Raw genomic sequence first — 144,179 nt, 5'->3', positions numbered from 1 at the left:
TGTCTCTTAAAATTACAGCTGAAGTAAAAAGGAAAAAGTGCTCTATTCTATTCATTTTTCCCCTCTTATAGTCAAAGAGGAAAAGAGATAACTGCAATTCCTTGGGATCAGAATATCTTGAGGAATTCGCGACCAAATGCTATTATCAGAACAATATTCCATCCTACGCTGATCCTTCCGATTCACTTCTCAACTGACCGCACAAGACGCGCTCTTTTCTCCTTGTTTAGCCTTTGTTGTTCAATAGATTGAACAACAATTGTCCCATTCGCAAATCTCTGCATAAAAAGAAACGAAAGTTAGTTTTGACAGCCAAATCATATCAAAAGCAGTTTCGTTCACTTTCTATCAAAATTCTATCAAAACCTTATTACATCATGGCACAAATGCATAAAAAGGAGGAAAAAGATAATGTAATCAAGGGTAAATTTATACCTATTGCACAACCCAACATACTCCCCTGCTTACCTTGTTTCATGTCCTCATGAAAATAAGTAGTTAATATGTAATGTAGTTAAAGAGTAGGCAAGAAAGACTTCTTCCTTATACAACCTAAAACCATGCTTTTGTATTAAATTTGCAAAGGCTATCCCTTCATGACCATCAGGTAGCTTGTAATTAGAATAGTATCCCTCAGGAGGGTACCAAATAACAGGGCTCCTAAATCGACATCCTAGCCAATGTGGTCCTTCCCTCAAGATAATATTACTGTATGTGACAAAACGGATTGTGGCAGCTTTAAAATTCTTGTAGCCAAACAGTTCTCTATTCTTAACACTATTGGTGGAGACTATCCATCTCTATTTGGATGTAATTAAGGACCTTTCCTATATGGATAAGAAACACGCCCTCCCTGCTTGCACAATTTCTTTATGTATATGCCCCAAACTCTTAATTACTCCCTCCTGTTTCATGAACCTCTTGTGTCTAACAAAAATATGCAAGGGTTGAGTAGGCTCACCCCTTACCCACAAATCCAATCCATGTTCTCTCCTTTGAAAGGTGTTATAAGCCCTGGACCACTTAAGTTGGTTCACAGCGAAGGAAATGAAGGCCTGGAACTGAATGTCCCCAATAAAAGGGCTAGGATTGTTATCCACCTCCCCGTCTAATAAAAAATTATGCAAATAAAGTTCATAGAGAAGACATTGGAATTTTATCCCATGCTCCTTACAACATTTTATGAATTCTTCAGTTGTCTTCAATTCAACTGACTTGCCGACCTTAACAGCTTTAATCTTCAACAGTAAATATCTTTCCAACAAAAACAGAGCATAGTTTGTAGCAGGAGATCTACAAGATAAGACATCAGAATATAAAGAGAAAATAGCATCAATCTGACCCACAACCTTATCTAGCTTGGCTTTTACTTTCTTCAGCTTTTCTTCCTCCTGCCTTGACTTAGCAAAAGTTTCATCCTCAGTTATGGTCAAATCATTGAATTGCTTCTGCAGCTCCTGGTACTTTTGTAGAGGAACCATCTCCTTCTTACATTGTGCTAAAGAAAGCTAGGCCTGTACCAGCTCCTCCTATAACTCTAGAAGAATAGGATCACTTCTTGATGGAGCATCATTGAATATTTCTTCTGTCTGGGTGCTTTTGTTGTGAGAGGACAAACCCTCAGTCTGAATAGCCATATCTATCAAATCTATATGAAAGCTTGTTTGTGTGGCTACCGTCTGAGTAGAAATAAATTCAGTCTGGGTTCCTATTGCCTTACCTTCACATACTTCTTTCTGTGCGGCCACAGTGACTAACTCAGGAATAGTGCTCGGAGCTTCCCCATTTGCAGCGTCTTTAATTTCCAACACAGCCGCTTAATCGTCTTCTGAAGCTACTGGTATTTCTTCTTCAACTTTCTTAGCTTTATTTCAGCTACTTGCTTCTTCTGAGAAGCATCCTCTATAGGAACAGGTTTATCAATACCCTTTGTGTCTGAGGGATCTTGGTGCTCGTCTTAGCTATGTTCCACTATAACCGTGTCACTTGACTGGTTATCAGATTCATGAATTATTTTTGTGTCCACTTCCTCGGCCCAGTCTGCAACTTCTGGGAAGGCAAAATTTCTGTGTGACCAGAATCCTATGTGGATTGAGACTTATTTAGGCTCTGGTCGAGTAATCCTTCAGGTTGTATATACGCGCTCAAATTTGCAAGAACTTGGGCCATCCCGTCCTCAAATTCATGCAATAAATCATCTCGAGGGGCTCATAGGTGGTGTTTGAGAAGGCCCTGATTCATTTTCTGGTTCACCATCATCTTGAGGAAAGTATTGTGCTTGCCCTTGTTCTGGGTCAGAATCATGTTCTTCCTCTTTTTTTGGTTCAGAATTGCATTCTTCCTCTTGCTCTAGTTCAGAACTGTGTTCTTCCTCCTGTTCAGGTTTAGAATTGTGTTCTTCCTCTTGTTTAGGTTCAGAATTGTTTTCTTCCTCCTGTTAAGTTTCAGAGTCATGTACAACAATTGGACTAGATGGCTCTTCCGAGCACTCGGCACTACCCTGAGGATCTACAAAAGTCCTCTAAAATGGATTCAACCTCGCAGAACTCCTGCGCTTAGTAGGTCTTGTTACTATACGAGTAGTTCTTTTCCTATTCGGAACAGGGTTCTACTGTTCAATTCCCAAAGTTGTAGAATTTTGGACTACAGGGTCTGGCCTAATCTTTGGTGGAGCTATAAAATTATCCCAAGTTAAATTCTGCTGAGTAAGACTGTGACTAACAATCATTCTGATCAACCCATGATGACTGACTATAGTATTATGATGTTTAGCCTGTCTTACTCTATTAGATATATCATGCAACAATGAATTTAAGAAAAATGGCAAATTGACAGTAAGATTTTGCTTTAAAACGACTAAAAGTTTAAGTTGTTGTGGTTTTACCACATCCCGTCGACCATCACAGGTAATGTACTGCTGGACAACACTAGCCAATTCGCATGATGGTTCTCCCAGAGAGGACGGTTGAATGTCCTTGCCTATTCAGGTTAGCTCTTCACCTGCATCTTTGAAAATCTCCACTACGTCATGCAACATTACATGCCTTTCTGGCCATGTTACTCCTTCTACCAACAACCTAGAAACCTCAACTATCATAGCTTCTGATACTGTTATTCTTACACCTTTTACTGTGGATTGCCCATTCTGTAAGTGTTGTAAAAATTCGAGAGTGATTTCACTATTAGAGGCCCGAAGCCTGGTGAAATATGAAATCCATCCCACACGCACCAGATTTTCCTTGGCTTTGTCAGAAATTCCCAACACTGAGGGTTCTCACCGAACTAATTTTCCACCCATAATGTTCGAATTCTTTCAATATTCGCTCTACAAGTTTCAAAGATTAAGAAAGAAAAAACGCAATGGAGAACAACAATTGCTTTGGTAAAATAGAACAGCAAGTAGACATAACAACTAAATTCCATAATGTCAAGCGGAATTTCCATGATAATTAATGATATTAACTCTAAGACTATCATACTGCCACATGCCATTTGATCATGGGATATCATAGCAATCAATCTAAAACATATCAAGTCCAGTAAGCGGAATAAATATAGCACATGCAAAGGTGTAATGGGAATCCTCCCCCTCCATAAAAAGAGAGGTCGCCCATGACTGAGTAGACAGGGAAAGGGTTGTTCTGACGGCAAGGCAAGGGGAAGAACAGTACAACATTAAATGAAACAAAGTACACATATAATGATAGGATGACAAGAGGTATGGTTATAATGAGAGCAGAGTGTGTAAAGATAGTTATGAATAAAAGATAAGACGCTTGGATTGATGATAAGTTATGCAAGAAAGAAAAGGACAACAATGTGCCAAAAAGATGCTCTGCTGACAGTATTCTAGCCAAGAATGATGCAATTGATCGGAAAACAATATCTCATGCATAAAGGTTCAAAACAGGGAAAAATTAAGGAAATAACTTCTCCGATAAAAAGAAAGAATAAGAAGAGGGTAATATAGTAATAATTGACGATAAGATATAACTTCAATACCATAAGTAGAGCCTATGTTGCCCGCAAGCATCCATAGCCTCAGCAGGGTTTCTTTTTAACCCATATGAGCCAAGATCCTCAATTTATAAATGGAGAGTTACAGTGTTGTTCTACAGAAGAGATCAGTGTGCTGGCGTGGTAACCAGATGACCACACTGCCATTCAATGGGATGTAGAAAAAGTGATCAGGCCAGCTCGTGAAGAGACCTCCTGTTCCGAGAATATTCTAGCTATCTAATGGATCATAACCCTAGTGGTGGCCATAATGGGAATGTCACTTTGCTACAGCCTTATGAACATGGTAGGTTGGCTCGTAATGAGACCTCCTATCCTCCATTTGAAAACAAAATTTTGTTGTTATTACACATTTTTGTGATAAATAGAGGGATGCTCAATACTCCTTAAGGGCAGGGATGGTGGAAGAAGTTTAACATGTCAATAAAAATATATACCCATAGTCTTATTTATTAAAGACAGAGAAAATTATAACTAGGAAGGGTGGAACCAACATGGTATTAAGATGACCAATAAGTATCAAGTACAACAGAAAGCTATGCAGCAAAGCAGTATATAAATAACTGTGTCCCTTTCTTGAAAATAATCTATCATCAAGAAGATGTCCTGTTAAAGATCATAACATTAATGGTATTAACTCCCCTCAATAGAATCCATAAATTCTTGTCCTCATAAAAGTAGTGTACTTCATGCCATGAAAAGAAAACAAAATGAAAAACAAAAGAAAAATGGGGCTGAGCGTTTGAGTGAACAACAATTGTTCAGACAAGCAAACAACAATCACACAAAAGAAAAATTTTGCTATTCAATTGGAATTGAACAGCAAAGATACGCAAAAAGTGTTGTTCAATTGTTTGAACAACAATAACCGCAAAGAGAAAAAGTGTTGTTCAATTGGGATTGAACAGTAGCTGTTCATTTGAATGAATGGTAGCTATTCAATCAAAGGAACAACAAAGCACACACAGGGGATGTAAAAGTGTTGTTCAGTTGTTTGAACAACAGTTGTTCAATTGAATGAACAACAAAACACACCAAAAAAAGGGTGTTGTTCAATTGAGATGGAACAACAATTGTTCAATAGATTGAACAATAGTTGTTCAATTAATTGAACAACAAAAATACGCCAAAAAGAGAGTGTTGTTCAATTGGATTGAAAAGAAACTATTCAATATATTGAACGGCAGTTCAATTAATTGAACGGAAAAATCACACCAAAAAGAAAGTGATGTTCAATTGGATTGAACAGTGGCTGTTCAATATATTGAACATCAACTGTTCAATTATTTGAACAACAAAATCATGCCAAAAAGAAAGTGTTGTTCAATTGGATTGAACAGTGGTTGTTCAATAGATTGAACAACAGCTATTCAATTGGATTGAACAGCAGCTGTTCTATAGATTGAACAGCACCTGTTCAATTAACTGAACAGCAAAACAAGCAGAGAAAAAGAAAAAGAAAATCAAATCAAATCAGCAATCATATTTACATATTTTACAGAGAAGAAGTAAATTTTATAAAGATGAAGTTGCCGAAGGATTTCCTTTTGCAGTTAAAACTTGCATGGTGGGGTCCTCTCGTATCTGCTGGTAGAAAGATTCTTTGGTAAGCGGTTTTTGGTAGAGGCACACCCGATGCCCATTCACTTTAAAAGAAGAACCAGACCCATCAATGGTGGTCAGCGTAAGAGTGCCATTGTTGTGTACTTGCTTTATTTCATAGGGGCCTAACTACGCGGTCTGTAGTTTGCCAGGGAAGTCGTGTGTTATGTTCCTATACCAATAGGTGTCATATATCATGATTGACTTGGTTTAGCTCTGTAATATGTACATACCTTTGCTTGTTGCAAATGTTTTCCATATTCAAAAGTTCAAAAAATTAAAAAATGTAAAGAGGGTATGTCCTAGAAAAAGAATAAAAGGACAAAAATAATGAAAAAGGTCAAAAAAGATGAAAAATGAACCCTAAGAAAAATGAAAAGACCAGGAAAGTGTGCAAGTCCAAATGCCACTACTATTTTACTTTTTGTACAATAATGATTGTGTGCAACTTGTTACTTATGCCACAATCCATGGTAACCAAATAGTTTAATTTTGGTTATTCCATGTTTTCAATTTCATGCTTAGAGATAGAGAATAAATATTTGACCAAACAGTGTAATCTTGGCAGATAAGTAGATAGGTAGAGTGAATAAAAGTTTCTCAACAGTTTAATCTAAGCCCTTGGATGTAATAAGGATAGTCTTAGTTAGATTTCTATTGTAAAAAGAAAAGAAAGGTTTGATAAGGGTTCTCTAGTTTAAGTGCACCCTAATAAAAGAATAAAAAATGGTAGGATAAGTAAGTAGGGTAAGTAGATGATTGGTTGCAGAATTATGCATGATGAATGATTATCCAGATATAAAGTCATATACTTTCATCATCAAAAGCACTTAAAGATATGGATGGCAATGAAGACATTTACATCATGGACAAAAGTCAAACTAATTAACTTCCTCACTCATTTTTCCCCTAAATTTTACTAATTTCCCATAAGTACTAAAGGCACCAACAACCTGAAAGTTAAAGGGGCTCAGAGCATTTCTCTGACTTCTAGAGGGACCGGACCCTCGGCCCAATAACTTGTAAGGCCTTAAGTGCTAAATCCCTTCATCAAAATTCACCCCCTCCATATTTCATTCATTCCCTTTAAATTCTTTTCCTAAGGTAAAATCACTCTTTTACTTAGGAAAATAAATGATTCTTCACAAAAACCCCCCAAAACACATTTCAGCCTAAGTCATAATGTTAAATGATGAATGTATATTCAGAAAACATTTACTTAGCGCATTTCCTTTTCCATATTTCATATTAACTTTTAATTTTATTATTTATTTAACTCCCAAGGAAATTACCCTTTCCCGTATATATTATTAATAAAAACCCCAAAAATAAATAAATATCCCACCTCCGAGGTTTGAAAAATAAACCATAAATAAAGGTAATTAATTTGGATTAATTAATCAAATCGTGATTAATTAACAGCCAAACCCCTGATGTGTTAAAAAGGGATTAATTAATCATCTGGATTAATTAATAGCCTCCCTGCCAATACAATCACCCCCGATATCATTAAAGTTCTTTAAGCCTTTATTCGTCCAATCATGTCACCCCCGATATAATTAAACCATCGGGCCCCCTCCATTAATTCCCTAACAGCTTCCGCTGCCAACTATTGTCCGATCTCCCTTCCATAATCCAACAGTCCTTGCTCATATCGCGCAGACCTTTTGGTCGAACATTAACCACGTGATATAACTGGTTTTGACATTTCGCCGCTACGTGTCATTCAATTTGTGGCATCGTGCAACCCTCTGCCAAAACCACCAACCTCCCATAAGCGGTGCGATCAATCCCGCTTACCGCCTCCGCTAAATGTCAAAGTGTCGCATCATTAGTTGATGCCAACTATCTCTATCCCCATTCACCTGCCAAAAGTCATTGACTTTTTGCATAAAAACAAAAATGTTCATTCTTTTTTCTTTTTTTTCCGAGAAAAGAAACTTTCGTTCATGCATGCACAAAGTACATCCAGACTAGCAACTGACTTCCAACCATCAACTGCCATTAGTCGCTGAACTCCAAACTACTGCAAACCACTGTGCGCATCCAACAAAGCCTTCACGACAACCATTTACCCCTTTACTCTACCACAACTAGGTATTTACCATATTTCTTCTCAGAAACCTCGATTTGTACTGAAATTCCACCAAATTACTCTAAAGTTCAATTATTTCAATACAATTAAGCCGTTTCTTGGTCCCAAGGTTTTCCAAAACACCTATTTTACCTGAAAACCTTGAAAACCCTAACTTTCTTCCTTGAATACACAAGAACCAAGGATGGAAGCTCCCGTTGCCCTAAATGTCACTCCAATCACTACTCCCCACAGGGATTTGGACCACCTTCCCTTGGCTGATAAAGATTTTCAGATCAAGGACCTTACCTTTGAAGAAACCCCCTTGAAACTATTCTGCAAATACCGGGACAATTATCTGAACAATGCTGATAAAATAGGACTTTGGGAGTCAAACCTACCTAAATATCAGTTCCCCACTGTCCATATTTTCCTAGAAATTGTCCACCAATGCCATGCAAACTACAATCCCAATCTGAGAGCTGTAATGTCCCCTGACCAGAAAATCCTTTTTACTATTACAACAAAGTCTATAAATGAGATGTTGCAATTACAGCCTGGCCAGGACCTCACTCCTCTTTCCATTGCCAATTTACTTGAGAAATCTTCAAGGCTGTCCAGTTCTGAAATTAACAAAATCTGTCAGACTTTCATGGAGGAAAAATACAGGCCCAAAGACCCCCCTCCTTATATGTCAAGCTTCTTTACAACTCTGGGTAAGGATATCATCACCATGATTGCTTGCATTTTGGGTTTTACTACTAGTGAATATGTTGATGAGTTGACCTTAGCCTACATGTCTATTTTCACCCCTGGTCAACCTCCTGCATCCAAATTTGATTATGCTACATTCATTGCTAATAAAATGCATGACCAATTCATGAGGTTAGAAAATGAGAGAGTCTTTAAATATTATTCAGTCCTTTATCATCTTTTTCTCTATGCAAAAGCTAGACACCAGAGGGAACCCTAGGTCAGTCATATTTTGGACTTCCATTTTTCACAATTCACCTTCTTCTCCATATCCTTATACAAATTTTATTGATAAATTTGTGCATCCAGTCACTACCATGTTGATAGGAAGTCCCCCTCCTAGAATCAGTGATGATATCAAAAGAATTCTTCAATTATCCAAGCAATACAAGGTTGGGGACTGGTACTTATACCAGAACCATACCGAAATTAGAATTTATGGATGTGAACTGCCTCCCTTCAAGCTACCCAAGTACCTTCCCATACGATTATTTGCCCTGGAGTATTACAAGCAAATGATAAACTCTGATGAAATCCACTTTATGAAGGCTAAGAAGAAATCCCAGTTAAGGAAAAAGGACCACCTAGGACCATTCATTTGCAACAACAGAAAAGCAGGGAAAGAGGAAGAGGAAATCGTTGAGAGAATAATATTAAAGAAGAGTTTCATCTGGATTTATGATCCTCACAGTTTCATTTGTGACAGGAGACAGAAGCACAGACTATCCCCCTACATTCATCATAGAATTCCAGAGATAGAACAATATGCAAATCAAAATGAATGGGTGGAGGGGACACTTATAGAACAGGATAGTACACAAGTTGAAGTAGAAAATGTTATGAAATATTTAGAAAAAAGACTTGATCTAGATTCCTTTGAACAGGTGCCTGAAGATTCTTCACAGAAGCCAACACAGGAGCACAGTGCACAGACTTCAGGACAACCAGAAACATTAGTACAACCAGACACTTTAGTTCAACCAGAGACTTAAGTACAGGAAAAAGATTCAGGCTCACAAAGCATTTCTAAGGAATTGATCCAAACTGATACAAATATGGGCAACCCTCTAGTATTGCAGACCCCTCTTAATGAGGAAAGAATTGAAAAAATAAGTAGGAATGAGGCCAGCCCCTCTATAGTGCCATTGGACCAAGTGTATGTAAAAAGGCAAAGATTGAATCCTCTGTCTGAGGAGGAATATGAAGAAACAAGAAGTGACACAGTGCAGACAACACCAGTAGGGGAGACACAATCTACCTCCCAAACACAGGCATTAAGCAGACAACAAAGTGTAGAAGTGTCATCATTGAGGGCGGCTTCAGAACAGAGCCAGGATTTGAAATAAAAATACAAAGAGATTAAGGCTAGGAATGAGAAGCTCAAAGCTCAAACTTATGCCCATTATCTGAAATTGGCACCTACAAATCAGACAAGATTGATGTCAGCTTTTGACATCAAAGAGGGAAAGATGAAAATGAGTTTTTTGAAACCAACAATACAACAGCCAAAGTCCATGGCTGATTATTTGAAAACAAATTTTGAAGTTCTTACCAGAGACATCCACCCAATCGATTAGATTGAGCTCCATAAGGAAACGGGTGAGATGGTGTATTCAACATTAACGAGTAAAGCCATCACTGCACATCAATTGGAGAATTCTCTAACTAATACTACAACACAACTACAATTGGAAAGAGCCTCTTCTCAGGCTAAGGATACCAGGATCAAATCATTAGAAGACCTGGTAATTGAGTTGGGACATGATCCCAAGGATGTTAAGGCGGCTAAAAGATTGATAAAGAAAAAGAATGATGACATTGCTGCACTTAGGAAACAGCTCAAACTCCCTCCCCTCGTACATACACAAACAACAGAAGTGATTGAGAAACAAAACGAGGAAGAACTTATGGATTTGATCCTTAAGTTGAATGAGCAGTTTAAGGAAATAGAGCAAGAGCTAGAAAAAGCGTTGCAGTCCAAATAGGGTGAGTCGACCACCATGCCTCAGACTGTAACACCCATAATTTCTACAGCAGTGCCATCTACTATTGCAATAGATTTGGCACCAAACATTTCTCTAGCAACAGCTCAACCAGTGACAACACCAGCAGGTACATCAGAAGCAGCAGATTCAGCAAAATAGACAAAGGACTTAATAAAGTCCATGGAAGAAATGAAAATCCAAGCAACTGAAATAAAGAAACTACAATAAATGGTTAGCAGCTTGGAAAGCAACTATGAGCTATCACAAATTAATTACACTAAAGAAGAAAGGAAAAACAAAAGGATGACAGAAAGAATTAAGACATTAGAGAATGACCTAACAATGGAAAAGCCTTTGAGAGATATCAGAGAAATTCTATTGACTAATATCATTGATTCTATCAATGATATTTGGTCCTCTATTCAGATAATTTTTTAACAGACTGAGTTAATGAAACTAGCTACAAAAGCTATACAGAATACCAAAGAAGAATTGGGAGAGAAACCTGAAGACACAACCCAATTGAACAAATTTTTTGAATAGCAAAAGTAAACATCAGCTTGAACAATTGGATATTGAGGATAGGATTGCCACCATCTTAGAAATTAAGAAATTTATTACTAAAAAGAACTTGATGCTTAACCTGGAAAGAAGATGCCAAAGTATTCAGGAGGACATAGATGATTTTATGTTAAAATATGGCATTCTAAGAGATAAAGGCCTACCAAGTCCAATGGTAATAAATGATAAGCTGATGACTCATGGAGACTATGTTGAGAAACTGCACAAGCAAGCTAAAAGTCAAGCCATCTCTTCCACAATGAAAGCACTGCCTATAGGAAAAGTGTTGTATGATGGTTTGGAAAACCTTTTTTACATTGAGCATGAAGTTAAGCACCTATTTACTGTTCAGCCCAATTTTGAAAAATACACTGAGGCTGACGAAGTGTACAGGAAATTGATCAGAATGAAAATACCAAAGGATGAATGGTGGACTGATATACTACAGATACTATAAGTTGTTGTAGGAAATCAGTAAAAAATAAAATATTTACTATAGTAAGATCTGGTAATATAGGTAAAGAGTATCCGAATACAAGTAAAAAGTGTCATCAGATGAAAGTCAAAAGAAGATCCAGCACACATTTACTAAAGCAACAGCAAGAGGCAAATCCAAGTTTCAACCTCCAGCTCATGCATGAATAAAGGGACAACAGCAATCAGTTTTACATCTGTCTCTATTTTTTTGTAAAAGATATTTTGTATTTCCTAGAATAAGTCTCATATGGTTATGAGATATTTTTGATGTAATTTTTGTATAAATACTTCTCCATTTGAAGTATTGTGGGTGGATTCTATAACATCTCTGTAAATTTATGCTATCAAGCTGATAAAGCTTTTGTAATCAAACTTGGATTTTTGCTGGAAAAGGAATGAAAGTTGAGGACATTTCATCAGATTCTCGTGCAGTGTGATCACAAATAAGTATTCTATCCTTGTGATTTTATGTGTTTTCTATATGTTTCAATGTTTCATGCATCCTAAATCTAAATGGTAAAATAGTCAAAGTGTATCAGAATTAGCTTTATTGCTCTCTGCTATCAACAGTTTACCATTTTATGTTTTCTTCTAAACTACCTCGATAAAGGAATTCTTAATTGCTCCTCTATCCCCGTAGTTTTTCTCATAAGTCCCTGGTATAGGATTCTTAATTGCCTTATGCTAGCTGACATATCTTCCTTTCATATTTCTAATCTTGACTTGAGGATTCTTGATTGCCCTCTAGTTTTGAGCAGAACTATCACCCATTCAGGGCCCAAAGTTTGTTTTTATTTTGTTATCCTTCCTGTTGAATTCATACCTCAGCAATTTGACTTGATCTAGTAAATTATCCCTGATTGACTCCATAGCCCAATGGCCTAAAAGCCTAGATTTCCCATTTGTTTCAGAACTCCACCATTCTCAAACATAACAACCTCACTGAAAATTAATAGCTAGCCTAAAAGCTTTTCAAACATAGCTAAATCATAAAGAGAGAGCCCTCTCTAAGTGTAGATTAGCTAGAATCTATACTTAAAATATTGGTTTGTGGTTACCTTGGATCCCTTTCTTCTTCTGATAACTTCTAAGGAAAATTTGAGTGATAACATAGTGGCGACCATACTGGGGAAGAACAAATCCTCAGTTGAAATAAACCTTTGAGAAACCTAAAAGTTTAATTTAAAATATCTTAAAGGATTGTTAGAAGTTATTTTGAAAATTCATAAAAGAATAGAATTTAAAAGACTTGAAATCTAGCTTCAGGGAGAACTCATTACACCAGGGCTAATCCTGATCCAAATCCTCCCCCTGTGTTTGAAAATCCCAACCTGATTTTGAGAATCCTTAGAAGACAAGAAAGTTCATTGAGCCCCAGACCTTTGTACAGATCACAATCATGTCCTGTTGAGTGGCTTTTCCTAGAAGATCTTCCTTTTGATGAACATTTTGAACTCTCTCTGTTTAGGACCACATTTGACAGTGAACTATTGGACCTAGTCCAAGATCCAGAATTCCTCAGGGAACTTGAAACCCAACGAGCCAATTTGTCAATTGATAGATATCTGCAGGAGTCCACTCAGTCATTTCTTACCACTGATAGAACACCTGAACTTTCTGAAACAACATCATTTTCTGCTAGTTCATCATTATTTCCCCACTCATCTGAAGTTCACTCAACCCCTCCTTTCATCCCTTCACTTCCTCTCCCACCAATCACCACTCAACAACCCACCAGCACCTCCAGTTCTTCCTCAACAACCCAAACACCCCCTGTTACCCCAACTCCAGTTCATACTACTACCCAACCTAGAATCATGGCTAATAGATATGCTCCCCTTGTGATGCCTACTCCTTTAGGTGCCATGCCTCAGGACTATTAGAGTAAAATTACTACTTTTGATGGCACTGGAACCTACACAGCTCAGCAGCACACTAAGAAAATGACCGACTATTTTGAGATATATGAAATTGACACAGTTGATGTTCAAATGAGAATCTTTGTTCAGAGTCTGACTGGGGAAGTTAGAACTTGGTTTAGATATTTAGCCGCCCAAAGTATAGATAGCTTAAGAATTCTCTACCAAAAATTCTTGAATAGGTGGGAGAAGAGAAAGGACCCCCTGCAGATTTTATCTAAATATGAGAACCTTAAAAGGGGACCTCATGAAACCGTTCAAGACTATTGCACTAGGTTCAATAGTGTTTATAGTGCCATTCCAATTGTCCTTAGACCCCCACCTGGTTTAGCCCTGATCAAATTTATTGATGGATTTGATTCAGATATGCCTTTCCAATAAGAGAAAGAAACCCCCCCACTCTAGAAGAAATGCAGAGTGTAGCAGTAAGTGTTGAGGCTAACCTACTTTCCAAAAGAGCCAAAGCTAGAAACAAAAGAAGAATACCTGCAAAAGAAGAGAATACACCCTTTGAACAAAAGATGGATGCTATAGTTAAAGGAATGGATAGACTGTTAGACAGAGTTGAACTATTGAAAAGAAATCTCCTTGGGATGGCCAACAAGTTAATACAGGGAGAAATCCAAACTTTAGAAAAAAGAAGAACCAAAATGCTAGAAAAAATATTCCTGACCAGAATATCAGACCACCTTTCCAAGAAAACTATGCAGAAGCCTCACATTTAGAAGATCCCCAAGAAGATACTCAGATAAATTTAATGGGTCTAGATGATGAGGAAAAAGTTTTCCTAACTCAGGATGATCAGGAATCATACATGCTACAACAATTTCAAACCCAAACAGGAGAATCATTCGATTTTAAACAAGGATATGATTCTACTATTTTTGAGGTACATAAACAGTACAATTTAAGAAGCAAAAGAAAAACAGATGCTCCAGAACAAAACCAGAAAACAACTCCTAATCAATCTGATAAAATTAAAACACCTCCAGTAACCAAAACCCTTCGAATCATGCCTAGATCAAATCAAAATCCTCCCAGCCCCACCATAGAGGATGTGTCTGATAATCAGCCCAATAATGAACAACCTTCCACTTCTTGTCCCTCCAAGGAAACAGTGGAATAATCTCCAAAGATCATATTAGAAAAATCAGCAAAGAATTTCCTAAATTCTGAAAGAGAAGAATACATAGAAAACACTGCTAACATAAATCCAAAAGTTCAAATAGACAAAGCACCTTTGCCCTTTAATCTGGGGGCTAAGGTTGCCAAACTTAAAATTTCAGTTCCTTTGACAGAACTGGTAAAACATGATGCTTACAGGTCTTAGATAAGCAAATCATTAAATGTCATTGAAAATGAAGATTTTGTAAATTTATTTGATGATCAACCTAAATTACTTTTTGGACCAGATGTTAATGGAAAACCAGTTGAAGGAGGGGTACCTCCCTTCTATATCAGTCTTAACATCCATGATAAAACCCTACACAATGCCATGCTAGACTCTGGAGCCTCACACAATCTTATGCCAAGATCTGTAATGGAAAAACTTAACTTAGATATCACCAGACCCTACAAAGATCTTTTCTCCTTTGATTCAAGCCAGGTTAAATGCCTAGGTCTCATAAAAGATTTGTGTGTCTCTCTAGTTCAGTATCCTGCCAAAACTATACTCATGGACATTGTTGTTGCTGATATACCACCCAAGTATGGTATGTTGTTGTCTAGGTCCTGGGGTGCTAAACTCCAAGGATCTCTTCAATTAGATATGTCTTATGCTACCATTTCAGTTTTCAGACATCCCAAGAAATTGTATAGAGAAACTTTGATGAAGTATGTAGTGAGTAGTTAGGAAAAGCCTCAGAACTTTCCTATATATTCAGTACATTCTGACATGGATTCCTTTATTCTCTATAATGCAGAAACTAATCCAGAAGATATTCCAAATGGTATAGCAGCAGAACCAAAAGAAATTAAAAAATCTAAAGACATAGGAGCAGAACCAAAAGAAATTGTAAAAGAAAAGCCAACTGTCCAAATTCAAGAGATATCAGATGAAAAAGAAAATCCAGATGCCTTAGCTAAGAAAGATTCCACTACCCCCGATGAAAATTATGAACATGAAATCCTATGGCATCTAGAATTTGATGGTTCAGTAAACAAGCTAGGTGCAGGAGCAGGCGTATGGGTTTACAATTTAGAGAATGATCATGCAGAAGGTCATGCCTATAGGTTAAACTTCAAATGTACAAACAATATAGCCGAGTATGAAGCACTTCTGTTAGGACTGAAACTGGTTAAAAGGTTAGGAGCCATCAGAGTTTCTATCATGGGAGATTCTGAGTTAGTGATCAAACAAATCAAAGCTATTTACATGACCAAGGATCCTAGGTTAGGAATTTATAGAGGAATAGTCATAGAAATACTAAATACCTTTTTAGAAACCAAACTTGTTGTTATCCCCAGAAAACACAACATGCAGGCTCATAGCCTAGCCATGTTTGCTAGTACTTGTAAGTTTCCTTTCGAGCCTAATCATCAGTATACTGCTGAGGTTAGGCATAGACATGCAATTCCTGACAATTTAAAGAACTGGAAAGTATTTGAGAATGATTAGCAAATCAATAATTTTTTAACTTTAGATAATGAATTTGTAAATACAAACATAGATACTGACATAGTAGTAGATTGTAATTATTCTAATGAAGTAGAAATAAATGAGCTAGAAGGAAATCAAATAAAAGATAGACTTCATCCTACAAAATTCACAAAAACAGATATTAAGGATTTAAAACAAATGGAAATTGATGAAATAATTGATGATGAAACTGAAGTCATAAACCTCAAAGATAATTTCTTGCCCAAAGGATTAACTCCTTTGGAGGACTTATTCGACTCAAATGATATTCCTAAAAAGCCTAAGATGGAGCCCTTGAAAGCAGACATTGAGGAATGCAATATAGGAACTCAAGAGAATCCTAAGCTGATAAAATTGTCTAAATCATTACCCCTTGATGAAAAACTGAAATATATTGAGTTAATGAAAGAATTCCAAGATGTTTTTTCCTGGAGTTATGAGGACTTAAAATCTTATGATACTAATATCATACAACACACTATTCCTTTGAAAGAAGATCATAAACCTTTTAGGCAAAAGTTAAGAAGAATCAATCCCATTTTATTACCTTCCACTGAAAAAGAGATTAAACGAATGTATGAAGCAAGAATCATTTCCCCTATTAGGTTTTCAGATTGGGTATCCAATCTTGTCCCTACAAGAAAGAAAACAAGAGAAATCAGACTGTGTGTTGACCTTAGAAATTTGAACAAAGTCTCACTCAAAGACAACTATCCTTTACCTAAAATGGACCACATTCTGCAAAGGGTAGTAGGTTCTACAAGGATTTCACTTTTAGATGGATTCTCGGGTAACAACCAAATTCTAGTCCATCCTGATGACCAAGAAAAAACTACATTCACAACCCCATGGGCCACCTTCATGTATGTCAAAATGCCCTTTGGATTGAAAAATGCAGGGGCTACCTTTCAAAGGGCACTGGATATTGCCTTTGCAAAGGAAATCCATGACTTCCTGGTTATATACCTTGATGATATTACAATATTTTCTAAGTTAGATTAGCAACACCTGGATCATCTTAGGCAAGTATTTCTTAAATGTAGAAAATATGGCATCTCACTGAACCCAAAGAAATATTTATTTGGGTTGGAAGAAGGAAACTGTTAGGCCACATTATCTCTAAAGATGGAATCAGGATTTACCCAACTAGGATTGAAGCAATCTTGCAAATACCTCACCAAAGAAACATTAAAGAACTTCAAGCATTCTTAGGAAAAATATTTTTTTTAAGAAGATTCATCTCTAATTTAGCTGAACTAATTAGATTATTGAATAATATGCTGAAAAAAGATTCAACTATTAAATGGAGAGTAGAGGTTAAACAATCATTTGAAGAAATAAAATTAGTCTTAACTCGAACACCAGTCCTTACAAGCCAAAAATTCGACAGAGACTTCATGATCTTTTCATTTGCATCTGAACACAGCATAGCTACAGTTTTACTACAAAAGGATGATCAAGGATGTGAAAAACCAATAGCATTTTTTAGTAAAGCTCTTAGAGATGCCTCGTTAAAATATAAAATAATTAAAAAACAAGCTTTTGCTTTGGTAAAAGATATTAAGGATTCCAGATTGTATATATTGTATTCTCATGTAATAGCTTATGTTCCCAATGCTGTAGTCAAAGATATCCTGACACAAGATGGAGTTGATGGCAAAAGGGGGAAATGGATAGCTACTATTTTAGAATATGATATAGAGATAAAACCTACCAAGTTAATTAAAGGTCAGGGGTTGGCCAAAATTATGGCAGAAACAAATTGCCAAGCCCTAGACATAAATCTTATTGCAGAACTAGATAACGAACAGGAGATGGTGACTCCACATATCAATCAGCCCTTTCTAGATTCTTCCTGGTATTCTGATATTATATATGTGTTACAAAACCTGCAAGCTCCTCCAGGGTTATGCAGAAATAAAAGTAGGTTTTTGAAAATGAAAGCTTCAAAATTTTTCATTCTAGATAACACTTTATTTTGGAAAAATCATGAAGGAATTTTGTTGAACTATTTATTAAAAGAACAATTTGACAAAGTACTCCAAGAATTTCATGCAGGGGATTGTGGTGGACATCTCTACTGGAAGTCAACTGCTGACAAAATTCTAAGAGATGGATTTTACTGGTCAAACTTGTTTTCAGATGTTAAAAGATTTGTAACTTCCTACCATAAATGCCAGATATTCGAAGGCAAAAGAAAACTTTTACCCTTGCCTTTGAAACCTATTTCCACAAAAAACCTTTTCAACAATGGGGTCTTGACTTCATTGGAGAAATTCATCCACCCTCTTCTGCTCAGCATAAATGGATACTCACTGCAACTGATTACTTTACCAAATGGATAGAAGCTATTCCCTCTAGACAGGCCACTGATACTATAATAATAGGTTTTCTAGAGGCTAATATTCTATCTAGGTTTGGTTGTCCCAACAAAATCATCACAGATAATGCTGTAGCTTTCAAGTCAAAGAAAATGATTGATTTCTGTCACAAGTATCACATAACACTTGGCCATTCCACAACTTATTATCCTCAAGGGAATGGACTTGCAGAATCCTCCAATAAAAGTCTAATGAATATTATCAAAAAACTATTGGAAGACAATAAGAAAACTTGGAACAAGAAATTAACCAATGCTTTGTGGGCAAATAGGCTTACAACTAAGAAATCCATTGGAACTAGTCCCTATGAGCTAGTATATGGGATGGAGGCAGTTTTCCCCTCATCTTTAGGAGTTCCAGTCATGAAATTACTTCAAGAAGCCCAAGTGGAACCAAATGATATATAGAGGAGAATTAACCAGACTATCCATTTACAGCAAACTAGAGAGGAAGTATACAACAGAACCCAAGTACTGCAAGAAAAAATTAAGAAGATTTTTGACAAAAGGACCAAAGCAGAAGACTTCTATCTGGGAGACAAAGTGTTAAAATGGGATTCAAGAAGAGAGGACAAAGGGAAACATGGGAAGTTTGATTTCCTGTGGAAAGGTCCATACATAATATATGCCTTCAGAGGAAATAATTCATATTTTCTTAAAGAATTAGATGGTGCAGAGATCGAAGGAGGACCAGTCAATGGTTGAATGTTAAAGCACTACATTGATCCTAGTTTCTAATCTAACTAGGTTTTAAAACTATATATATTATATCCTTTTATAGTTCAATGTTGATTGGATGGTAAAAAAAATTTGAAGTTGAAGCCCGAAGACAAGGCCCTAAGCTTCAGAAGTATTATTGTAATACATATAAATAAAGCACCAGGGAAACGAGATTTGTAAAGCATAATAAAGTCTTTCCAATCTTTCCAACATCGTTGATCCACAGTTCTTGACTTTCCACCAGGGAAAGCCATCCCCAAGTGGAGCCACTGTTATTTTCCTATACCAATAGGTGTCATATATCATGATTGACTTGGTTTAGCTCTGTAATATGTACATACCTTTGCTTGTTGCAATTTTTCCATATTCAAAAGTAAAAAAAAATTAAAAAATGTAAAGAGGGTATGTCCTAGAAAAAGAATAAAAGGACAAAAATAATGAAAAGGGTCAAAAAAGATGAAAAATGAACCCTAAGAAAAATGAAAAGACCAGGAAAGTGTTCAAGTCCAAATGCCACTACTATTTTACTTGTTGTACAATAATGATTGTGTGAAACTTGTTACTTATGCCACAATCCATGGTAACCAAATAGTTTAATTTCGGTTATTCCATGTTTTCAATTTCATGCTTAGAGATAGAGAATAAATATCTAACCAAACAGTGTAATCTTTGCAAATAAGTAGATAGGTAGAGTGAATAAAAGGAGCTCAACAGTTTAATCTGAGCCCTTGGATGTAATAAGGATAGTCTTAGTTAGATTTCTATTGTAAAAAGAAAAGAAAGGTTTGATAAGGGTTTGCCAGTTTAAGTGCACCCTAATAAAAGAAGAAAAAATGGTAGGATAAGTAAGTAGGGTAAGTAGATGATTGGTTGCAGAACTATGCATGATGAATGATTATCCAAATATCAAGTCATATACTTTCATCATCAAAAGCACATAAAGATATGGATGGCAATGAAGCCATTTACATCATGGACAAAAGTCAAACTAATTAACTTCCTCACTCATTTTTTCCCTAAATTTTACTAATTTCCCATAAGTACTAAAGGCACCAACAACCTTAAAGTTAAAGGGGCTCAGAGCATTTCTCTGACTTCTGGAGGGACCGGACCCTCGGCCCAATAACTTGTAAGGCCTTAAGTGCTAAAGCCCCTTCATCAAAATTCACCCCTTCCATATTTCATTCATTCCCTTTAAATTCTTTTCCTAAGGTAAAATCACTCTTTTACTTAGGAAAATAAATGGTTCTTCACAAAAACCCCCAAAAACACATTTTAGCCTAAGTTATAATGTTAAATGATGAATGTATATTCGGAAAACATTTACTTAGCACATTTCCTTTTCCATATTTCATATTAAATTTTAATTTTATTATTTATTTAACTCCTAAGGAAATTACCCTTTCCCATATATATTATTAATAAAAACCCCAAAAATAAATAAATATTCCGCCCCCGAGGTTTGAAAAATAAACCATAAATAAAGGTAATTAATTTGGATTAATTAACCAAATCGTGATTAATTAACAGCCAAACCCCCAACGTGTTAAAAAGGGATTAATTGATCATCTGGATTAATTAATAGCCTCTCTGCCAATACAATCACCCCCGATATCATTAAAGTTCCTTAAGACTTTATTCATCCAATCATGTCACCCCCGATATAATTAAACCATTGGGCCCCCTCCATTAATTCCCTAACATCTTCTGTTGTCGACTACCATCCGATCTCCCTTCCATCATCCAATAGTCCTCTCTCATATTGCGTGGACCTTTTGGTCAAACATTAACCATGCGATATAAGTGGTTTTGACTTTTCGCTGATGCTACGTGTCATTCAATTTGTGGCATCGCGCGACCCTCTGCCAAAACCACCAACCTCCCATAAGCAGTGTGATCAATCCCGCTTACCGCCTCCGCTAAATGACAAAGTGTCCCATCGTTAGTTGACGCCAACTATCTCTGTCCCCATTCACCCGCCAAAAGTCATTGACTTTGTGCATAAAAACAAAAATGTTCATTCTTTTTTCTTTTTTCCGAGAAAAGAAACTTTCGTTCATGCACGCACAAAGTACATCCAGACCAGCAACTGACTTCCAACCGTCAACTGCCATTAGTCGCTGAACTCCAAACTACTGCAGACCACTATGCGCATCCAACAAAGCCTTCACAACAACCATTTGCCCCTTCAGTCTACGATAACTAGGTATTTACCATATTTCTTCTCAGAAACCCCGATTTGTACTGAAATTCCACCAAATTACTCTAAAGTTCAATTAATTCAGTACAATTAAGCCGTTTCTTGGTCCCAAGATTTTCCCAAACACCTGTTTTACCTGAAAACCTTGAAAACCCTAACTTTCTTCCTTGAATACACAAGAACCAAGGATGGAAGCTCCCGTTGCCCTAAATGTCACTCCAATCACTACTCCCCACAAGGATTTGGACCACCTTCCCTTGGCTAATAAAGATTTTCAGATCAAGGACCTTACCTTTGAAGAAACCCCCTTGAAACTATTCTGCAAATACCAAGACAATTATCTGAACAATGCTGATAAAATAGGACTTTGGGAGTCAAACCTATCCAAATATTAGTTCCCCACTCTCCATATTTTTGCAAAAATTGTCCACCAATGCCATGCAAATTACAATCCCAATCTTAGAGCTGTAATGTCCCCTGACCAGAAAATCCTTTTTACTACTACAACAGAGTCTATAAATGAGATGTTGCAATTACAACCTGGCTAGGACTTCACTCCTCTTTCCATTGCCAATTTACTTGAGAAATCTTCAAGGTTGTCTAGTTCTGAAATTAACAAAATCTGTCAGACTTTCATGGAGGAAAAATACAGGCCCAAAGACCCCCCTCCTTATATGTGAAGCTTCTTTACAACTTTGGGTAAGGATATCATCACCACGATTGCTTGCATTTTTAGTTTTAGTACTAGTGAATATGTTGATGAGTTGACCTTAGCCTACATGTATATTTTCACCCCTGGTCAACCTCCTTCATCCAAATTTGATTATGCTACATTCATTGCTAATAAAATGCATGACCAATTCATGAGGTTAGAAAATGAGAGAGTCTTTAAATATTATTCAGTCCTTTATCATCTTTTCCTCTACGCTAGAGGGAACCCTAGGTCAGTCATATTTTGGACTTCCATTTTTCATAATTCACCTTCATCTCCATATCCTTATACATATTTTATTGATAAATTTGTGTATCCAATCACTACCATGTTGATAGGAAGTCCCCCTCCTAGAATCAGTGATGATATCAAAAGAATTCTTCAGTTATCCAAACAATACAAGGTTGGGGACTAGTACTTGTACCAAAACCATACCAAAATTAGAATTTATGGATGTGAACTGCCTCCCTTCAAGCTGCCCAAGTACCTTCCCATGCGATTATTTGCCCTGGAGTATTACAAGAAAATGATCAACTCTGATGAAATCCACTTTATGAAGGCTAAGAAGAAAGCCCAGTTAAGGATAAAAGACCACCTAGGACCATTCATTTGCAACAACAGAAAAGTAGGGAAAGAGGCAGAGGAAATCCTTGAGAGAATGAGATTAAAGAAGAGTTTCATCTGGATTTATGATCCTCATAGTTTCATTTGTGACAGAAGACAGAAGCACAGACTATCCCCCTACATTCATCATAGAATTCCAGAGATAGAACAGTATGCAAATCAAAATGAATGGGTGGAGGGGACACTTATAGAACAGGATAGTACTCAAGTTGAAGTAGAAAATGTTATGAAAGATTTAGAAAAAATACTTGATCTAGATTCCTTTGAACAGGTGCCTGAAGATTCTTCACAGAAGCCAACACAGGAGCACAGTGCACAGACTTCAGGACAACCAGAAACATCAGTACAGCCAGAGACTTTAGTTCAACTAGAGACTTCAGTACAGGAAAAAGATTCAGGCTCACAAAGCATTTCTGAGGAATTGACCCAAACTGATACAAATATGGGCAACCCTCCAGTATTGCAGACCCCTCTTAATGAGGAAAGAATTCAAAAAAGAAGTAGAAGTGAGGCCAACCCCTCTACAGTGCCATTGGACCAAGTGTATGTAAAAAGGCAAAGATTGAATCCTCTGTCTGAGGAGGAATATGAAGAAACAAGAAGTGACACAGTGCAGAAAACACTAGTAGGGGAGACACCATCTACCTCCCAAACACAGGCATTAAGCAGACAACAAAGTGTAGAAGTGTCATCATTGAGGGCAGCTTCAGAACAGAGCTAGGATTTGAAAGAAAAATACAAAGAGATTAAGGCTAGGAATGAGAAGCTCAAAGCTCAAACTTATGCCCATTATCTGAAAATGGCACCTACAAATCAGACAAGATTGATGTCAGCCTTTGACATCAAAGAGGGAAAGATGCAAATGAGTTTTTTGAAACCAACAGTACAACAGCCAAAGTCCATGGCTGATTATTTCAAAACAAATTTTGAAGTTCTTGCCAAAGACATCCACCCAATTGATCAGATTGAGCTCCATAAGCAAACGGGTGAGATGGTCTATTCAACATTGACCAATAAAGCCATCACTGCACATCAGTTGGAGAATTCTCTAACTAATACTACAACATAGCTACAATTGGAAAGAGCCTCTTCTCAGGCTAAGGATACCAGGATCAAATCATTAGAGGACCTAGTAATTGAGTTGGTACATGATCCCAAGTATGTTAAGGCAGCTGAAAGATTGATAAAGAAAAAGAATGATGACATTGCTGCACTTAGGAAACAGCTCAAACTCCCTCCCCTCGTACATCCACAAACAACATAAGTGATTGAGAAACAAAACGAGGAAGAACTTATGGATTTGATCCTTAAGTTGAATGAGCAGTTGAAGGAAACAGAGCAAGAGCTAGAAAAAGCTTTGCAGTCCAAACAAGGTGAGTCGACCACCATGCCTTAGACTGTAACACCCATAATTTCTACAACAGTTCCATCTACTATTGAAATAGCTTTGGCACCAAACATTTCTCTAGCAACATCTCAACCAGTGACAACACAAGTAGGTACATCAGAAGCAGCATATTCAGCAAAACAGATAGAGGACTTAATAAAGTCCATGGAAGAAATGAAAATCCAAGCAACTGAAATAAAGAAACTACAAGAAATGGTTAGCAGCTTGGAAAACAACTATGAGCTATCCTAGATTAATTACACTGAAGAAGAAAGGAAAAACAAAAGGATGACAGAAAGAATTAAGACATTAGAGAATGACCTAACAATGGAAAAGCCTTTGAGAGATATCAGAGAAATTCTATGGACCAATATCATTGATTCTATCAATGATATTTGGTCTTCTATTCAGATCATTTTTGAACAGACTGAGTTAATGAAACTAGCTACAGAAGCTATATAGAAGACCAAAGAAGAATTGGGAGAGAAACCTGAAGAGGCAACCCAATTGATCAATTTTTTGAATAGCAAAAGTAAACATCAGCTTGAACAATTGGATATTGAGGATAGGACTACCACCATCTTAGAAATTAAGAAAGTTATTACTAAAAATAACTTGATGCTTAACCTGGAAAGAAGATGCCAAAGTATTCAGGAGGACATAGATGATTTTATGTTAAAATATGGCATTCTAAGAGATAAAGGCCTACCAAGTCCAATGGTAATAAATGATAAGCTGATGACTCATGGAGACTATGTTGAGAAACTGCATAAGCAAGCTAAAAGTCAAGCCAGCTCTTCCACAGTGAAAGCACTGCCTACAGGAAAAGTGTTGTATGATGGTTTGGAAAATATTTTTTACATTGAGCATGAAGTTAAGCGCCTGTTTACTGTTAAGCCAAATTTTACAAAATACACTGAATTTGTCGAAGTGTAAAGGAAATTGATTAGATTGAAAATACCAAAGGATGAATGGTGGACTGATATACTACAGATACTATAAGTTGCTGTAGGAAATTAGTAAAAAATAAAATATTTACTACAGTAAGATCTGGTAATGCAGGTAAAGAGTATCAGAATACAGGTAAAAAGTGTCATCAGATGAAAGTCAAAAGAAGATCCAGCACACATTTACTAAAGCAACAACAAGAGGCAAATCCAAGTTTCAACCTCCAGTTCATGCATGAATAAAAGGACAACAGCAATCAATGTTACATCTGTCTCTATATTATTGTAAAAGATATTTTGTGTTTCCTAGCATAAGTCTCATATGGTTATGAGATATTTTTGATGTAATTTTTGTATAAATACTTCTCCATTCGAAGTATTGTGTGTGGATTCTATAACATCTCTGTAAATTTATGCTATCAAGCTGATAAAGCTTTTGTAATCAAGCTTGGATTTTTGCTGGAAAAGGAATGAAAGTTGAGGACATTTCATCAGATTCTCATGTAGTGTGATCACAAATAAGTATTCTATCCTTGTGATTTTATATGTTTTCTATATGTTTCAATGTTTCATGCATCCTAAATCTAAATGGTAAAATAGTCAAAGTGTATCAGAATTAGCTTTATTGCTCTCTGCTATCAACAGTTTACCATTTTTATGTTTTCTTCTAAACTACCTCGATAAAGGAATTCTTAATTGCTCCTCTATCCCCGTCGTTGTTCTCATAAGTCCCTGGTATAGGATTCTTAATTGCCTTATGCTAGCTGATATATCTTCCTTTCATCTTTGTAATCTTGACTTGAGGATTCTTGATTGCCCTCTGGTTTTGAGCAGAACTATCACCCATTCAGGCCCCAAAGTTTGTTTTTAATCTGTTATCTTGCCTGTTGAATTCATACCTCAACAATTTGACTTGATCCAGTAAATTATCCCTGATTGACTCCATAGCCCAATGGCCTAAAAGCCTAGTTTTCCCATTTGTTTCAGAACTCCACCACTCTCAAACAAAACAACCTCACTGAAAATTAATAGCTAGCCTAAAATCTTTTCAAACATAGCTAAATCATAAAGAGAGAGCCCTCTCTGAGTGTAGATTGGCTAGAATCTATACTTAAAAGATTGGTTTGTGGTTACCTTGGATCCTTTCCTTCTTTTGATAACTTCTAAGGAAAATCTGAGTGATAACATTGTGAAACCAGGAATCATAAAGGAGTGCCCAGTCGCCCTCATGAAATGTCTTTTTCTTAATTAGGACATCATGCCATTTGGCTCTTTTTTGTTGAATAAGTGTCGTATGTTGTAGAGCCAGTAGCCGAGCCTCATCTAATTCATTCATCTGCTGTAAACTGTTAACCTGGGCTTCGATTAAATCCAGTCCCACTTCCTGGGTTGTCCTTAATGTTTGTATTTCAAATTATATGGGAAAAATCGGTTCTTTACCAAATACCAGTTGATATGGAGAGTATCCAGTAGTGTTTCTCCAAGTTGTGCGATACACCCACAAGGCCTCTGGAAGTCGAGCAGCCCAGTCTCGTCGATGTGATGAAACTATCTTTGTTAGAATAGCTTCGATAACTTTGTTGGTGCTCTCCACCTGCCTGTTCGCTTGCGGGTGATACGGAGAAGTAATTCTGTGTGTGATATGATGATTTCTCAATGTAGCAGCAATCTTGTGACCCACGAATTATGGTCCCCCATTAGTAATTACTTCTCTGGGTAAGCCATACTGCACAATTTCTTTGAAAAGAAAGTTAATAATGGTTTCCTCTGTTTCTCTTGGCAACACTACTGTTTCCACCCACTTAGTTACGTAATTTGTTGCAACCAATATATACGATTTCTGGTTGGATGGTGGGTTGAACGGCCCAACAAAATCTAATGCCCAACACTCAAAGGGTTCTATCACTAGCTGTGGATGCAGGGGAATTTCATCAGATTGGCTAGGGCAGCCCATCCTTTGGCAACTATCACATTCCTAGACAAATTTCCTAGCATCTTTAAAAATAGTGGGCTAGTAGTAGCCCATTTGTAGAATTTTATGTCTAGTTCTACGATATGCAAAGTGTCCACCACAAGGTCCATCATGGCAGGCTTTTAAGATAGCATAAATTTCGTCCTCCCTGATGCACTTGCGGATGTGCATATCAGATCCTGTGTGGAAACGGTATCCTCGAATCTAGGAGAAACGAGTGCTACACTGAACAATCAATTTCCTTTCTCTAGGTGTCAAATTTTTGGGCAATTTTCCCACTGTTAAGTAATTTTCTACATCTACATACCATGGCATTTTTACGGCCAATAAAAACAAATGTTCATATGGGAACTGATCATCTACTGCCATTGTATCATCTGTTCTTGGCAGTCAGGAGAGAAAGTCTGCCACGAGGTTCTCCTTCCCTGGTCGATCCCTTATAGTTATGTCAAATTCCTGCAAAAGTAGTAACCAATGAGTCACTCTTCCATTTGTAATTGGTTTGTTGGCTAAATATTTAATGGCAGAGTGACCAATATACGTAAATACAAGATATCCAGTTATATAGTGTCTAAATTTGTTTATAGCATAAATAATAGCTAGAAACTCCTTTTCTGTTACTGTATAATTCAACTCAACAGGGGTAAGGTTTTTACTGATGTAATATATAGCGTAAGGTTTCTTGTCTTCTTCTTGGACAAGAACAACTCCAATGGCTGTATCTGATGCATCTGATGAAATCTAGAAAGGTATATCCCAATTCGGGCCTCGTAATACTGGTGTTGTCGATACTAACCGTTTCAGATCTGTGAAAGCAGTGTCACATTTATCAGTCCATATAAAATCAACATTTCCTGTCAAGGCATATAAAGGTGCAACAATTTGCAAAAAATTTCTTTATAAATCTACGATAATATCCAGCAAATCCCAAAAAACTACGTACCTCTATTTGAGTGCAGGGAGTAGCTAATAAGAGGATTACCTGTATCTTTGCTGGATCTACTTGAATTCCAACTGCTGAAATGTAATGACCCAGAATCAGGCCCTCTGTCATCATCATATGACACTTCTCATGACTTAAGCATAGCCTAGTAGCAATACACCGTTCTAGGAATTTCTCCAATGTTTGTAATGCCTGATCAAAGTCATCCCCATAGGATGTGAAATCGTCCATGTACACCTCTAATCCTTCATTTATCAAGTTTGCAAAAATACTCAGTATGGCTCTTTGGAATGTAGTAGGTGCGTTGCACAATCCAAAAGGCAATACCCTATAAGAGAATGTTCCCCAGGGGCAGGTGAAAGTAGCTTTATCCTAGTCTTCAGGGGAAAGTTGAATTTGGTTGTAGCCATTGAAGCCATCCAAGAAAGAGAAGAATTTCTTTCCTACCAGTGTATCAAGGACCTAGTCGATAAATGGAAGGGGAAAATGGTCTTTTTGCATCACTTTGTTGAGTTCTCTGCAGTCAACGCATATCTTCCATTTTCCATTCTTTTTGGGACAACTACTAATGGAGAAACCCATTTATTGTCAGATATAGGATAAATAAAATTCACATCTAACAGTTTTTGAAGCTCTTCTTTCACAATATCCTTTAGATGAGGATTTAATCTACGTTGTGGCTGTCGAATGGGTCTTGCATCTTTTTCAGTGTAGATGTGGTGCATGCATAACTGAGGGTCAATCCCTTTCATGTCTGGGTAGTCCCATGCAAAAGCCCCTTTATATTTCCTAAGGACTTGGATAAGTTTCTATTGTTGGTCATTACTCAGATTACTATTAATGTTCAGGATTTTCCCTTGCTCAATTTCAACAGGCTTGCTATTATAGATGGTGGTTGTTGGTATCAGTTGGTCATTGATGTCTCTCAAGGAATCTTCTTCAATCTCATTGTCAAGGACTGCTTCAATCATGTGACATCTCAAATTAGACACTACAGTAGGCTGATCGATAAATTTGTTAATGACATCATCTTCTGTTTGATTTTTTAATTCAAGTGCATCTGCCACAGTCAACGATGAACGAATATTTTCTTTTAAATATGTTGCTAGTTGTTTCCGAGTTTTTACAATGGTCAGGCTTAGCTGAGCAGGAGGGTATAAAGCTAGATTCTTAATAACATTTCCTCTAGTTATGGTCATACTGCCTGTTCGACAGCCTATATAAGCATCAATTGTTGCTAGCCAAGGCCTTCCCAGTATTAAGGGATGTCCATCTAGCTGATTTCTGGGGTTGATAATCAAAAAATCTGCCGGATATTCCCAAGAGTCCACAGAAACCATCACATCTTGTAATGTTCCTTCTGGCTTAACGACTGAATGGTCGACAAGTTCCAGCAAGGTAGTGGTTGGTTCTAAGGCTGTGATGCCAAGCACTTCACAAGTTTCTGTTGTAAGAATGTTAATGGCTGCCCCTAAGTCAACTAAAGCATTGGGAAAAGAGCGGCCATTTATTTGGACTGTGACAATGGGATTCCCCGGGTCTTCGTATTTTACAGGTGTCTCTTTGCCTAGTAATAAATCAGACAAAGTTCTGACGACATGGATAGTTGGTGTTATTTTTGTTTTCCTCATAGAATTCCTTGCACACGACTCTTTAATGGTTTTAGCATATATCGGAATATCTTGAATGGCCTGGAGGAGGGGTATTTTTATACAGAGATTTTTGAGTTCACCCAGAAGATCAAAGTTAAGATATTCAATTGGTTGAGGTATTATCAATCTTTCTGGGAACGGGGGAGAAGTAATTATAATTTTTTTGGGATCTTTCTACCTGACTATATCTTATCCTTGTTTTGTTTGTTGGTTATCTACAATCAAAGGCTTATTCGAATGCGTTTTTTTAACTTTAGGTTGCAGATTTTTGTCCTCATCTGGAGCAATTACACATCCAGATCTTAACTTAAGTTCATTACATTCTCTTGACTCAACTTCAGGATCTAGATTCTCAATAATTTGTACTGATTGGATCGGTTTATTGTTAGGATTCAGATTTGATTGAGCTGGGAGTTGTGGCCATATATTAGGTTGAGGATTTTGCTGCAATGTGTAAGGTGTTGGTAAGGTTGGTTGAGGCAAAGGAACTGTTCCCATGGGCTGGTTTGCGAATCGTTGCCAATTTGGTTGCCAGTTCTAATTTTATGAGGTAGAAGGAGACCACTGAGAGGAATAGGGGGTGTTCTGCCAAAATGGTGGAGGGTAAGAGGAATTTGGCCAATTATTGTTTGGATTTAATTGGTTGGGCCATGGTGGCATAGAAAATGCTTGAGGTGGCCATGTAGAGAAAGGTGGTTGGTTCTGCCATGCTGCCCCTGAATATTGCTGAGAATTAAATTGTGAAGAAGAAAAGAAAAAGAAGATGGTTTTGTAGGCATACATGTCGGATGTGCTTGCCATTGACGACGCTGGTTCAACAGATATACTGGTTCCACTTCCTTGAAAACTGCTTTTAATCCAGGAAGCAATGGACAACTTTCCGTAGCATGATCCTTAGTGAAAATGGTGCATGTTTGTATCATATCTAACATAAATTCTCTATGATTGTGTTTCTTTCTGCAACATGGATAGAAAATAGCCAGATTCTATTATGCTTCGGCCTACTTTTGTTTGGCTTGCATGATATCCAATTGTGTCATTAGGGTACCCAAGATATTAGTCTTGAAATCTTCTAGCAGATTGTCGATTTCAACTTGTGTAATGCTTCCTCCTGAGGTTCTGCTGTCTCTGGTGATCGCATCATGTCCAATTTCTTTCAGCCTTGTACTGCCTCTGGAGCACCTGATGCACAATTGTATAATATCGTCATAATCCTCTTGATAAATATCACCCTTCCCCATTAAATTCAGTGTTTCTACCCATTGGTCTTTCATACCTTTGATCATCATAGTTTTAAGAACTTCAGGAGGCAAAGTTGCATAAGGAGATCTTTGCAGATTATATTGAAAATGTTCTACATATTCTTCAAGAGTCTTGTTAGTCTTAGCTACCATTTGAAAGATTTCATCCTTTAGTTCTCTAGTTCGGCAATAATCTTGGTATTTTTTTAGAAAGGTTGTTTTCATTTGGTCCCAATCAGTAATGGTACCTCCACCAAGCCCCATAAACCAATGCAAAGCTGCTCCCTTCAGAGTAGAGGGGAACAGTTTCAGCTTCTGGGGGTTGGTAGTGTAATCATATCCCCTACATAAAACATCAAATTCGAAAAGGAATGCATCAAGATCCTCTGAAGTTAGCCCATGGAAGGTAGGAATATTCTGTAATGGAATAGATTTCATGGGATCATTGACATTTGTATAAAAAATAGGGTATTGTAATGTAGAGGTCTAAGGTTGTTGTTGATTATGAGCCATTTGGTAAAAAATGTGCCAATATCCTTTAGGGATTTCTGGAGTTGGAGATTTGTTCCTGGGGGGTTTAGAAGAGACTTTTAGAATGATTTTAACAACACTACCTTGGTTCGGAAGACTGGGTGTCCTCTGTTCAACCACTACTTCAAGAGATTTGGGTTCTGATGATTTAATATTTTCAGCACTACCTGTTTCTCCTTCTCCTTCATAGAGATTGCAAGAATTCCCTTCTTGTAAAGGGCTAGGTTGTAAATTTTCAGTGTTCTGAAAACTTTGTTCAAACCCTTCAGTTTTGCTGTGAATCTCAGCATCAGCTACAGATGGTGATCTTGTGGCCTGAAGGGTTACAGTAGGATTTCTTGTGGAAATGGTTCGGGGTCCTACTGATGACTAAGACTAAGCTTTTCTTATGATTTCGTCAATGAAGGTTGATCGTCCAAGGGTCACCGATCCATTATATTTTTCAGATTTGGGCAGAGGAAATATATCTTTTTCTTCTTAGGCATTAATACAAAAATACAAACATTTATTTCTACTTCAACTCCTATGCAATTTTACTGAAAAGCAAGCAAAGGAGCAAGCACTTTACTTGCTAGTATGTAGGTTTTTACCTTTCGTTTTTAACACCCAATTCTTTCACAGCAAATAAACATCAAACATACATCACCTTTTGTGAAATAGAAACACTTTCCCCAGTAACGGTGCCAAAATGTTGGCGCATATAAGATGTCCTTTTAGAACTCCTAAATGCCTCACATTAATTATTGACCTGGGTAAGTCTTTTGTTTCAAGAGTGTACACAATATGTGCAGGTGATGGAAATCGTTGTATCTACAGAAAGTAATGCTTTAAGATAACTTATTGATTTCAATATAAGAATAAACAGATCAAACCATAAACTACCAAACTTATAAATTCAAAGAAATTAAAGTATTCAAGCATCAAAACTCAATCTTAATCAAAAAGCTCTAATTGCAATTACAGGCCATAAGCACATCAACCGAGTGCACTATAGCGGTAACAGAGCTCTTTCAACTGAATAGAAACTTCTGCATAACAGTAATACACCTGATCTAACCAATAATACTTTGGCTCTCAATTAACAGGAAATAACTCTTATCTAATAATTGAATCAATCTACGACATAAATAAATGAAACCAATCAACAGTAATAAGAAATAATGTGTGGAATGCACAAAATCAACATTGATGATTTATATATCAAGTAGATCAATCATAAAACTATAAAACAAAGTAATTAGACTTGCAGTAAAAAGGTAAAAGTATAACACAGGGAAAAGCAGTGAAATCCACCAGTGACCAGGCCCAAGCCGCCAGTGATTACTGCCTAGTTACTCAGAATATCGCGAGCAAACAGAAACACAAATTATATATTACTCATTAACTCCAAATGTCATTACAGTAACAATGTGCTCTTAAAAATAACACTCTGTCTCTTAAAATTAGAGTCGAAGTAAAAGGCAAAAGTGCTCTATTCTATTCATTTTCCCCCTCTTATAGTCAAAGAGGAAAAGACATAACTGTGATTCGTCAGGATTAGGAGATCCTGAGGAATTTGCGACCAAATGCTATTATCAGAATAATCTTCTGTCCTTATTTGATCCTTCTAATTCACTTCTCAACTGACCACACATGATGCCCTCTTTTCTCCTTTTTTAGCCTTTGTTGTTCAATAGATTGGACAACAATTGTCCCATTTGCAAATCTCTGCATAAAAAGCAACGAAAGTTAGTTTTGACAGCCAAATCATATCAAAAGAAGTTTCATTCACTTTCTATCGAAATTCTATCAAAACCTTATTACATCATGGCACAAATGCATAAAAAGGAGGAAAAAGATAATGTAATTAAGGGTAAATTTATACCTGTTGCACAGCCCAACACATGTGAGGAGTTTTTTTTGTGAATGGACGAACATGCGAGGAGATTTTTTTGTGAATGGACGAACATGTGAAGCATGCCAAAGAATAAGAAAATGAGCGACGTGCACATGCAACATCAAGCAAACACCAATACCATCGAAGACTCCACACATCTTTCCATGCGGAGGTGAAGTTGTGATACACCAAGAGCAAATCCATAACTCAGCAGCACTCTAGCTCAACATGGACACCACCACCAGCACGAACATACCAACACTGTCATGTCGAGTCATGTCATGATTCATGTCAGCCACATCACTATTGTGGGCCATACTATTGTAAATAAATGTAATGTAAAGTGGAAGCCTAAGAAACACACATGTAATCTGAAGAGTTATGAAATTCAAAAGTCATGAGGGAAGTCGAATAGTCACAAGGGCCAAGTTGTACCCTTGGCTATAAATACCCCTCATTTGTACATGCAAAGGATTTTTCACCTTGGTTCCTCCCACATAGCCTTGAGAGTCTGTACTCATTTCTTCGAGGAGCAAGTAGTGGCTCCAACTCCCCTCTCACTGGGTTAGTTATGTATGGTGTACCGATGTGTCTTGGAACTTTTGCTTAATTCAGAAGCTTGATAACATGCCAACACGTTTTCACACATGTGTTGTAATTGTTTGTAAGACTGATCTTGGAACACTTGTAATGCATGTTGCTTTAACCTGTGTTTAAAAAGTTGAAAGCTATTGATTTTAGACTTCTGCGATCTGTGTTCTGTGTGGTTGTATCTTCCGGATTCATCGCATCTGTTTTTAAGTGCATCGACGTTTCGAACCAGCCTCTGTGGTTGAAATCTTTCGGTTGTTCTAATACATATGTTTATGAAAATGTGTTGTATAGTTGTTAACATTGTCCTGCTGATGTGGGTTGCCTCACTGGACATCAGACAAAACCTTTCCATAATTTTTTTATAATGACCATCGCACTTGCGTAGACTACTCCGTTGAGTGTTTTACATGCTATTCCTTCTTGTGTGTGTGACCACCGCATCTGTGTGGACTGCTCTACCGGAAGTTGTGCATGTCCTATCGTGTTGTGTGTCTCTGATAGAGTTGGGACTCTTCCTGTTCAACTAAATACTCACTTCCACCCTCTCTCTCTGTGGTGAAAGAAACCTAACACGAGTAATACTAGCACTTACCAGGCACGTGAACCTCGAAGACAAAGCAGACCACTCTCATGTAATGACAAGCAAGAGATAAGGCAAACATTTAAGATAATGGCAACCAGACCATCTTATCGGATGGGACTCCTACACCAAACAGTGTGAGGTCTAGTTGGGACTTCACATCGGGGAGATCCCCTAAATGTTAGCAGGCCAACACCATCAATAGTTCCATTGAACAATGGTGGTATGATAGATGTTGTCCTCTCTTGATTTCTCATCTTATTGAATCTTCCTTCAATTGATGAAGATTCTTCTGAAGGACCTGCTCTGATTCCAATTGTTGGAAAAAAAACTGAGAGGCGAGGTGAATCAGTTTTTTAATACTCACTTAAACTTTTCTTTTCTTACTTATATTTATGTACCCAACTTTATTGAAAGAAACTTGTGTATGTACGCGATTGTCATGCAAACACTTAGAATATATCCAGTAAACTTACTATTCAGTTAATTCAACATCTGTTTAACTTGAACCAATGTATCAATGCCTCATTAATCATTAATAAAATAGTAATCATGTGCATTAAGAACAAAATAAACCATTACAAATAAGAAGCACACATGAACACCAATATTTTTAGGTGGAAACCCAATGTGGGAAAAAACCACTGCTGCTGTCATTTCTGTCTTCTTTTATGATTGAGAAAAACTTCTTACAATCTTGTATTGGCACAGATTCATACCAACATGCAGGCATCCACCTATAGAAGGATACAACATTCTCTCATTTTCTAGCACCCACTAGAAGGAAGCTACAACCCCCTGCACTACCATGGACTGTGTTTCATAAATTTTCACATTGGATCCACCTGATACAAAACATCAAATCAATAGGTCATGTTTCATCAAATTTTCAGACTAGACCCACTACCATCAAATTATAAAATTGAAAAGCAATCATCAAATCACTGTACCAAATAAGACCCAAATCAATCTCAAATAACCAAAGAAATTAGATAATTGTAAACCCATTCACCAGAATACCAATCCACATACTATTCATCACAAAAACTAGATTATGTCACTACAAACCTTGATTAATAGAATATCATAATATATACACTACTTTTCTTTAGCATATCCGCGTACATACACACTTTCCATGAGGCATAATTGCGTACAGATCTCAAAACATTGAACCCTAAAACTGAATCACTGTTATTCTGAAACACACACTGAGTTAAACCCTAAAACACTAAATCATTTTGAAACTATCACAGAACCATCACAGGTCTTCAATCACATATAGCTAGCAACATCATCACTTCTTCAATCAATCAATTCAACTTCAAACATCACTGTTAAACTCAAATTATCAGGTAAGACTTCATTAACAGACAACAGAAACACAAAAATGCTGATTGGATTGATCATACATCCTATTCAGCAAAACCATAGCTTATTTACACACTTTCCACAAAGTATTGTCGCGTGTATATGTGCTTTTCAGGAATGAAACCCACGTATAGATCTGAATAGATACGCGACTTACTAGTGTTAAATCCACGTGTGTATGTGCCTTTTAGGTTATCAAACTCGTGTATAGATCTGCAATTAATGGCACAAACCTTCGTTGCATAACAGAACTTCAGACATACCTAGATCTTGGCATACACAAAATAATCGCACGTCAAAGCATTATTATCACATATCAAATCGACCCATAATCAATAGTTTCATTTCAGATCTATTGGATCTAATCCATCATCAAATTCCTGGGTGCATGATTAGTTTTAGATCAAACAAATTAATAATAGACCATTACATGCACACTTGCTTCAGATCTAACTATTCATGAAATATTCGTCACTTGCACTCCAAACGCTTTGATCTTCATCTCCTTATATAGCTAAGCCATTAGACAATACCACAAGACAAACCCATACTAGTTCCAATGGTTTTCTTGGACGGGATCAAATATACGTTGTAGGTCTCAATACCATGGGTCAATACTATGGTTAAGACCCTTGGTATTTAGAATACCATGGTGCAAAAACTGTACGTTCCTTTCCTTCTTCATACCCACATGTGTATGTAGCTTTGCTTCACAAAACTTGTGTATACTTCTTGAAACTTCATCTTGATCTTTCCTCTGTCTCTAAACTATTATGCCTTTGACCAAATGCTCTATCACATGTAGACACATCCTGTTGACATCTTCATCAAGTAGGTTGCCAACAAAAGACAACACATCAAATAGGTTGCCATCAAGGACAACACATTAGTCATAATGCCAAAATTACTGACATTTTAACTTGCTTTAACTTATAAAAGTGTTGTTTCAGTGTGTCTTTTTACTTTCATAAGTGTTGCATTAATTTTCCTGTTTTTGCACCAATGGTCATCGTCTTGGTGACTCTCCTCACATACTTGAGTTTCTTACTATTTTTTGAGTTTTTGCACTCGTTTTTCATTGATTTATCCTCACTTTGTTAGATATGCACTCACGCTCACATTATCACTAATTTCTGCTCATTTTCATGCCTCCATCAAGCATATATGCACTTTGCTTGGCCAGATTTTGTCTTGCACAACTGGGCACTACGCAATCCTAAGACTCGAGCTCTAATATTGGCCTTTGGAACTGCGTAATGCACAGTATAGGCTGGCCCCAACTATACATTCCATAGTTCCATGACTCAGCCTGTCAACCCTATCCACTAAGGTTGTGCAATGCGCAGTCTCTCCCAGGCTCTGCCTAGGCTGAAATGTACATTGCGCAGTCTGGAGCCTTAGGCTGCACCCTTGGCTGTTGGGACTATGTAATTCACAATTCCCATAGCCTGTAAGTCTCTCTTGTAGGTGAAAATTGCGTAATCCCTCTCATCAGATGTCAGATTGCTGCTTGATCATGCTGTGAAGTTAGATTTGCAAGAGCTAATGTTTTCTTTCCATGAGTGTCCTTTCTGTCCCACAGGTACCACACTCGTGAAGCACTTCTCTCTAGCAGTAATTGTTACCATGGCACTAAAGAGTGATTATTCAAGAGAGACACTCAACTATTCATAGAAAAGGAGTCAACACTAACATGGTAGCAAGTCCAGCAACAGTAGCAGAAGGCAACAATCCAGTACAAGATCAGGGAAAGAGAAATTTGTTGACATAATAGAGGGAGAAAATTTTTTCAGAGTGAAAGCGGATTCATATTCATGTATGAATATTTGGTAGTAGAATAAAAAGGAAGCAAAGGATATAGAGAGAAGAGCGGAGAGTGAGAGAAAAGCAGAGCTTGCAGGTAGCAGAACTAAGATCAAAGCAGTCAAAAAAAGAACTAAAGGAAGAATGAGAGCTGAGGAGGAAAGAACATGAAGAGAAGAAGAAGTAGGAAGAAGAAGAAAGGTAAGGTCCAATGAAAAGAGAAACAACGTTGATTCAAGAATAAAACCAGTTAGCAATAGAGGGAAAGAGTGAATAAATGCAAGACTGAGATATTTATTAGTCAATAGAATATTTGATTGAAGTTGCGGACATGGAGTTGGGATAGGAACCGCGGGATGAAGATATCGATATGATGTTGTATACCCCGTAGGTCATCATTCAACCTCTACCACCTCCATCCATAGAGTTAGCCTCGAGAAATGATCATGCATCACCTACATTCATTAGAGAAAAGGTGATAGTGTTAGACACTAGGAAGCATGTAATTGCCATTGCCGAAGCCAGCTTGGCATATGCAAGAGCAACAAGATCAATGTTCAATATTCGAAGACCAAGAATGAGAGGCTGCTAGGAAAGAGGCAGAAAAACTCTGAGCAACAGTGCAAAATGTAGTTTTCGCATTGGGAGAGATGAGAGCAGCGATACTTGTTTAAGTATCAACACTTGGAGAAACTATAAGGAAGCCCTTTGGCGGGTTTGTCACCGTGCATAAAGAAGTTATCCATTTGCATGGCCTACAAAAACAAAGTAAAGAGTTTGTTAAAACTCTCAAAAACATTCATGCTACCATAGCCTATGTGTAGGAGTGGACAATGTGGTACAAAGGGGCCCCGCTTGACTTAGGGAAGAAAAGGAAGCCACAAGAAGAGTTGGAGAAAGCAAATGTTTAAATGTTGATTCATAACAATAAGCAAATCGCCTCATTCATTGGCAACACATGGGCCTTATATGTGTGGTTTTATAGTAGTTTGGATGTCTTGGTGATAACACACCAGATCTCATCAATCAGTTCCCTCACCAAATCCAACCCAAAGAACCAAGTCTGGTAGGAGGTCGAAGAGTACTTGGAGAAGGTAAGATAGGATGCCACAAGGGAAGACTTGAAGCTAAGCACACACAACATGAAGAAGTCCATCGACGGTCCTATCAAAGTCAAAACAATGCTACTTGTGCTTTAGAATGAGTTGGAGACAGGTTCCAACACAGTTTACCCAGATTCCATGGAGGCTAGTGTCTGTCTCCAACAAGACACCATTAAGTAGTTTAGGGACATCGTCACACAATACCAAACTTAGCACCAATATGTGACCGAGAAGAAGCAAGTGGAGGTTGTTGACTTTTTGCCCAAACTCCAAAATCATATTGTTGTGTCTTGTTAGGTTGTACCTACCCTATTTTGTCTTATATGGGTACAAGTGGAAAATGTAATATTATTTGTAATTATGTTTTAAGTGAAATTCAAAGTGTAAATATTGGAATATGAAAATTCAACATTTAATGTAATGTGTCATTTTGTAAATAAGTTGAAGAGTCATGTGGGTAGTCCAGAGGTCACAAAGGGGAGTTGTCTAGTCACCCCCTCTTGTAATAAATCAAACCTCATAACTCATGTAACATGCTTTTGGGATCCAAGCTTTTGGCTAGGATTAGGGTTAGAAAGAGCTTGGGAGTATCGTGAATAGCCTTGGCTTCTCCATAGTGTAGAGTGAGTATACTTCTTTAGAGGAGCAGGTGTTTTTGACTGTAATGTTCCACTTTTGGGGCTAGTGGTCATCAATAGTGTATGTATGGATGGAAATTCCACTTATAATAATAAAATCAAAGCCAACACTCTTTCATGCATATGTTGTTAATATAGTAGGACTATTCTTTTTGTATTGGCAATGTATGTTATTTAACTTACTCATATGATTATGAACTATTTTGTTTGCAGTTGTACGAATCTTGTTGAATGCGTGTTGTTTGATTAACTCATTACTTTAACTTGTGGAATATTCCACGTCTTAGCTTGTTATGTCATTTTGTTCGTGTGTTCCTTTCAAGATGCATACTATTATAAGCTTCCAAGGGGCGCACATCCTTTTCCCTTCGTGTGTTGGAACCTTCATGCATCGCACTTGACTCTCCACAGGGTCACACACTTGCTCTTAACCAAAGTTATCATACTTTCCTCTATGTGTTTCCGTAGTTAAGGCATTACATTACCACCCACTACTGGGACTCCTACTCAAAATAGTGTGAGGTCTAGTAAAAAAAAAAAAGCATATCAAGATAAAGTGAGTTCAACAACCATTAGGTGCGATAACCATATATGCATCATAGTGGACCATACCTAATGTTTAGGGCACAATAATAATTCACACAAAACTCACCTTCAAATGTCTAACTAGATCAAGTCCCATAAACATGTTACGCCCTTGTGTTAGGGATGGTTATATGGATAATCCTATTAGGTGTTTCCAATCTCTAAGGGGAAGTGACATGTACCAAGTTATCCCATCAATTCATAAGTGTGTGTGAGAATGGTGGTGGTGGAGTGGGAATGAATTCAATGAAATGTGTCATAGTCAATTGACTAGCTAATGGAGGTCTAACATCCTAAGTGTATAGATGTAAGGAGGGAGAAATCATAGAGGCATGAGTTATCCCTTTCCTTGACCTAGTTTTTCCCCTTCTAGTGCACTTTTTACTTATTTATGGTTTGTGTTGATTTGGGTGCATAGCTTAGGAGCCCAAGCCTGATTTTTTTATATTTTGAATTTAATACCCCTTAATTATGAGTTATTTTATCACTCATCAAGTTTGAGACAATATAATAGTTCCTTTAATAGATGAATCATCATGTGCTTAAGGAACAGGGTGATGGCTAATGGGGGGGTAGAGCTCATGATGTTTCCCATAAACTAATCAAATTTCCTAAACATATTTTGCATTATATATTTTTCTTTTAGTGTGTTTTTCTTATTCTTTTATCTTTCTTGTAGTTGCATCAACCTCAAGGGAAACTTTTATGGCCCAAAATCGAGGAGGAGGATGAAAGGGTGCCAATCCCCATGACCAATGATCAGTAACCCAAAGAATGGAAATGTATATCATGGAACATATGGAAATTAGTAAGTATAGAATATATTTGACACACTACTTTAATCAGAGCTTCCCCATTAGTGTCATTCCTAAAACCCTAGGCCCTCAGAGGAGGTCCCACTAGACTAGAGTCAAATATTAACCTCCAAGGTGAAGTGAGAGAACAAGGCTACATTCAAGATTAGTCAATATTCTAACTTTCCTCTTGACCCATATTAGTATTCCCAAAACATTAATTGAAAGCACATAATTACAAAATGGTTAAAGTACCTATCAATGGATGACTCACCTTCCTTCAAGAAGTAGTGACGAATGGGAGAGAGACATCTGACTAGAAAAAGAAGTGGAGGATCCTAGCATCATGTTATGCACTAATTATATAGGGATGTTGGATGGCTAGCTTTATAAGGAGGACACTCTTTTCTCCTATGGTTTATCCACTTTTTGGTGGGTAATAGGACCTAAGGCTAGGGTTTCCTCCCCACTGCTATAGGGATTAATGCATGGGTGTTTGGTGATGTAGAAAACCCTCAAGGATCTTCCCGAGATCCTCGACATACAGTTAGATTAGCTGAAACTGTCACAAAGATACATGCATATCTATGTTTAACAAACGAATATCAAAGCAAGAAGGAATTATTACCTCGAGTCTTAATGTGGTATTGTTGGAGAGTGCAATGCAGCTAGGTGGAAGACCCTTGAGCCAGCTCCAGATCAAAACCTACACATAGAAAAGACAAGCGTAATATCATAGCGAAAAACCTTCATAAACAAATGCATGAACATATAAGAGATATCTAGTTGCATATAACTAAGCCACTCATGCGAAAATATATTGAACAAACATATAAACAAGTTATACTACCAACATCACAGAGTGGACAACGCAACTACAGTTTTATATTGATGTAGAAAGAATGATTACAACCATCAATTGTATCAGCCTTCCCTTACCCCTCCAACTCCTCTCTCTCTCTCCCTTCTTAACCTCTTTTGATGCCTTAGTCTAAGACTTTGCTCGACAATCAAATAGGAAATCCTTTCAAATGGTTCGACCTCTTTCACAATGGCCCAAGCCTTGCATATATAGCATGTAGGGTTAGGGTTGTCAAGTCCTTCATGAGTTACATTAGGCAAAAGCAGTGTTGTTTCCATGCCTTAGTTCTCTTTCCCATTTGCATATTCCATTAGGAATTAGTAATTCCCCTAAACAAGTTGAGTTCTGATGTTTCCCTGCTTTTAAGAGCTGACATGGGAGAGAATCTAGGGATATTTTCACAGTCAATTCGCTCCTTTCACCCATAGAAAATGATGTAGGGTCACTAACGTTGTTCCCGAGGTGACAAGTAGAGTTACTCTAGGCACTAACGCACCCTTAGGCTTGTTGATAAGCTTTATAAAGTAGCTTGACAATGTCTAGACAACATTAGCTTGACAACTGGGCCTGTGAACTTGGTCAGTCCTTCAGTCATCATGTCTTTGTCCTCTGAGCTGATGAGGAGGTCATTTTCCTGTAACTAGTTGGTCATATGTCAGAATTGGTTCTGAGATATGGGAGGGGCCTAACGGACCAGGTCGGTCAAGCCCATCGCTCACCCCAGCATGAAAATCGACTGCCTATGAGGATGCCCCTGGTAGGGCTCGACTGTTAAGGAGAGGGAAAGTGCTGGCCAAGTCAAGTCACTCGAGCCAAGCTGTACCAGCCATCAGACGGAGGGGAAAGGAGGAATCAATGGGAAATCAGGTCCATGAAAGGTAATTCATCTCCTATTTATATATACATCGTCTGCTAGCACACATCCAATCAGTGTTTGTGTTCGTACAACAATTTCATTTCTGTCCCTCTCTCGACCTCCAATGGGTCTTACGAAAATTCCTTGAATAGTGCCACAATCTGTTCTACGTACTACAATGTGTTGAACTACTTCAACGAGTCTACGTGTGATGTATCTAGCATTTGTTGTTCGTACAACAATATCCACAACTCCTTTACGAGCCCCATAACAAGAAATAATATATTCCGTTAAAGAGAGCCCTTTGCGTAAATTCCGTCGAATGGGTAGATCGATGATTTGTCCTTGAGGATCTGACATTAATCCTCTCATGCCTACTAATTGGTGAACCTGAGATGTACTTCCCCTAGCTCCTGAGAAGGACATCACATGTACTGGATTTAAGGGATCAGTCATGCTAAAATTTGGATTCATTTCTTTTCTCAAATATTCACTGGTAGCATACCATATCTCAATCGATTGACGTAATTTTTCCACTGCATGGGTAAGCGCATTATTATAGTACATGTATGCTTCAGTAGCCGGAGTTCCATTGAAAAAAGGGAATGGGTTAATTCAAACATGGAATTGCTATCTCATACTCAATTTATATTTCTTTTCGCTGTGGTTGGTAATGATAGGAATGGTTCAAATCGTCTATGCAGCTCTAACTTCTCTGGTCAACAGAATTGGAAAAGGAGGATAGTCTTCACTATCCCATATGGTTTTGTAATTATCGGTTCCATGGCAGATACAGGTCTCAATGGATCCATTTGAAAATGATATTTCATGAATCAATTGATGCGACATTTTTCTTCTTAGCGGGAACAAGTGACGATAGGATACGTACTCTTCTTCTTGATGAAAGAAATGGTAGGTCTATACCAACTATGTCCAGTAGTTTTGAAATGGCTTCTCTTGCATTGCCGGAAATTAGTGTTTTTGTGGCAGAATCTATGAGATTCTCTTCCTGATAAAAAAAATGAATGAATATTCTTAGATCTTTCAAATTGAATCATTGTTATTGCAATAGCGGCAATTGGAACAATATGAACTCCCATCCACTTGTTGTCTATGTTACATTGAATATTCTATATAAGTTGAAAATGTGACGAAATTTCATTTAGCAAATTCTGGACCAAGAGATATTTTCATCCTGATATGTCTCTTTCTACTCATAATAGGTAGGTATTGGTGCTTATCCTGCCTAATCCAGTTCTCTCTCTATTCAATTTTATTTTTTATCTTTTTAAATTTTAATGGAATGGAGAAAATAAAGATGCCCCCTAAATTGTGAGATCAGAGGCTACGACGATGGCCGAAATACTTTATATTTCACTGTCCTTTTCTTTGGAAAAAAGAGAGAGAAGATCGAAGCTTCGGGTGGTACGGGAAACCTGATAGAAAACATATATATAAAACAACTAAAATCATGTCCTGAGTCGGGCATTCCCATGCTCAGTAGCTATGTCAGAGTGATTTTCTCAGAAAAGAGATATGACGATGCTGGCCACCGATAAGCACAATGTGGAACCTGTGTCATAATAGGATCATTCTGATAAGCTGTCTCCAAAAAACAATAACCGCAACTTGGGAGAGGAAACAAGGCTAAGTGATGCAAGCCTCTACCCAAGGTCTTGATTTCTGCTTCACCGAACAACATAGATCAATACATGTGAATATAGGCATTGATGTCAAACATGCACAAAATCGTCTGATTACCAGTCAATAATGGAGACCGTTAACAAACGCAAGGATGGCCACCGATAATGGTGATGGTCTCCAAGATGCATAGTACAATATAATGAGTGCAAAAAATGTTTTTGTCATCGAGCACTTGTAGAATCGTTTAACCAAGAGCCAATAATGAAAACCCTTGATCAAAGACAAGGTGACCTGCCACTAATGTCTGCAAGTACCAAGGCATTGAAGTGTTTCTGGGTCTTCTTCCTAGATAGAGTGTTGAAGTCGATAGGAAGAGACTTGTCAAAAGGTAGGCAATAAGGTGTCCTACATCAGTCGACATGAAACGAGACAAGAATGATTGTTTTTTGAGGAATCTTTTGAGCATTGGATCAAAGTGACAAAGGGCATGATGGTAGGATATGCTTGATGGTTTGATGGAGGAAACAGAAGATAAAGGTTTTCCCTTGAACAATAGAAGGCACGACAATGATTTTAACCATGCAGCACTAGACTCATGAACACCAAAGAGTGTTAAGATACAGAGATGCAAGAACATCGGGGTATATAGGCTAAACTCATAGGATGGTAAGACTCATATTGAGAGGTCATCACAAGGAAGGTTTATCTGAGGGAGTGCCATATTCAAGGGAGTGACTACTACCAAAAAACTCTTTCAAAATACAGAACATAACACAGTTGTATTGTCCACTTTCCCCATCTGATTAGTTTAGTGAGTCCAGACGGGTAAACTCATCGATCTTTTCATGTTTTAAGAGTCTGAAAAGAACTGTAAAAAGAGCGACTCTATGCCCTATCAAATTAGTTTAATGAGTCCAGACAGGAAAACTCCATGATATTTTCATGTTTTAAGAGTCTGAAAAGGAGCGTAACAAGAGAAACTCTATTCCTCATCTATGTAATTTAATGAGTTCAAACGAGACAACTCGGTGGTCTTTTCATATTTCAAGAGTATGAAAATATCGTAAAGAACAACTCCAAGGTGGTCCCTTTATCATAGTTGTTAACCGGGTGCGACAAAAGTTTAATAGTATACTCAGAACGGTTCCTTTTCCGTAAGTTAATCTACTAAGTCCGGATAAGGAGAAACTTATGCTCAATAGATGTTTGCCTCATTTTGTTACGAGTATGAGGAGACAGAGTAAACTCGATTTTCGTCGTGAAATTTTAATGAGTCATGCAATGACAAACTCAATACCTTCATCGAATTTTAACAAGTCAAATGAAGAAAACTCAAGGTATCTTTTTCAATTTAGTGAGTGAGGAAAAAGAGGTAAAAAAACTGCTCATTCCTTCTTCGTAGATTTAACGAGCCCGAAGAAGGGAAAAACTCGGGGATTTTTCAATTTAAGAGAAAGAAATAGTCCCAAAAAAGAAACCGCTCATATTGTCATCGTAAATGTTTAATGAGCCCAATGATGAAAACTCGGGGTTTTTCGATTTAACGAGAGAGAAAAGTTCCTAAAAAGAATGATCAGAGCTTCTTCATAAGTTTTTAATGAGCCTAAAGAAGGAACTTGGGGTTTTTTTGATTTTATGAGTGAGAAAAAGTCCCAAAAAAGAATGCTCAATCGATCTTTTTCAGTTTAGTGAGCTAGAAAAAGAGGGAAAAATAGTTGCTCGGACCGTCGTCGTAAGTGTTTAATGATACTGACGATGAAAAATTTGGGGATTTTTCGATTTTAGAGCGAGAAAACATCCCATAAAATAAAGCGCTCATAGAGAATCACACATGGTCATTTCTGTCGTTCAATCCTGAAAATTCTTTCATCAAAACATGAGCAATTTCTGCCAATATGGGGTCATGGCACATGATAATTATCATTGGAAATGAACTACTTCTACTTTAATGACTTAAATTAAGATGAGTCATGTCTCCAAAGTGACTATAAGGGAGTTCTTCAGCCTCCACTTTCACCATTTGCATCATTTGAGAGCTGTGAGAGCGTTTTGGAGCTAAAGAGGAGCAGATTTTCCACGAATGATTGCTGGAGATCCAGGCAACCATTTGACGTGCTGTTAATCCCAGGTAGATGCCAAAACCTTGATATTGCATTATTTAGCCTTTTTTTATCAGCTTTTGGGGTGATTCTTTGGAGAACTTGGGAGCCCTATCTCATTAATTGCACCTAACGCCCCCTGCCAAGCCTGTAGGGAGCGTTAAACGCCTTTTACGACCTAGTGGAGGGCATTAGTCCTCCTTGTATGTCACTAGGGGAGGCGTTAGTGTATGAGGGCGCACCCTAAAACCCCAGGAAGTGATTTTATAAGCAATTTTGCCCCATTTTCACTGATTTTTGGGTTGATTTGTGCAGGTTTTGAGCCATTGTGACTATTCTATGGAGAGAACGGGCCCATGAACGACAAGAATTGCTAATGTGAAATGATACTGATTGGATACTTGCATTGCGCCGTTGTGGGTTGATAAAGTATGCTATGTTGGACTTGATTAAAGGTCAGGAGGACCTTTTGAGATGGATTATTCAGCGCTAGGATGAACATGAGTAGGTGTTCAGGATTGGAGATCATGAGTTGGCCATTGACCAAGATGATATATACTTCTTGACTGGTTTGTCGTGCAGAGGAGCACAAGAAAACTTGACTGGGGGTAGGCCTGATCCTCGATCCACCCTAGAGCTGGTTCAAGCTTACTGTATCCCTAAGAGTAGACTCATCAACAACAGAGTCCCTATAGAGAGGATTAGGTCCAGATCTATGAGGGCCATTTTATGGTTGATTGTGTGTTTGGCGGGGTCAAAGAGTCCCCACGTTGCAACAAAGGCCCAACTGTTGCTTGCAGTTGACTATGTCCAGCCTCATATGTTCAACTGGTGCGAGGCAGTGCTTCGTCAGTTGAAGGCAGAATTGACCGCATGCAAGACTCAAACCCAACAGAGTTTTGGGTATGGCACTCTCATTGTCTCATTCATACTTGAGAGGGTACCTGTTATGCGCCCGTGGATGAGCTTAGGTCCCCTTGATCCAAGGGATCCTAGATAGGGGCGATGGGCATCACTTGATCCTCGCACAGGAGGAGGACCTATCCAACATTTTTTCGAAGAAGATTTCTTTGAATGGCTTAGTGGCTAGATTGTGATGATTGATGACTATGCCTATGAGGGCATGGACTTCACCGACAACCCTGACTTGATTCTTCCACCTGGAACAAACTAGGGGCCTCAAGGTAAGAATGATTTTGAGAGTACTTAAAGTATTTTTAAGCTTTTGAATATTTATGTTATGTTTTTGTTGATTTTATGGGTGAAAAAGTACTGACATGAAGATTTTTTCTTGACACAGATGTGGCACCAGTACGACCTGCGGGCGAACCTCGCCAAGTGAGGCAAGGAGGCCAACTACCAGATGGGGGGGGGGTGATGCTAAAAGTCTTCGCGAGGTTCTAAGGAACCTAGAGAGATTGAGCATGGGTGTGACCCCCCTTCCTATGAGGGAGATCCCCGCTCATATGCAGCGACACATAGTCGGTGTGCCTAAGCAGTTTCTGGTTCCTCTTCAGAGGATAGCTAGAGCAATGTTATCATTTCATGAGCAGTAGGCTCTATTAGCAGGTGCTTTGGTATAGCTAGTGGGTGTTTATAACTAGGCTTAGTAGCCATTTTGTACTTAAAACACCCAAGTTTTGGAATATTTTGATGTAAAAGACTAGATTCAATATTTATCTATATATATATATATATATATATATAGAGAGAGAGAGAGAGAGAGAGAGAGAGAGATATCTACAAATATTTTGGTATTTTATGATGTAAATGATTTTTAAGCGTTTTTGTAAATTTTTAACCGTGTAAATATTTACTTTCATACATGTATCTATAGTGAATGAGACAGATGCCAATCTAACACATAGTGTGCCAATGAAGTACCAACTGTATTAAATTCTCTAGGAATTTGTTCATATGTGATAATCTCAAATTGACGTTCCAAGAGTAGTATCCTTAAATAATGATGTAACAAGATTGGATTACGAACATTATAATGATTTGTCAATTGCATAACAACAAGCTGAGAGTCTAACTTGACCACTAGATTGGAGATGTCCCTTGATGACGCTTCAGTGAGAAGTAAAATTACAGACATGTACTCAACAATATTGTTGGTGGCTATACCAAGAAAGACTCCCCCGAAACAAAACAGTTTCGACTCAGGTGTTTAAATGACCCAAGCAACTGATGCAATGTGTCATGTGTGACAACTGACATCATCCACATATCCTATGTATGCTAAGGGTAATGAAGGCATCTGCATTACGAGAAATATGTATGAGAAAAATACTTCAAAAAATACCAAAAAATCCAGGCACATCAAAAAAGAAGCAAAACTTATAAATACACAAAATTACAAAGCACATGCCTAGTGCAGTACTAGGCATAACACTTTTTCAGATAGAGCCCATTTCGGGGCTCAGCGAGTGGGACTCCCTCCCAGTCCTGCAGGTCATATGCCCCTTTTGAGAGGGACATCTTGATGACATATGGAATGATCCATAAGGGTTGAAGTGTTCCTACCCCCAAGAGGTCATGTTTTTTGTCATAGGGTAAAACAAGATCTCCCTCTTGGTAAGAACGAGGCTTGACATTTTTGTCGTACTGGGATTTGACCCAGTGCTTGTGGGCTTCGAGTGCCAATTCGGCATCTCGATGGGTTTCATCCAGTTGATTTAGGTATAGCAGGTGCTCTTCTTCGGCAGTAGTGTTAGGCAAGAGTTCAACGATGATTTGTAAGGAAGGAATCTAACACTCGATTGGTAAAACTACTTCCAGGCCATAAGCTAGTTGAAAAGGTGTGAATCCTGTAGTAGTTTTAACTAAAGTTTGGTATGCCCATAGCATAGGATATAACATTCAATGCTAGTGGGTTTTATGATTCCCTACTAACCTACGGATCAGGGTTTTTAAGACGCTATTGATGGCATCTACTTTACCATTAATTTGTGGTTAGTAGGAGGATGATTGATCCTGGCAAAAATCGAGTAGTGATGTTAAGTCAGACATCATGTGATTCTAAAAATGAGACCCATGGTCTATAACGATCATGCGGGGCACACCAAAGCGATAGATGACCTAATTAAACAGGAATAGCATTGCGATTTCTCCATCATCCCAAAAGGTGGGAAGGGATTCGACCCATTTCGTGAAATAGTCCACAGCTACAGTAATATAGTTGTGTCCAGTAGAGGAAACGGGGTTGCAAGTTATGAATTCTATCCCCCATTTGGCAAAAGGGCTGACGGAGATAATCGGGTGCAGTAGGGCTGGAGGAGTGCGCATTTTATTTCTAAACACTTGACAAGGATGGCACTGTTGGATAGCCTTGATACAATCTTTGAATAAGGTTGGCCAGTAGTAGCCTGCGCGCAAAATTTTCTGAGCAGTAGATATTCCAGAAAGATGACTGCTACATACCCTAACATGACATTCATTTAAAACATGTTCTTCTTCCTCATGAGTGAGGTAATGTCGAAGAACTATATCAACACCACAGAGATATAACGTATCGTTAAGCACTAAATAGTGTCGCGCTTGGTGGTGGATGCGACGACGGTCACCTGACGATAGCTCAGGGTGGAAATGTTGCGCTTGGAGGTAGACAAGAATGTCACCATACCAAGGGTTAGTAGTGTCGATAAGATAGACAACTTCATCCAGAAGAGGATCGTGGGCTATCTCGTTAGGATCGACAATGGGAAGATCCAACAAAAGTTCAGCGAAGACTAAGGAATTTTTCGCCTTGGCAGCAGTGAAAACCAAATCAAATTGTTGGAGGATCACTATCCATTTTGAATATTTCCCTCCAATGACTTGACGAGACAAAATGTGTCTCATGGGATTCTCCAAGGCGATGAAAGTAGTCTGTCGCAGCAGTATGTAATGTCGAAAGCGATTGACAACAAAGACAACTGCCAAGGCCAACTTTTCCACATATGAATATATGAGTTCAAGCCCAGCCATGCCTTTCGACAGATAATATATCACATGCTCACTCTGGTCATCGTGAGTTTAAACCAAGACCATTCCTAGAGAGGATGGCGAGGTTGCTAGGTATAGAAGAAAGTCATGTCCATAGTTGGGAGCACTAAGGAGTGGGGCTGATATAAGCACCCTTTTCAAGGCATCAAATGATCATTGAGCTTGATCATCCCACAAATACAACACTCCCTTATTAAGTAGGTACATAAAGCCTTTTGTCAACTCAGCGTAGTTTACGATGAACCGTCATAAGAAGTTTGTTTTCCCTTGCAAATGTTGGAGTTGCAGAATGGATTGTGGTTCGGGAAATTGAGTAATTGCCTTTACCTTATCGGGATCAACCCTAATCCCATACTTAGAGACAATGAATCCAAGTAAGCGTCCAAACTCGACAAAGAAAATGCATTTATGTAGATTTAGATGTATGTTATAAAACCGACACCTAAGAAAGATAGCTCTTAAATGATCTAGGTGTTGCACTCGCTTCTTGGAATGGGCTGGAAGGTCATCCAAGTAAGCTTGAATGATATGTATGATATCGTGAAATGCGTAGTCCATGGCCCTTTGAAATGTTGCTCCAGCATTCTTTAAACCAAATGGGAGTTTTCGATAGGCAAATATTCCCCATGGGAAAATGAAGGCAGTTTTGTGTTGGTCTTTTGGTTTTATAGCAATCTGGTTGTAACCTGAGAAACCATCCATGAATGAGAATGATTCACAACTGGCGCAGTCATCGATGATTTGGTCGATGAACGGTGTCAGATAATTATCCTTTGGACACGCGGCGTTCAAGTCTCGATAGTCGACACATACACGGATGGTTCCTTGTTTCTTATCAACAGGAACCAGATTGGAAACCCATTCTGTTAAGGGAACGGGATAGATGAAACCAGCACGTAACAACTTTTCCACCTCAGTCTTGATGGCTGTCGTTTTGCGGGGGTGGACTGGTCAAAGCCTTTGGCAGACAGGTTTAGCATTGTCATATATATTGATCTCATGCTCGACGATAGAAGGATCTATGCTGGGAATTTCCTCGTAAGACTAAGTGAATATGTTGCAGAATTCATTAAAAAGACAAGTGAAGCTTGCAATTTTCTCAGGATTGCAATCTGCTCTAACCTGAATGTTTTCTATGATGCCTATCATGACAGAAATATCGATGAGCAATGTCTTTGAAATATTGCCCATGTTTCCTTCTGAATCCAAAGTTTGGATAGTCGTATAAGGTGAGGAAACAATTTCAGGTGTATTAGATGATAGGATTTGAAGAGGCATCATGTCTGAATAAGATATCGAAACACGATGGTGCGAGTCCTCCCAAGGTCTCTCTTTTAAACTCATGATCTCTCTAATACCTTTGTCTGTAGGTAGGACTTGATTGAGGGGATCGAAATAAGGAGCAGTTATGGGAGGGGCGGTGGTACCATTGGCCGTGACAAAAGTGACCGGAAACTTGGATGCAGATTGAATGGTCTGGTAGGCCAATTCAGCTGGTGACAACGACGTTTGTTATCCGTAAGTGTCAATGTATGAAGGGGCAGGTAGGATCTAAGGATCGGTTAGTTCGTGAGGAATGGATGTAACCATATTAACCATCTGTGGAACCGTTGGCAGTAGAAGAGGGAAAAAACCCATTAGGGAAGAGCCCTTCAATAGACCGGTACCGATACTGACATAAGAGTCAGGTACACCACCCACTAAGGGTACAGAGCCACTGGGTAACGGGGAATAATCAAGGGTGCAAAAGGACAGCTGGTCCACTGTGACTATCTTTCCATCCAATGGAAATAGGATGATGTGAAAGACAATAGACACAATGGCAGTCATGGCGTAAGTCCAACTACGACCCAACAAGAGATTATAGTCGAGCTTTCTATCTACGACTTCGATTTCCACCATTACTATTTTCTCATTCAAGGTGATGGCGTAGCCAGCTAGGTAACCTTTTGGGATGAAAGTGTGGCTGTCGAAATATTTAAGGGAATTCGATGGTGGGGATAGGGTTGGAGAACCCAAAGCGAGCCAACATGAAGCCAACATTACGTAGGTTGAAGCACCTTTGTCAATGACAGTTCTATGTATTCCTTTTCCTTTCGAAAATATTTGCACCTAAAATGCAAGCTGGTGTGAAAGGGGAGGTTTACATTTTTCCATGTTGAAAATTGCAAGCATGGAATCTTGAGGGTCGATACCACCAATAGCCGAAAGCATAGCTTTCCTTTGTGTTGGACAGGGTTGTAATACTTCAAGCACTAACATAGCCGATGGCACCTGCGCCAAGTCTTCTACAATACTATAGTTTTAGGTGGCACGTGCAGATGTATTGTGTGTTGTGTGACAAAGTGCCCCTTTTGGGGGGCGAATCACAAGATCAACAACCAACCTTTCAATATGAAAATCGTTAGGCAGTGGTGGGTTTTGACTTGAGGAGGGTTCCTTTGCATGAGCGACTGGAGCTCCATAAGATTTGGCTCTAGTTTGTAGATCTACCGTTTCAAAGGTGTAAACAGTAGATGGTCCTTCACCAGTTGAAGGATGTTGCAAACCGCCATTACCCCCTTGCGGGAGCTGGGGTTGATTTTCAATAAGGTGGTGGTGGTGCTGAGTAGGTAAAGGATTATTCAGGACAACAGGGGTCCTACCAGTGTCCCTTTTAGCAATGAAATCTATGCATTCCTAAAGACGTGAACAATGATAGGTCATGTGGTTTTCGGCATAGATTTTGCAAGGGAATCTAGCGAGTTTATCCTTTCCATCGTCAGAGGGCATAGTAGCCTTCTGCTTTGGGTTGTGCTGCTTTGTTGACTGCTCCTCAGAAGGAGCGGTCTTTTTCTTATTCTTCTTCTTCTTAACACCAAGTTTTTATGTAGATTGCATACAGTTTATCGCAGTGGTAGGAAGAGTAGTCAATTTGGTAGAGGGGTCAACTGACATCTAGGCAATGTGACCACTGAGTTGTTTTACAATAGCCCCGAAGGTTGTGCCAATAATTCCATCGACGTGCGCTCCGGGTTGCTGAGTAATGAGAGCATTGGAGTTACGAGGGGCATTGGGAATGACGTTGTATAAAGTGCCAGACTGCGAATATATCAGATCTAAGTGCTGGGCACGACAAATGGATTGGTCTTCTGTGATCGTACCACCTAAGGCGACATCTTTAGCGATTTGGGGGAGTAGAGACTTGCAGAACCAATCCGCTAATAGATAGTCTAGGAGGGGAGCTTTGATTAACCTTCGCCTACATCTCCATTCATGTATGTGATCAGAGATGTGGGTGGCGGTACCCTGACGTAATGAAGTGAGGAGTTCTGTCCCAATTACATAGTGGATGCATAGCTGGAAGTGATTTAATAATTCCATCGCTAGAGTGCCAAAGGTATTGATTGACACGCGTGGTAACTCGATGTACCACTTGGCTACATTTCTAGTAAGGGTGCAGGGAAAGAGATGTAGCCGGATACTATCATCCACCATGGAGTTAGAAACAAACCATATACGATAGGTGGTGATGTGTGTACCCGGATCCTCCCCATGTTTCCCTTCGAACTTTGGGATGTCTATCGGTGTTTGGATTGGTGGCTAAAGTAAGTTGTGATAGATGGGGTCATTTGTAAGTTTGTACAAGTCAGGGATATCAAGCATTGCCAAGAAAGGCAAAGTGTTTGATGCCCCTGAATCGGACCAAGGCGATGACATATGACTTGAGGATCCTTGCGGTCCTCCCATCATGTTGTTTCCAATATTATACACAGGTTGCGTGGTATAGTAAGTGCCTTGGGGTATGGTATTGTATTGTGGGTTTCCATAGGGGTTGTTAGGCTGGGGGATAGAAGTGCCCCCAAGATAAGGAGTGCCCCCTTGACTCATTTGAGGTTGTGAGTAGGGTGCCCCTATGGATTGATTGGGACCTTGTTGAGGGTTCCCACTCACCACATAACTAACCATAGGTCCTTGATTGACATAAGGAGGGTTCATGTCAATCAATGACTGACCATGCATACCTGAAAATGGAGGGGGAACTGTTACGCTCCCAGCCGGTATATGCATATTGGGAATTATGCCCCCAGATACCTGAATTTAGGGGTTAGAACTATACAATGGATGCCAACCATATTGTTGGTTGAAGGGACCCGTGCTAACCATGCTATATTGAGTGTTATAAGGAGCACTATATGTAGCACTTGTCAAAGGTCCAGGGGCTGACACAAAAGGGGTGGAACCCAGAATGTACTGGGTTCCACTCATGGTGGGTGTCACAATAGGGTTTGAACCTGGGATAGATGGGATAGCAGGGTTCACCATCAGAGGTGTGGTACTAACTATTGACTGGGGAGGTGGTGGTGGAACAAAAGTGTCCATAAAATCCCATGACCCATTAGTCGTTGACGGGATGGGTGGAAATGTTCCAATTGAAGAAAAATGAGGTACAAATGCAACAAGAACCAAGAGTGGGCCCAACGGATTCGTGATTAGAGGATTGTATGGAGGAAGAAATCCTTCAGTAAAGAAATCCTCTGGTAAGCTTGAATCGTGGGATGTCCAAACTGATTTTGTGTTAGATCTTGGAGATTGATTTCCCGAAGACGAGGAATCCGGTTCACTGGAGCTCGACATATCATCCACAGTGAGTGGGGGGAGTCCTAACAATCGTCTAGATTGACGATGAGGGCCGGATGTAGCCACCGTGGCCGATAATTTTTATCAGTATATTTTACAGTGATGTTTATTAAATTCTTGGTGATAACACTCCAACACCTAAAAAATAAAAGATACACTAAGGAAACCAATCAACAAGCAGAGGGAAATGACCCTGCCTGATAATCACCAATCACTGGAGATGAAACCCAGTATCACAATGAATAAAAGAGAGAGCTGGCCAAATGTACAATTATGATTACTCTTGAGCTTCACCCGAACCTCAGATTAAGGAGCCAAGTACTCTCGTGAAGACAAGCACCCTCCCAAAAACCGAAGACAGAGTAGGTTCATCTGTGTTAGGTACCAAGGCAGTCCGCCCCAACCACCTTGTGTTAGTCCTTAAAAGTATGGCCACTAAGGATACCTCAAATCACAGATACTATCGGGGGGGGCATAGTCGCAGACAGTACGTTGTGCAGGCAAGATACCTGAGTCCCCAACTTAGCTCTGATATCCCCGAAGGGATCCCCGATACAAAGAATACCCAAAGGAGATGTAAGCAAAGGTGGGCTACCCACTTACAGTCTAATGTTGTCTCATATTTAGCTCCGCTTTGACTTGAGTGGTCCCAGATAGTATGAGTGCAGAAGTATTTCTTTCTTTTAATGACACTAGTTTCACTGTATGATCTTGGGAAGTTAACTCAGACTACCTATCCCAAGATCCTAGCCTAAACTAAGGTGTGTTTACTCTAAAAAGAGTTGCTGATTGATTTTATTAGGTAGATTTTAAATGTACTTCATTAGAGTCTTCGGTAAGGGTGTTGATGTATGAAATTATATGGGACTCTAACTCAAATCATGCAAAAACAATGCTTGTAAATTTTCACTTTCGATGAATAAGCTGCTTATACAAAGGGAGAGTCATTCATACATCAATATTTATACCATGCATCCTATTCAATAAAACACTAGCATAACTGACATAACTTCAATGCTCACTAACAACTATTGAAACCAAATAATGCAAATCTAACCAGCTAAGCAGAAAAGAGTTAAAAAACTTCATTTTTTCTTTAATGAAAATACAAACTTTAAGAAGTAAAGCTATTTTCTTAAAAAAAATTGTTCAGGACACAGATCAGTCAAACAAGTGTAGCTGCAGATCCCTGATCAGTCTACAAGAAGATTTCCCAACCCATGAGGTCATAGGGTAAGTTGTTTATCAAGAAATGGCTGACTAACGCTCTGTACTAGAGGCTATAGAGAGTTAGTTTTAGCTCTAATGCTCTGTTTGTGAGGGCACAATGATTTATAAAGCATTTTTTTCATAGGTAACCTGCATTAGTGAGGAAAAATACTAAAAAAATGGGCTATGGGGATCAGATAGAGGGCTGAGCACTGAGAGAAGGGTGTTGTATGGTCCTGAGTGGTCGGAAAGGGAATGAAGAAGTACAGGAAGGCCTGGAAGAAAGAGAGATCTAGGAACTTTCTAGGTAAAACTGAGAACTAAGTGTAGTCCCTAGTGGAGTCGCCAATTCTTCTATAGGGATTAATGCACGAGTGTTTGGTGATGTAGAAAACCCTCAAGGATCTTCCCAGGATCCTTGGCAGATAGTCAGATTAGCTGCAGTTGTCACAAAGATACATGCATATCTATGTTTAACAAATGAATATCAAAGCGAGAAGGAATTATTACCTCGAGCCTTAGTGTGGTGTTGCTGGAGAGCGCAATGCAGCTAGGCGGAAGACCCCTGAGTCAACTCTAGATCAAAACCTGCACATAACAAAGACAAGCGTAATATCACAGCATAAAACCTTGATAAACAAATGCATGAACATAAGAGATATCTAGTTGCATATAACTAAGCCACTCATGCGGAAAGATATTGAATAAACATATAAACAATTTATACTACCAACATCACAGAGTGGACAATACAATTGCAATTCTATATTGATGTAGAAAGAGTGATTACAACCATCAATTGTATCAGCCTTCCCTTACCCCTCAAGCTCCTCTCTCTCTCTTCCTTCTTAACCTCTTTTGATGCCTTAGTCTAAGACTCTGCTCGACATTCAAATAGGCAATCCTTTCAAATGGTTCGACCTCTTTCACAATGTCCCAAGCCTTACATATATAACATGTAGGGTTAGGTTTGTCAAGTCCTTCATGAGTTCCATTAGGCAAAAGAAGTGATGTTTCCATGCCTTAGTGCTCTTTCCCGTTTGCATACTCCATTAGGAATTAGTAATTCCCCCAAACAGGTCGAGTTATGATGTTTCCCTGCTTTTATGAGATGACATAGGAGAGAATCTGGGAATATTTTCTTAGTCAATTAACTCCTTTGACCCATAGAAACTGATTTAGGGTCACTAATGTTGTTCCCGAGGTGACAAGTAGAGTTACCCTAGGCACTAATGCACCCTTAGGCTTTCTGAGAAGCTTTATAAAGTAGGTTGATAGTGTCTAGACAATGTTAGCTTGACAACTGCACTTGTGAACTTGGTCAGTCCTTCAGTCATCATGTCTTTGTCCTCTAAGCTGATGAGGAGGTCATTTTCCTGTATAACACCCAACCATGTTTAAGTAATTGTGACCCAAATCTAGTGCTAAAAGCCTTCCAATGGAGCCCATATCCCCTCTTAACAGGAAAAAATTCCATAAAAGGGTCTTGTGTGGTGGTTCAAGTCCTTTTTCGTGTTTCTTTAGCCTTAGAAACTACCTTAATGAGGCCTAAGTTTCCTTCCCCCACCATTGTCAAGGCCATGAGACTCATATTTAGAGCTGAGAAACTTCTGATGATGCCCATATCCCAACTAAGAGAGTGATGATACTTGTTACATCACATTTTCATCCATTTTACGACCCAGTATGAGGGAGATATCTAATTCCTTCAATGTCCAACTTTGAGTTGACAAATGTCCCTTTTAAAATCAAAATGAAATATTCTATAAATAAAAAAATAATGTTGGCTATAATAAAAAGAAACACACACACACACATATATATGGTTAGTTTTAATTAAAGCATTATAAAACATCAATAATCACAATCACTGATTGCTTCTTCTGGAAAAATTGTGGCATATGTGTGAAATGTCCATACATTTGCCACAAGTTTTCCAGAAGCAACAAGAAATAATTTGAATTTAAATTGTGAAATCCCGCACTCTCATAATCAATAATTATACTCTCATTGTGATTGATCCATTGTCGATTGATATTATTACAACCTAGTTTGAAAGATATTAGAAAAAATATTTTTCTCTCACTCACAACCATAAATAAATTTCCATGTAAAGTAATATAAATATTTATCAAATTTTAAAAAAGATAAATAATTATAAAATAAAAATATCATATATTTTCACTTTTTTGTGTGAAGAATTCTTATACTTGTTTAAAATATTTCAATACACGATTCAAATAAGTTATTTTAATATCCACATTAATTCATTTATTTGAATATCAACAATAAATATATATATATGTATATATATATATATATAGAGAGAGAGAGAGAGAGAGAGAGAGAGAGAGAGAGAGAGAGAGAGAGAGAGAGAGTATTTTAACATTGATCATAATTAAATAATTTAATATCCAAAGAGAAGAAGTAATTGATACTAAAAAAATCCAAGTACTTCCTAATAAGAGGGAGATGTGCATTCATTTAATTTTTAATATAAAATTAATATGTGGTATTTAAAAATATTAATAATAGTAAAAAAATTCAATGTGGGTCATAAATAAAATATGTCAATTCTCTCTCTCTCTCTCTCTATCTATCTATCTATCTATCTATCTATCTATCTATATATATATCTATATATATATATATATATATATATATATATATAGATATATATATATATATATATATATATATATATATATATATATAGAAAAAAATAAATTCTTATGGTAAACATTTGAAGAGTCTCACTATTCTACATTTTGTCCCTTTTCCAGGTATATTAGTTGTGTCTGAAATCCAACGAAGATTTGTTGGAATTATAAGTTTAAATTGTGTAGTCGACACAATCGAAGTTCTCAAAGGGATTTTCAAAGCTTTGAATCCATATATTCATTGAAAGTGCAATTTAAACAATGAAAAATTACACATGGTACACACACACACACTATAGATCCATTTTAACCAGGATCTAGCAAGCGCAGAAAGGTATCAAATCTCTCAAGGTGCAAATTTTTTTTTTTCAATTTTTTTTACGTTAAAAGAGGTTTGCACCTCAAGAGATTTGATCTAGCAAGTGCAAAAATGTATCAAATCTCTCAAGGTGCAATTTTTTTTTCAAGTTTTTTTTTTTTTTTAAATTTTAAAAGAGGTTTGGACCTCGAGATATTTTATCCCTCGTGGGCCTCGCTATATCCATGGTTCATATGGATCTATACTAGTTAAATATTTCAGTATGGACTTACATCATTACTATATCTAGAGTTTTAGTGTTGCAAATGTATATAACATTTGCTTTGTTAAGAACCTTGTTTCTTCCCTACAATGTTTTTTTGCCGCATTAATTATCACTTTTATTGCGTCGAGAGGCGCATTATACAACTTAGTATGACCCCGATGTGTAAGTATGCCACATCCTCAAAAAATAATAAATTTAATTTTGGCTAATGTCGGCTAAAACATTAGCTTGAATCTTAAACTATATATAACTTGAATCTTTAGATTATATATAACTTTTTACTAAGATTAATTATTAAAATATAACTATGTATTGTTATATACAATTTTAATGGATAATAAATTATCTCATGCCTATCATACACGTTTGAATTGATCATAAATTTACCTTTAACAAAAAAAATTACTACATTAAAATTCCAAATTAGGTAAAATTTTAAACATTTTTACTCTTTACTAAAGCGAATACCATTTCTTAAATCAAAAGAAAAAGGTTAATTCAACACAAAGAATCAAAAATCTTGGTCCAAAATCTTTTAATATTTTTTTTTAATTAAATATTTGCAAAATTAAGTTTTAAAAGGAAAAACCATATCTTATGGATATATTAAAATCTTTAGAGCCATAAATATTTACACATCAAAGTTGTAATATTTGAAAATATTAATTTGATGTAGTTTTATTATAAATTTTGTTACCATGCCATGTAAAAAAACCATTAAATCTAATATTAATATTGAAATATTAATGTTAATATTAATATTAAATCTAATATTAATATTAATATATTATAATATTATTAAATTTAATAACTTTGGATTAATAAAATATTAAATTTAATATAATATCCAATTTTCCATATTATAATATATATTAATATATCTTTATATATATTAACTCTAGATATATATATGGAGGTAAGGACAAAAACGTAGAGTGGTAGAGGTGGAGAGATAGAGGGAGTGACAAAGGAGAGATGGAGATAAAATGAAGGAGAGGGGGGGGGGAGAGGAGTGAAGAGAGAGAGAAAGAGAGTAGGGAGAGAGGGATATAAGGGTATGAGAGAGAGAGAGAGAGGGGGGGAGACACAAAGATGGAGGGGGGAGAGAGGGGGAGAGAGAGAAGGAGAGAGGGAGGGAGATAGTGACAAGGTTGGAGAGCAGAGAGAGAGAGAGAGAGATGGGGGGAGAGAGAGGGAGGTAGGAGAGAAAGGGAGAGAGGGGAAGGACCGGAGAGAGGACTTAAGAGGGAGGAGGAGAGAAGGAGGGATAGAGAGATGGAGTTGGAGGGGGGAGAGGGATTGAAGAAGAAAGACACAGAGAGATAAAAGTGGAGAGAGAGAGAGAGAGGGAATTACAAAGGAGAGATAGAGAGAGAGTGTGTAAGTTTTTGGGTGCGATAGAGAGATAAATAAAGAGAGATGGAAGGAGGAGGGAGAGAAGGAGAGAGAAGAAGAGAGGGAAGGAGATAGTGACAGAGTTGGAGGGTGAAGAGAGAGAGGGGGGTAGATAGAGAGAGGTGGGAGAGAAAGGGGGAGATAAGGAAGAGAGAGAGGACGTGAGGGAGAGAAGGAGAGATGGAGGGAGAGAGAGATGGAGTTTGAGGGGGAGAGAGAGGGAGGTAAAATAAAATACATATAGAGAAAGGTGGAGAGAGAGAGAGAGGGAGATAGGAGAGTAGGAGGGAAGAGAGATAGAAGGGGGAGAGAGGGATAGAAGGGGAAGTGAGAGGGAGAGGGAGAGGGAGATATAGGGAGAGATAGATAGATATATGGAGAAAGAGCGTGTATGATTTGGGGGTGATATAGAGAGACAAAGGAGAGGCAGAAGGAGATAGAGATACAGATGGGAGGTGGAGAGAGGGAAGAAGAGAGAGATAGAGAGAGGGAAGGTGGAAAGCAGAGATAGATAGATATGGAGAGAGAGAGAGAGAGAGAGAGAGAGAGAGAGAGAGAGAGAGAGAGAGAGAATGTTTGTTTGGGGAGGTGAGATAGAGAGAGAAAGAAGGAGAGATGGAGGGAGATAAATATATAGGTGGAGGGGGGAGAGAGAGAATAACATTTATTACACTAGATGAATTAATTTCAATGTAGATGATAATTTCTATTCCTATTTGATTTCTTGCATTATATGAATTGATTTCAATGTAGATGTCGATTTCTAATTGTATTTGATCGCCTGCACTAGATGCATTGGTTTCAGTGTAGATGTTGATTTATAATCCTACTTGAGCAATTTCTCTAGATGCATTTATTTCAGTGTAGATGGTGACTTCTAATCCTATTTGATTTTTTGCACTAGATGTGTTGATTTCAATGTAGATGTTGATTTCTAATCTTATTTGATTGCTTGCAATAGATGCATTGGTTTAAGTGTAGATGTTGATTTCTAATCTTATTTGATTGCTTGCATTAGATGAATTTATTTTAGTGTAGATGTTGTTTTTTAATCCTATTTGATTTCTTGCATTAGATGGATTATATATTGTTAATCTTGAAGCTGATTAGATGAAGGGGAGGGGAGGGAAGAAGATTTCTTGCACTAGATGGATTGATTTCAATGTAGATAATGATTTTTAATCCTATTTGATTGCTTGCACTAGATGCATTAATTTTAGTGTAGATGTTGACTTCTAATTATATCTTATTGTTTGCAGTAAATGCATTGATGTGTAGATGTGGATTTGTAATCCAATTTGATTTCTTCCACCAAATGCATTGATTTTAGTGTAGATGTTGATCTCTAATATCATTTGATCGCTTGCACTAGATGCATTGATTTCACTGTAGATGTTGTTTTCTAATCCTATTTGATTGCTTGCATTAGATGCATTAGATGTTGTTAATATTGAGTATGTAGATTATTAAAAAAATATTTTTCAAGATATATTTATTATTACCTAGAGGAACACTATTAAAAATTAATTAGTTGTCAAAAGTTGTGATATCTAGACTTAAAATGAAATAGATATGCAAAATCAATCCACCTGCAAAGTGAAAATTAATCCTTCACAAGATCGTCTCCCTTCTTCATCACCAACTAATTACTAATAGACAAGTATAAATATTCAAAATATATTCAAAACTACATATATTAAAAATTACTAATAGATAATTTCATACAACGGTGTATTCAAAAGTTTGATAAGAGGAAAAGATATATTTATAAACATTAAAAACAAATCAAAATATTCTTGAAGGAGATATGATAATTGTTTGAAGAAACAAATAATGTAAAGATTTTATAAATCCGACCAGTCATTAAAAAAAAAAAAAAAACTTCTTGACTTTGAAAAATAGACTATAGAGAAAAAGAAATCATCAAAATATTATTGAAGGAAATAATTATTTAAAACATTAGCAAAGAAACAAATTATTTCAAGAGTAATCTTGACGGAGTAAATTATTAAAACTACTCTTCAAGATATATTTAGCAATACCTGGAGGGACACTATAAAGAATTAATTAGTTTTCAGAAGTTGTGATACCTAAACTTAAATGAAATAGATGTGCAATATCAATCCTCCTACAAATTATTGAAAAGATTGTCTCCCTTCTTCATCGCCAACTAATTACTAATAGATAATTAAATACACATAAAAATATAGCACAACTTTAACATTTACAAACATTACCATCCAAATCCAAATCCAAAGACATAAACACATGAACCTCTCAAAGCATCCAAACACAGGCATATAAACCATTCAAAGCAAGCAACATAGAATAAATTAAAGAAGAGAATGATATGGTCATGCCAAGCAAATAAAACATAAACGGTGAATTTTGAAGTTTATCTCAAACATATACGTAATAATGATAATCTAAAAATGTGGCATTTCTACCCTCAACTGGAACTAGCTTAGATTCATCTAACATTGGATCTATCATGCACTGATAGGGATCAAATCCCTTGAGGTGAAAATATTAACATTTCCACAAGTTCTACAATCCAAAAAGAAGGCTTGCGCCTTGATGGATTTGATCCCTCTCAGTGCATGATATATCTGGTGTTAGATGGATCTAAGATGGTGCAATTATATATTGCGTTGAACAAGCAACAACTTTCCCATACCATTTTTTTATTTTTCATTTGAATAAGGAGAAAAGAGATTGGAGCCTTTAATTTTTCAAACTTTGAACCTTTATCGAATTATTTTGAGCTAATTATATACCCTAGGGAGATATTTCATGCAATAATTAATTGACACTCTTCATAGATTTCATCAAGCATTTAAATTTGATTTTGATCTTCTTCTTTTTTAAACATTTTCAAGCAAATTTTCCTTATTGTAGCCTTGAAAGCTTGAGAAATTTTTCTTTATTTAATTACATGAAAACGTGTCTTGTTTTGATACACTATATGAAAACTTACTTTGGTGTGATACACCGTATCATATAAGAAAACTAGTTTCTCTACATAAAACATATAGTGGCACCGACAACTACAATCATAGGCCAAGGATACCCTTAGAAGCCTATTTGTAGTTGTTTGAGGCATCCTTGTTGGACTTGGATGGATAAAAGCTTTTAGTATGGACTAAGGTTCATGTTTCCTCCCCTAAGCATGTCCAAGTTTTGGAGATCCATGTTTGAGGTGATAGTATTGAACCCATATGACCAAAATATTTTTTTAGGACTTGTTGCCACAGAATATAGCAGGATTGGTGCAAAGCCTCACTCGGCAGGTCCAAACCATATAAAAACAAGAGAAAAGGTTTCCATTGTGACCTCAACAACCTTTTTACTGATGTTTAGTGTTATTCAACTACAAAGTAGGGTTCCCTAGATCATATAAAAGATATTCTAATATTATAGCTCAAGCTGATGAATGGGAGGTCTATAAAATTAGATAGAGTATCAAAAAGGCCTTAAAAGGCCTAGATGTTCTATAGTACATTTCAAATACTCTATAACTAAGCAAAAACTTAGGCTTCTATAAGTTCATGTCCTTAGAAGGGTCCTGTGTGGTGGTTCAAGTCCTTGTTCATGTCTCTTTAGCCTTAGAAACTACTTGATTGAGGCCTAAGTTTCCTCTCCCAAACATGGTCAAGGCAATGAGACTCATACCTAGAGCTTGAAACCTTCTAATGGTGCCCATATTCCAACTAAGAGTGCGATGATACTTGTAACACCATGTTTTCTCCCATTTTGTAATCATAATTTATGACTTAGTGTCATCATAATTATAATACAAATGATATGATGATTTCAAATCATCCTAAACAAGCATTTAATTATGTAAAGTATCTCTTTAAGAAATGAAAAATTGTTGACCAACTGATTCAAGGGTGGAGCACTAATATGATACATGATACCACTAGCAGAAATTAACAAGGGATTTGGGAAATCACTTCGCATGTTAGAAATATAGCCATAACAAAAAACCCATGTTTCCAAAATGCCAAATCTTGATATTTACATTGTTTTTCTCCTTCCCATTTTTACAAAAAATACTTACTAAAGGAAGTTAGGGTGTTTGGAATACAACCACCCATAGATATGAAAGCAAGAGGATGGAGTGGGTAGCTAGGGAAAATAGTCAAATATGGGTACAACTAGTACCCATCTCAAGTTCTAGAAGTTGGCCCATGAAATCCCTTGTCAAAGCTAAAAAAACACAGGTTTTTGCTTAGCTAGAATAGGGAAATGCAAGGAGAGGGAGAATAAACCAACATATTGACTGTGTGGAGGGTGTTGAAGTCCTAGAATGAGTTGTGGAAGAGTTTGCAGGAATAAAAGAGCACCCACAAGTGAAAATCGAGTAGATTCGCTAGTGGGTCCTTTGCTACTATTTTTATAAATTTCCCTAGGGCATCTAAATTTGATGACCATATGAATATGAATATAATTGGTATCCATTTTAGAATATTTGGACATGCTAATTATTTATTTTTACTACTAATTTGTGAAGGAAACCTTAATACCTAAGATGGGAAAAGAGGGCGATGAATTTGATGTTGGTTTCGTTGTAGAGTGGGCATTGAGAGGTGGGTTGTTGATGAACTATAATGGCAGATAAGGGACTCCCTTGTGCAACTAAAACAATTTGATAAGGAATTTGAGTAACTTTTCTAACCCTGATCCAGTGGATTGAGGGTGACTTTGATTTCTTCCTATGAAGGAGAGTGGCTTTCAAATTTGAGAAATCCCCACTAAGAACCTGAGTCAATTTTCCTTAGTGATAACATGGATCTATTTTGGGGTGACTAAGTACATGAAATATTATAGTGTACCTAAGCCTAAGGTTAGGTGGAGAGTGGCTTTCCCATCATCAGTTTCCAAAATGTTTATGTCATTTAGATAAGTGTATCTAAAAAACATTATTGGAATGACATTAGAATAGTATATCTAAATTACTATTAATGGAATGATATTATTGTTCAAATCTCTATGAATATTTTTATGTTAGTCACATATTTTTTTGCAATGTTGAACTGATATATGTCACAATTGTTTTATAAGTGCATGTGAATGAATAGTTGGAAGTATTATATTATAGTTCTTAGTTAATAACCAATGCTTCCTTGATTTGTTAATGTTATACGTAGATGGAATTATTTGATGTAAGTGGTATATGAAGGTTGTGAGATGCATGAGGTGTGCATGTGTTGATATAAGCATCATGATCTTCTTATAGTCCATTAATATTACTAGTCCTTCTTAAGCCAATTTTGGGAAAAGAGAAATTGTGGTTGCATTCCTATTTTGAATGGGACAATTGAAGTTTATATCTAGTCTAGACAACTTTATACCTCTTGAGGTAAGCCAATGTACTAGCCTCATTTTCTTGTAAGTGGTGAAAGGAGGAAAATCTCCTTTAGCTAGGAGAAGTTATGAACTAGGGCCTTTGGCTATCTTTTTTATGCTCTTGATGAAGAGACATGACTAAAGTTAGTGTCTCTGGGAGGCCTTATTAAGCTGAGAGATTTTTTTGAGATTATGAAAGCCTTCAAGGAAGCTTTTCAACCTTGCATAAATTGATTTCAACCCTTTGGAATAGGATAGGAGGCTCTATCAAACCTCGGAGAAATTCAAGGATGGATCCTTGAATTTTAGGGATTGACCTCTCTTCTATTTTAGGTTGTATGATTTGAAGCTTGAAGTTTCATGGATTGGAAGTCTTTGACTTAGCCCCTAGTCACATGGTTAGTAGGAGAAGGGGTTATGGGGCTATTAGGATTAGAGTACAAGGCTATCAGGACTCAGGATACTGGAAGTTCCTTGAAATATATATATATTACAAACTCCCAATTCCAACTGATTTTGACTTATACATAAGGCATGGAGATAGTTTCATCCCTTACCATTTATCATCGGTCGAAAGGAGAACTTGGTGAACTAGTGTTAGTTATTGAAATTTTGGGTCCATAGATTTGGCCCTAGCTCCTTATCATATCCCTTTCTAGGGGGTTGTGATTGAGATCCATCCATAAGGGGGCTTAGTCTCATAATATCGAGTGTTAAGTGTTAGGGAAACTACAAATGACACCGTCATAAACACCCATTACAGAAAGACCTGACATGTCCATCAGTTGACAAAGAACCTTCCATATATTGTTACTTGTTATCATATCGGGAGTGAGTGCCATTGATTACCAAAGAATGTATTGGAATATACCACAAAAAGTTCTATGATACAACTAAAACTCACATTTTTCATCATTTTATATAATTTTGAGAGCCATCAATTGATGGAAATGGATGTTAGGCATCAACTGTTAGAGCGTCGAGTGTCTGGCATCATTGGACTCTTGGGATTCCTTGATACTAACAATCCCTAATATTTTTTTCATACTATTGGAATATTTCTATTATAAAAAGGCCATCTACCAATATAGGAAAGTGTGGTGAGTAAAGTTTCTATGATTGATTGTTAGGTGTCGAGTTACTAGGACATTGGATCCTCCATATCAAGTTAACCCTCCAATATTAACAGGACCTAAAACTATGCCTATTGTTAGAGAGGTATTTTCCATCACTAGATGGTGGCATGGTGAAAATTTTGGATATCAAAATTTCAAGTGTTTGGAGAAATAAACAAAACTTTTTGGTTTCCTCCCATACCTCTAAACCCTAATGGGGAGCATGATTTTGCATTTTAGGTCATGTCAAGGATAGCCACTTATCAGTGATATGGCCTTATACCATGATGACATGTGGGTGGGGACGCCACATGGAAGCAGTATGGAGGCCACAAGGTACTTGGAGGGAAAATCTTCAAATTGTTATAACTCCACTCAAACTCAATTTTAGGCAAAAATGATATTATTGGAAAGCTGTCAACTAGCAAAAGACAATGGATATGTCATAAATTATTTTTTAAGAGGTTGGAGAGAGAGGAATTTTTATAGCCCCATCTCCATAAAATAACGTTGGAGTTTGGGCTTGGATGCCTCACAACCGTGATAAGGGATAAGGTGGATAGGTACCTTATAGATATTGTTAGAGTAGAGTCGCAACATTGGCTTGCTATGGGCCACAATTGCATGTCAAAGATTAGAAGATATTATTAATTTTTAATTATTATGATGACTTACAAATAAAAATTGAATTACCTGTGTTAAATCACTGAAGATAATATATAAGTGAGTGATAAAAGTGAAAACAATGTTACAAGAAAAACATTATATGTTACATTGTCATCTAGAAGAAACTTCCCATGTCAAATAAGAGGATTTTGAAGAGAGGAAGAATGTAGAAACACCCCCAAATTTTGTAGAAATGATAAGGAGCCTAAAGACATTACTCAAAACCTATAGGGAAGACAATGAGAGGTTAATATGAGATCAAGAAAAGTAAGTAGAATTGAATGCAATATTTCTACAAATTTTTTCAGGAATTCAAAAGTAATTGCAACAAGGACCCATTGTCAACAACGTTGAAAGGAAACCTTCTAGGAAAAGGTAGAGAGTCCATAAAAAATTCAAAAGCATGGGCCAACCACCATTAACATGTGAAAAATCACCTCTAAAAAATGTAGCACAGTAAGGGGATATATACATCTAGTAAGAAATCATTTCCTGATACTCTAGTGATAGGATAGCCAATTTATACAAGTTTTCAAGCAATAATTCCAAGAGTGAATTGTGTAAGAAAAATAAGAAGAATCACATTTGAATTATGATGCACGAAGAATTCAAAAAGGCAAGGCCACTAATGCCAGATCCTACCTAACCTACAACAAGATTAATGGCAAGAAAAATAATAAGAATCACACCTGAACTATGATGCATGAAGAATTCAGAAAGGAAAAGGCCATCGATGTTAGATCCTGCCTGACCTGCAACAAGATTAATGGATGTAGTGTGAAAGAAACATTAAATCATTCTCACATTTTTATTACATTTTCATTCACAGAATATCCAACAAATGTCTAACATATATTTTTATTTTCTTCTGAATTGCAAAAACTAAGTACACACATTCATATATAATCATATATCTAATTCCTCTTCTATCATTACTAAAATTTGGATGAGTTTGAATTTTCCAAAAAGGAATCCAAGCTCCCTTATTTTCTCCAAAAATTCTTAGCTTTCTTCATATTTTTCGTCCTACAAATCTAGTCTATTTTCTAAAATTAATAAAAAAATTGCTTCCATCTATATCCACAAAAGAGGATAAGGTTTCTTATTTTTGCTAACATCATTCCTATCCAAATTTTCTAATCTTTAAACTATCCCATTCCAAGAGTAAGATGCTCCTGCATCAGACTCCCTAGGAAAGAAATTGCCCATAATCTCATGAAAATTTGTGCAATGCTTGGAAATATCTGCAACAATCATCCAAATAACATCCTCCAATGGCTAATTTTTCCACTTCAACAAATACTAAAAGTACTATTTTCCTCTAGTTTTCTTCACCAATTTTTGATCTAATAGCCCTTCGATTTCCTTTGGAGTTTCTTTGGGTAGTTGTTGTTCCCATTCAAAAATATGTTCTACTTCACTGGAAGACTCGTCATATGAAAATTTTCATATTCCCTGAAAGGAATACAAATCAGAAACACTAAAAATTGGGGAAATACCAACATTTCTTGGAAGCTCCACTTCATAAGCATTTGAGGAAAATTTCCTTAAAATTTTACAAGGTTCGATCTTCTTGAGTTTTAGCTTGTTGTAAGTTCCTTTAGGAAATCTTTCTTTCCTCAAATGTACCATCACTAAATCACCAATCTCAAAGTTTTTTTGCCTTCTCTTTGAATCAACCCTTTGTTTGTATTTATTGATGCTTTCATGTAGCTATTTCTTAACTCTTTCTTGCAATTCTTACATGCTCACTACAAATTCTTCATCTTCTGCACTTCTTATATCTTGTTTTCCCAAATTCCTCAATTCATATACTCCCCTTGGATGCATTCCATAAAATATTTGGAAGTGACTCATACTTGTACTTATGTTGGTTATATCATTGTATGCCAATTCAACCTAATCAAGAACCTAATCCCATTGTTTGGGAGTTTCACTTACCAAGATTCTTAGGATGTTTCCCAATCTCCTATTCACAAATTTTGTTTTCCCTCGGTTTGTAGGTAATAGGATGAGCTGAAATTAAGGTTAGTACCCAACTTCATCCATAATGTTCTCCAAAAATAACATACAAAGCTTGTGTCTCTATCAGATACAATGCTTCTAGGAAATCCATCCAACCTTACAACCTCTTTAAAGAACAAATTGGCAACATTGGCGGCTTCACTAGTTTTGTTGCAAGGTATAAAATGTGAAATTTTATATAATCTATCAACGACAACATAGATAGAGTCATTACCTCTTTGAGTCCTTGGCAATCCCAATATAAATTCCATGCCTATTGAGTCTCATGGCCTAGTAGGAATTGGTAATGGTTGATATATACTTGTATTTTGACTTCTCCCCTTTGCATGCTGGCAAATCCTACATTTTGCAACAAACCTTTTCATATCATATTGCATTCCTTACCAAAAATAAAAAGCACTCAATTGAGCAAAAGTTTTATCTTGCCCAAAATATCTTGATAATCCTCTGCTATGTTTTTCCCTAATAATATTTTCTCTCATAGAACATTTGGGTATGCATAATCTACTATCTTTAAATAGCAATCCTTCTTGCAACATAAATCTCAACGATGGAGTTCTATCACCACTAACTAGATTTTCATAATCATCATATGCATATTTAAAATCAACATCTTCCTTATACATCTCCTTTATTTCATCAAATCCTAAAGTGGTAATTTGAAACTCATGCAAAATCAAATTTATTCTACTTAATGTGTCAACAACCTTATTTCATTTACCACTTGTATGCTTGATGAAAAATGTGAAATTTTCCAGCAAATTGATATGAATTTGGAATATTAAATTTCTATGCTAAGATCCTCATTAGAATACGAAAATGTGCTTGAGGTTTGTACTCCAAAATAGCAAGTAAAAACATGAGTTTTTATGTGTGTTTTCTTAAGTTAGTTTCATAAAAAAACTTTAAACATAAAACATTGAATGGAAGCAAGCATCAATCAGTAATACACCAGCCATTATTAAAGGAGTTCACCCCTCCTGGGCTACATCTCCTTGGATCAACTCTAAAGGCGTGACCCCTTCTCATTATGCTCAATGTCTAGAAAAGAAGAGTACATAAACTGCTGAAATGGAATGGCTAGTTTCTCCTTCAAAGAAACAACTTATGCAAGAGTTCTCACTCCATACACATGTTAACCCACAGTCAAACATGTAAACCTTCATAAAACATAGGCATCTTTCATCAACACCCCATACTCCAACTGTAAAGAGCATGAACAGTAGCACAATCCACTTGAAGTACATAAACAAGTATTTTCTCCAAAACACATATAGAGAAAATATGAAATAAAGCTACATCACTGATGTAATGGATATTGCAAGAAGCACATGGAGGCTGGAAAACCCCTGCAAGGTCATCTCCATCTTCAAACTCCTCCATAAATTGAATCAACACTCTGGTTGACCATGGCACCCATAGGCTTAAATTTGCAAAAATCCTATCCATAAGTGCTCCTTTGATCCTAAGACCTACTCCAATGAGTCCATAATATCCAAAAATGGCCATCTAGCCTTTTTTTTCACCCAATTTGGTCGAAAACTAGAGAAGTTATGACCTCTCCTAGTTAGGCCACTATTCGCTCCACAAATTTCTCAAAAATCGGCACCAATCCTACAATTTCACCCCAAAAAGCGCTAACTGGGTGAAAATTTCACCCACCACCGGGCACAATTGTAGGACGGTTAATTCTGCCCATAACCTCATCAACGCTTATAAAAAATGTCAGCCCTACCAGTCACATGACGCGTTAGGGTTTGGTAGTTAATGATGGCGATTGCGGTTTCGTTAACCGTCTACAGCTAGGCGGAAGTGTTCACATAACACCACTTGGTATGATGGTTAAGTTGGCAGAGATGGTTACCATGGTGATTACAATAGTTGTTGCAGGTAGGCGGATAGGTGGTCACATGGGGGGCTGGTTAAGTTCGCCTGGCCCCCAACCTTGGTGGATAAATCCTTTAACATTAACCTGAGTCCATTATATGTTAATACATAAGGCATAGGCGGATTGGAAACTTGTTGCATTGTGTTGTGAGAGGTCGCGGGGTTGATCTCGACCTTCGACCTTTCTTTCCATACAAAATTTTAATTAGCCATTAGGAGCACACGTGACAACGTCTGGCTTAGCCACGTGTTACCTCCTGATTGGCTTGAACCCAAACACATGGACCAATAGGACTTCGCCAATTCAATAGAATATTTCGAGAATATTTTGGGAATATTCTACGAATATTCATTTTTCCACCTAGGAGGTACAGTTCCCAATCAACATCCCAGTCGCAAAATTTTTACATGTTTGACAAAGTGAAGAGATCGCATTTCTGGTATAATGCGGTGTCTGTTTCACGCAAAACGAGTTGTGCCAGATTCAGGATAACGAGAACTATGCGGTTGTTCATGTTCCCTACCATTCTGATGACTTTGATTTTTGGGAAAATTTTGAGCTCCTGATCATAACTCCACCCATTTAGCATGCCTCTGATTCAATTTGGCCTGATTATTGATCAACTATAGAGCATGGTTATCAGTATAAAGAACAAACTCTTTGGGCATAACATAATGCCTCCATTTTTTTTAAAATCCTGAACTATAGAATAAAACTCTTTATCATAAGAGGAATACTTTTGCCTTGCTTCATTTAATTTTTCACTTAAATATGCAATTTCCCTTCCTTCTTGACTTAGGATAGCTCCAATAGCATCTCCACTTGCATCTATCTCAACTTGAAAATATTTGTTAAAATCTGGTAAGGCTAGTATAGCTTGTTAAGTTATCCTTTGCTTCAGTATTTTAAAATTTCTATCAGTTTCTATAGTCCATTTAAATGGTTGCTTATTCTCCTTGATTGTGTCAACAATGGGTGTACACAAACTACTAAAATTCTTTATGAAATTTCGGTAGAAACTTGTAAGATGTGTCACACGGAATAAGTCGATCTTGCGGACAAGATAGACCTTCCTAGAATCTAAAGAAGACCTAATGACAAGCAAACCAACCAGACACTATCTTTCTCTAAATATGCTTTTATAAACAATGGAAAACAAGTGTTTTTAGGGCCTACCTTAGGTCCAACGCAAGTTTGTGGATGCCCTCGCTCCTTTGATCCAAATGAGCTCCTTTTCGCGAATCTGCAAACACAAACAAGGAAAAAAAAAAAATAGCACCTGAAAAGCCAATTGCATAAAACATATTTAACATGAAAGTCAAGGAGTCCATGAAACAAATAACATGAGATACTTGTTGAGAAAAATGAGTTTGATTGTATTAATTCAAAAGAAGAAAAACTTTACAACCTTTGCCTTGACGTTGTACAAGCTCCTCCCAGGGTCCAGCAAGAAGTCTCCTCTACTTTGACAAGTTTCACTCACTCCCCAATGAAGCCAAAAAGGTATGTGATCTATGCTCCTAAGCTCAACTAGGAAGTCTTGATTTCACTAGCATTTACCCTAAAAAATGTTCAGCTTCTAACCTCCCTAGCAACCAGCCCAATGCCTGAATTTATAGTGCAATGGAGGGAAGTTACTAGGTCCTCCTTCAAAGGGATAAAGCCCTCCTTCAAAGGGATAGCTCCTCTCATCAAGGGATTAGCTCCTTCTCTTTTGGGATGCATGAACCACCTAAGAGCGGCCAATCCACGTCAAAATTCCTTCTAGAAACCTCTAGAATTAACCCAAAGTGAGTTTTTTAAGATAAAACTTGCGCCTTTTGACTTTCACAGGGGTCCGCACCTACACCGTTAGGGACAGAGCGGGCAGGTCCGCAGCTTTTGTACACAGAATGTGCGGGACCACAGGTGACCAAGAGAGAAAGTGCGGAACCAGAGTTACATTGATTTTTAATGTCTTTCTCTCATTTCCAAAGCTTGATTTGAAGAGCTGAGGTCTGAGACTTGCTTAGAAGGACAGTACAAGTGATGATAGACCCATACTGACTACAAATAATCATGGTGACGATATTTTTGTGTAACAGATTGCCCCCTAAAGTGCGAAGTCTGTAGTAGATGAGGATTTATTATCATTTAGGAAGAGTGAAGTACTTTATCATTTCGAGGATCATCTTGTGGAGAACCCGGTTGGAACCTGTAAAAACATTCAATGAAAAATATATATATATATATATATATATATATATATATGAGATCATATCATCGCTGAGGTAGGCATTCCCATACTCAGATCAAAACTGACTAGAAAAACTAACTACTGCTCTGATACAGGAATGATCTTGTAAAACATCACAAGTAAAGACTCATGTGGACACAGTATGGACGCAGCCATCTGTTTATGAATAGTCCATTATATAATGAATAAAAAATTCCTCGCAGCCTGGTGTTGTTGGGAAAAGTATCCAATTCGGAATGCCCCTATCCCACTCTAAGGTGTGATAGTGCCTTAGCAACAAACGAGGTAAACTAATTGAGTATTCTTCTTTATGAAATGTAAATGACGAAGAAGGATGTAACTAACCTGTGTCTTCTGCTAGTTTGTCGATCCAAATCACTCCTCTCTTCAGTAGCTCCCAGCTTCTTGCTCCTTCACCGGCCCAGCTTCACCGAATTCCTGCAAGATCACAAGAGAGAGAAACTACACAAAGATACATATATACATTCCTACAAAGCTCAAGATCAGATTAAGCTAAACATATAAGCATAACAAAACATCATTGGTACACAGCATGTAGGAGAAACTCAAGTAGTTTATTGATAGAATAAGAAAGTCCAAGAGGAGATACAACCAAGTGAGTTCCGATCCAGCATCTACCTCCCGGCAAAGGAATCCCTTCCTCTCCTCCAACAAAGCATAAATCACCCAATCTGCTAATCTCAATCTCAAACCAACAACAATTCTCTGAAAAGTACAAAATTCCAGCCTTCTGAACCTCTGGGTGAGAGATCCATATATAGATGTAAGCAGAGAGGATGAGTCAGCTTATGTTTTGACTTGTGGCTTCTCTCTGTCAGTTCTTGCTTCCACTTGGAGGTTGAGAGCCTCTTACTCATCACTAGTTGAATTCATTGAGGCAAGTGTCATTGGAGAAGATTCTGGAAGCTTCCAGGGTCTTTCCACCTCGTTGAATGAGCTTGCCATTTGTCATTTCCCGCTCAGTGCACCCTGGTAGTGCTTCCACCTGCGTTGCAGTGCACCTAGCCAGTGTAGTCTCTGCATTTCAACGCAGGCAGCTAATGGAGCCTCTGAATTGATCCTGAATTGACTATTTCTGAGTGGTTTTTGGTGGAGAACTTCTGGGAGAAGGTGTCATTGGTTGACCTTGTTCCTTTAGGAGCTGTAACAACATCTTTAGGGACTTTGGATCCCTTGAATTATGGACATTTCATGCTTATAGTTGTAAGGCACAAAAATGTCTATAACAGTTGCCCCCTAAAGTATGAGGCCGTTTATTGGGTGAAATGCTTTATTAGGAGGATCCGAAGTTCATTCAATGCTGGGAGGAGACCTGTAATAAGATACAATACAATACATTATTTTTTATACTGTTTTCATGATCTAGCTGAGGCGGGCATTCCCATGCTCAGCTTTATAAATTCATTTTTATGTACATAGGACGGACAATTGTCTGATGATAGACTGATGATCCTGCTGAAATCATCATCCTTTGATAGGATGATTGTCTGTGCTGCAATGCTGTACATGTCAATGTCTTTATTTTTCCTGAATATATATCGCAGCCCGGATGGATGAAACTAGATCCGGGGTCTTCAAACTCGTTCGATCTTCACTCTAAGTACAATTCGATCCATGTGAGAGACGTTCTGAAGTTGAACATGGAAAGACATCGCTTGATTACCAGTCAATGATGTAAACCGTTAACAAGCGCGAGAGGAATCACCGATAATGATAATGACCCTCAAGGTACTGCAGTACAATTCACGTGGTGTGAATAAAGGACTTGGCGTGGAACACCACGCAAAATCTTTCGGTCGAAGGTCATTGATGTATGCCTGTTGCCGGAAGTGAGAAACTTGCCATTGAGGCATGCAAGCTTCAAAGTACTGAAGGGGGTGTCCCTAGATCAACTTCTTGGATAATGAGCTGATGTCGACAAGAAGCGATCCGTCAAAGGAGGGCCTTAATGTATCCCACATCAGTGACATGGAACGGAGCAAATGATTTTGATGGAGGTGAAAACGATCTGACGATATATGGTTCAAGGTGGCGGTCATGAAAGAATGAAGGATAATGTATGGTAGTGGATGGGACACAGTTGACTTCTCTGGATGACTTCTCTTGAACATATCGGCGACACTGGTGTGATGGATTGGTAGCATTTACCCCAAAGGTGGATGGTATGGCGAGACCATGGTGATGTGACCGGTGAATGAAACAACCCAACCCGACTCTGGCACGGAGTGGAAGTGTCATGTTCAAGAGCGACTTGCTACCAATAAAGTTCTTTGAGTTTCTTCCCAATTTTTCCCAAGTCATTGCTGACCAGTACCTCTTTATTTTTGTCAAGCTTGAGGAGGATAACATATGCTTGTTCTATAATTTTCCCTTCGGGCAAACCCATCGCTATGTTTTAACGAGCCTAGCGATAGTGAAACTCGTTCTCGTCTAAAGACAAGTTTGTCGCTATTTAATGTTTTTAACGAGTCTAACGACAAAGATAACTCGGTCCTTTTCATTTTTAGAGAGTCTGAAAAGGTACGTAAAGTCAACTCCGAAAAGTCCTTTTTCGTCATCTAATCCCTTAAGTCCGAAAAAGTATAAAACAATACAGAAGGGATGAATTTTCGATAGTTTTAACGAGCCGAACAAAACAAGCGCTCGATCTTTTTGTGCAATAATCCCTCAGGTCCAAAAAGATTAAAATCTAAAGGAGGGATAGCACTTCCGGTCGCTTTAACGAGCTGAAAGGAAAAAACTCGGCAATCTTTTCATATTTTACGAGTCAGATGAAAAGAGCTTAAAGAAGACTCGTCTTTTGAGGAACGAGTGATAAAACGGGTAGCAGCTGATTCCAGGTAAGGGTTGGAATTTTCCAATCATGGCAGTGTCACAAGGATGGCTAGTGAAATCACTCTTCGCAGCTGTTCCTCAAAATGGGTAAATAATCAATATGGAGGTGAATGATCGGCCAATGGAAAAGTGGAGGTGACGGTGCAAACACGACCAAGGCTTTAGTGGCTGATAATGTTACATTCACGGTGGTTATTTACCGGAGGGTAGTTCATTTTTTAACGAGCTTAAACGCGGAAAAACACTGCTCGGTCTTATGTTTATTTTTTAACGAGCATGAACTATGTGCTAAAACTGCTCGATTAATCCAGTCATATGATAAGAATGTCTCATGTAAGATGCCATTTTTTATGGAGCTTGTGCCTTACAAAGCTTTGCCCCGCATCCTTTCGTTATGCAAGTTCGGGAACGACTAATCCTACGAGTTTAAAGGGTTAGACCTACGGGTTTAAAGGGAGGACCTAAAAATTTAAAAAATAAATAGCCGCCCCTTGCTTGCACTCCAAAAGGTTTGCATGCCCCCAGGTATAAAATACGATTTCAAGGTTACCTCTACTTCACTTCCGCCAAAACATTTTTTTTACCGAGAGAGGCCTACCTCTTTCAGGTTACCTAAAGATTGTTCTGTTAATCTTTCAAACAAAACACTTCTTCGGCAATTTCTACCGAGATAAACAAAGGTGAGCGACGAGGCCCGCCAACTCACATAACTTTGACAAAAGAATCTTATTCTAGAACAACCCCTGTCTCAATCACGGACGGGGCACAGACTAGTCATATTCTCCCGCGGAAACCTACCCTATACCCGAAGTTTTCCTGCCGAAGCAGACCAGGGCACATGCCCCCAGGGTTCCAGTCATATCTTTCCGAATCACTCGCGCTCATCGGGAGGACGGACCGTAGGTTGAGACATTTCTTGCGTGAAGAGACCATTTAGGGACGGTATATGACTATTTGCGATGCGTGATCCGAGAAATGAAAGCTGGTCCACGAGCTTGACCACTCTTCCTTCGTGCGGAAAACACATTACTCTAAAGAGTGAGGAGACGATGGCTCCCATGCAATATATATAGTCTCGTCCAAGGAGTAGGTTATAATCCAAGGGTCCTTGAACGACCATCACGTTCATTTGAATGGTCTTCCCTTTCAATGTTATGGGCATATTAGGGAGGATCCCTAAAAGTCGACTGGTTCCTTTATCAAAGCCTGTCAGATTTCTCATTTCAGGCAAAAGCGCTGGCGAACCAAGTGCTTTCCAAGCAATAGAGGAAAGGATACTCACAGATGCCCCCTCATCAATGATGGTGCCAGCCATGACCATTCTATATATTTGGACGATAATTCTGAATGGTATGCTTGCTGGCAAACGGGGTCTGCCTAGTTGGTTCCAGTCGAAGGAGACAACTAGGTTGCTTGGTGGTGGGACCGAGTAGACGGCCGGGTATCGCTCTGACGAACTTCCTTCCTGCGATAAAGGAATGGGGGAATTGCCCCCGTGCTCGTCGGAGTCTGTGTTGATGAAGAGAATTTGGATGGTGTCATCTTTATCCTCTTCAGTGACTGTATCATTCGAAGATAAATCCTCTGAAGGCAAGACCGGGTCAACTGCCGCCTCGACCTTTTGACTTTCGTCGGGTATGGATTCAGCTGGTTCATCTTCAATGACCGGCGCTTCAGCTGACCACTTGAGCGGGCCAGCTGGATTTTCAACTAACGAAGGACTCGGCAAGAGTTTTTTATATCCAGGAGGAAGTCGTAACGGTGAAACCGGACGATCATCCAAAACTCTTTTCGCTTCGTCTAAGAAGGGACAACGGTGGATGGCGTGGTTGCCTTCACACAGTCTACAGGGGGATCTAACTCTCCCTTTTTGTCCAAGGACTTCACTTTCGCTAGTTGACGGTGTGCATTCAACATGGCTATCAGAGGTTGATGCCACCGGATTGTGCAAACGGGGAGACCAGTCCCTTAGTATCCGAGGGATGCAGGGACAATCTCTCTGGAAGTGGTCTCCCTTGCATATGACACATGGCGATTTAGGCCTAGTCAGTGCTGTGTGTGGATTTTTGTTAGACGACACTTGTTTGCCCCCAGTCGCTTTTGGCTCCTTCTTCTTCTTCTCTTTCTTCTTATTTTTCTTCTTCTCCTTAGGAACTTGTTTTTTTGTTTTACCAGTTCCGCCAAGCGAAGAGGAAGGAGGAGAGGAAGAATTAGAGGAAGTAGAAGGCTAGTGGGCAACTCTGGACTGGTCTAACTGTTGATTCGACTGTTCAAGAATAGTGGTGTTCTGAACGACATTGGTTGAGAAGAGCCAGACCGGCAAGCCAATTGTCAGTCCTTGAAGCGACAATGTGGCCATATGGGGCGCACCAACATCTCCCCAAGAGGAGAAGGGACTAGGATTTCCACCAAGGGGAATTCCTTGGTTGGTGGGCTCCATTTTCTCAACCTAAAGATCAACGCAGGAAAAAGGGGTGATTTTTCCATTTAAAAAAAATTTTAACGACGCTTTAGACACAACTTGCTTTTTCAATTTTAAAGAGTCGAGAAAAAGCTAAAGATGACTCTAGTCACCTTCGATGTTTTAATGAGCCCGAAGTGACAAATGCTCAGATGGACTTTTTCCGTTATAGAGTCTGAAAAAGGCCAAAAGGAACTGCTATGGAGTTCTAGGTAGAGGGTGTGCCAAACTTTTCGCAAAACCGCAGAATACTTTTTAAGGTACGGGCGGTCAATCTTCCCGAATGCTGTGTTCAGTGCATTGCGATCACTAGGGCGGCCGACACGGCTTCCTAAGGATAAAGGTTTTATGCCTATAGGGGTCTCCCAATATATACTCGACGGTACATGGGAGCACAATCCGTACTGGCGCTATCGTCTCTCAGGAGGAATCACCCAACCATCAGCGAGATCGACAGTCACCAGGTTTTACGACGCCAATACACGTCTCTAGCCTAGACCTCTATGTCGTGCGTTAAGTTACAAAGCGTTGTTAAGTTCATTCAATTTATTTTAGGTTGATCTTTCTTAGAAGTTTACCTTTTTGGATCACCACGAGATGTATGATACATTTCCTAAATGCAGTCTAAAGATGATAAGAAAGCTTTTATATCTTTTCAACAATGAAAATCCTAGCTACAAGGGGAAAAGGAAGACACAAACTTTTCTCAAAGAGCATAGAGCACACTGTAAATGCACTTTTCCTAAATCAAAGCATGCAAAATATCAAAATGCAAATGCACATATGCATGTATTTGTTTTCGCTTTCTTAATATTGATGCCTAAAAAGAAAGCTGTTGTACAAATTTGAATTCGATTTCAAGTGAAAACATAAACAAGTTCCTTTTTCGAAATCAAAAAGACGATTACAACACTTTATGATTTACTTGTTTCGTCGCTAGAAATGCATAAATTCAAACCAAACGACAAAAGTAAAAGCTCAATCAACTGTGAACAGCAAACAAACTCACTCCTAAGATCAAAACGACCCTTATGACAGGTCTAGATCTAGGGGCGACAGTATGACTAGTTTACTTTTGTAATGGGAAACTGCAAATGATGTAACAAATACACAAAGAACAAATACAGTTTCTTTATACAACTGAGGTGGAATTGAGGAAAAGAAAATGGGTTTCAGATAGGTACACTGACTGATAACAGGCTGCAAAAAACAGAGATAAAATTGAGCAAAAGGAAGCAGGGAACCACAGCTGCACAAGGCAAGGGCTGATCAGCGCACCCTTAGCACAGAGAAACTGAACTTCAGCGCAGGTAGCCTTCACGGGACCTGCGTTGAAATGCAAAACCTCTTCACAGAGTCTGCGCTGAAGCAGAAACGAGAGTTGTCTCTGGGTTCTGGGTCACGGTTTGCAGTTTAATCTACAGTTTTTGGCCGGATAAAAGCTATCAATTAGGTACAATTAGGAGGATGATTTAAAGGAGGACTAAGATCTATCACAAAGGGCTATTAGAGCACTTGTGGATCAGATGTTCAGATGATAAAAACAGGCCTAGTGAGTGGACTAGAGTGGCAGATCTCTACTTTGCATTTGAAAATGGCAAATGCATTTCGATTTGGCACTCCTGAGTTTATGAGAAGAACAAAAATAGAAACACAAATAAACTAACAAGATACTTTCCCCAGTGGAGTCGCCAATTTGTTGTTGGGAAAAGTATCCAATTCGGAATGCCCCTATCCCACTCTAAGGTGTGATAGTGCCTTAGCAACAAACGAGGTAAACTAATTGAGTATTCTTCTTTATGAAATGTAAATGAGGAAGAAGGATGTAACTAACCTATGTCTTCCACTAGTTTGTCGATCCAAATCACTCCTCTCTTCAGTAGCTCCCAGCTTCTTGCTCCTTCACCGGCCCAGCTTCACCGAATTCCTGCAGGATCACAAGAGAGAGAAACTACACAAAGATACATATATACATTCATAAAAAGCTCAAGATCAGATTAAGCTAAACATGTAAGCATAACAAAACATCATTGGTACACAGCATGTAGGAGAAACTCAAGTAGTTTATTGATAGAATAAGAAAGTCCAAGAGGAGATACAACCAAGTGAGTTCTGATCCAGCATCTACCTCCCGGCAAAGGAATCCCTTCCTCTCCTCCAACAAAGCATAAATCACCCAATGTGCTAATCTCAATCTCAAACCAACAGCAATTCTCTGCAAAGTACAAAATTCCAGCCTTCTGAACCTCTGGGTGAGAGATCCATATATAGATGTAAGCAGAGAGGATGAGTCAGCTTATGTTTTGACTTGTGGCTTCTCTCTGTCAGTTCTTGCTTCCACTTGGAGGTTGAGAGCCTCTTACTCATCACTAGTCGAATTCATTGAGGCAAGTGTCATTGGAGAAGATTCTAGAAGCTTCCAGGGTCTTTCCACCTCATTGAATGGGCTTTCCATTTGTCATTTCCCGCTCAGCGCACCCTGGTAGTTCTTCCACCTGCGTTGCAGTGCACCTAACCAGTGTAGTCTCTGCATTTCAACGCAGGCAGCTAGTGGAGCCTCTGAATTGATCCTGAATTGACTATTTCTGAGTGGTTTTTGGTGGAGAACTTCTGGGAGAAGGTGTCATTGGTTGACCTTGTTCCTTTAGGAGCTGTAACAACATATTTAGGGACTTTGGATCCCTTGAATTATGGACATTTCATGCTTATAGCTGTAAGGCACAAAAATGTCTATAACACCTGGATTGTGGAAACTAGATCCAGGGTCTTCATTTCTACTTCCCGAAACAGTACGATTCTATCCATGCGAATGAATGTGTTGATGTCGAACATGGTAGAAACCACTTGATTACCAGTTAATGATGTAAATTGTTAACAAGTGTGAGAGAAACCACCAGTGATGTCAATGGCTCTCAAAGTACCCAGTACAATCCATGAGATGCGAATAAATGTGTTGATGTCGAGCATGTCACGGAATCCTTTGATCGCCAGTCAATGATGTAAACTGTCGTCAAAGGCGAGAAACCTGCCATTGATGCATGCATATCTCAAGGTACTGAGGATTCCTAGATCATCTTTCTAGATAATGAGTTGTTGTCGATAGAAAGCGATCCGTCGTAGGCAAGCCCACAACACGAAATCATAGATCAATTTGAAGAAATTTAGTTGCAAGAACTGACTCAGGGATGGTCAAGATGGATGACAGATATTTGCAGATGAATGGCTTATTGGCAGTGACCTCTTGAACACATAACGACACGACAGATGGTTTGATGACAATTGACCCAAAGTTAATACCCAGAAACCGGCTGAAGACTTTCGATGTGGTTTGATCAACTGTTAGGCAAAGGATTTCCCAACCCAGGTGAATAAAAGTGTCGTGTTCAAGAGTGGTTACAAAGTATGACAAACACGCTCATTTTTCTCTCTTTTCCCCTGTAGAAATTTTGAATAATTTAACACATATTCAATGGAGATTATCCTGATCATGTACTAATGCGGAAAACATACACAATACATAAGCTCCTCTACGTTGATCAAGAATATAGCAGCATCAATAACAATAAAACATCAAGAGCATTCACACATTAACACAGTATGTATCCCGGGGAAAGCATCTCGCTAAAAACCCCACACTATCTGTATATTAATGATTGAGTCATGTAACATTACACAGCATAATACTTCTCACAAGTATCTCCACCTCTGTTACACACAATACAGCTCAGATCTGATCTCCAAATCTCTTCCACTGCTTGCCTGCCTCCACTGCTCAATACCTGCTCAAGAACTGATGAGAATTGCTTCCCAAACTCGATTTTCACCTGCAAAATAGTCACTCACACTTTGTGGACGTGAGAAAAGGCTAAAATACGGGCCAAATACGTGAGCAAACTCATTGGCATACTCAATCCTTTGATTGTGCAAGATCTGGTGCACAACTATAGTCACAACTGATAGCAATCTGATTCTCTACCACCTGTCCCTGTTGAACTGAACATGCACTGACATGCAACTGAGTTAACTGATGTATTCTTTAGTTGTATTATGAGTTAATAATTAGTTTAACAACTCATCATTAGTCTATCTGCAGTTAGACTAACTACAACCAGTTTAACTAAGTTAAACTGAACACAACTCCATCAACTGTACCTCCAGTCCACTAAACTCAACTCACTTGAGTTCTAACTGAAGTCATGCATGCAACAACTCAACTGGCTCATAAGAAAAAAGAATTTCCTTCTGACAGCTGCATGTGCCACTTCCGTAGCTCAAACTGAAGTGCTCCAAGAGAATAAGATTAAGTTTATAGTCCAAATATTATTGTGAGATAATAATATTTGACTTTTCTATTTTTGACAGCCAGTCTAAAAATAGACTTGATCACTCACACTGTGATCACTCACACTTTCATCAAAAATAGAAGTCCATCTATTTTCCCAACTTGATCAATCATCCATAAACATAGACATGATCCATATGTCTAAAAATAGACATAGTCTAAAAATAGACTTGCGCCAAAAATAGCCTGCGGGCCCACTTAGTGAAGGCGACTCTTTTAACTAAGCTCCATCATCTTGTTGCAATCTCAACACTCCCTCTCGACAAGATATGGATTATCAGCAACCCCTATCCTGCCTTGGTGGTACTCGAATTTGCTCCTGGTGAGAGCCTTCGTCAGAATATCAGCATCCTGATCCTCCGTTGGAATGTACGAAAGTAACATGATCCTCCGCTGCACACAATCTCTGATATGATGGTACCTGATGTCAATATGTTTAGATCTATCATGAAATACAGGATTAGCCGAGAGTTTAATGCAACTCTGGTTATCACAGTAAATCATAGTAGGATCCAAATGAGAACCGAACAAACCAACCAGGATCTTCCTCATCCATATAGCCTCGCATGCAGCCAAACTTGCTGCCATATACTCGGCCTCCGCTGAACTGAGTGCCACAGATATCTGCTTCCTGCTGTACCAAGAAACTGTTGTCGATCCGATACTGAAGACCCCTCCTGATGTGCTCTTTCTGTCTGTTGGGCTCCCTGCCCAATCTGCATCCGTGAAGCCACATAGCTTCACCTCATCCTCCTGTCTGTACCACAAACCATATCCCGATGTGCCTCTCAAGTAGCGCAATACATGCTTGCCCGCCTTCTAGAAGAGCTTGGTAGGCTTAACCATAGCTTGTGAAAGCTGGTTAACTGCATAGCATATATCAGGTCGTGTATTGACCAAATACATCAGCGACCCCACCAACTGTCGATAAACAATGGCATCCACTTCTTCTCCCGAAGTGGCATCCTCCTTCCTCCAACCTCCAGGAAGAGGAGTATCAACAGGGTTGCAGCCATGCATGTTGAACTTCTCCAGTATCTCCCGAGCATACTTGCCCTGAGAAACAAACAGTCCACCACTGCGCTGCCATATTTCCAATCCTAGGAAATAGTGAAGGAGGCCCAAGTCCTTCATCTCAAACTCTGTAGCAAGATCCTTCTTGCATGACAGTATCAACAGCTCATCACCCGTTAGAATCAAATCATCAACATACAGTACAATGATAAGCAACTTACCCTCCACCACAATCTGGTATAGGTTCGGATCCGCCTCGCTCTTGGAGAATCCAAGTCCTGTGAAATAGCTGTCTATCCGTGTGTACCAAGCACGTGGTGCTTGCTTCAACCCATACAGCGCTCTCTTGAGCCTGCACACATGCGACTCGCTGCTGAAGACTTCAAAGCCTTCGGGTTTCTCAATGTACACCTCCTCCTCAATGACTCTGTTGACGAACACAGTCTTCACATCCATCTGATGAATGTGCCATCCCATCTGCGCTGAGAGAGCAAGAATCGTCCGTATGGAAGAATACCTTGCGATAGGTGCAAAGGTCTCCTCATAATCGATCCCCTCAATCTGTGAAAAGCCTCGGGCAACAAATCTTGCCTTGTACTTCTCCACACTCCCGTCAGCTGCCTGCTTAACTTTGTAGATCCATCTCGAACCTACCACTGATTTCCCTTCCGGTCTAGGAACAATCTCCCATGCACTGTTTCTGACAATAGAATCATACTCTTCCACCATGGCGTCTACCCATGCGGGATCCTCCACAGCTTCCTCGAAAGAGGATGGCTCAGTCACAACACACTTGCTCATAAGAGCCATGTATCCAGTGTACCGATCAGGTGATTGTCTCTGCCTGCGTTGGGTTGTAGGTGGTCCTACAACTTTCTCTGCATCTTGAGCCAGTCGCTCAGCTTCTATCAAGCGCTTTCGCCCTCTGATGGTTGGCGCTGCATGAGTGGTCTCTTCCACTCCATGAACCTCGTCCTGTGGCTGATCCATGTCCTGAAGCTCATCCTTAGGAACTAATAGCTCCTCATCTGCATGCAAGTGTAGCTCCCTCTCAAGCGAACACTTCATGGCTTTCTCCTCCTGAAATTTTATATCCCGTCGCACAGCAGTTTTACCACTATCTGGCAAATACACACGATAGTTGTGGGGCGTATCAGTGTACCCCACAAATATCCCAACCTCTGCAGTCGGTTCCAACTTCTTTCTGGCATCCTTCGTCACATGCATGTAAACGTTAGCACCAAAAATCCTCAAATGAGAAAGATCAGGCTTCTTACCAGAATAAGCCTCCTCGGGTGTACTCATGCCAAGTATCCTATGAGGACAACGGTTCTGCACATAAACTGCTGTATTGCATGCTTCCGCCCACAAGTGAAGGGGTAGGCCCTGATCATGCAACATTGCCCGTGCAACACCCACAATCATTCTGTTCTTCCGCTCAGCTACCCCGTTCTGCTATGGGTTATGGGGAGCTATGAGCTCTCTACGAATCCCTTCTGCCTTGCAGAAATCCTTCAACTCGTCCGAGATGTATTCACCACCATTATCGCTCCTAAGAGCCTTCACCTTCTTCCCCGACTCCTTCTCGACCAGTGCTTTGAATTCACAGAACTTTGAATATGTCTCGCTCTTCTTCTGCATGAAGAAGATCCAGCACTTACGAGAGAAATCATCAACAAAAATCACATAATACCTGTGTTTTGCTGTCGAAGCAACTGAGAAAGGTCCACACACGTCTGTGTGAATTCTCTCAAGGATCGTCGTGGCGCGACTATCCTTCTCGTGAAAGGTGGCTTTCACAAAATTCCCCAAAGTACACCCCTTGCATTGATCTAACTGCGCAAGTGTGCCTTTAGGAAGCCCTGTAGTGATCTGCTGCAGTATCTTCAAGGCTCCATGGTGAAGGTGACCCAATCTCCTGTGCCACAACTCGCCATCATCCCGGCTCACCAATCCTTCTGCCTTGCCTGCCATTGCTGCGCATCCATCTACATGCAACTGATAAAAGTTCCTCACTCGAACCCCTATCTTCCGGGTCTCACCAGTTGTCTTGCTGCGCAGGAAGGCCTTTCCCTCGCTGAAAACAACATCATACCCCTTGTCTTCTAACATCGCCACTGAGATGAGATTCTTCTTCAATCCTGGAACATGCATGACTTCCTTCAATACAAAGGGTTTACCAGACTCCCTCTCAAAGGAAATGGTACTGATACCAGTCGCACTATATCTACCATCATCGCCCATCTCGATGTGCACTCCAAGATCTTTGTCCTCCAGATCAGAGAACAAATCTCTATCTCCCGTCATGTGAAAAGACGCACCACTGTCCAGAAACCACACTGATCCCATCACACTTGAAACCAAGCATGCGATCAATGAAAAATCAAGCTCAAACTGAGAAGCTAAAGCCTCTCCCCCTGCAGATCCAGCAGCTTGCTTGTTCTTCTTCTTCTGCGGACAATTTGTGGCATAGTGTCCATGCTGGTGACAGTGAAAACACTTCACCTTGGACATATCCTGCTTCTTGCCTTTCGCACCGGAATGAGAAGCTTTCTTGTTCTTCCCCTTCTTTGCTTTGGCAGCCAAAGCGCAATTCTCTTCATCAGATACCTTTGATGAAGATCCATTCTCACCTTTATTGTTACTGAGTTTATCCTTGAGCGCCAGGTCGCTCTTGCTTTGGAATAACATTTGCAATCCGTTGAAAGACATTTCAACAACACTGCTGCAAATTCGATTTTCCACCAGCTCCAAACTCAACTGCTTCCGATCAACCCTCGCTTGATATCCTGTAAAAATCTCTTCTACAAATCAAGCTGCTCTGATACCATGTAGAAATTTTTTCTACAAATCATCTAGCTCTGATACCATGTAGAAATTTTGAATAATTTAACACATATTCAATGGAGATTATCCTGATCATGTACTAATGCGGAAAACATACACAATACATAAGCTCCTCTACGTTGATCAAGAATATAGCAGCATCAATAACAATAAAACATCAAGAGCATTCACACATTAACACAGTATGTATCCCGGGGAAAGCATCTCGCTAAAAACCCCACACTATCTGTATATTAATGATTGAGTCATGTAACATTACACAGCATAATACTTCTCACAAGTATCTCCACCTCTGTTACACACAATACAGCTCAGATCTGATCTCCAAATCTCTTCCACTGCTTGCCTGCCTCCACTGCTCAATACCTGCTCAAGAACTGATGAGAATTGCTTCCCAAACTCGATTTTCACCTGCAAAATAGTCACTCACACTTTGTGGACGTGAGCAAAGGCTAAAATGCGGGCCAAATACGTGAGCAAACTCATTGGCATACTCAATCCTTTGATTGTGCAAGATCTGGTGCACAACTATAGTCACAACTGATAGCAATCTGATTCTCTACCACCTGTCCCTGTTGAACTGAACATGCACTGACATGCAACTGAGTTAACTGATGTATTCTTTAGTTGTATTATGAGTTAATAATTAGTTTAACAACTCATCATTAGTCTATCTGCAGTTAGACTAACTACAACCAGTTTAACTAAGTTAAACTGAACACAACTCCATCAACTGTACCTCCAGTCCACTAAACTCAAATCACTTGAGTTCTAACTGAAGTCATGCATGCAACAACTCAACTGACTCATAAGAAAAACGAATTTCCTTCTGACAGCTGCATGTGCCACTTCCGTAGCTCAAACTGAAGTGCTCCAAGAGAATAAGATTAAGTTTATAGTCCAAATATTATTGTGAGATAATAATATTTGACTTTTCTATTTTTGACAGCCAGTCTAAAAATAGACTTGATCACTCACACTTTCATCAAAAATAGAAGTCCATCTATTTTCCCAACTTGATCAATCATCCATAAACATAGACATGATCCATATGTCTAAAAATAGACATAGTCTAAAAATAGACTTGCGCCAAAAATAGCCTGCGGGCCCACTTAGTGAAGGCGACTCTTTTCACTAAGCTCCATCATCTTGTTGCAATCTCAACATCCCCCACCATTTCTGGCAAGTACCTCTTTATTTTTGACAAGCTTGAGGAGGATAACATTTGCTTGATTATAAGCTCATCCTTCGGACGAGTCCAACTTAGTTTAAATTCGAACCCTAAGAAGGAGTGGTTCGTTCCTGTTTGTAATTGAACATGTCCTTTACTGTGAAATTTTAACGAGTCCAGTATAGGAGAAACTCGGCGTTTTTCAATTTTAGAGAGTCTGAAAAAACTTAAGAAGACTCCAGGGTTGACCTTTTTCGTAAATTTGTGTCTCCCAAGCCCGAAAAAGTATAAAATAATACTTGAGAGAACCGCTTGATATTTTACGACCAAGGAGTACTTTTCGTCATTAGTGCCTTTAATCCGAAAAAGTAAAAAAGCGATCAATGACACGTCGTTTTATGACCGATATCGAATTTGAAACGACAAAAATCCGGCAATCTTTTCATGTTTTTACGGTTGGAAAAGAGTTGTAAGTGGACCGTCTTTAGTTCCATTTTAACGAGTTTAAAAGAAAAACTCGGCGATCTTTTCATGTTTTAGGAGTCAGAAAAGAGCTTAAAGGTGACTCTAATGTTTCACTTTTTCGTAAGTTTTAACGAGTTCGAAAAAAGGATAAAAAATGTACTCATGGTTTTCACTTTTTCGTAAGTTTTAACGAGTTCGAAATAGGGATAAAAATGTACTCATATGGCCGACTTTCAATTTAATTTACGAGCAGGAAAAGACGGAAAGAACTCGACATTTTATTTTTGTTTTACGAGAATGAAATATAGCAAAATAATCTCGGGATTTTCATGAGTTTAAAGAGTCTTGAAAATAACTGAAATTGACTCGAGATAGGTTTCATTTTTACAAAATCTTGAAACAGAGAAAAACTATGCTTCAAAGTAGTTTCATTTTTACACAAGCTTGAAACAAAGAGAAAACTGTGCTTGATGCCCCCTAAGCATAACTGCTAGAGTGCATGCCCCCTAGCTTCATTTCATTCAACTAAGTACATTAATTAATAGCTGGATGGAATGAAGGTTCAGTTACAAGATCATTTGAAAGATTCGACCTACAACTGTAAGAAAATTATGCAAAAAACTGAAATAACTAACCTAAATATACAACTTAACATTTATCAGATCTAGTCAAACTCTCGATTCAATTAGAGTAGGATTTGTTTCATTTTTTAACGAGCTTGACACAGGAAAAGAACTATGCTCAGATTTAGTTTCATGTTTACGCAAGCTTGAAACAAAAACTATGCTTGTTATAAGTTCGCATGCCCCCAACATAATGATGAAAATCGAGGTACATGCCCCCCAAGCTTCATTGCATTCAACCAGGTGGATGAAATGAAGGTTTACTTTCAAAATATTGGAAAGACGCATGGGAGTTGGTTCATTTTTTAGTGAGGTTGACACAGGAAAAGAACTATCCTCAAAACCATTGTTTCATTTTTTAAATGAGCTTGACACAAGATAAGGAATTATGCTCATAACTACTCTCTACAATCTACCTAACAAGGAACTATGCTCAAAACCCTTGTTTCATTTTTTAAACGAGCTTGACACAAGATAAGGAATTATGCTCATAACTACTCTCTACAATCTACCTAACAAGGAACTATATTATAAAAACCTTGATTCATTTTTTAATGAGCTTGACACAAGACAAGGAACTATGCTCAAAAATCCTTGATTCATTTTTTAACGAGCTTGGCACAAGACAAGGAACTATGCTCTAAAATCCTTGATTCATTTTTTAACGAGCTTGAGACAAGACAAGGAACTATGCTCATAACTACTCTCTACAATCTACTTATATAACCTACCCTAGTTTCATTTTTTAAAGAGCTTGACACAAGACAAGGAACTATGCTCAAGACTCCTTGTTTCATTTTTTAACGAGCTTGACACAAGACAAGGAACTATGCTCCAGAAGTTCGCATGCCCCCCAGCATAATGATGCAAAGCGAGGTACATGCCCCCCAAGCTTCATTGCATTCAACCAGGTGGATGGAATGAAGATTTACTTTCAAGATTTAACTTGAAAAGGGAGTTGTTTCATTTTTTAAGGAGGTTGACACAAGAAAATAACTATCCTCATACCTGATTCATTTTTTAACGAGGTTGACTCAGTAATAGGAACTTTCCTCTATTCAACTGATTCATTTTTTAACGAGGTTGACACAGGAAAAGAACTGTCCTCAGCACTCACTGATTATGGCTTCCAACTGGAAGAAAGACATGTCAATGGACACACCTTGATCATGGCTTCCAAAAGGTCTTCATCAGAAGGAAGAATAGTTCTTTGGAAGGAACACATGTCAAGGGACTCAAAAGGGATAAGAACATCATGTTCAAGTAATCCCATAGAGTTTTCCATGTCAATTACCGGATCTAAATCAAAGGAAGATGAGCAAATAGTGAGAGGCTCACTTACATCGGTAACTAAAAACATGGGACCAGTTGCCACATAATTAACCCGTGGCGGGGTAGATACCACTTGAGAATCAGGAACATTTAGGGCTGTCATATTATTGGTAGTTGAAACAAGACTAGGTAACGAAAGTTGGTCTACAGTCACAATATTTCCATTGTGAGGGAAAGACATCACGCGAAAGAGTGTCGATACGACAGCTTTCATTGCATAAACATAGTCTCGCCCAAGGAGTAAATTGAAATCCAAGGGACCTCGAACTACCACAAGATCAATACAGATAGTTTTACCTTCCAAGGTAATGGAAAAATTAGGAAGGATCCCTAAAGGTTCACTAATGGTTCTGTTAAAAGCTTTCAGATTTTGCGTAATAGGCGCAAGCTGAGGGGAACCCAAAGCTTTCCAAGCAATTGAGGATAAAATACTAACAGAAGCACCTTCATCTACCTGTGTGCGATGCATGTCCCTACCACCAACCTTGACAATGATTTGGAAAGGGATGGAGGAAGGAAGACGAGGTTCTGTCAGTCTATTCCAATCAAAGGAAAATACCTCAGTACTTGGAGGGGGTTCTGTAGAAATAGGTGAAGTGCCCCCCAAAAGAGTGTCGATACGACAGCTTTCATTGCATAAACATAGTCTCGCCCAAGGAGTAAATTGAAATCCAAGGGACCTCGAACTACCATAAGATCAATACAGACAGTTTTACCTTCCAAGGTAATGGAAAAATTAGGAAGGATCCCTAAAGGTTCACTAATGGTTCTGTTAAAAGCTTTCAGATTTTGCGTAATAGGCGCAAGCTGAGGGGAACCCAAAGCTTTCCAAGAAATTGAGGATAAAATACTAACAGAAGCACCTTCATCTACCTGTGTGCGATGCATGTCCCTACCACCAACCTTGACAATGATTTGGAAAGGGATGGAGGAAGGAAGACGAGGTTCTGTCAGTCTATTCCAATCAAAGGAAAAGACCTCAGTACTTGGAGGGCGTTCTGTAGAAATAGGTGAAGTGCCCCCCGGCATAGAAGAATCTGATGTAACAAAAAGAATCTGAGCGGTATGAAGTTCACATTCTAAAGGGAAAGTGGGATCGACTAAATGTGAAATTGAATCGACCACTTGATCAACTAATGGATCATCAACCTGAGTGACATTAGTTTCACTCTCCAATGGAAGAGTGTGATCAACTGTACTTGAAATTAGATCAATCACTTCGTCAGTTGATGGTAGGTTGGGAGAAATTTTACGGTAACCAGTTGGAAATTCTTGCTGTGGAACAGTAAGGTTTTCCAACAATTTTGAGGCTTCATCCATGTGAGGGCAAATGTGAGTTTGATGACTCCCTTTGCATAAATTACGAGGAAACCTAACTTTACCCTTTTTCCCAGGAACCTGACTCTCACTGGTTGATGGATCAATGGAAAGTTGATGAGATTTTTCTGACCATACTTCCAAGACCTTTGGAATACCAGGACAATTGATAAGGAAGTGGTCACCCTTACAAAGCCTGCAAGGGTATTTGGGTTTACGATGCATGTCGGAGTTTTCCTCAACACAACTAACACTTACAGTCGTGGTTGGTTGGTTGACTTCTTTCTTATCTTGCTTCTTCTTCTTCTTCTTCTTCTTCCCTTTCTTCTTCTTCTTAGCCACCTGGTTACTAGCAATGAGGCTTTTACCAAGCGAAGAGGAAGAAATGGAGGAAGAAAAATTAGGCGAAGAAGGTAAAGGGTCAACAGAAGGTTGGTGATGTTGAGATGGTGAACTCTGTTAAGGTGAAGCATTCGGTTGAGGTGGAACAATTGGAGTATTTGGGGCCAACGAAGTTGAAAATAACCATATCGGTAAACCTATTGTAAATCCAGGTAATGACAAAGTAGCCATATAAGGAGGACCAACATTTCCAAAGAAAGGAAAAGTACTAGGATCCTCGTTAAGAGGGGTTCCTTGGTCGGTAAATTCCAGAACAGTTGCCATTATATTCAACTTTAGTGAATTTTATTAACAATTTAAAACTAAAATTAACAATTCACAATTCACACCTATGGTCTCTAAAAGTAAAAACAAACAAATTAACATGCGCTATCAAATCTAGGAGTCAAACCACACACAAACAGTAACTTTCCGTACCGAAAACACTAGTTGGTGATGAAATCCAACGTCGCAGAATTCAATACAGAAATGGTGGTTGGAACAGTTACCCCGACAACTTTCTTAATGAATAGACTGGCAAAAGTTTCTCCACTAAACCATCTCGAGTGAAGAGAACCTCCTGAAAATCCAAGTGAGTCTAGTTGACGTCTGCTCCAGGTACAGTGGGATCTTCCCTCCACCGTCACCTTAGGAAAGAATCCTATGGATTATGGCCACTAAGGTTACCAACTGAAACAAATATACCTGGGGGAATAGTCTACGATCCGATACGCACGCAAGGGCAGAGTAACAAGCTCAATCCCCTTGAAGGCTCCTTGACATAATCCAAGGTTTACCAACAAGTGACCCCAGGCTCCTCGATAATGGTTAATCTGAGGTTTACCGTTTTTAATACATGAATATCTGGCGTCGTTCCCAATGAGGAAGGATTGATTCCCACACTGGTTCGGACACGATCTCGTGCTTCTCCTTTAAGAGGAGCTTTCCCAGAGCATAGATGCAACAATTGGATTTTTCTCCTACCGCAAGATACAACTACTTGTTTGTTTTACTGTCTTGGAGAGTTAACTAAAACCTATTCCAAGACACTAGCCTAAGCTAGATTGGTGGAAAGAGCCCTAAAAATATAAAAATTACTAGATGAATTTTAATTAAGCGTTGTGTTATTTAGGTTGTTATTACTCAAAGAGGTAAATGGATATGAAACCAATGGTGTTATGACCCGACTCAAAATTGAATGCAATCGAATATGATAATGTAATCCTTTCAATTCGATGAATCCTAACTAAAGTAAGGAGAGAGTTTCTATTCACTTCCAACAATGCAAAAAATTGATCACTAAGAGAAAATATAACAAATTCCCTAATGCACTAATTTCATCAAGAAAAATTAATGCAAATCAATTCCCAAACAGTTTTTTTTTTCTTTTGTGTGTTAAAAACAAGAATAAAAATATGTAAATTCGAATCAAAGAAAACTGATCTAAATCTACGATTGTTTTTTCAGAATGTAAACTATTCAATTGTAATCTATGCACAATTCACTTGAAAAGTATGCAAATTTAATCTATGCGCATTTTTCATTCATATTCTGAAAAATGAGAATTCTAATTATGCAAATGTGATCTATGCAAGAGAATTCTCAAACACAAGATGATTCTAATGTAATCTAAGAACCAATCAAGTGCAAGTCGAGAAAATCGGGTGAAAGTTCCAAAGATCAAAAAATAAAAACACTCAAAGGCGATTAACACTCATACACAATTTAGCCCCCCCCCCCGGCGAATGAGGGGGAATTTTTTTTGCAAAAACAAAAACAAAAAGATGCAAAATTGTGAAAAGACTAAGACAAACCTCCAAGTAATGACCAAAGGAAATCAAATTAAGAATTTCTCAAAAAGAGACTCAAAACACCCAATTGATAAAATCTTAAAACAAGAATGCCAATGGAATTAACCTAAGGAAAGCTTTTGACAAGTTATATGCAGGTCTGGGCAGTGGATAACAATTTCTAAACAAACACTAAGCTGACTAACAGAGGAAATCTTAGGGTTTTTCAAAATTTTGACAGGGTCCGCAGGCCCACAGTTGACACAGGTGCGGTCCCGCTCTGTGCTAAAAGCCAAGCTGCGGGTATGTACGCACTGTGTCAAACGGCTACGGTGCGGTCCTCTCCCAAAGCTATGAAAAACAAAAAATAACCCTGGATCTACAAACTCTACCCAATTTTACACACAACAAGCCAAAAATAGAAACAAAACACAGTTTCTCAGGTCAAAGTAAAAACAAGGAAAATAATCAAGTCCCCAGTGGAGTCGCCATTTTGTCACGCGGAATAAGTCGATCTTGGGGACAAGATAGACCTTCCTAGAATCTAAAGAAGACCTAATGACAAGCAAACCAACCAGAGACTATCTTTCTCTAAATATGCTTTTATAAACAATGGAAAACAAGTGTTTTTAGGGCCTACCTTAGGTCCAACGCAAGTTTGTGTATGCCCTCGCTCCTTTGATCCAAATGAGCTCCTTTTCGTGAATCTGCAAACACAAACAAGGCAAACAAATTAAATAGCACCGGAAAAGCCAATTGCATAAAACATGTTTAACATGAAAGTCAAGGAGTCCATGAAACAAATAACATGAGATACTTGTTGAGAAAAATGATTTTGATTGTATTAATTCAAAAGAAGAAGAACTTTACAACCTTTGCCTTGACACTGTACAAGCTCCTCCCAGGGTCCAGCAAGAAGTCTCCTCTACTTTGACAAGTTTCACTCACTCCCCAATGAAGCCAAAAAGGTATGTGATCTCTCCTCTTAAGCTCAACTAGGAAGTCTTGATTTCACCAGCATTTACCCTAAAAAATGTTCAGCTTCTAACCTCCCCAGCAACCAGCCCAATGCCTGAATTTATAGTGCAATGGAGGAAAGTTACTAGGTCCTCCTTCAAAGGGATAAAGCCCTCCTTCAAAGGGATAGCTCCTCTCATCAAGGGATTAGCTCCTTCTCTTTTGGGATGCATGAACCACCTAAGAGCGGCCAATCCACGTCAAAATTCCTTCTAGAAACCTCTAGAATTAACCCAAAGTGAGTTTTTTAAGATAAAACTTGTGCCTTTTGACTTTCACAGGGGTCTGCACCTACAACGTTAGGGACAGAGCGGGCAGGTCCACAGCTTTTGTACACAGAAGGTGCGGGACCGCAGGTGACCAAGAGAGAAAGTGCGGAACCAGAGTTACATTGATTTTTAATGTCTTTCTCTCATTTCCAAAGCTTGATTTGAAGAGCTGAGGTCTGAGACTTGCTTAGGAGGACAGTACAAGTGATTATAGACCCATACTGACTGCAAATAATCATGGTGATGATATTTTTGTGTAACAAGATCATGAAAGCTTCTTACCTCAAACACATTCCTTGGAATAGGTCAATTAATGATTGCCTTCACTTTATCTAGATCCATCTTCAATCCTTCTTCCAAAATCACAAATCCTAGGTATACCAACTCATTCTTCATGAAGCTACATTTATTTAAATTTATCAACAACTTCTCTTGCTACAGGGTGCTCAAAACTAATTTGAGATGCTTGAGATGCTCTTGTTTTGTTTGGCTATACACTAAAATGTCATCCAGATAAACAATAACAAATTTACCTATAAATTATTTCAAGACTTCATTCATTAATCTCATAAATGTGCTAGGTGCATTGGTAAGGCCAAAAGGCATTACCAACCACTCATACAATCCATCATTTGTTTTGAAAGTTTTTGTCCATTCATCCCCCTCTCTAATTCTAATACGGTGATGGCCACTCTTGAAATCAATTTTAGAAAAATACTTGGCACTGCTTAAACAATCAATCATATCTTCAATGTGGGGAAGTGGAAATATGTACCTAATTGTGATTTTATTGATAGACTTTGAATAAATACACATTCTCCATCCACCATATTTCTTTGGGATGAGCACAGTGGGAACAACAAATGGAGTTAAGCTCTCTTTTATTAATCCTCTGTCCAACAACTCCTGCACCTGTTTCTTTATCTCTTCATTTTCTTGTGGAGTCATGTGGTATGCTACTTTATTCAAAATACTTTCCCACAGAATTATATCTATATGATGAATAATTATTTGAAAAGGAACCAACGTATTTGGCAATTATCAACAATTATATCTACAAACTCATCCAACATAACCTTGACTTCTTCAGGAAAATCATTTAAACTTGTGCTATTAATAATTATCTTGGGCTTACCAATCAAAGAAAAATGAATTTCTTCTTTATTTTTGAGCTCTTGTTGCAGTTCCTTCTCGTCCATAAATAGCGCAATAGGACCAGATTCATCTTTCATATCCTTATTCTCCAAAGGTACTAGCATATGTTTTTGTCCATTTTTCTCAAGAGTGTAGGTGTTATGTCGGCCATCATGGATGGATTTCCCATCATACTTCCATGGTCTTCCCAAAAAAGCATAACACACATCCATTGGAATTATATCACATAATACCTCATCCTTGTAATTACCAATCTGGAACTTGACTTTACACTGCTCATTCACCAATATCTTATGGCCTTTTTGTAGCCAAGACACCTTGTAAGGTGTGGGATGTGATATTCTCTACTGCCCCAACTTCTCTACCATTTTTGTGGAGACCAAGCATATCTGTGCTACCACTGTCAATCACCAATTTGCAACAGCTGCCTCCTAATTTGCATGTGGTTCTAAATAAGCCTTTTCTTTGTGTTGATTCCTTAACTTCTTTTTCAGACTTAATTAGGATTTTGTTCATCAATAATGATTCTCTTACCTCTGGTATTTCTTCATGGATAACTGTAGCTACATTTTCTTCTTGTGATTCTGCTATATTTTCTCCTCTTTGACTTGTAGGATTATTTTTTGGAAAATCCTATGACATATGTCCTAATTTCCCACATTTGTAACATTGAACTTGGTAGCCTCTGCCTTGACCACGTCCTCTTGAGAAAGGCCTTCTTCCTCTTGATGGTTGATTGCTTTAACTACCTTGAGCCTTCCTTTGTAGGTTGAGTTTTCTCATGGTAACCGGTTTGTCCTCTCCCCCTTATAAGACTCCTCCCTCTATTCCTTTGGATTTTCTTTCTAGCCAATTTTTCCTCTACTTTCAAGGTGAATTGGTAAGCATATTCTACAGTTCTAGGTGAAAATAGGCTAAACTCATCTTGAATCTCAAACTGTAGCCCATTGATATATATGTCAACCTTGTTAGGTGTTTCTTCGATGTATCCTTCTCTAAAAATTCACCTTGTAAAATTATTCAATATGCTCTTTAACAAACAATGACTTTGTTTCAAATTTTGCATTTTCCTGAATAAAGACAACTAGTAATATTTGGGAAAAAATTTACCTTTAAGCTTCGCCACCATTTTACTCCAGCTTTTGATCTTGGCTTTGTTATTTCTTCTCCTTTCTTCTTGGACTCCATCCCACCAAATAGTTGCATGTATTTTCAATCTAGTAACAACAAACTTCACACATTTGTCTTTAGCATTGCTCCAATCTATTAATCCTTTGGTTTCCAAGCTACCATTGTAGCTATTTATATCTGTTTTAGGCCTTGAAATAGCCTCAATAATTGACCTCATCAATTTAATTTTTGCAGGCTCTCTAGCATGTTCTTCATCTTCTACTGGATACTCTTCCTTAGATTCGTTGATGTCTCTAGTCTTGGGATCTCATTTCTTGTTCATCTCTGAGGCTTCTTGCCTTTCATGGACACGTCTCATGTCCTCCCTATCTCCAGCATCAGCTACTAGTCTTTCCCTTCGATATCATCTTCCCCATCGAGCTTGAAATTCCATTTCACACTTGTTTTTTATGTGTCCTAGATCTGATACCAAATTTGATGCCAGATCTCGCTTGACTTGCAATAAGATTAATGGCTGGAGTGTGCAAGCAAAATTAAATCATTTTCACCTTTTTAGTACATTTTAAATTCACATAATCTCCAACAAATATATAACATATGTTTTTATTTTCTTCTGAATTGCAAAAAATGAGTACATACATTCATAGATAATCATATATCTAATTTTTCTTCTATCATTACCAAAATTACTAAAATTTGGCTGAGTTAGAATTTTCCAAAAAGGAATCCAATCTCCCTGTTTTTCTCCAAAAAGTCTTAGCTTTCTTCAGATTTTTCCTCCTACAAATCTAGTCTATTTTCTAAACTTCATAAAAAAACTACTTCCATCTATTTCCACAAAAGTGGATAAGATTTCTTATTTTTTCTAACATCATTCTTATCCAAACTTTCTAACCATTAAACTAAAACAAAACTAATTTACTAATAAAATAAAGGAATCTAATTCCTTCCACATTTCATTTGTTTTTTTTCCAATTTCAAGAGTAATATGCTCCTTCATCAGCCACCCACCTTCGATGGTGAGATTGAGAAATGTAAAGTAAAATAAAGGAATCTAATTCCTTCCACATTTCATTTGTTTTTTTTCCAATTTCAAGAGTAATATGCTCCTTCATCAGCCACCCACCTTCGATGGTGAGATTGAGAAATGTAAAGCCATAGAAGCTTGGCTATTAGGATAAAAAAAATACTTTCATGTGCATGATTATTCAAATAACATGAAATCTAAAGTGGAAATCTTCAACATGAGTGAAAGGGCTTCGATATGGTTGGAAGACCTTAATAGTCTAAAAAAAACTACAGAGAGGGAGATCACTTAGACGCAATTTGATAAATATTTTAAGAGAAAATATTTTTCAGAAAGATATTATGAAGGGAAGATCAAGGAATTCCATGACTTGAGGCTAGAACAATTAACCATGGATTATTATACAATATATTTAGGGAGTTTCTATGCTATGTATCATATATAAAGGATGAGAAAGTGAAAATTCAACACTTTCTCAATATACTATCTTAGTCCTATTAGGACCATACAGAGTTTGATGAGACTAAGACTTTAGATGATACGATAATAAAGGAAAAGTATCGTTGTGCACAATTTAGATGTTTTCCAGAGTTGTATAAGCCATTAAAGAAGAAAGAAAAAACTTGCTTGAAGGAGGAAATATTTAAATTGCAGCAACACATGCCTTTAGGAAATGGTATGAAGATGAGTTACACAACTAAGATAAAGTTCCAACAAAACTACCCCATGCAAAGAGGGACCAAGATAACAGAAACCATGGAAGGAAAGGCAAAGGATTAGAAAAATGGACCCTTGAATGTTAGGGATATGGAGAAGAGAACCTACTACAAGACTATCCCCACAGGTAATATGACAACAAGAGGAGGATTTATTAAGTGCAATAAGCTAATGTGGCCCTTGATGTGTCATGAGAAATGCCTTGAACCTATGCAACTGTGGAAAATCGACAGGGAGAACACCATACATTTGTCGTCAAAGTAAAGTTATAATCACTCAATGACATATTTATATTTTGATTGACCCCATGGCTAACCATAGTTATGCCATGCCCCAAGTTGATTCTCACGCCCTTACAAAAAATAAACATAAGAAACCATTTTCAGTTTAGCTAGCTACATGGATAAAAGGAAAGGTTATTGAGTTATTAAACACATGCTTGAATAAAATTAATGGGTGGAATACATAATAAACATTGAACATATTACCCATATGCTCATATGATGCCTTGTTCAACATGGATTGGCTGGAAACACACTAGGTCAAACTAGATTACTGTTAAAATTTGGGTACCAGAGGACAAGTGGTTCCCTAAGCCTTTGATCTTTGGCCTAGGGAAAAGTGTCTAAATTTATTTTTTACTTTTCTCCTAAAGTGACTGTATAATTGGTAAAGTCAATTTAATTTAAAAGTGACTTTATAAGTTGTAAAGTTACATTCTAATTTAACAGTGACTTTATAAGTGGTAAAGTTACATTCTAATTTAAAGGTGACTTTATTAAAGTCAATGAAGAATTAGAAAGCGAAAAAGTGACTATGGAAATAAAAGGCTAAGTGGGTCTTTATTTAAGTGGGCGAGTTAAAAAATAGAAAGTGATAATTAAATGCACATTTATTCTCATCCCTAGATCTAAATGAATCTTAGCCATTAGATCTTAGGGTAACCCAAAAGGTCATTTAGAGAGTTAAAAGGAGAAGAGAAGAGGAAAATATCAATTCATTCTTTCATGAGCATTTGAGAGAAAGAGAAGAGAGAGCAAGGAGAAAATTTATGAGCAGTGAGGAAGTGAAGGAGAGCAGCAAGAAGACATTTTAGCAAATCTGGGCAACAACATTTATTGGCATGCATCCCAAGGAAAAATCGTACAACAGGAGAAAGGCACAGATATCGAGGAAGAGGGACAGCAGCAAGGGCACGAATTTCAAGGCAGATTTGGGCACGAATTTTGAGGCATCCATACTGCTAAAATCCATACAATCTGTACAGTCCGTACAACAAGTTTTGGGCATGTTTTTCGAGGTTGGCCGTACAACATTTAATGTTGTTTTATTGCTGGAAAATTTCTATTTTGGCTGTTTGCTAATTGGCACGATTTTCGAGGCAGAGTGCAAACACGGAAATTGAGATAAGTTGTAATTTATGGTTGCTGGAATTTTTACTGTGTATTTCAGTTTCTTTGTAAAAGCATTTTCAGAAATAAAAAATAGCTCTCAAATTGGTTTTCCCCAAGAGTTGTAGGGGGTTTTCCAAGGTCACATTGACCAAAAATCACTGTGTTATTTTCTGTGTGTGGGTGTCATAATTTTGCTGTGTTTTATTTCTGCAATTTTAGCAGTTGTGAAATCTCTAAATTTGTGCTTTCAGAAAATATTGTCATTTCCAGGTTTTAGAATTTTTATCATCCTTGGATTTAAAACTAAATGCATGGAGTGATAAGGAAAACTGATAACCGGAGCGGGAGTTGAAATTTCTTCATGGTATCAAAGCTTGGTTGGCTGAAAAGTGCAATTTGGGACAACAAAGTGAAAATTACAGCAAGCTGATTTTTACACAGAAAACAGAAACCTTTACCACAAATTTGAAAATTTTAGTTTGGTAGGACAATGAAACATGTCTTTGAGTTTGAGAGTTGAAGATAGGTTGGATGGGCAGAACAACTGCAGTGCATGGAAGGAGAGAATCCAGAGCATCTTTGAGGAAGAAGAAGTCTGGGGCATTATGGTAAATACCACACAGAACCCAGTAGTAGTACCTGCTGACCCTGTACAGTTGGCATAGTTTAACAAAAAGAATGCTAAGGAAAAAAGATTGATTCTGGAAGGAATCAAAGACCATGTCATTCCTCATTTGAGATGAAAAACTTATGCACATGAGATGTGGACAGCCTTGACCAGTCTTTACGAAAGCTAAAATGAAAACAGAAAAATGGTCTTAAAGGAGAAACTGAAGGCCATTAAAATGGCTAAGGCTGACAATGCTACAACATACCTCACAAAGATCACTTCATTGAGAGATGAGTTGGCAGCCATAGGTGAGATCATTGCACCCACTGAGTTGGTGAGGATTTCTTTGAATGGTCTTCCCAAGAGTGGGGAGAATTTTGTGGATGGCATTGTTGCACGAGAAAACCTTCTCGATTGGGAGAGGTTGTGGGATGATTTCATTCAGAATGAGATCAGAAAGAACCATCTTGGGGTAGCCAAATAGGTGGAGGAGGATGACAATGTGGCATTGATAGCAACTAGCAAGAAGGGCAGAAAAAAGAAGCAAGCTTCCAACAGTGGAGGCAAAGGAAAAGGTAAAGGCAAGTAGCAGAACAAGGAGAAGGACTATTCCAAAGTCAAATGTTGGAATTGTCAAAATTTGGGACACTATGTTGTTGTGTGTCCGAAGAAGAAGAACAAGAAAGGGAAAGACAAACCCATGGCAGGCTCTAAAGAGATAGAGAGCTTTTATCGGGAGTTTAGGTTCATAGCTTATGAGGCCACTATTGCAGGATCACCTGCCATACAGGTCCAAAGGGAGTGTGCATTCCCCGCTACTAGCAGAGCATCTTTTAGCATTTGGTATGTTGATAATGGCACTTCCTGCCACATGACAGGAGTTAGAGAGTACTTCTCAGAGCTTTCAGAGGGTGATACTAATTTGGAGGTAGTACTTAGTGATGACATCATTGTTAGAGAAATTGGTGTGGGGACATTAACATTTGATAGGGGACCCAAACATCCCTTGAAAGTGTCAGATGTTCTATATGTGCCTGGAATGATGAAGAACCTGATATCTGTCTTAGCACTTGAGGAAAGAGGGTATGATGTGTTGTTCAAGAGAGGGTAGGTACTTATATATCCTAGGGGAACTCTAGCTTCTTCAGCTAGAGAGATTGGTGTGCACCATGCGAAGGTGTACAAGTTCTCATTCCAGCCCCTGATGGCATTGAGTAGCAGCACCCGAGACAGGACTGACAATAGATCTAGCAGCTTAGAGTTGTGTGAGGTTTGGCACTGCAGGATGGGGCACATGTATCTTGGGGCCTTGAGTACATTGCGAGAGATCACCACTGGTGTGCTAGATTTTAGTTCTGATCACCTTGATGTATGGAAAGGATGTGCTATGGGGAAGTTTTCCAGATCCCCTTTTCCTAACAGTGACACCAGAGCAATCAGGATCCTTGACTTGATTCATACCGATGTGAGTGGTCGATGTCTCATGTATCCTTGAGTGGCTATGAGTATTATGTTTTATTCATTGATGACCACTCCAGGAAGACCTAGATTTATTTCTTGAAGACCAAGAGTGAGGTCTTTAAGCAGTTTCAAGAGTTCAAAACTCTTGTGGAGACCCAGACAGGTAGAAAGATCAAGGTCCTCAGGTCGGACAATGGAGGGGAGTATACCCTTGGTGACTTTGTTGATTTTTGTGCTGAGGTAGGCATTAGGAGGGAGTTCACAGTTCCTTGCAACCCTCAGCAGAATGGGGTTGCAAAGGGGGAGAAAAGATCCATTGGAGGGGTTGTCAAATCCATGCTTCATGATCAGGGGTTACCTTTATTTTTGTGGGTAGAGGCCTGCAACATTGTTGTGTACTTGCAAAACAGGAGTCCACATCATGCCTTGGGGAATATGACTCCAAAGGAGGATTTTTCCAAGAAGAAGCTTGATGTTGTGCACTTTCGTATCTTTGGGTGCCTTATATATTCCTATGTCCCCAAGGAGAACAGGAACAAGCTAGAGCCCACTGCAAACAAGGGCATTGTCGCGCGGAATGGGTCGATCTTGTGGACAAGATAGACCTTCCTAGAATCTAAAGAAGACCTAACAACAAGCAAACCAACCAGACACTATCTTTCTCTAAATATGCTTCAATTAACAATAGAAAACAAAGGTTTTTAGGGCCTACCTTTGGTCCAACGCAAGCTTGTGGATGCCCTCGCTCCTTTGATCCAAATGAGCTCCTTTTCGTGAATCTGCGAACACAAACAAGGCAAACACATTAAATAGCACCTGAAAAACCAATTGTATAAAACATATTTAACATGAAAGTCAAGGAGTCCATGAAACAAATAACATAAGATACTTGTTGAGAAAAATGAGTTTGATTGTATTAATTCAAAAGAAGAAGAACCTTACAACCTTTGCCTTGACGCTGTACAAGCTCCTCCCAGGGTCCAACAAGATGTCTCCTCTACTTTGACAAGTTTCACTCACTCTCCAATGGAACCAAGAGGTATGTGATCTCTCCTCTCAAGCTCAACCAAAGAGTCTCAATTTCACCAGCATTTACCCTCAAAATTTTCAGCTTCTAACCTCTCTAGTCCTCACCCCAATGCCTGTATTTATAGTGCAATGAAGGGAAGTTACTAGGTCCTCCTTCAAAGGGATAAAGCCCTCCTTCAAAGGGATAGCTCCTTTAGTCAAGGGATTAGCTCCTTCTCTTTTGGGATGCATGAACCACCTCAGAGCGAACAATCCACGTCAAAATTCCTTCTAGAAAACTCTAGAATTAACCCAAAGTGAGTTTTTTAAGATAAAAATTGCGCCTTTTGACTTTCACAGGGATCCGCACCTGCACCGTTAGGAACAGAGCGGGTAGGTACGCAGCTTTTGTACACATAAGGTGTGGGACCGCAGGTGACCATGAGAGAAAGTGCGGAACCAGAGTTACATTGATTTTTAATGTCTTTCTCCCACTTCCAAAGCTTGATTTGAAGAGCTGAGGTCTTAGACTTGCTTAGGAGGACAGTACAAGTGATGATAGACCCATACTGACTGCAAATAATCATGGTGACAATATTTTTGTGTAACAGATTGCCCCCTAAAGTGCGAAGTCTGTAGTAGATGAGGATTTCATTTATCATATAGGAAGAGTGAAGTACTTTATCATTTCGAGGATTATCTTGTGGAGAGCCCAGTCGAAACCTGTAAAAACATTCAATGCAAGATATATATATGAGATCATATCATCGCTGAGGTAGGAATTCCCATACTCAGATCAAAACTAACTAGAAACCTATCCATTGTCTGATACATGAATGATCTTGTAAAACATCATAAGTATAGACTCGTGTGAAGACAGTATGGACACATCCATCTGTTTATGAATAGTCCACAACATAATGAATACAAAATTCCTCGCAGCCTGGATGGTGGAAACTAGATCCAGGGTCTTCATTTCTACTTCCTGAAATAGTACGATTCTATCCATGCGAATAAATGTGTTGATGTCGAACATGGTAGAAACCACTTGATTACCAGTCAATGATGTAAACTGTTAACAAGTGTGAGAGAAACCACCAGTGATGTCAATGGCTCTCAAAGTACCCAGTACAATCCGTGAGATGTGAGTAAATGTGTTGATGTCGAACATATCATGGAATCCTTTGATCGAAAGTCAATGATGTAAACTGTCGTCAAAGGCGAGAAACCTGCCATTGAGGCATGCAGATCTCAAGGTACTGACGATCTCTAGATCATCTTTCTAGATAATGAGATGAAGTCAATAGAAAGCGATCAGTTGCAGGCAAGCCCACAACACAAAATCATAGATCAAGTTGAAGAAATTTAGTTGCAAGGACTGACTCAGGGATGGTCAAGATGGATGACAGATATTTTGCAGATGAATGGCTTATTGGCAGTGACCTCTTGAACACATAACGACACGACAGATGGCTTGGTGACAATTGACCCAAAGTTAATACCTAGAAACCGGCTGAAGACTTTCAATGTGGTTTGATCAACTGTTAGGCAAAGGATTTCCCAACCCAGGTGAATAAAAGTGTCGTGTTCAAGAGGGGTTACAAAGTATGACAAACAGACTCATTTTCCTCTCTTTTCCCCCACCATTTCTGGCAAGTACCTCTTTATTTTTGACAAGCTTGAGGAGGATAACATTTGCTTGATTATAAGCTCATCCTTCGGATGAGTCCAACTTAGTTTAGATTCGAACCCTAAGAAGGAGTGGTTCGTTCCTGTTTGTAATTGAACAGGTCCTTTACTGTGAAATTTTAACGAGTCCAGTATAGGAGAAACTCGGTGTTTTTCAATTTTAGAGAGTCTGAAAAAACTTAAGAAGACTCCAGGGTTGACCTTTTTCGTAAATTTGTGTCTCCCAAGCCCGAAAAAGTATAAAATAATACTTGAGAGAACCGCTTGATCTTTTACGACCAAGGAGTACTTTTCGTTATTAGTGTCACTGACCCGAAAAAAGTAAAAAAGCGATCAACGACACATCATTTTATAACCAATATCGAATTTGAAACGACAAAAATCCGGCAATATTTTCATGTTTTTTACGGTCGAAAAAGAGCTGTAAGTGGACCGTCTTTTAATTCCGTTTTAACGAGTGTAAAAGAAATGCTCGACAATCTTTTCATGTTTTAGGAGTCAGAAAAGGGCTTAAAGATGACTCTACTTGTTTTTTCGTTGAAAATAATAGATTTCGCCTGAACAATCTTGTATTCTGTACAAAGACACAAACATTACTCATACCTGTTTGAAATGGATAAAAATGTCGTAAAATACCTTTTCAAAGTGAAACATAAACAAATTTGCAATTCATTTACTCAAAAAACTTATAAAAAGGGGTTCTGACAATTCATTTTTACCGTTCGAGCTTGGGTGAGAAAATAGTGCTTTTGTTTAGAAAACTTCCCGTGAAGATTGTGGAAAATCCAACTGTCAGAATCGAGCGCCGTCTTCTCTAGGTAATCCACATCATCTTACTCTTCATTTTCAACCGTTTAGTTTTTTTATTTAGCCCCTCATTTTGTTTTTTGGGAGAGTTTTTAGGCGCAAAACCCGCGCGCGGGGGTCCGCAGGTTTACCATTGCGGACCCGCGGACCCCGACTTTTTCTCCATTGGGAAAAAGCTCGGGGTCCGCACCTTCCGTGTAGACAAAGTGCGGACCCACGCACTGTGTCTAATGTGGAGGGTGCGTACCCCGCCGCAAGGGTTTTGAACCCAAAATTTCTCAAAAATGGACCAATCAAAAAGTTTTGTAGCAATCTAATTAATCTTTATTCTTGATGCAGAGAATATATCATGCTAGATTGGCGAGAACGGGAGCATGAGAACGTGGATACCGCCGCATGGAATCATCAGCCTTCACTTGATGCTTTGAGGGCATGCGGACTGTACAAATTCTGGACGATTCCTGGCATGAGGGCTAAGGTAGATTTCTTACAATGGCTGGTTGACAGGTGGAGCGTACAGGACCAGTGTTTTTTCATTGGTGGACACCAGCTCGAAATCGAGCAGGAGGACATTTATTTCTTGACTGGTTTGCCTAAGAGAGGCGAGGAATTGACTCTATTTGGGACTAGGCCAGGTGGCCAGTCTGTCGATAGCCTCCGGCTAGAGTACTGCAACAGCCAAGCTAAAGACAAAGGGATAGACATAAAGACCATATCCCGCCCTGAGCTCATGGTGATTGCGTTTACTGTCACCATACTTTGTGGAGCTGCCGCATTACATGGTGGCACCGGATCCCAGATGGGTATGGTAGTTGATTGCTTTCAAGGCACCATCTTCAACTGGTGCAATGCTGTGTTGGCCAATGTGAAAGGCCAACTGACCAGGGCCAAGAGCGGACGACTAAAGACCTTTAATTATGGGGCTTTGGTCGTGAGTTTTGGCCTGGAGAGGGTTCCTATGCTAATCCCACAGCATCTTACTGTTGGAGCTGGGCTTCCTCGAGAGCCCAAACTGATGCGATGGGTTGCAGTCATGGCCCGTCACCCGAATGAGAGGACAGAGGTTGCTCGGTTCAAACCTGAGTATTTCCAATGGTTGGAGAACTAGGTTTTTGCCATTCAAGACTTCCCTTACGCTGGGATAGATTTCCGTGGTGACCTAGACATGGCTCTTCCACCAGGAGAGCAGTGGGACGAGTCAGGTAAAATCCTTTTCAACTTTTCTATTTAAATTTTTTTTTATTTTTGCATCGTCTCAAAACTGATAGTAAAAATTTAAAATGTAGATGTGGGTCCACAACGACCAGCCGCTCTCCGACCTTTCGAGAGGAAACAACCAGTTGCACCCTTGCCAGCCCCACAGGACGAATCAACAGAGGTTTTGACCGAGTTGGAGGGCCATCTTGAGCACTTGACAGGGGATATTCCTGAGACTACTATAGACGACATTCCTCGTCGACTTCAACGCTATGTGATTGGAGTCCCGGGACCTTTTAGGAGGTTCCTTTGCAAGGTGGCTCGGGCAGTGGTTTCTTATATAGATCATCACCAGTGATAGGATGATCGCCTTTTGTGGGCACATGTGACATTTTGTTTTTTGTACTTATCATTTTTGCCGATCATAAGGTGTTTTTCAACCTATGATCGAAGACGATGTATTTTTTGACACACTCCTATATATATATCACCATTGCCGGCTTATCTTGTTAAACATGTGTGATGAAATGTTTTTATATTTACATGTATGATTATTGCAAATGTCTACTTAACATTCGAGAATCAATTGCATCTGCTAATGTATTTAGAGATATTGGAATATGCTGATATTCAATATAATCAAACTCACGTTCCAAGAGACGCACTCTCAAAAACAATCTCAGTAACACTGGATTTCTAATGGCATACACTATATTAAGCTGTAATACAACGAGTACAGAGTCTAACCTCACTATCAAACTCCGAATCCAAAATGAAATAGATTCAGATAATAACTCAATCACTGCACTGTACTCTGCAATGTTGTTTGTTGTTTGACCGAGGCTTACCCCATGCATAGAAACTAACTCGTCATAGGGCGAATAGATAACCCAAGATGCGGAAGAAATGTTCTGTGTACTACGACAAGCACCATCAGCAAATCCAATGTATGTTTGGAGAGGCATCGACATCTGCAATATCAAGAGTAAAACCAAGATAAGCAGGAATAATGATGAAAAACACTCTCTAAGCTAGCACACTTTTTCAACTAAAACACACTTGCTAGAAAGAAAAACTAACCTAACTAAAAATCTCCATACCCATTATTTTAAGCATAATACCTCTTCAAGTAAAGACCATTTCTGGGTTTACCTAAAGAGTCCCCGTCAAAGTCTACCAACTCATAGGCCCCTTTTGCTAGCTTTCACTTGACAATATAGGGCCCATGCCACATAGGAACGAATTTTCCAACACCTAATTTATCATTAGCTTGATCATACAATAACACTAGGTCTCCTTCCAAAAAATTTCGAGGGGTCACATTCCGATCATACTGAGCTTTCATACGTTTTGCGTGAGTCTTGATCGCCAATGCAGCATCACGTCGATTCTCATCTAATTGAGCTAAGTATAACAAACGCTTTTCCTCTTCGGAAGTAGCTGGAAGTAACTTGATGGCCATTTGTAGTGACGGGATTTCGCACTCAATGGGTAACACGACTTCCAAACCATAAACTAGTTGGAAAGGAGTGAACCCTGTTGATGTTTTTACTGAAGTTCAGTACGCCCAAAGCACTGAAAATAGCATGTTGTGCCAATTCGACCGATGAATCCTAATGATTCGTCGGATCATGATAACTAAAACTTTGTTGATGGACTCAACCAGACCGTTAGCTTGTGGATAATAAGGAGTTGAGCTATCGTGACGTAAACCAAGCTGGCCTGTAAGTTCGGTCATCATAACGTTTCGAAAATGACATCCATGATCAGTGATTATCGCTTGCGGGACACCAAACCTAGCAATTATATGATTGAACACAAAAATTGCAGCTGTCTTGCCGTCTGCTTCGAATGTAGGCATCGCCTCAACCCACTTAGTAAAATAATCTACCGCTAGGATGATATACGCATGCCCCCCGGCCGAGTGAGGGTTACATGTAATAAAATCGATACCCCATTTAGCAAAAGGACCAACGACAATTATAGGGTGGAGAGGAGCAGGTGGAGCGCGCATCTTTCGATCAAACACTTGACAGTTGTGGCATTTTCGGACCGCAGTAATACAATATTTAAACAAGGACGGCCAGAAGTAGCCAACGCGCAATATCTTTTGGGCTGTGGCATACCCAAACATATGACCGCCACATGCCCAGAGTGACAGTCATTTAGAACCCTTTCAGCTTCTTCGTGAGTTAAGCAACGTCGAAAAATAGAGTCCGCCCCACGACGATAAAGAGTATCTCCAATAAATTTGAATTGTTGGGAGTGGAACCGAATTTTTCGACGTTATGACCTTGAAATTTATGGCCGAAAGGATTAGGTCTGTAGATAGACGATGATATCCCCATACCATGGATCCAAAGTACTGATTAGAAACAAGGATTCGTCCGCAATGGGCTCCTCTGCCACAGTTTCCGTGTCAGCACGCGGGAAGTCACACATTAACTCTGCAAAAACTAAAGATTTCTTAGACTTAGATTTCTCAAACTCCAAGTCGAACTCCTGTAGGATAACGATCCATTTAGATTACTTGCCCCCTAGCAATTGTTTGGTCAAAATGTAGATCATAGGGTTTCAATCCGAAATGACTGTAGTTTTACGTAGTAAAATGTAGTGACGAAAACGTTGGACAGCTTGAACGGCTGCCAATGCCAATTTCTCCACATGTGAGTATTTTAGCTCAGTGGGATTTAACGTTCGACTAAGGTAATATATCACATGTTCCGTTCCGAATTCACCTTCTTGAACTAAAACCATTCCAATGTTGGAATGGTAAGCGACGAGATACAAAAAGTAATCCTGGTTGTAGTTGGGAGGATGCAACAACGGTGCATGGGTCAACGCGTGTTTGAGTGCATCAAAAGATTTCTGAGCTATCTCATCCCAAGAAAATTGAGTATTTTGTTTCAAAAACCGTGTAAAACCCTTTGTAACCTCGGCGTAGTTAGGAATGAATCGTTGTAAAAAAATTGCTTTCCCCTACAAACTTTGGAGTTGGTGAAGACTCGAAGGAGGAGGCAAATTGATAATAGCTTCGACCTTCGAGGGATCAACGCAAATGCCGGCTTTCGAGACTACAAATCCCAGCAATCGACCCGTTTCTATACAGAAGACACATTTGTGTGGGTTCAACCGAATACGATAATGCCTACACCTCATGAAGATTGCTCATAAGTGGACGAGGTGATCAGATCGATGTAGTGAATGAGCAGACAAGTCATCGAGATAGGGTTGCACAATGTGCTTGATGTCATGAAACGCATAAGACATCACCCTCTGAAAAGTTGCTCCGACATTCTTAAGCCCAAAAGGTAATTTGCAATAAGCAAATGTCCCCCATGGACAAATAAAAGCCGTTTTTGGTTGATTGACAGGTAGAATGTTGATTTGATTGTATCCGGAAAAACCGTCCATAAAGGAAAATATTTCGCTGCCGGCACAATCATCAATGATTTGATCGATATAAGGAGTTGGGTAGTTGTCCTTTGGACAAGCTCGATTAATGTCCCTATAGTCGATGCATATTCTTATTGTTCCTTGTTTTTTGTTAACCGGAACAATATTCGATACCCAATCCGTTAACGGGATCGGATAAATGAAACCCACTTTCAACAGTTTTTCAACTTCTGCTTTAATTGCAGCAGCTTTTCGTGGGTGAATCTGACGCAAACGTTGCCGGACGGGTTTAGCATCCAGGTAAGTCTTGATCTCATGAACAACAATCGCTGAATCAATTCCTGGCATTTCCTCATAGGACCAGGCAAACACGTCATGGAATTCTTGAAATAGGGCCTTATATAATTGGATTTCGTCATCTGTACACGAGGCACCTATATGAATGTTCTCAACAATTTCGGGCTTAACCGAAATGTCAATGGGAATAGTTCGAGAGATGTTCCCCAAATTTAACTCTGAATCGGGATGTTTCATTGGATTCTGAGGTTCCTTGACATATTCAGTCGTAAAGATTGATGAGAAATCATTTTCAAAACGATCATCCTCAGGTAAAAATGAAGATCTGTGATGGAGATCTTCCCATGGTAAATCATCTACACATAGGATTTCACGAATTTGCTCATCAGAGTGAACAAGTTCAGAAAACGTAGTTAAATCCGAGGTTGACGTGAAAAGTGATTCCTCACAGACCACATTCATTAAGTCATTTTCGGTTGAACACGTGTCGGCAAAAGACTGCACGGCTTCATAGGCAATTTCATATGGACTCAAGGGCATGGAATTACTAAATGAGTCTATTTCAGATTCAGAAGGAACGATCCAAGGATCGTCATAAAAAATAGTGTCTGATGTAATCATATGAATGGTTGCAAATGAAGATGATGCGTTGATTGGAGGAAAAGGAAAAGTTCCCAGTAAACCGGCATCTTTAACTAATCCTACTCCAACATCCTTGTATGGGATAATCGTTTTACCGACATGCTGAATACTCTCCGAAGAGGCTGGGTCGGATGAAAAGTAAGCTAGCTGGTCTATTGTTACGATCTTTCCATTATGTGGAAACTTTATGACTCTAAAGACCGATGAAACGACTGCTGTCATAGCGTAAGACCAACTTCGACCCAAGAGAAGGTTGTAGTCTAGAGGGGCATCAACCACCTCCACATCTAGACTAACGGTTTTTCCTTCAACCCCTATAGGCAAATCCTGTAGAATGCCAAAAGGATGAAACCCACGGCCATCAAAGGCCTTAAGAATTGTCGGGGATTGATTTAGTGAAGGAGAACCAAGCGATCTCCAACACTGTATCGACATAATACACGTTGAGGCTCCCTCATCAATTACAGTCTGATGAATAGGCCTGTTTTTGACTATCACTGGAATCTGGAAAGCCATTTGACGAGGCAAACGCAGAGTACTATTTTCTAGATCAAAGATTATTAGGTTCGGGTCCTGAACATCAACAGCTCCTATAGCCGACAAAAGTAATTTGCGTTGTGTTGGGCATGATTGCAACACTTCCAAAGCCGACATTGCTGAAGGTGAAACAGCTAAATCCTCAACAATGTTATAATTCTAAGCCGCTCTCGCATGTGGATTGAAAGCTGACTTTCGAAGTATACCCTTGGCGGGCGGTTTGATTACTAAGTCTGGATTAGGTTTCTCGATCTGTAGTGGATCGGAACCGGGAGCTGAGGTTGATGGATTAGAATGAGAAGATTCTGCTTCTTTGCCATCAACAGGACTTTTACTACCATAATCTTGTGATCGAGTCGCAATCCTTACATGGGACATCATCAATATGGGTTCTTCATTGGCATTCGAGGAAGAACCTATCATCTTGCTATCTTGATTTGGAAATGGATCCTTCAAAACATCAGGAGTTTGGGAACCTTTGACGATCTTCGCAACCTCTGCTCGATGAGGGCAGTCTCTTGTGAAATGTTCTTCGTCACAAATGAGACATGGATAACAAGGTTTGCGCTTTTCATCATTGGATTCCGCCTTTTCAGGTTTCTCCTTTGAATTTTTGTCCGTTTTATTCTTCTTCTTTCCTTTCTACTTCCCGCCAGATTTTGATTTAGCTGTAGATGATTCTACAACGTGAACATCGGCGGAAACCCCTACAGAAGAATCTCCTGTCAGGGAATCAGGCAAGGTTATGATAGGAGAAGAATTCTTGGAAGACTTCTTCTTACTTTTAGTGTTAACCGTACCAATCATACCGTCAGCGGCATGAAATCCCGAAGGAGCTGCAGTGATTTGATTTGACTTGGGAAGATCGGGGATCTTTTCGTGTAACGTACCTGACTGAGTATAGACCAAGTCAAGGTACTGTGCTTGAGCAATCACTTGCTCCTCAGTAACAACTCCGGCTTTAGCAACATATTCAGTGATCCTTGGCAACAAAGATTTTACAAACCACTCAGCCAAGATTTGATCCGAAATAAATACCTTCACTAAACGTCGTCGACGTCTCCACTCATGAATATGATCTGAAATGTACGTGGATGTCGATTGTTTTAGTGAAGTTAACAATTCCGTGCCATTGTCATATCGGACTGGCAACTGGAAATGAGTTAAAAACGAGGTAGCTAACTGACTAAAATTATAAAAAGTGCCTCGCGGTAACTCAATGTACCACTTGGCCGCGAGACCAATTAGAGTGCGCTGGAAAAGTCTAAGACGGATCGAATCATCGGTGATGGAGTTAGACGCACACCAGAGGTGGTAAGTCATCACATGGTTCGATGGGTCCTCTCCAGATTTACCTTCGAACTTGGGAATGTCACTGGGCAACTTATTCGGCATTGGCGGCCAAAACGGAAGATAATTTATCGGATCGTTCGTTAGGCGCGACAAGTCTGGTAAGTCCAAAGTTGCGATAAACGGTAGCTGCCGATTAGGATCTCTAAAACTCTGGGTCATGAGACCAGCCCCAAGAGGAGGATATCCAGGATAACTAGGAATAGGAATCGCGTTCGGGATATTGTATCCTCCTGGAAAACCAGGATTAACCGGACCATACTGGGGTTGTAGTGGTTGTTGATAAGTGTACCCAAGATACAGTTGATACTGATAAACTAGCTACTGGACAGCAGGACCGAATTGGTACTGTCCCTGGTACGGTTGATAAGCGAATTGTGGTTGACTTGTGACAACTGTACTTAAACCAGGTTGTCCTATAGGCATCTGAACCGTAGTTTGAATCGTGGATCCAGACAGTGGTAAAGATGTCTGAGGAGTAGATATAGGAACAGTAGAAACCGGAGCTGTCGATACTCCAGAAGTAGGTGGGGTAGATTGAACAGATGTTGTGGCAGTTGCAGCAGTCGTTTGAGATGGAGTACGAGGCGCAGTAGACCCAGACTGAGAAACTACCGAAGGTACAGAAGTTTGAATATTAGACTGGACTGGTTGCTGGGGTGAACCAGAAACTAAGGGTTGTCCAGCTTGAGATGACAACTATACATTTGGCTGCAACACCTGTTGAGTTTGCGATGGATCCCACACTATGTTCATTCCGGGGTACTGACCCATAACAGGTTGAGAATATTGAGGACCATAACCAGGTTGAGGGTAGGTTTGATAATTGAAAGGTACATTTCCCATCCCTTGAACATAAGATTGACCTTGGGGTGGTTGGAAACCTTGGTTCGAGTACTGACCTTGGGGTAGATACCCCTGAGGCACGTACTGATACTGAGGTTGACCTTGAGGTATAAATTGATACTGGGGTTGACCTTGGGGTACATATTGAGTCTAGGGTTGACCTTGAGGAACGTATTGTACCGTAGGTACGTACTGTCCTTGAGGTTGCCCCCCAGATGCAAATTGTGTACCTTGAGGTTGCCCCCCAGGCGTTAATTGAGGCTGCCCCCCAGGCGGTAACTGGCCACCTTGAGGTTGAGAATTGGGAATAGAACCTGACATCATAAGAATGTCTTCTACGCTCAACGGCTTTGCACCATTGCTTCCAGTGAATAACCCTTGTTCAATGGGTTGAGGAGATGCTCCCGAAAAAGTACCAGAAAGTGACTGATACCCAGAGGGAACAGAAGGACCACCGTACAAAAAAGATTCAGGCGATTGAGTAAACATGGACGACTGACCTGACATATTTACGGGAGTATAAAAACCCCTAGGATGATAAGGAGCAGGAGGTGGTGAAAAACTTAACACTGGGTTTTCCAAATAATTAGTTAAAGAAAGATACCAAGTAGTACTTCTAGGTGGACTGTAAAAAATTGATTCACGCTCCCTTAGATCAATAACAGGTTGATTTTCAGGGATAGGGATGCCTACTTCTTCTTCCGGAGCAAGTTCTTCAATAGCTATCAAACCAGAAGGAAGATTTTCGGTGATTACTCTTTCTACCCTAGGTGAATTAGGACCACTAGAAGTTGGAGAGACAAACCCCAATGCTGGAGTAACAGGTTCAGATATCTCAGGTTCTTCGCCTATATCACTAGTAGATGAAAAGCTACCAGCAAGTTCAGAAACCGTAATAGCTTCAGGATTGTAACCTGTTTCTAGAGTTTGGTAATCAGGATGTACAACCAACGAAGACTCTCCCTCTTCAGGTGACCCAACTTTACTGCCACTAGGAGTTACGAGGACTTTCAAGCCTTCAAGATGGCTCGAGACTTCTTCAGGAGGTTGGCCCCGAAGTCTACGAGACTTCCTCAGTAAATCAACCACGGTTACAAACTCAGGAGACTGGCCCCGAAGTCTACGGGACTGTCTTGGTAATTCAGCCATAGTTAAAAACTTTTAACTACTTCACACGCAAACAAAGTAAAATCTCAATGAAAAACACCTAAAGCCTCTAAAGAACCAAACAAATTTGAATCACACGCCTAAAGAATCTAGAGATCAAACACACACAAACAGTAACTTTCCGGACCGAAAACACTAGTTGGTGATGAAATCCAACGTCGCAGAATTTAGTACAGAAATGGCGGTTGGAACAGTTACCCTGGAAACCTGCTTAATGAATAGACTGGACCAAGTTCCTCCACTTTAACCGTCTCGAGTGAAGTGAACCCCCCAGAAAATCCAAGTGAGTCTAGCCGACGTCTGCTCCAGGTACAGCGAGATCTTCCCACCACTGTCACCTTAGGAAGAATCCTAAAGAATATGGTCACTAAGGCTACCAACTGAGACAACTACACCTGGGGGAACAGTCTACGATCCGATACGCACGCAAGGGCAGAGTAGCAAGCTCAATCCCCTTGAAGGCTCCTTGACATAATCCAAGGTTTACCAACAAGTGACCCCAGGCTCCTCGACAATGGTTAATCCGAGGTTTACCGTTTTTAATACGTGAATATCTGGCGTCGTTCCCAATGAGGAAGGATTGATTCCCACACTGGTTCGGACACGATCTCGTGCTTCTCCTTTAAGAGGAGCTTTCCCAGAGCATAAATGCAACAATTGGATTTCTTCCTACCACAAGATACAACTACTTGTTTGTTTTTACTGTCTTGGAGAGTTAATTACTCTCCTACTCCAAGACACTAGCCTAAGCTAAGTTGGTGTATCAGAGCCCTAGAAATAAAATGTTACTAGGTGAATTTTACTTTAAGCGTTAATTTTAGTGGTTGTTATTTAAGTCAAGAGGTGGCGGAGATGAAACTCGTGGTGTAAAGACTCGACTCGAAATCACTAAAAATATGCACCTAGGATGATTTAAACAATCTTTTCTCTTCGATGAACTTCTAAACTTAAGAAAGAGTTTGAGAAATGCAACTACTTTGTAAACACAAATCTTTCTCAATTAAACAAATTAAAAGAAGAGCTTTTCCTTTCCAAAGCACTCAAAACGAGACAACTAGCTATTTCACACAAATTTCCCTTTTCTTTTCAAAACAAACAATCACTACAAAAGACAAACTTTTCCAAAAGAGATTTTTTTTTTTTATATATATATTTTGTGAAAAAGACACTCAAAACTAATGAAAATGACTAACTTTGAGAGCTACAAACTATAAAAAGCTACTTGAAGTCAAAGCCTACTAAAAGTCTTTTTGAGGATGTTTTACTTAGCTAAATGTGAGCTAAGGACTAATTTATGCAGAATCACAATTAGTCAAAAAACAACCAATCTTTCGTTTTCTTTTTGTAAAAATGAAAATTCCAAACTTTCAACTACAAGCTTTTCGAAATTTTGAAATGAGAAAACTCAAAGCGAATTCCTCAACAAGGGGAGATTTCATAAATGGTCAGACTCACAAGAAGACCAGTAGACACCAAGGTAATCTGAGGTCCCTAGGGCTTCTAAGCTCAGAGCCACTACACAACCAAAACGAAAAACAAACCCAACAAGCAAAATTCCTAGGAATTCCACCTAAAACCCTAATGCTAATGAAATTAAACCAAGGAAAGTTTTTGACAGGGAACAAGCAGGTTTGGGCAATGGCTAAAACTTATGAACAAATCCTAAACTGATAAAAAAGAGGAAAATTTGAAATTCTTCAAATTTTTGACAGGGTACGTAGGCAACCTGTTTACATAGGTGCGTCTACGCTCTGTGCACAAAGAAAAAGTGCGTACCAGTACGCACTGTGCTTAACTCAGAGGGTGCGTACCTCTCCCAAAACTATGAAAAATAAAAACTAACTCAAAATTAACTAAATACACCCAATCCCACAGTCATCAAGTCAAAAACAGAAACATAAAATACAGTTTCTCAAGTCAAAGTATAGACAAAGAAAACAATCAAGTCCCCAGTATGGTCGCCATTTTGTCGCACGGAATGAGTCGATCTTGCGGACAAGATAGACCTTCCTAGAATCTAAAGAAGACCTAACGACAAGAAAACCAACCAGACACTATATTTCTCTAAATATGCTTCAATTAACAATAGCAAACAAAGGTTTTTAGGGCCTACCTTTGGTCCAATGCAAGCTTGTGGATGCCCTCGCTCCTTTGATCCAAATGAGCTCCTTTTCACGAATCTGCAAACACAAACAAGGCAAACACATTAAATAGCACCTGAAAAACCAATTGCATAAAACATATTTAACATGAAAGTCAAGGAGTCCATGAAACAAATAAAATAAGATACTTGTTGAGAAAAATGAGTTTGATTGTATTAATTCAAAAGAAGAAGAACCTTACGACCTTTGCCTTGATGCTGTACAAGATCCTCCCAGGGTCCAACAAGATGTCTCCTCTACTTTGACAAGTTTCACTCACTCTCCAATGGAACCAAGAGGTATGTGATCTCTCCTCTCAAGCTCAACCAAAGAGTCTAAATTTCACCAGCATTTACCCTCAAAATGTTCAGCTTCTAACCTTTCTAGTCCTCACCCCAATGCTTGTATTTATAGTGCAATGGAGGGAAGTTACTAGGTCCTCCTTCAAAGGGATAAAGCCCTCCTTCAAAGGGATAGCTCCTTTAGTCAAGGGATTAGCTCCTTCTCTTTTGGGATGCATGAACCACCTCAGAGCGAACAATCCACGTCAAAATTCCTTCTAGAAAACTCTAGAATTAACCCAAAGTGAGTTTTTTAAGATAAAAATTGCGCCTTTTACTTTCAAAGGGGTCTGCACCTGCACCGTTAGGAACAGAGCGGGTAGGTACGCAGCTTTTGTACACATAAGGTGTCGGACCGCAGGTGACCATGAGAGAAAGTGCGGAACCAGAGTTACATTGATTTTTAATGTCTTTCTCCCACTTCCAAAGCTTGATTTGAAGAGCTGAGGTCTTAGACTTGCTTAGGAGGACAGTACAAGTGATGATAGACCCATACTGACTGCAAATAATCATGGTGACGATATTTTTGTGTAACAGGCATCTTTGTGGGTTATAGTGAGACCTCGAAAGCTTATCGGATTTATATTCTTGCACAGAGGAAAGTTGTTGTCAGGTGGGATGTGAAGTTGTGGAGGAGAGAGCTTTTAGGAGGTCACGGGAGTTAGAGTATCTAGAGTCACCAAACCCTCGGGAGCATCTGAGTCAGTCACAAGGATCCAGTGGTAAGGGATCAAGAAGTACATCGATTACAGTGTCAGGTCCATCAGTGAGTAGTGGCTCTTAGAGTCAGGTGGGTGGTTCTTTGAGCAGCATGCAGGGAAGTCTGCGAAGCATTTCATAAGGTAGTCCACTAATGGATAGTTCACACAGTACTTCAACATCTACAGGCATAGATTCAGGCATGAGGTCAGCTGGCAAGCCTTCAAGAGTTCAAGCTTCTGATGATGATGAGGATTCTTTCGCTCCAGTGGGAGAAGCATGCTCGGGGAAGAGGAAGCCCAAGTGGCTTCAAGATACCTTGTGTGAGGCGACATCAGTCGTTGGGCCAAAGGGACAGGTTAGAGAGAGTAAACCACTTGAGCAGTTTTGTAGTTACATGGCATTGGTAACAAGAATTGTTGACTCCGAGCCTTCTAGTTATGAGGAGGTAGCCAACCAGCAGGTCCGGAGAGAGGCCATGATGGAGAAGTATTCTTCTATTATGAAGAACAATTTTTGGGAGGTAGTGCCAAGGCCTGAAGGTAAATTAATTGTTACTTCCAGATGGCTCTACAAGATAAAGCATGCTACATATGGTAGAATCTAGAAGTTCAAGGCTCGATTTGTGGCGAGAGGGTGCTCACAGGTAGAGGGTGTTGACTATGAGGAGACCTTCACTCTCGTAGCTCGATATACGTATATTCACTCCATTATATCGATTGCAGCAGATATGGGTTGGAAGATCCACCAAATGGATGTGAAGACTACATTTCTCAATGGCTTCATTCAGGAGGAGGTTTATATTAAGCAGCCACAGGGCTTTGAGGTGCATGGGAAGGAGTCCCATGTATGCAGATTGAAAAAGGAACTCTATGGCCTGAAGCAAGCTCCTAGAGCTTGGTAATCTAGGATTGATACATACTTGCAGCAGTTGGGTTTCAAAAAGAGTGAGGTTGATCCGAACCTATACTTCATTGTGGTGGGTGAGGAGCCTCTCATTCTAGTGTTGTATGTTGATGACTTGATCATCACTAGTGCAGAGAGACTCATTGAGGGCTGCAAGAGATATCTTGCTTTAGAGTTTCAGATGAAGGATATTTGCTTGATGCATTATTTTATGGGATTGGAGGTGTGGGAGGAGAAGGGGCATTTCTTCCTGGGACAAGGAAAGTACATTGTGGATATTCTTAATAGATTTCACATGGAGGACTGCAAACTCGTGTCTACACCTATGATCACTAACTAGAAGAAGCTTCACGCTTCTGATTCTGAGTTGGTGGATCCTATCTATATAGACAACTAATTGTCAGGCGGAAAGAGTCGATAGTGCGGACACAACCAACCTCCCTAGGAGCCTAAGACTCTCTAGTGACAAACAAGACAAACAAGAGCAATCCTTCTCTAAACATGCATTTACCATACGAGAAATCAAGTGTTTAGATCCTACCTGTAGTCCAACGTTGTTGTAGTAGTCCAGCCTCGTCGATCCGGATGAGCTCCTCCTTCACTTCGAAACCTGCATTCACTAACAATCAAACGATTAAATAGCACTTGATAATCTCATAAAATAAAACATATTTAACATATAGACCAAGGAGTACATGAAACAACTCATAAATAACAAGTTATTGAGAAGAATGGACTCATTTGCATTAATAGGAAACAAAAGGAACAATTACAACCTGAGCCTTGGTGTTGTGCAAGTCCCTCCCAGGGTCCATCAAGAGTTCTCCTTTACTTTGACAAAGCTCACCCACTTCCAAATGAAACAAGAAAGGATGGGAATCTCTCCTCACAAGCTTCTAAATGGGAGTCCTAATTCCAGCAGCATCTACCCTTAGAAATGTTTAGCTTTCAACCTCCCCTCCTTCTGGCCCAATGCCTATATTTATAGTGCTCAAGAGGAAGTTAATCAGGTCCACCATCAATGGGATAATCCCCTCTTTGGATGGGATAGCTCCTCTCTTGATGGGATAAGTTCCTCTTTCATAGGGGTACATGAACCATCTGGAGGCGCTCAATACACGTCGAACAACCTTCTAGAATGCTCTAGAAATGACCACAAGTAACTTTTTAAAGATGAAACTCGCGCCTTTTGACCTTTACAGGGGTACGCACCTGCCCCTTTACATACAGAGCGTACAAGTACGCAGTTTTTGTGAACATTAGGTGCGTATACACAGGTAAGGCCGAGAGAATCTGCGTACCCAGAGATAAACACATTTACTAAGACTTTCTCTCTTTTTGGAGTTTGACATGGAGAGCAGAGGCATAAGACTTGCCCAGGAGGATAGCATGACTGTTGATAGAGCCATACTAACTGTAAATAGTCATGGTGACATTTTTTAGTGTAACAGATTGCCCCCTAAAGTGCGAAGCCTGTAGTAGATTAGGGTTTTGTTTTATCTAGGAAGGGTGAAGTGCTTTATCATTTCAAGGATTATCTCGTGGAGAGCCTGGTCAGAACCTACAATTTTCAACACAAAATACATGTATAAGATTATATCATCGCTGAGGTAGGCATTCCCATACTCAGATCAAAACTTTAACTAACAGACTAACTATTCTGATACAGGAATGATCTTGTAGTACATCATAATCATAGACTTGCGTAGACACAGTATGGACGCAGCCATCTGTTTATGATTAGTCTACTAGATAATGAATACAAAAATCCTCGCATCCTGGATGGTGGGAACTAGATCCAGGGTCTTCATTTCTACTTCTCGAATTGGTACGATTCTAGCCATGCGAATAAATGAGTTGATGTCGAACATGGTAGAAACCACTTGATTACCAGTCGATGATGTAAACTGTTAACAACTGTGAGAGAGACCACCAGTAATGTCAATGGTTCTCAAAGTACCCAGTACAATCCATGAGATGTGAATGAATGAGTTGATGTCAAACATTTCACGGAATCCTTTGATCGAAAGTCAATGATGTAAACTGACGTCAAAGGCGAGAAACCTGCCATTGATGCATGCAGACTTCAAGGTACTGACGATTTCTAAGTCATCTCTCTAGATAATGTGCTGATGTCGATAGAAAGCGACCCGTTGCAGGCAAGCCCACAAAACGAAATCATTGTTCAAGTTGAAGAAATGTTGCTGTAAGGACTGACTCAGGGATGGTCAAATGGATGACAAGTATTTTTGCAGATGAAAGTTTTGTTTGCAGACCTCTTGAACACATAACGACACAACAGATGGCTTGGTAACGAATGACTCAAAGTTAATCCCCGGAACCCGGCTAAAGGCTTTCAATGTGGTTTGATCAACTGTGAGGTAAAGGATTTCCCAACCCAAGTGAATGAAAAGTGTCGTGTTCAAGAGTGGTAATAAGGTTTCTTCTGAGACAAAGGATAACAAATAGGCTCATTCTTCTCTCTTTTCCCCCACCATTTCTGGCAAGTACCTCTTTATTTTTTACAAGCTTGAGGAGGATAACATATGCTTGATTATAAGCTCATCCTTCGGATGAGTCCAACCTAGTTTTGATTCGAACCCTAGGAAGGAGTGGTTCGTTCCTGTTTGTAATTGAACAGGCCCTTTACTGTGAAATTTTAACGAGCCCAGTATAGGAGAAACTCGGCGTTTTTCAATTTTTAGAGAGTCTGAAAAACTTAAGAAGACTCCAGGTTGAACTTTTTCGTAAATTTGTGTCCCCCAAGCCCGAAAAAGTATAAAATAATACCTGGGAGAACCGCTTGATCTTGCGACCAAGGAGTACTTTCATGATTAGTGCCACTAACCTGAAAAGTAAAAAGCGATCAAAGACACGTCGTTTTATTTCCGTATCGAGTTTGAAACGACAAAAACCCGGCGATATTTTCCTGTTTTTTACGGTCAGAAAAGAGCTATAAGGGGACCGTCTTTTAATTCCGTTTTAACGAGTGTAAAAGAAACGCTCGGCAATCTTTTCATGTTTTAGGAGTCAGAAAAGAGCTTAAAAGATGACTCTGATGTTTTGGTTCGTGAAAAATGATGATTTTACTCTAAAGTCCTTTTGTCCTACACAAAAACGACACATTACTCATACCTGTTTAAGATGGGTAAAAATACATTGAAAAATGTCCATTCATGGTGAAAAATAAACAAACTTAGCATTCATTCATCCAAAAAACCTATAAAAAGACTTTTTACCATGTCATTTTTACCATTTTACTGTTGAGGTTGAGAAAAGGGCTTTTGACAAAAAAACTTCCCGTGGACATTGCGGAGAATCCGACCGTCAGAATCGAGCGCCGTCTCTTTCAGGTATTCCACAACATCCTCCTCTTCAATTTCATCCGTTTAAAATTCATTTTTAGGTTTTAGTTTGATTTTTTAGGGGGTTTAGGGTTTTAGGATATGTTTCTCGGGGTACGCAGGTGCCCCATGGGCGACCTGCGTACCCCGACCTTTTTTGTATATAGGAAAAAGGTCGGGGTACGCAGCCCGCCTTCAGACCAGCTGCGTACCGCCGCTCTGTGTTCTGAACACGGGGTGCGTACCCCGTGAAACACGCATTTTGAAACCCCAAACTCCAAATTCAACCAACCAAATTTTATTTTATGAATTCTAACTATTGTTTTTTGGTGTGTAGGGCATTCACCATGCTAGATTGGAGAGAAAGAGAACACGAGGACATTGATTTGGCCGCAATTGGTCATCAACCTTCTATTGATGTGTTAAAAGCATGCGGTTTGTACAAATACTAGGCCATACCTGGCATGAGGGGCCAGGTGCCGTTCCTTGAGTGGCTGGTTGAAAGGTGGAACATTCAGGATCAATGCTTCTACATCGGAGAGAACCAGCTTGAGATAGAGCCCTCCGACATATATTTTCTCTCTGGCTTGCCTAATAGGGGCGAGCAACTGACTCTATCTGGGACTAGGCCGGGTGGCCAATCCCTTGCTAGCCTCCGGCTAGAGTGGTGCAACAATCAGAACCAGGAGAAAGGGATAGAGATCAAGTACATATCCCTGCCCGAACTTATGGTGATAGCCTTTACTGTTACCAGACTCTGCGGCGCAGCCGCCTTGCACATTGCCACCGGGTCCCAGATGCGGATGGCGATATATTGCTACCGAGGCACCATTTTCAACTGGTGCGACGCTGTGTTGGCCAATATGAAGGGCCAACTAACCAGGGCAAAGAACGGACAACTGAAGACCTTTGGATATGGGCCTTTAGTTGTGAGCTTTGCCTTAGAGAGAGTTCCAATGCTAATCCCCCAGCATCTTACTGTTCCAGTTGGGGCTCCTCGGGAGCCTAAGTTGACGAGATGGGTTGCGGTAATGGCCCGACATCCTGATGAGGGCGCGACAGTTGTTCGATTTCCTGATGGTTACTTTCACTGGCTAGAGGGCCAGGTCTTTGCTATTCAGGATTTTCCCTATGCCGGAATGGATTTTCGGAATGATCCAGACATGGTTCTTCCACAGGGAGAACAGTGGGATGATAGAGGTATTTCATTCTTCACAAGTTTTTAAATTATGTATATTTTTTTGTTTTTATATATCGCCTCAAAACTGACAGCACAAATTTTCAAAATGCAGATGTAGGTCCACAGCGTCCGGCCAACCTCCAGGCTTCTGAGAGGAGAGTACCAGCTGTACCAGCACCAGCACCATAGGATGCGGCCGCAGAGACCTTAGCCGAGCTGGAACAGGATCTAGAGTGTCTGACGGCGGGTATACCAGAGACCACCATAGATGACATTCCTATTCGACTTCAGCGCTATGCGGTCGCAGTCCCAGGACCTTTTAGGAGGTTCCTGTGTAGGGTAGCGCGGGCAGTGGTCTTGTATAGAGAGCACCACCAGTGATTGGCTAGTCACTTTTGTAGACACATATGACATTTTTGGTTTTTTGTACTTATCATTTTTGCCGATCATAAGGTGTTTTTCAACCTATGATCGAAGACGATGTATATTTTTGACACACTCCTATCTATATATATATCATTATTACCGGCTTATCTTGTTTAACATATGTGATGAAATGTTTTTAAATTTACTTGCATGATTATCGCAAATGTCTGTCCAACATTCGAGAAGCAATTGCATCCGCTAATGTATTTAAAGACCTTGGAATATGCTGATATTCAATGTAATCAAATTCACGTTCCAAGAGGCGCACTCTCAAAAACAACCTTAATAACACAGGATTTCTAATGGCATATACTCTATTAAGCTGTAATACAACGAGTTCAGAATCTAACCTCACTATCAAATGTCGAATTCCAAATGAAATAGATTCAGACAATAATTCAACCATTGCACTGTATTCTGCAATGTTGTTCGTTGTTTGACCGAGGCTCACCCCATGCATAGAAACTAACTCGTCAGAGGGCGAATAGATAACCCAAGTTGCGGAAGAGATATTCCGTGTACTACGAAAAGCACCATCGGCAAATCCAATGTACGTTTGGAGAGGCGTCGACATCTGCAATATCAAGAGTAAAACCAAGATAAGCCAGAATAACGACGAAAAACACACTTTCTAAGCTAAGCACACTATCTAAACTAACAAACATACTAGCTAGAAAGAAAACCTAAGCTAACTAAAAATTCTCCATACCCATCATTTAAGCATAATACCTCTTTAGGTAAAGTCCATTTCTGGGTTTACCCAAAGAGTCCCCATCAAAATCTACTAGCTCATAGGCCCCTTTTGCTAGCTTTCGCTTTACAATGTAGGGTCCATGCCACATAGGAACGAATTTTCCAGCACCTAGCTTATCGTTAGCTTGATCATATAATAGCACTAGGTCTCCCTCTGAAAAACTTCGATGGGTCACATTTCTATCACACTGAGCTTTCATTCGCTTCGCGTGAGTCTCGATTGCTAATGCAGCGTCACGTCGAGTCTCATCTAATTGAGCTAAGTATAATAAACGTTTCCCATCTTCGGAAGTAGCTGGGAGTAATTCGACAGCCATTTGAAGTGATGGGATTTCGCATTCAATGGGTAACACAGCTTCCAAGCCATAAACTAGCTGGAAAGGAGTGAACCCTGTTGAAGTTTTCACTGAAGTTCGGTATGCCCATAGCGCTGAAAATAACATGTTGTGCCAATTCGACCGATGAATACCAATGATTCGTCGGATCATGATAACCAGAACTTTGTTGATAGACTCAACCAAACCGTTGGCTTGCGGATAATAAGGAGTAGAGCTATCGTGGCGCAAACCAAGCTGGCTTGTAAGCTCAGTCATCATGATGTTTCAAAAATGGCTCCCATGGTCAGTGATGATCGCTTGTGGGACACCAAACCTGGTTATAATGTGATTGAATATGAAAACTGCAGCTGTTTTGCCGCTTGCGTCGAATGTAGGCATCGCCTCGGCCCATTTAGTAAAATAATCAACCGCGAGGATGATATACGCATGCCCCCCGGCCGAGTGAGGGTTACAAGTAATAAAATCGATACCCCATTTGGCGAAAGGTCCAATGGCAATTATAGGATGGAGAGGAGCAGGTGGTGCGTGCATCTTGCGATCAAATACTTGACAGTTGTGGCACTTTCGGACCGCAATGATGCAATCTTTAAACATGGACGGCCAGAAATAGCCAGCGCGCAACACCTTCTGAGCTGTGGCATACCCAGACATATGACCGCCACATGCTCCAGAGTGACAATCATTCAAAACCCTCTCAGCCTCTTCGTGAGTTAAACAACGTCGAAAAACTAAGTCTGCCCCCCGGCGATAAAGTGTATCTCCAATGATTCTGTATTGCTGGGATTGAAACCGAATTTTTCGACGTTCCGACTTTGAAGCTTCAGGCCGAAAGGTTTGGGTTTGGAGATAGATGATTATATCCCCATACCACGGATCTAAAGTACTGATAAGAAACAAAGATTCGTCCGCAATGGACTCCTCTGCCACAGTTTCTGTATCAGTACGCGGGAAATCACACATCAATTCCGCAAAAACTAAGGATTTCTTAGACTTGGACTTCTCGAACTCCAAGTCGAACTCTTGCAGGATAACGATCCATTTAGAGTACTTGCCCCCTAGCAGTTGTTTAGTCAAAATATAAATCATAGGGTTGCAATCCGAAATAACTGTAGTTTTACGGAGAAGAATGTAGTGACGAAAACGCTGGACAGCTTGAATGGCTGCTGTTATCACAAAATCACTACTGAGGGCTGCAACCAAGCAAGATTTCATGTAACTCTTTCAACCTAACTTTAGATCAAAGATTAGCCTCTTTGATCAGAGAGGGCTCTCTCACAAATTCTTGATAAAAATCCTTCACTATAACAGATGGCTAACTCTTTATTCATTCATGAAAGCAAAAGCTGGTTGGAAACATATCAAACTGGTTCTCATTGGGCTATGGAGTCTCATATACTAAGTAAACAAGAAAAACATAGTCATCTCATGGAAGTCAAGGCTCTTTGCATTACATGTCCAAACATATTCCATAAAAACCACAGCTTGCTAAATACACAGGAAGTCAGAGCATAGGATATGAATTCTGAGTGATTGTACTATAACAAGGCTGTAAAAGAACATATGATATAAAACACCACCATTACATTTGAACACAATAATCCATCGAGAATCTTGAGAAGAGATCAACACTGTTTTACTATTACTGTCAAAAGTCTTACAATGGCCCAAAACAACTCTGTTTTTGTATAAAATGTCCAACCCCTTCTACATCTAACATTGGTCCATATATAGGCAAGCAAACTAAACCACCTCCAGCTTCCTCCTCCAGCATGAGGGGAGCCTCGAAGGTGGCTATTGACTATCCCTATCTAGTGTATAACAAACTTATTAATTACATAATGGCTAAACTGAAATTACAAATAGTTTTCATTTAATCAAAATCCACAATCTTTGCTCCTCGTAGCATGATGCTTTCCTGGCTCTTGACACATGTCCTTTTGCTGCTTGGGTTGAGGTGTCTTGAAGGAAAGTACACTAAATGAGTTGGCCTTGGATTCCAGTCACGTAGATGGCTTCATTAATTAACCAAAGAAGGTGCTCTGTTTTCACGGCTTCTGTCTCCCAACATTTTCCAAAAGTGTAGCAGCATGTTCCTAAGTCTTTTAATAACCCCAGGAATGGAATACTACCATGTTTTTGAATGTGCTGTAGATGGTATTGATAAACAGATATCTCTCTTCCACAACTCCCGCTCACAGTATCACACTAACTGCTCTGCGCTTTAAAATCATCACCTACAGCAGTTTCGTAGCGCGCTACGAAACTGCTGTGTGGTTTAAAAAACATAACTTCAACCCAAAATCCTTATCAACTAAATGAGTTTCCCTGAATAGCAGCTTTAGCTGAATCCCATACAAAAACTTTATAAAGAAAGAAGGCTCATTCCCCTCTGTAACTTTGTAAAGCGGTATATCTAACAATACATCTTCTAACAGTGCTGCTTGTTCCATGTACTTCTGGTCAATCTCAAAAACTTGATACTTTTGTTTGATATCTACATGTTGGCCAACCCAAACAAAAACCTCAGAGTGTGTATCAAGTATCATGATATCCTCTGTTAACAAGTCATCTTGACTGAAATTGAAAACTTCAATGACCTCCAATGTTCCTATTTCATAAGTACAAGCATATAGATGAAGATCCCTGCTGGTTTCCTGAACTTCTCTTTAGCTTGCTTTAAATTAACGCCAAGTCTCAGAAAGTTTACATATCTGGTTGCTAGTTGTTGTTGCTCCAATGAACTGAAGTTCCCGTGCCCGATGAAAGATAATGACCCAGATTACAACAAGAAGCAATCAGCAGAATTTAGAGATGCTGACACCGGGTCAATTTGCACTGCTTTACTAAAATGTGGCACTGAACCAGACACTCTAATTAGTGCTTAAGCAATCACTGGTATATGCATCATCATTTAAACCCTTATCAGTAACGGACTTCTTATAGCCAGTACTCAATCCACCCTTCAAAATTGTCATGTTTGGGAAGAGACCAATAAATTCAACAGGCTCTTTTCTTTGAACAATATGACCCTGTACAGGTTTTCCTTTTAAAAAGTTTACCATCGTGTTCACTAACCGAGCAGCAGTCATTCATTATGCTCTGCGGCCCTAGCCAAAAACAGAGATAGTAATCTTCTTTTCGGTCCCCAGAATGATAAGTATACAAAATGACATGGCAATCAAGTAATTTGTTTCTCTGCTATGTTTAGGTTTCTTTCCTGCTGTTTCAGTAGCCAAACTCATCTTAAGAAACTCTCAAATGCATTGTCCCTGTCATGAAAGCCTTTCCTTCGCCATTAAAATCATAGACATAAGATGCTCAAAGGTTGCGTTGTCGGGCTCAAAATTATGCAACAGATAATTCTTCAGATATCGGCTGACTTCAAGGAGTATCACCCTTTGTAAAGGAACAGAAGAAAATACACGTGACTGCCGATCCCCTTAATGAATTCTGGTTCATCAAATTGTGTTCTACCTATTGCAGAAGCCACTGGATACCACACCAAATCGGATTTTTCATATAGCTGGAAAAAATGTGTAATATCAAGTCAATCCGGCGATGCACCCCCGATTCTATGAATTTGACATAAGAAGCCGCAATGTTTGAGACATTAGATGCCGTGCTGAGCTTTCCAATATCACATCTTCTGCTAATGCTATTTTCTTGACCCGTGGCTTTTAAGTGAGCGCTTAAAAATATATGACAATCCTCCTTCTCTAAGCCAACAGCTGGAGCATGTAACCGGCACGTTACCACGTTTGTAGAAGACAACATCTAAATAATACCATCCACCTTGACAGAGGAAACTCGTCTATTTCGAGCTCTGCCATTTGCTTCTTTTGTTTTTATTTAATGCGCACTCATCCTTTAACGGCACCAGTTAACCTAATACCAGCTCTTGTGCCACTAATAATGGCGGCCTTGTAGCAATCAAATTCTTATAAAACTACTTGACACTTGGCATTAATCACCGCATTTGAAAAGAGCACTTTCATGTCTTCAATATGTGCATTAATAATGAACCAACGTGCTTGATAATATTCACGACATTTTCATTTATATCAGTCATTTAAAAAAACTTGTGTGCCTTGAAGAAATGATTGCAATGCATTTCGCATAAGCCAAGTAGTTACAATAGCTCCAAAACATTTTTATTTCAGAGAATAATACCAAGAAGGAGGTGCTGTGTATCCCAGTCTAAGAAAAACGTGATCCCCTGCAGAAATAAACACAACGCTGCCTATTTGTAACACTGGCTGTAATTTCGTATATTCTGCATGCAGCATAGAATCTACAGGAGCAGAACGACCAATATGAAGAAGAACCCTCAATACAGCCTTGGATGCATTGGGGTTGTCATGCCTCAACTCCCATAACAGCTTCGGAAACAAATTGACCAATTCCCTTTGAAACACTAGAAGAAGACTATCTCGTACATCATGAAAAAACATGTTTTCAATTGAAGAGAGGTATGAGAGCTTCATTGTCGAACATGAGTTACACTCTGCAAATGCTCGTGTAAAAGCCTTCAATAGCCTTTCTTTCCAGTCTACAGATACATTCAGTATGAGATTTGGAATAAAAGGAACTAAGGAAACAACATGCTTTTCAAAAAACCGTTTTGAGTCTGCTGGCAGCATCTGGCCCTCTAATGAATTCTCCATGAATTGAAGAACTCTTTCAGTAGGAAGACAATTAATGGCAACCCAATTTGTAATCTCCAAAGCGATCTCACAAATACCAGTATTTAAGGTGACAAATCGTTCTTCAACCTTGTGTGAACACTGAAGTGATGGGCTAAGAGGAAACAGAATAAGCAACCGGTGTATTAGGAAAAGCAGCAAAGCCTTGAGCCACTTCTCCATTACCACCTTGATAATTAATGAGCATGTAACAGGTATAATTGCTTGGGAACTTCATTTCTTTTAACAACAATGTTGCTTGTTGTGCCTTCCCTGTTTTGCAAAATCCATAGATCAGAGCATTGTATGCAACAACACCAGAGTTATATCCTTTAGTCAGCATTAGACCTTTAAGCACATCAACCTCATCCACAGCAGTTGTAGCCAGTGTACAATAGGCATGCTATGATTTGGGCCTCCACTGAAAACTCGAACAAATCCCCAGTTTCGTAGCACGCTACGAAACCACTCAAACAGGTAGCGCTGCGAAACTGCTAAAAATAATTCAGGCGCTGCGAAAACACCCACTCTTTAAGCCAGGCTAAAAATTTTTGACTACAGCATTTTCAGTGATAACAGTTGCCAGGGCCAATTTCTCCACATGCAAATATTTTAGCTCAGTGGGGTTTAACGTCCTACTAAGATAATATATCACATGTTCTGTTCCAAATTCATCTTCTTGGACTAACACCATTCCAATAGTGGAATGCGAAGCTGCGAGGTATAAGAAGTAGTCCTGGTTGTAGTTGGGAGGATGCAACAATGGTGCATGGGTCAACACGTGCTTAAGTGCATCAAAAGATTGTTGGGCAATCTCGTCCCAAAAGAATTGAGCGTTCTGTTTCAACAACCGTGTAAAACCCTTAGTGACCTCGGCGTAGTTTGGAATGAATCGGCGTAAAAAGTTTGCTTTCCCTTGCAAACTTTGGAGTTGGCGCAAACTCGAAGGAGGAGGAAATTTGATGATAGCTTCGACCTTCGAGGGATCGACGCAAATGCTGGCTTTTGAAACAACAAATCCCAGCAATCGACCCGTTTCTATACAGAAGACACACTTGTGGGGATTCAACCGAATACGATAATGCCTACACCTCATAAAGATTGCTCGTAAGTGGACAAGGTGATCAGCTCGATGTAAAGAATGAGCAGGCAAATCATCGAGGTACGGTTGCACAATGTGCTTGATGTCATGAAATGCATAAGACATCGCCCGTTGAAAAGTGGCTCCGGCATTCTTAAGCCCAAAAGGTAATTTGCAGTAAGCAAATGTCCCCCATGGACAAATGAATGTCATTTTTGGTTGATCGGCAGGTAGAATATTGATTTGATTATAGCCCGAAAAACCATCCATAAAGGAAAACATTTCACTTCCGGCACAATCATCAATTATTTGATCGATATAAGGCGTAGGATAGTTGTCTTTTGGACAAGCTCGATTTATATCCCTATAGTCGATACATATTCTTATTGTTCCTTGTTTTTTGTTAACCGGAACAATATTCGATACCCAATCCGTTAACGGGATTGGATAAATGAAACCTGCTTTCAACAGCTTCTCGACTTCTGCTTTAATCGCAGCCGCTTTTCGAGGGTGAATCTGACGCAACCGTTGTCGGACGGGTTTAGCGTCCGGGTAGGTCTTTATTTCATGAACAACAATGGCAGGATCGATTCCTGGCATTTCCTCGTAAGACCAGGCAAACACATCGCGAAATTCTTGGAATAGGGCCTTGTAAGTTTTAATTTCATCTTCTGTACATGAGGCACCTATATGAATGTTTTCCTCAATTCCGGGCTTCACTGAAATGTCAATGGGAATAGTGCGAGAAATATTCCCTAAATTCAACTCTGAATCAGAATGTTTCGTTGGATTCTGAGCGTCTTTGACATATTCAGTGGTAAAAATAGATGAAAAATCATTTTCAAAAGCATCATCCTCAGGTAAAAACAAAGATCTATGATGGAGATCTTCCCATGGTAGATCGTCTACACTTAGGATTTCGCGAAGTTGCTCGTTAGATGACACGACTTCGGGAAACGCTATCCGTTCTGAGGTTGATGTGAAAAGTGATTCCTCACTGACCACATTCATTTGGTCGATTTGGGTTGAACGCGAGTCGGTAAAAGACACGACGGCTTCATAAGCAATTTCATATGGACTCAAAGGCATAGCATCACCTAATGAGTCTATCTCAGATTCAGATGGGACAATCCAAGGATCGTCGTAAATAATGGTGTCTGATGTAATCATATGAATTGATGCAAATGAAGGGTCTGCGTTGATTGGAGGGAAAGGAAAAGTTCCCAGTAAACCAAAATCTTTAACTAAACCTACGCCAACGTCCCTATAAGGGATTGTCGTCTTACCGACATGCTGGATACTCTCTGAAGAGGCTGGGTCGGATGAAAAGTATGTCAGCTGATCAATTGTCACGATCTTGCCATTATGTGGAAACTTTATTACTCTGAAGACCGATGAAACGACCGCTGTCATAGCATATGACCAACTTCGACCCAAAAGAAGGTTGTAGTCTAGAGGGGCATCAACCACCTCCACATCCAGACTAACAGTTTTACCTTCTACCCCTATAGGCAATTCCTGTAGAATACCAAACGGACGGAACCCACGGCCATCAAAGGCCTTAAGGATGGTCAGGGATTGGTTCAGCGAAGGAGAACCAAGCGATCTCCAACACTGAATCGACATAATACACGTGGAAACTCCCTCATCAATTACAGTCCGATGAATAGGCCTGTTTTTGACTATCACTGGAATCTGGAAAGCCATTTGATGGGGTAGGCGCGGTGTACTATTTTCTAGATCAAAGATTATCAGATTTGGGTCCTGAACATCAACAGCTCCGATAGCCGACAAAAGTAATTTTCGCTGTACTGGGCATGATTGCAGCACTTCTAAAGCCGACATTGCTGAGGGTGAAACAGCTAAGTCCTCAACAATGTTGTAATTCTGGGCCGCTCTCGCATGTGGATTGAAAGCAGACCTTCGAAGTACACCCTTAGCGGGCGGTTTGATTACTAAGTCCGGGTTAGGTTTTTCGATCTGTAGTGGATCGGAACCAGGAGCTGAGGTTGATGGATTAGAATGAGAAGATTATGCTTCCTTACCATCAACAAGATTCTTACTACCATAATCTTGCGACCAAGTCGCAATCCTCACATGAGACATCATCAAAATGGGTTCTTCACTGGCAGTCGAGGAAGAACCTATCATCTTACTCTCCTGCTTTGGAAATGGATCTTTCAACACAGCAGGAGTGGGAGAACCTTTGACTATTTTCACAACCTCGGCCCGATGAGGGCAATCTCTTGTAAAATGATCCTCTTCACAAATAAGACAAGGATATCGAGGTTTGCGCTTTTCGTCATTGGTTTCCGACTTTTCTGTTTTCTCCTTTGGAGCCTTGTCTGCTTTAGCCTTCTTCTTTCCTTTCTTCTTTCCATCGTTTTTTGATTTGGCCGTAGATGAGTCTATAGCGTGAATATCGACGGAAAGTTCAGGAGAAGACTCTCCTGTCGGGGAATCAGGCAAGGTGATTATAGGAGTAGTAGAATTCTTGGAAGACTTCTTCTTGCTCTTTGTGTTCACCGTACCAATCATACCATCAGCGGCATGAGATCCCGAAGGAGCAGCAGCGATTTGATTCGATTTTGGAAGATCTGGGATCTTCTCGTGTAACGTACCCGACTGAGTATAAACCAAGTCAAGGTACTGTGCCTGAGCAATGACTTGCTCCTCAGTAACTACTCCGGCCTTAGCTACATCTTCAGTAATCTTCGGTAATAATGATTTAACAAACCATTCAGCTAAGATTTGGTCCAGAATAAAAACTTTCACTAACCTTCTTCGACGTCTCCACTCATGAATGTGATCAGAAATATACGTGGACGTCGATTGTTTTAGTGAAGTTAATAACTCCGTGCCGTTAACGTATCTGACCGGCAACTGAAAGTGAGTTAAGAACGAGGTAGCTAACTGGCTAAAATTGTAAAAAGAAGCCCGTGGCAACTCAATGTACCACTTGGCCGCGAGACCAATGAGTGTATGCTGGAAAAGACGTAAGCGGATCAAATCATCCGAGATAGAATTTGAAGCACACCAGAGGTGGTAATTCATCACGTGATTGGACGGATCCTCTCCAGACTTACCTTCGAACTTGGGTATATCACTGGGCAACTTATTTGGCATTGGCGGCCAGAACGGAAGATATTGAATTGGATCGTTCGTTAGGCGCGTCAAGTCTGGTAAATCCAAAGTTACGATAAACGGTAATTGCCGGTTAGGATCTCTAAAACTCTGGGTCACAAGACCAGTCCCAGGAGGAGGATATCCAGGATAACTAGGAACAGGAATCGCATTAGGGATATTATATCCTCCTGGAAAACCAGGATTAACCGGACCGTACTGGGGTTGTTGAGGTTGTTGATAAGTGTACCCAGGATATGGTTGATACTGGTAAACTGGCTGCTAGACAGCTTGCCCATATTGGTACTGTCCCTGGTACAGTTGATGAACAAATTGAGGTTGAGTAGTGACAACCGTACTTATACCAGGCTGACCTATAGGCATCTGGACCGTGGTTTGAATCGTAGATCCAGACAACGGTAAAGATGTCTGAGGAGTGGTTGCAGAGACAGTAGAAACCGGAGCTGTCGATACTCCAGAAGTAAGCGCGGCAGATGTTGCGGTAGTTGCAGCAGCCGTTTGAGATGGAGTACTAGGTGCAATTGGCGGCTGAGTAACTACCGAAGTTACAGAAGTTTGAACATTTGACTGGACAGGTTGCGGTTGCTGGGGTGGACCAGAAACTACGGGTTGTCCAGTTTGAGGTACCAACTGTATACTTGGCTGCAACACCTGTTGACCCTGTGATGGATCCCACACTATCATTCCGGGGTATTGACCCGTAACAGGTTGAGAATATTGAGATCCATAACCGGATTGAGGATAGGATTGATAACTGAAAGGTACAGTTCCCATACCTTGAACATATGACTGACCTTGAGGTGGTTGATAACCTTGACTCGAGTATTGACCTTGAGGTTGATAACCTTGGGGTAAATACTGATACGGGGGTTGACCTTGACCTTGAGGTTGATACCCTTGAGGTTGATACCCTTGGGGTTGATACCCTTGAGGTAAATATTGATACTGAGGTTGACCTTGGGGTACATATTGAGGCTGGGGTTGACCTTGAGGCATGTATTGCACCATAGGTACATACTGACCTTGAGGCTGCCCCCCAGACACAATTTGTGTACCTTGAGGTTGCCCCCCAGGCGTTAATTGAGGCTGCCCCCCAGGCGGTAATTGGCCACCTTGAGGTTGAGAAACGGGAACTGAACCTGACATCATGTAAATGTCTCCTACACCCAACGGTTTATTACCATTGTTTCCAGCTAATAACCCATGATCAATGGGTTGAGGAGATGCCCCCGCAAAGGTACCAGAAAGTGACTGATACCCGGTGGGAACAGAAGGACCGCCGTGTAAGAAAGATTCAGGAGATTGAGTGAACACGGACGACTGACCAGACATATTTACAGGAGTATAAATACCTCCAGGTGGAAAAGGAGTACGAGGTGTAGAAAAACCTATCCCTGAGTTGTCTAAATAATTGGTTAATGAAAGGTACCAAGTAGTACTTCTAGGAGGACTGTAAAAGATAGATTCACGCTCCCTGAGCTCAATGGTAGGTTGATCTTCAAGGTACGCCTAATTCTTCCTCTGGAGCAAGTTCTTCAATAGCTATCAAACTAGTAGGAAGATTTTCGGTGATGACTCTTTCTACCCTGGGTGAATCTGGTACACTAGAAGTTGGAGTAACAGGTTCAGATATTTCAGGTTCTTCGCCTATATCACTAGTAGATGAAAAACTACCAGCAAGCTCAGAAACTATAACAACTTCGGGATTATAACCTATCTCTAGACTTTGGTAATCTGGATGGACTACCAAGGAAGATTCTCCTTCTTCAGGTGAATCTACTCTACTGCCACTAGGAGGAGTTACAAGGACCTTCAATCCTTCGTACTGACCCGGGACGTCTTCAGGAGATCCACCCCGTGATCTACGGAGTTTCCTCAACAAATCAGTTCCGGTAACAATCTCAGGTGACTTGCCCCGAAGTCTATGGGACTGTCTCGGTAATTCCACCACAGCTAAAAACTTTTAACTACTACACACGAAAACAAAGTAAAATCTCAAATCAAACCACCTAAAGTCGCTAAAGAACCAAACAAATTTGAATCACACGCCTAAAGAATCTAGGGCGTCAAACCAAGCACAAACAGTAGCCTTCCAGACCGAAAACGCTAGTTGGAGATGAAACCCAACATCGCCGGATTCAGTACAGAAGTGGCGGGTGGAACAGTTACCCCGGCAACCTGCTTAATGAATAGACCGGCACAAGTTCCTCCACTTTAACTGTCTCGAGTGAAGTGAACCCCCCGGAAAATCCAAGTGAGTCTAGCCGACGTCTGCTCTAGGTACAGTGGGATCTTCTCTCCACCGTCACCTCGGTAGAATCCTAAAGATAATGGTCACTAAGGTTACCAACCGCAACAAATGCACCTGGGGGAACAGTCTACACTCCGACAGCACGCAAGGGCAGAGTATCAAGCTCAATCCCCTTGCCGGTTCCTTGACAATAATCCAAGGTTTACCGACAAGTGACCCCTGGCTCCTCGACAATGGTTAATCCGAGGTTTACCGTTTGTAATACGTGCGTGTCTGGCGTTGTTCCCAACGAGGGAGGATTGATCCCCTCACTGGTTCGGACACGAGCTCGTGCTTCTCCTTTAAGAGGAGCTTTCCCAGAGTACAAATGAGACAATTGGATTTATTCTATCACAAGATAAGCTACTTGTTTGGTTTTGTTGTCTTGGAGAGTTAATTACTCTCCTACTCCAAGACACTAGCCTGATCTAAATTGGTGTTTCAGAGCCCTAGTAAATAAAAGTTACTAAGTTGATTTTACTTTAAGCGTTAATTTTATGGTTTTTCTTAAAGACAAAAGGTAGCGGAAATGAAACCAATGGTGTGTAGACTCGACTCGCAACCACTACAAAGATGCACCTAAGATGATTTACGCTACTTCTCTTTTTCGATGAAATTCTTAGCTAAGAAAGTTTAGAGAATGCAAATTTATATAAAAACAACTCTCTTGGAAACGAAAATCAAGGAAATAAAACTCTTTATCTTTCCAAGCATACAAACATGACCACTCATTACGTGCACGAAAAATCCTTTCTCTTTCAAAACAAAACTTTTCAAAGGAGATGTTTTTGTATTTTTTTTTATTTAATAAAGCATATAAATCTATTTTAACGAAAATCAATCTCAAAATCTATAAAATCTATGAAAAATTGACTCACAAACAAATCAAAAGGAAATTTAATCTAAAGCAAACCTAACCAGGCAAAAGCCTACAAGGATGATTCTAGGTTGTTTTACTTGACCACAATCAAGCCAAGGACCAGCTAATGCAGAATCAAAAAACCAGTCAAAACAAAACTCAAATCTTTTTGTTCTTTTTGTAAAATGGAATTCAATACTCAATCAACAAGCACTTCGAAATTTGCCAAAGAGACAACTCAAAGGTAAGTTGCTCTCACAGGTAGACTTTATGACAGGTCCGACTCCTAAGAAGGCTGACAAAACCAGAGAGATCTAAGGCTTGACAACTTCTACCGCCAAAGTCACTACAGGACCTACTCAAAAATCAAACCCTAGGGCTTAAACTTCTATGAAATCCACTAAAACACTAAATGCTATCGAAACAAGTTCAGGTGAAGATATTTGACAGGAGACTAATGGATCTGGGTAGTAAAAACTAAGAAAAAGCAAAATCTAAGAGGAAAAATGTAAAAAATGGAAATTTCTTAATTTGTAGCAGGGTACGCAGGCAACCTGTTAAGACAGGTGCGGGCCTGCTCTGTGCACACAGCAACAGTGCGTACAGGTACACACTGTGCAATACTCAGAGGGTGCGTACTACTGGAAAAACCAAGAAAAACTAAATCTAATTTAACCCTAAGCTAGCCCACCCAAATACAAAGTCACAGAGCCAAAAACCAGAAAATAAATGACTTTTCTCAGATCAAAGTTGCATACAAAGGAAAAAACTTTCACATCAATGGATTCCCCAGTGGAGTCGCCATTTTGTCAGGCGGAAAGAGTCGATAGTGCGGACACAACCAACCTCCCTAGGAGCCTAAGACTCTCTAGTGACAAACAAGACAAACAAGAGCAATCCTTCTCTAAACATGCATTTACCATACGAGAAATCAAGTGTTTAGATCCTACCTGTAGTCCAACGCTGTTGTAGTAGTCCAGCCTCGTCGATCCGGATGAGCTCCTCCTTCACTTCGAAACCTGCATTCACTAACAATCAAACGATTAAATAGCACTTGATAATCTCATAAAATAAAACATATTTAACATATAGACCAAGGAGTACATGAAACAACTCATAAATAACAAGTTATTGAGAAGAATGGACTCATTTGCATTAATAGGAAACAAAAGGAACAATTACAACCTGAGCCTTGGTGTTGTGCAAGTCCCTCCCAGGGTCCATCAAGAGTTCTCCTTTACTTTGACAAAGCTCACCCACTTCCAAATGAAACAAGAAAGGATGGGAATCTCTCCTCACAAGCTTCTAAATGGGAGTCCTAATTCCAGCAGCATCTACCCTTAGAAATGTTTAGCTTTCAACATCCCCTCCTTCTGGCCCAATGCCTGTATTTATAGTGCTCAAGAGGAAGTTAATCAGGTCCACCATCAATGGGATAATCCCCTCTTTGGATGGGATAGCTCCTCTCTTGATGGGATAAGTTCCTCTTTCATAGGGGTACATGAACCATCTGGAGGCGCTCAATACACGTCGAACAACCTTCTAGAATGCTCTAGAAATGACCACAAGTAACTTTTTAAAGATGAAACTCGCGCCTTTTGACCTTTACAGGGGTACGCACCTGCCCCTTTACATACAGAGCGTACAAGTACGCAGGTTTTGTGAACATTAGGTGCGTATACGCAGGTAAGGCCGAGAGAATCTGTGTACCCAGAGATAAACACATTTACTAAGACTTTCTCTCTTTTTGGAGTTTGACATGGAGAGCAGAGGCATAAGACTTGCCCAGGAGGATAGCATGACTGTTGATAGAGCCATACTAACTGTAAATAGTCATGGTGACATTTTTTAGTGTAACACTAATTGGTTGTTTGATGTATTTGGTCAACACTCGACCAGATATATGTTTTGCAGTTAAAACTATGAGTCATTTCATGTGTGAGCCCAGGAGAGTGCACTGGGTGGCTACAAAACACATTCTTCATTACTTGTAGGGGACTGTGGATTTTGGTCTAGATTATAGACAGGTTGATGGAGTGAGATTGTCAGGGTACACAGATTCAGATTGGGCAGGTTGTGCTTGAGATACGAAGAGTACTTCCGGGTGTTGTTTTGGGTTGGGTTTGGTTGTTGTGTCATGGATCAGCCGGAAATAATAGTCAGTTGCATTGAGCTCATCTAAGGCAGAGTATATGGCTGCTAGTTTGGCTAGTTGTGAGGCCATATGGCTTCGCAAGATGTTTTTTGGTCTATTTGGTCAGGCATTGAAACCTTTAGTAATTTACTGTGATAATCATAGTTGCATAAAACTCACGGAGAATCCAGTTTTTCATGATAGGTCAAAGCATATTGAGATCAAGTATCACTTCATTATAGACTATGTCCAAAAGGGAGCTGTCAAGCTTGAGTACATTTCCACAAATGAGAAGGTAGCGAACATTCTCACCAAAGCCTTACCACAGGGCAAGCATGTCTACTTCAGAGACAAGATGGGAGTGGTGAGGAACACTTTCATCGGTAAGAGGAAGTGTTAAAATTTGGGTACCAGAGGACAAGTGGTTCCCTAAGCCTTTGATCTTTGGCCTAGGGAAAAGTGTCCAAACTTATTTTTTACTTTTCTCCTAAAGTGACTTTATAAGTGTTAAAGTCAATTTAATTTAAAAGTGACTTTATAAGTGGTAAAGTTACATTCTAATTTAAAGGTGACTTTATAAGTGGTAAAATTACGTTCTAATTTAAAGGTAACTTTATTAAAGTCAACGAAGAATTAGAAAGTGAAAAATTGACTATGGAAATAAAAGGCTAAGTGAGTCTTTATTTAAGTGGGTGAGTTAAAAAATAGAAAGTGAGAATTAAATGCACATTTATTCTCATCCCTAGATCTAAATGAATCTCAGCCGTTATATCTTAGGGTAACCCAAAAGGTCATTTAGAGAGTTAAGAGGAGAAGAGAAAAGGAAAATATCAATTCATTCTTTCATGAGCATTTGAGAGAAAGAGAAGAGAGAGCAAGGAGAAAATTTCTGAGTAGTGAGGAAGTGAAGGAGAGCAGCAAGAAGACATTTCAGCAAATCTAGGCAGCAGAATTTATTGGCATGCATCCCAAGTAAAAGTCATACAGCATGAGAAAGGCATAGATATCGAGGAAGAGGGACAGCAGCAAAGGCACAAATTTCAAGGAAAATTTGGGCATGAATTTCGAGGCATTTGTATTGTTTAAATCCATATAGTCCATACAACAAGTTCTAGGCATGTTTTTCGAGGCTGGCCGTACAACATTTAATATTGTTTTATTACCAGAAAATTTATGTTTTGGCTGTTTGCTGATTGGCATGATTTTCGAGACAGAGTGCAAGCACAAAAATCGAGATAAATTGTAATTTGTGGTTGCTGGAATTTTTACTGTGTATTTCAGTTTCTCTGTAAAAGAATTTTCAAAAATAAAGAAGATCTCTCAAACTGGTTTTCCCCAAGAGTTGTAGGGGGGTTTTCCAGGGTCACATTGACCAAAAATCACTGTGTTATTTTCTGTGTGTGGCTATCATGATTTTGCTGTGTTTTATTTCTACAATTTCAGCAGTCGTGAAATCTCTAAATTTGTGTTTTCAGAAAATATTGTCATTTCCACGTTTTAGAATTTTTATCATGCTTGGATTTAAAACTAAATGCATGGAGTGATAAGGAAAACTGATAACCGGAGTGGGGGTTGAAATTTCTTCAATTGCAACAACAAGATTTTGGAATGTGTGGATGATAATGGGCATCCTAGGACCCTCTATGGTATATCCAAACCTATGGTTGTGAGATAGGTATCCATGATGTAGTTAAATAAATTCTACTAAAAAGGTTTCCAACTATATGTTATGCATATATTAGAATCACCAGATAACAAAGATATAAGGCTTGAATATTTTACTGTATTTTAAGAACTATGAGATGTGTTTTTAGAAGAGATACTAGGATTTCCACCTGAGTAGAATATGGATTTATTGATAGACCTCATGCTAATATCAGTACTAGCATCTCAAGTAACATATAAAATGAATACACCTTATTTGGTGGAACTAAAGTTACAATTAAAAGAAATGTTGGAAAATGTTATATCAGACCAAGTGCATGCCCCTAGGGGGCACCATCCTTGATTATGAAGAAGAAAGATAACACTTTTAGGCTATGTATTGGCTATTAACAATTGAATAAAGTGATTGTTGAGAAAAAGTACCCTTTTGCCCAGATCGATGGTTTTTTCGATCAGTTTAGAGGAGCCACTATATTCTCCAAGATAGACCTAATATTAGGATATCACCAAGTTAGGATCAAGGATGAAGTTATTTAGAAGACAATTTTTTGGACCCAATATTAGAATTATGAGTTCATGGTCTTGTTTCTTGGGGTTATCAATGTCATAGATACATTTATGTTCATGATGAACAACATCCTCAGTGAGTACTTGGATATATTTATTTTGGTATTCATTGATAACATACTCATTTACTCAAAAACTAAGGGAGAGGATGAGTAGCACCTCAAGACAATGCTGCAAGTGTCAAGGGAGAACTAATTATATGTTAAATTCAATAAATTTGATTTTTACCATAAATAAATCCACTATCTAGGTCACATGATCTTCGAACAAGGGATTGCAGTATACCCTGACAATATAAAGTACATCATCTAGCCTACCCTAAGGAATGTTATGGAAGTAAGATCGTTCATGGGATTAGTAAGTTATTAGAGAAGATTCATTCAAGGATTCTCCAAAATTGGTCATTCATTCACTTCATTCCAGAAGAATCTTAAGGAATAAATTTTTTCTGGTGAAGGGAGTGCAACAAAAATTTTAGTAGTTAAATCATCTACTTACCAATTCCTTGGTATTGAAGATCGCAGACCCTGATACAAACTTCTTGGTGTGCATTAATGTGCTTATGGAAGGACTAAGAGGAGTCCTTCTGAAAGATGGATGTAATTATCTATGAGTCCAAGAATCTCAAAAATAATGAGAAATAATATGTCACTCGTGACTTAGAACTCATTGTTATTTTTCATTCCCTTAAGATGTCGTGACCTTACCTACTCAAATGCATATTTGTATTGATGACTAACCACAATGGACTAAAGTACTTATTTGACCAAACCCCATTGAAATACTAGGAAGACTAGATGGTTAACACTTATCGTGAATACAACTTCAAGGTTCGACACATAAAAGGTAAAGAAAATCAAGTGGAAGAAGCCTTAATATGTATCATGCAGGTAATACACATGGCTACAATCAACACTAGTGAGAATGACTTGAGATATAGGACAAGGGATGCTTTGAAAAATGATGTATATTTTAACCATATTGGAGAATGATTAAAACAATGAGTTTGAGGACCAAGAGGTCTAGGATACCAAAGGATCAAGGATTATAATTGATGTATCATGTGAGGATGTATATACTAGGTTCCATTGAGCTAAACAATATTTCCATGGATGAATTGCATAGAGAGCCTTACTCTATGAACCCTGGTTATCAAAAGAGTATTACAAGAATGCAGAAGATATATTACTGGTATGGGATGAAGAATGAGATTGAAAAATACATTGCTAGGTGTTTGGAATGGAAACAAGTTAAGGCTAAGCATAGACATCCAGCAGGCTATTGCAACCTCTTCCGATTTTGGAATGGAAGTGGGAAACCATAAGCATGGACTTCATTATAGGACTATTGAAGATCATGAAATAACATGATGCCATAATGGTGGTAATGGAAAAGTTGGGAAAGGAATATCATCTCATTCCATTGAAATCCACTCA

This window comes from Pinus tabuliformis, chromosome 2_2, assembly GCF_031772625.1.
Source record: "Pinus tabuliformis cultivar Carrire ecotype Pingquan chromosome 2_2, CPIR1, whole genome shotgun sequence".
Taxonomy (NCBI): Eukaryota; Viridiplantae; Streptophyta; class Pinopsida; order Pinales; family Pinaceae; genus Pinus; species Pinus tabuliformis.
Note: the sequence above shows the minus strand (reverse complement) of the source record.